Source organism: Mchenga conophoros, linkage group LG3 (assembly GCF_057382185.1).
Source record: "Mchenga conophoros isolate Kocher_MC1m ecotype Shallow Benthic linkage group LG3, M_conophoros_male_GT1.1, whole genome shotgun sequence".
NCBI lineage: Eukaryota > Metazoa > Chordata > Actinopteri > Cichliformes > Cichlidae > Mchenga > Mchenga conophoros.
This window is the reverse complement of record NC_140528.1, coordinates 3,247,125-3,369,020: the sequence shown is the minus strand read 5'-3', so window position 1 is coordinate 3,369,020 and position 121,896 is coordinate 3,247,125. Positions and strand designations below refer to the sequence as shown.

The 121,896-nt window shown below is 41.0% G+C and overlaps 2 protein-coding genes, 1 long non-coding RNA gene and 2 pseudogenes across 6 annotated transcripts; 1 reads left to right on the top strand and 4 right to left on the bottom strand.

Moving 5' to 3' along the window:
* The first annotated feature begins 5,334 nt into the window (after nucleotides 1-5,334).
* Nucleotides 5,335-74,985, top strand: LOC146577005 (NACHT, LRR and PYD domains-containing protein 12-like). The gene is made up of 8 exons (XM_085267611.1): nucleotides 5,335-5,429; nucleotides 5,885-6,061; nucleotides 10,275-10,451; nucleotides 12,780-12,956; nucleotides 14,990-15,163; nucleotides 68,331-68,504; nucleotides 73,690-73,736; nucleotides 73,885-74,985. The coding sequence occupies exons 1-8, from the start codon at nucleotides 5,335-5,337 to the stop codon at nucleotides 74,409-74,411; spliced, it is 1,548 nt and encodes a 515-aa protein (XP_085123737.1). The 3' UTR covers nucleotides 74,412-74,985.
* A 2,047-nt stretch (nucleotides 74,986-77,032) lies between these two features.
* LOC146577001 (uncharacterized) lies at nucleotides 77,033-115,309 on the bottom strand. 3 transcript variants are annotated; one of them, XR_014891352.1, is made up of 4 exons: nucleotides 114,862-115,309; nucleotides 93,294-93,399; nucleotides 78,241-78,334; nucleotides 77,033-77,898 (listed from the first exon to the last, which is right to left on the bottom strand). It is a non-coding gene; the product is annotated as an uncharacterized LOC146577001 (long non-coding RNA). The 3 variants fall into 3 exon arrangements; XR_014891350.1 differs by having other exon boundaries at nucleotides 77,033-78,334; XR_014891351.1 differs by lacking the exons at nucleotides 77,033-77,898; nucleotides 78,241-78,334 and adding an exon at nucleotides 90,981-91,108.
* Nucleotides 81,054-84,529, bottom strand: LOC146577004 (uncharacterized; annotated as a pseudogene).
* Nucleotides 81,054-87,533, bottom strand: LOC146577003 (uncharacterized; annotated as a pseudogene). Its single transcript, XR_014891344.1, has 2 exons — nucleotides 86,577-87,533; nucleotides 81,054-86,216 (listed from the first exon to the last, which is right to left on the bottom strand). The product of XR_014891344.1 is annotated as an uncharacterized LOC146577003 (transcript).
* Nucleotides 88,073-90,746, bottom strand: LOC146577002 (uncharacterized). The gene is made up of 2 exons (XM_085268188.1): nucleotides 89,756-90,746; nucleotides 88,073-89,430 (listed from the first exon to the last, which is right to left on the bottom strand). Exons 1-2 carry the CDS (start codon nucleotides 90,257-90,259, stop codon nucleotides 88,738-88,740), a joined length of 1,197 nt encoding a protein of 398 aa, XP_085124314.1. The 5' UTR covers nucleotides 90,260-90,746; the 3' UTR covers nucleotides 88,073-88,737.
* Nucleotides 115,310-121,896: the final 6,587 nt, after the last annotated feature.

The following is a 121,896-nucleotide window of genomic DNA, read 5'->3' as shown; positions in this document are numbered from 1 at the left end:
TGAGCAGAAACTCCTGGATCTTTATCCTGTGTTGATCTAATCCTTCATGGTTCCTCCACAGAGTGGACCAGCAGAGCTCAGAGGTTCCCAGTGGTCAGTCTGCCCAGCAGCATCAAACACAGCTGGACTCCATATTTATGGTCTGTACATGTACAACAACTACTGTTACATCTGTTCTGTTCACAGTCATCTCCACGCTGCTCTTTGTAGACCAGTGGATCGTCAGTGTGTCCAACATGGATCTGATGTTTGGCTCCATGATTTCAGTCTGATTGGCTCATTCATAAATATTCTGTTCCAGCTGCTGGAGGACAACATCATCACTTTTGTGAAGAACGAGCTGAAGAAGATCCAGAAGGTTCTGAGTCCAGATTACCCAGAATGCTTAGAGAGTCAGAGGAGCAGCAGCAGAGAGGCATTTGTGAAGATCACAGTGGACTTCCTGAGGAGAATGAAGCAGGAGGAGCTGGCTGACCGTCTGCAGAGCAGTAAGAGGATTTATCTAAAGATTTAAGCTGCTGGATAAATGAACATTTTCCAGAGATGGAAGATGGAGCAACATGTTTTAAAGATTAGTTCTTTTTGGAATTGAGTGTTTATTTTTCTTCTCATTCAGAACTTCAAGCTGCAGTTTGTCAGCGTAACCTTAAATCCACCCTGAAGAAGAAGTTCCAGTGTGTGTTTGAGGGCATCGCTAAAGCAGGAAACCCAACCCTCCTGAATCAGATCTACACAGAGCTCTACATCACAGAGGGAGGGACTGCAGAGGTCAATGATGAACATGAGGTCAGACAGATTGAAACAGCATCCAGGAAACCAGACAGACCAGAAACAACAATCAGACAAGAAGACATCTTTAAAGCCTCACCTGGAAGAGATGAACCAATCAGAACAGTGCTGACAAAGGGAGTGGCTGGCATTGGGAAAACAGTCTTAACACAGAAATACAGCCTGGACTGGGCTGAAGACAAAGCCAACCAGGACATCCAGTTCATATTTCCATTCACTTTCAGAGAGCTGAATGTGCTGAAAGAGGAAAAGTTCAGCTTGGTGGGACTTGTTCATCACTTCTTTACTGAAACCAAAGAAGCAGGAATCTGCAGCTTTGAAGACTTTCAGGTTGTGTTCATCTTTGATGGTCTGGATGAGTGTCGACTTCCTCTGGACTTCCACAAAACTACAATCCTAACTGACCCTAGAAAGTCCACCTCAGTGGATGTGCTGCTGATAAACCTCATCAGGGGGAAACTGCTTCCCTCTGCTCGCCTCTGGATAACCACACGACCTGCAGCAGCCAATCAGATCCCTCCTGACTGTGTCGGCATGGTGACAGAGGTCAGAGGGTTCACTGACCCACAGAAGGAGGAGTACTTCAGGAAGAGATTCAGAGATGAGGAGCAGGCCAGCAGCATCATCTCCCACATCAAGACATCACGAAGCCTCCACATCATGTGCCATATCCCAGTCTTCTGCTGGATCACTGCTACAGTTCTGGAGGATGTGCTGGAAACCAGAGAGGGAGGACAGCTGCCCAAGACCCTGACTGAGATGTACATCCACTTCCTGGTGGTTCAGGCCAAAGTGAAGAAGTTCAAGTATGATGGAGGAGCTGAGACAGATCCACACTGGAGTCCAGAGAGCAGGAAGATGATGGAGTCTCTGGGAAAACTGGCTTTTGATCAGCTACAGAAAGGAAACCTGATCTTCTATGAATCAGACCTGACAGAGTGTGGCATCGATATCAGAGCAGCCTCAGTGTACTCAGGAGTGTTCACACAGATCTTTAAAGAGGAGAGAGGACTGTACCAGGACAAGGTGTTCTGCTTCATCCATCTGAGTGTTCAGGAGTTTCTGGCTGCTCTTCATGTCCATCTGACCTTCATCAACTCTGGACTCAATCTGCTGGAAGAACAACAAACAACCTCTACATGGTCTAAACTATTTAACAAACCAAAACTTCAATCTCTCCACCAGAGTGCTGTGAACAAGGCCTTAGAGAGTCCAAATGGACACCTGGACTTGTTCCTCCGCTTCCTCCTGGGTCTTTCACTGCAGACCAATCAGACTCTCCTACGAGGTCTGCTGACACAGACAGGAAGTAGCTCACAGACCAATAAGAAAACAGTCCAGTACATCAAGAAGAAGCTCAGTGAGAATCTGTCTGCAGAGAAAAGCATCAATCTGTTCCACTGTCTGAATGAACTGAATGATCGTTCTCTAGTGGAGGAGATCCAACAGTCCCTGAGATCAGGAAGTCTCTCCACAGATGAACTGTCTCCTGCTCAGTGGTCAGCTCTGGTCTTCATCTTACTGTCATCAGAAGAAGATCTGGATGTGTTTGACCTGAAGAAATACTCTGCTTCAGAGGAGGCTCTTCTGAGGCTGCTGCCAGTGGTCAAAGCCTCCAACAAAGCTCTGTAAGTACATTTGTACTCATGTCTTTACTTTTAACATCCAACTGTGTCAGTAATTTATTTCACCAGGTTTTCTGTCTTTGTATGAATTTGTAAAGTTTGGGGATTTCTCCAATACAACTGTGACCTCTTTGATGCCTCCAGAACTCGAGACACTGGATTCACCATAAACTCTGATCATCACCGCTGCTGTTATGTTATCAGTCTTTGTTTAAACACTTAGGCTGCATGTGCCTGATGTTGTGATACTTTATATTCACATGTATGCTCCTAGATACATTTCTACTGCAGGTCTATGTTTAGTCACAAATGTTGGTGAAACACTTGCTTTTACATGCATGGTGGGTCCTGCATTAAAGAAAGCATTTGAATTACTCAGTGAATCCTGGCAGCCAGAGAAACATCCTTAGTTCCACTTTAAACTAAACTCTGCTTTGGTCTTCCACAGTGTGTTTGTTGTTTCTTTGTTGTTGTTGGCCTGCTCTCTCCTCTCACTCCAATCTGGTTGCAGCAGATGTTTGTCCCTCCCTGAACCTGCAGACTTGGGTGCAGCACCTCAGTTCATCTTCAGTCTGAAACCAGCTGTTGTAGCTATATCCCCTCAAGCACACCTTCCCTGGTCATCTCTGCTGTGGTTGCTATAAAATTTAATCTTGATTTAAAAAAAAGAACAAAAACCTCAAGTCAGACTTGATGCCATTTGTTGGCAGCATGGTGCCTGTTTGATGATAAACTGCAGCACAGTCTAAAGCAAACCTTCTGACTTTATTGACTTTATGCATGTATATATTCTTCCTGTTCACCTTGGACACACAGCAGCTCTCTGTTTGTTGTGATTGGATCTAGAACAGCCAACATATCCTAATCTAGATGATTTCTAAGGTGGTATCTGGGAGGAAAAGTTAAAATCAGCTTGGATGGCCTGTACTGTATGATGGCCTTGGTTGCACCACATTGATAGCCATGCAGGGTGGTTCACTCCTTGTGCAAGAAGACCGAGGAGTGAGCCACCCTTGGTCAAAGCTTGGCCATTCAAGCTCACTGTTTTCCCCTTGTTGGTTGATAATAGTATTTTTTTTACCTGACTTATGGTCATCATTGTCTTCAAATTAACTCACACACTGCTGACTGCTGTAGCTTACCTGGCTGAGCAGGTGACCCATGCACTGAAGGTTAGAGTCGTGACTTCAGGGCCTGGTTTGAGTCTGCCCAAGACCATTTCCTATGTGTTATTCTCCTCACTTCTCCCTCCCTTCCTGTCTTCTTTGTCCTATACAGTGAAGACAAAAGGCCTCGAGTTCTGAAAACTCTTCCCCTTCATCATCTTCCATCTCTCTCATGTAAAGTTCAGATTCAGAACACTGTATTTATTTTCAAGGGGCAATTAGGATACTGAGCTTTCCAACCGTACATACAATACACAAACATCACATTGGGGAGACAGGTCAGGCTAGGTAGCTGGCCGGTCAGCCGCTAGAGCAGCGACCCGGAACCGAACAGCGGAAAATGCTCAACAGCAGGAAAGATGAGGAGAAAAAAGAACTCCTCCCAGACTGAGCTCCAGCAGGGAGATCAGTTTGAGAACAGAAAAATATGACCTTAGCGCAGAGCACATGAAAACTCTTAAATGGTAAATGGTAAATGGACTAGTTCTTATATAGCGCTTTTCCACTCTTCTGAGCACTCAAAGCGCTTTACACAACTTGTGCATTCACCCATTCACACCCATTCGCACAAGCACAACTGACATTCACACACATTCATACTCCGATGAATGCATCGGAGAGCAATTTCGGGTTAGTATCTTGCCCAAGGATATTTGGCATGCAGACTAGGGGAAGCCGGGAATCGAACCACCAACCTTCCGATCAGTAGATGACCTGCTCTACCACCTAAGCTACAGCCACCCAATGCGCCATAGAAACACATGACAAGCAGCAGGGATGGGTAAAAGGTGAGAGACAGCCGGTGTAGACAGTGCATCTGGGCCTGCAGCATTTGCGCTGGTCCCCTCGACCCACCGTCTGCACCGGGAGGGGATAAGCATGCTTAGGATGGGAAGGAACAGTCTAAACACCGTCTATTATCAGGGTGAGATTTGTTATGTTCAGCTCCAGCCTTGAGACCACAGCTGGCGCCGGTATGTTAGCCGCATGAGCTGATGGTGGCTTTCTTTGGTGTGAACAACTGACTCAGAAGGTGGAGCAGGTGGAGCTTACAAGGAGTAAGTGCTGCTATAGAAGAAGAGTTGTGTTTTAATGAAGCTATTTAGTTAACCAATAATTGTATTGCATGCTGGCGTTAAAAAAATCTTTCATTTGACTGATTTAATTAATTTGTTTGTTTGTTTTCTTCCAGACTGAGTGGCTGTAACCTCTCAGAGAGAAGCTGTGATGCTCTGTCCTCAGTTCTCAACTCCCAGTCCTCTAGTCTGAAAGAGCTGGACCTGAGTAACAATGACCTGTGGGATTCAGGGGTGAAGCTTCTGTCTGCTGCACTGCAGAGTCCACATTGTACACTGGAAACTGTCAGGTCAGGATCCAAACATCCCCACTGCTGATCATTAAATGATATTATTGTATAAACAACCAAGCTTTATAGAATTGGCAGGTGAACTTTTCTTATCTTTGGATTGTTTAGGAGATTCTTAATTGCTGTCTGTCACTGTGGTTTCATTTGTAAAGCCACTTCTGCTGCTTTCATTCATTTGGAAGTCCTGTAGCTGAGTTTGGGAGAGACTAACAGCCTCGGCAGCAGAGGGGAGAAAGGCTGTAACACCACCACTTTACTTTACTTCTACCTGTCACATCATTTTATCAGGAAACAAATATGCTCATGTTTTTACTATGTTTGTCTTGAAGATGTAAGAAGATCACATGGTGCTTTTTATTATTGTGTTGGTTTGTTTCCTGTCTCTTGGATGGAGCCCAGCTGTGCGTGGCCCCTGGGCCTGTGGTCAGAGTGTGTGCTGGATAATCCGGACCAGGATGAGGCCAACCTGACATGGGATGAAATGTCTGTCACATATTTGAGCCTAATTTAAAAATATCCTCCATGAATATTGAATAATAACAATAATAATAAAGGGTCAGAAGATGACTTGTTGAAATGAAAATGAGCTTGTAGTTTGTCTGCTTTAATAATGTGACTGGAAAAAGGTGTTGGACTTCAAATATGTCCATTTCTTTCACACTTCACCTTTAAAAGTGAAGCCTTGTTGTTCCTGGAAGGAAAAACACGACTTTTTCATGTTTTTATGATAAATGTACGACTTTAATGTGAAATGTTCAGTTTTTTCTCTTGTTGTGTTTGTTTGAAGCTGCTTCCTGTTGGCTTCAGCTGTTTGGAGTTTCCATTTTCTAAACTTCTACATTCTGAACCTTCTTCAGCTCTGAACAGATGATGAAACACTGAATGATTTTAAGCTCACACTTTGTCTAATACACTTACATCTTTCATTCTTTATACAGATTGTGGGGCTGTGGTTTGTCAAAGATCAGCTGTGATTATCTGGCAGCAGCACTGAAGTCCAACCCCTCCCATCTGAGAGAGCTGGACCTGAGTAACAATAACAGCCTGCAGGATTCAGGAGTGAAGCATCTGTGTGGTTTCCTGGAGAGTCCAGGATGTGGACTTGAAACTCTGAGGTCAGTCAGCATGTTTTAGTTGTGCTGAGATGAATATGATGTGAAAGTTGTGCTGACACTAAACTGCAGACATCAGGCTGATATTATACTGATCCACACTGAGGATCTTCATGGTAAAGTCTGTTTTCTTCTTCTCTGGTTTAGTCCATTGACTGCAGCAGAACAATGTTTGCATTTCAAACAGTGATACTCAACGTATGGCCCGCGGTCCACACCTTTCCTGATTCAGAGAGAGGGGACCCTGATTAACTGTGTAGCTTCTTCCTCACAGTTCTAAGTATCAGACACAACAATGAATAATCCACAGCTGACTGTCTTTAGCAGGTCAAAGGTCACGGCACACAGCAGACAGTGGGAAATATTATAATTCTGATCATTTATCAGCACATATCCATATGTATAAAAACAAAGCTGACACTGTGAGACTTGATCAGAGGTGTGATCATCACAGCAGAGGCCTTTGTGTCAAAGTCACTGAGGATCAAACAGAAACACATGAAGCAGATTTTCCTCTTCTGGCTTTTTATAGCAGATAACCTTCAAAATCTTCTGCAGTCGATCAAAACCTGAAGCAAACCATGAATCAACATGTGAACATGACCTGATGCTGCTGAAGTGAAGCAAAGTTACAGAGGTTTGATTACAGACACAGCTGAGAGTTTGTAATCTGTCATCATTTTAAAAGGTCTAAATTTCTTCAGTATTGAACAGCAGAAATGAGGCTTTGTTTTCAGAGGCCGACAGCAGTGAACACAACAGCAGACTGGTGCGTAATAAGCAGTGAATAATGCAGGAAACAGATTTTTGAAGGTAAACTGTTCTTGAAGTACACTGAGAGAGAGAGAGCTGTGCAGGAAGTAAACGTCAAAGTCAGAGAGAATTCATGACGATGTTCATCAAACGTAAAGCGTAGTTTGGATCTTCTTCTGCTGCTGGTTCAGTCAGTTTTGGTTGGAGACAGATGAAACCTGCAGCTTCAGGATCTGTGAGCTGTCCACTTTCAGCCCCGACGGCGTGTCCGTGTACGTGCCGTCGAGTGAACGATCCACGCTCTGTGTTTCCATCTTTGTGTGTTTAGAATCAGAATCAGAATCAGAATCAGAATGGGTTTATTGCCAGATGTTGAGGTTTACAACATTAGGAATTTGCTGCGGTGCTTCAGTGCAAACAATAAGAATTAAAGTGCTATGTAGAAAGAAAGATATGTGCATGAGATATACATGAGATATATACATGAGAATAAGAATTAAGAGTGCTACGTAGAAGGATATATACATGAGTGCAGGTGGTGATCAGTGCCAGACATGAAATGATGCAGTGACACAGCGTAGGGTCATGTGTGAGTGGCGGGGACAGTCATGTGGTTATTGTTCATGTGTCCAACAGCAGAGGGGAAGAAACTGTTCTTGTGGCGAGAGGTTCTGGTGCGAATGGACCGGAGCCTCCTGCCTGAGGGGAGCAGGTCAAACAGACTGTGTCCAGGGTGAGAAGGGTCAGCTGAGATCCGGGCTGCACGCCGCAGTGTCCTGGAGGTGTACAGGTCCTGCAGAGATGGGAGTCTGCAGCCAATCACCTTCTCAGCAGAGCGCACAACACGCTGCAGTCTCTGTTTGTCCCTGATAGTGGCTCCAGCGTACCACACGGTGATGGAGGAGGTGAGGATGGACTCGATGATTGCAGTGTAGAACTGCATCATCGTCCGTGTTGGCAGGTTGAATTTCTTCAGCTGCCTCAGGAAGTACATCCTCTGCTGGGCTTTCTTGATGACGGAGGTGATGGTGGGCTCCCACTTCAGGTCCTGGGTGATGGTGGTACCCAGGAAGCGGAATGAGTCCACAGAGGTGATGGGGGTGTCAGTCAGGATGATGGGGGGGAGTGGGGCTGTGTGCTTCCTGAAGTCCACAATAATCTCCACTGTCTTCTGGGCATTCAGCACCAGGTTGTTGTGGCTGCACCAGGACACCAGACGTTCAACCTCCCTCCTGTAGGCAGACTCATCCCCGTCAGAGATGAGCCCAATGACGGTGGTGTCATCTGCGAACTTGATTAGCTTGACAGACTGGTGGGTGGAGGTGCAGCAGTTGGTGTACAGGGAGAAGAGCAGAGGAGAAGCTCTCATTTACTGCTCTCATTTACTGTTTTATCTGTTTGCTTGTTGTTGAAATACTTTTGGGAGCTTTAACCTGAGATTCTGGCAAAATACATTTATATTAAACATCGATTCAGGCTTGAATGAATCAACATCGTTTTATTCAAATTAAAACCATTTAAATAGGAAAATCCATTTTTTTACACCCGCCTCTAATGCTGGGTAATGTCAGCTGGTCCATGTGCAGCTGGCTGTGAGGCTCAGGGAGCGTCTACAAAGTGCAACACTGAAAGAACATCATCCATAAATATTGAGTAATAACTGGACTCTCATACAGCGAGACTCAAATGCCTTTAAACATCAGCTTATCCTGCTGATCCAAGTCCAACACTGAGTTTGTAAAAACATGTTTGTCAATCATTTTGTTTGGTTTCTGAGGAAAATGATTCAATAACTTGCTGCTAATACACAACATTTCATCATATTTCCTCAAATGAGTGTGTGATGTTCTTTCAGTGTTGCCCTTTGTAGACGCTCCCTGAGCACTGGTCTCACAGCCAGCTGCACATAGAGACCAGTGTTGTTAGTCCAGGTCAGAAGATGACTTGTTGGAATGAAAATGAGCTTGTAGTTTGTCTGCTTTAATAATGTGACTGGAAAAAGGTGTTGGACTTCAAATATGTCCATTTCTTTCACACTTCACCTTTAAAAGTGAAGCCTTGTTGTTCCTGGAAGTAAAAACACGACTTTTTCAAGTCTTTTTCCTGTTTTTATGAGAAATGTACGACTTTAAACCCTTGTGTGGCCCTAAAAAAATGCACCCTTTAAAGGCCCTAGGGACCAAAAATGTACATTCCCCAAAAGGTGCTATAAAAACTTTATATTCATATTTTTTTCCACTTTAAATTGGTCAGTCTTTTAAAACTACTTCTCCCTGAAATATTCATATAAAGTTTTAATTATATTTTCGTTGTTTTAACCCTTTAAATCCCAGTTGTATTACATGAGCGCCCTGTTTTTTAGCCCCAAAAAACAAAAACTAAATATTTTCAAAAAAAAACATTTGAAGTAATATTTGATTGTTATTATAATTAGGCCTTTAGATGGACCAAAGATTGGCACCAACAATCATTTCGATCCACTTTTAATTTTTTTTTCAGGACCAGAAAATGGTCTCCAGCCGGCCAAGCTGCTGAGGCTCCCCGGGAGGAGTGCCTCTCTCGCGGGTACGTGTCGAGCAGCCCCGGGGCATTCTTGCTTGGGTCTCCGTGTCTCCAGCGCATACGTCCGATACCACGTGACAACAAATATGTCATTTCCTGTTGATTAAAAAAAATGCACCCTCTAACGGCCCTAAGGGCAGAAAATGGTCCCGAACGAGCAGCCGGCCAAGCTGCTGCTGCACGCGGGGAATCAGTCTGCCTCTCCCGGGTGTCTGTCTCGAGCCGCCCGCTGGAAAAGGTGTATGTTCGAGCAGGCGTCAAATGTGGAGCAAGGGCGCCACCCGGTGGCCAAATAAAAAAATTACAATTCTAAGGCCTCTAGTTCAAAATGAAACCGGAAGTGCAGACATCACGAACACATTAAGGGTAATTAATTTGCAGTGAAAAATAGCGTTTATAATGGGTTTCAATGTGCCCAAAACGGCCACTAGGGCCTTAAGAGCTAGTTTATTGTTAGCTTAGCCACTGAAGCTAATTTAAGGAAGTCAGACTTGAATTTTGAAATGAAATTATACCAAACTTTTTTTTAGAGAATTTGGCTATATTCCATTCAACACAGTGCAAATGGCTTGTAACTGTAAAACTAACATGTACAAAAATGAGCACAGGGCTCCCCAGGGGTTTTAATGTGAAACATTCAGTTTTTTCTCTTGTTGTGTTTGTTTGAAGCTGCTTCCTTTTTTTTTTTAAACATTTATTTATTGGTTTTAACCGGTTTTACATGGTGCACCGTGAGCAAAAAGCTTGAAGCTGCTTCCTGTTGGCTTCAGCTGTTTGGAGTTTCCATTTTCTAAACTTCTACATTCTGAACCTTCTTCAGCTCTGAACAGATGATGAAACACTGAATGATTTCAAGCTCACACTTTGTCTAGTAAACTTACATCTTTCATTCTTCATACAGATTGATGGACTGTGGTTTGTCAGAGATCAGCTGTGATTATCTGGCAGCAGCACTGAAGTCCAACCCCTCCCATCTGAGAGAGCTGGACCTGAGTAACAATAACAACCTGCAGGATTCAGGAGTGAAGCATCTGTGTGGTTTCCTGGAGAGTCCAGGATGTGGACTTGAAACTCTGAGGTCAGTCACATGTTCTAGTTGTGCTGAGATGAATATGATGTGAAAGTTGTGCTGACACTGTGGATCAGTAGGCCCACACACCTCTATACAGGAAGTTTGGTTCTACTCTTTGTAGAACTTCTGATCCCTGATCCTCTGAGTCTGACTCAGTAAATAATGAATAATCTTCACTTTACATTTCAGTCAGTTCAGATTTCATTAGCACGTTCACTTTAGCATAATCCATTTTAATCCAAACACCTTTCTCTTTAAACTCTGTTTGTCAGTCACAGTATATCCAGTACAATCCTCTTTTTCACTGCGTCACACACATTCAGAGATCAGAGTGTCCTGTGTGTGCTCTCATTCACTCACACTCACTCTCATATGGCTGAAGTCTGTTTGTACACAGGCTGTCAGCTGGCCTGAGTTCGGCCTGTCTCTAAAATCCTTATTTTATTACTTTTATTCTGATTCATCAAAGCCAAACTCAAACATATTTATATTTACTGATTATGTTCTCATCAATAATTAACAGTCAGTACATTCAGATATGAATCATAATTCAGTGTTTAACATATTATCACAGATGGACTGCACAGGAGATCTCCTTTATGAAGAAACTGTGAAAGTTTGTCCAACAGTGGGAAACATTTCAGAGAACATCTCAGAGAATATCTGTGAAGCAGAAACTAAACATAATAATAGAAGAAAAGCCAAATAATGATCCAAATCCTGCTCTGAGACTATCAGACAGTAAAGGCTTCCAAAGACTGCTCACCTCTCAGACTTACTTAAAGATGCTGGTGCTGTCCACAGATCAGCTGACCTGCTGGGTCTCCATGATCAGCTTTGTTTCTTGGAGATAAAGGCTGAAGCCTTTAGAGCTTCAGTTCTCCAGAGCAGCAGGATGTCTGAGGTCCGCAGAAACACAAAAACACAGCAGCTAAAAATAGTTGTTCAAAGAAAACGAGGTGGGAGCTGCTGATTCCTGAGCTTTGATACTGGATTAGCTTCAGTAGTTATTCCAATCACTGCTGTAGGAGCTACATATAGTCACAGCTGACTGTCTTCTTTGAACAATCACAATGACTACTGTTCTAAAAAACAAGCACACAAAGAACCAATGAGAGTGTAGAACATGATAAAGAGCTCCTGTGATGGTGGCAAAGAAATGAGCAGCAGACGGCCGTCTACATGTTGTAGTGGTTTACAGTCACCAGGGGGCGCCGTCACGGCCACGCAGTCAGTGGGCTGCTCTGCTTGTGCTGTTGTTGGTGAAGCTGAAGTGAAAGCGAATGTTAAAACAATGAAAAGTGTCCACTGCAGCCTCCATCTGAGCTTGTCATGTTCTTCTTCTTTGATCCTTTGTGTTTGTGCTGAACACTGCTGTCGCTCTCTTCCCTGTTCCCGCCCACTTTCTAACCAATCAGCATTGGAGCGTGCACAGCGTCGTCCACACTGAGCTTTGTTGTGAGCACGTGGACTCGTCTGCAGAACATTTCCAGTACAATAACCAGCTGTGCATGCGCCCCAAGCAGCAGCTTCAAGCTCACCTCAAAGAAGTTTAACAGGAAGGACGACTCATCCATCACGCGTCCAGCTGTGACCGTGTCCACAGCAGAGTGTCACCGAGGCTTAATGCTAACACGCACACATGAAGCTAATACCACCACGAGCAGCTGCTCAGTGGATTTGGAGGAGAAATGTCTGCAGCTTCTCACAGGCAGTACGCAGAATGTGGATCTCCACAAAGACTGTGGAGACCTCGTCCCAGACTCAAAATCAACACTTGTCTGCTCAAAACTTCTCACACGTTCCCGTCACAAGTGTCTTCTAAGTGAAGCTACCAGGTTCAGGTCCAGCTCTGTTTATCTGGGGCTGCAGTAAATGGGTGATCCATCCTCACAAAGCAACACAGACACCACATATGCAAACACAGCATCATACAACACAACCAAGAGATCCAAAGAATTATCTCTGCATTTCTGTGGCTGATGCTGCTGGAACGAAGCTGTTTGAAACCTTGTTGTTCTGCACTTTGGGACCTGAATAGAAACCTGAACCTCTGTGCAGAGGGTTCAACTCTGAGGAGTCCTGTTCAGTTTTTTATTTCACACAGCAAAACTTGACAACTTTATGATAAATGTACGACTTCAATGTGAAAAATTCATTTTTTTTCTCTTGTTTGTTTGAAGCTGCTTCCTGTTGGCTTCAGCTGTTTGGAGTTTCCATTTTCTAAACTTCTACATTCTGAACCTTCTTCAGCTCTGAACAGATGATGAAACACTGAATGATTTCAAGCTCACACTTTGTCTAATAAACTTACATCTTTCATTTTTTATTCAGATTGAAGGACTGTGATTTGTCAGAGATCAGCTGTGATTATCTGGCAGCAGCACTGAAGTCCAACCCCTCCCATCTGAGAGTGCTGGACCTGAGTAACAATAACAACCTGCAGGATCCAGGAGTGAAGCATCTGTGTGGTTTCCTGGAGAGTCCAGGATGTCGATTTGAAACTCTGAGGTCAGTCACATGTTTTAGTTGTGCTGAGATGTGAAAGTTGTGCTGACACTGTGGATCAGTAGGCCCACACACCTCTATACAGGAAGTCTGGTTCTACTCTTTGTAGAACTTCTGATCCCTGATCCTCTGAGTCTGACTCAGTAGATAATGCAGAGTTCTGAGCTGATGTGGGTGAGAGGACTCGGGCAGCCTGACAGAGTTGATGTTCAGGTCTTCCCTGCTTGTCCTGATATGCATAAACATGAGTATCCTTGCAGGTCAGATCTCATCAGTCACACCTGTTAGTGCAGCTCTCCTCTAGATTGTAGTGGATGTTAAACTAGGATGATTTTAGGAGCCTGGACCGCAGATCTAAGGGAAGATATGACTTGGAAAGACTAAACCAACCTATTAGAGGTGTTCGCACTAACATAGATAAATACTCAGATTTACACCTTTAGTGTCTCACAAAGGGTTAAAAAGTGAATGTGCACAGAGAGGTTGGTGGTGAGACGGGCACTTCCAGCACTGTAGATGTGATCCAGCTCAGTGTTGATGGAAATAATCCAGAGAGCAGGATTCCTTGATGAATGTCACATCTTCTTAAAGTTATAATCCACAGGGAAAACTGTTAAACTGTCGATCTGATATCTACTCAACCAATCAGGTGTTTGATCTCCAGCCCCACCTTATTATAAGTTTCTCTCTTTTACACCTCAATTATCTTCACTTCACATTTCAGTCAGTTCAGATTTCATTAGCACGTTCACTTTAGCATAATCCATTTTAATCCAAACACCTTTCTCTTTAAACTCTGTTTGTCAGTCACAGTATATCCAGTACAATCCTCTTTTTCACTGCGTCACACACATTCAGAGATCAGAGTGTCCTGTTTGTGCTCTCATCCACGCACACTCACACTCAAATGGCTGAAGTCTGTTTGTACACAGGCTAATCTGGGACTCTCCACTATTTGACCCTAGAAATAAAGAAGCTTCTTGGATGAGAGGTGAAACGTCTTCAAGAAACTTAAAGAAGTCCAGATGCCTTTTTTTCTAAGCTCTTTAGATGACTGCGAACCTTCACAGACACCTCATCAGTGGGACTCTCAGAGCTACCAGCCCTTTGCTACAATCACAAAGCTCTTCATTGAAATCAATGATATCAAAGCTGGAATCAAATGAGTCCAAGTCTTCTGCTGATTCAGCATCACATTCATCTTTGGTCCTTGTTCTGCATCCCCAACATGGACTTCATTCCTTTCCGAGTCAACCTTGAGTGTCCTTTATTCAGCTCATCCTCTGCTTTACTTTTACACCTGATTTTAGCTGCTTTTCTTCTCTCCCTCATAACAAGACAGCTTCTTCTGCCTGAGAACATGTTGGAGTGATTTACTAATCCAGGGCTGATTTTTGGGGAAAATAGTTCTTGTTTTCAAAGTAATCTCCATTTTTCCCAGAATGAAATGTAAGTAGAAATCGATGATCTAAGTGAGAACATGAGCCTTTAAAAAGGCTCTTCTGAGGCTGCTGCCAGTGGTCAAAGCCTCCAACAAAGCTCTGTAAGTAATTATGTGATCATAGCTTTAGCTTTTAAATGTTTATTCTAGTTAACACAGATCAGGTGGAACAACTCAAATAAAATATCAAAAATATTAAGTGGTCATCGGTACTTAGTTTGTTCAATACTGAATACAATGGAGCACAAATTGTCCACGTTTCTGAAATATTTCTGGGTGTAACTGTCACCAAAGTGCAATTTAGACCTGGCCTGTGGTTGTTATCTAAGTGATAATCATCAATTCTACTAAAACAAATACAAAATAAAGAAATTTGACACATTCTGTTGATATCAAAAGCACACTGAACAATTCAGTGTTGTTTTACTGCTGTTCTCTCTTCACTTCTTCTCCTCTGATTCTCTCCACATGTTGCTCTGCATCAGTGCTCAGTTTCCTGACAAAACAAGATGAAATATTGCTAAATATAATAGTATCTCATTACACTTCAACATAAGTGTTTTATTTTTGTAATTGTTTATCTGTTATTTTTCAGACTGAGTCACTGTGACCTGTCAGAGAGAAGCTGTGAAGCTCTGGCCTCAGGTCTCAGCTCTCAGACCTCTAATCTGAGACAGCTGGACCTGAGTAACATTAACCTGAAGGATTCAGGCGTGAAGCTTCTGTCTGAAGGACTGAAGAGTCCACACTGTACACTGGAAACTCTCAGGTGAGATCAAGCATTTTTCTTTCATCAACTGACAGAATTAGCAGATTAATAATAAGGCAGTCCTCTAATAAGAGGAGAAGTGGAGGTGTTTTGAAGGGCAACATACTCTTATGTTAACAAGACAGGAAGTAGTTCCTGGGAACTGCTTCCTTTGTTATTGTCCAAGTAGAAACATGATGGTGAAACAGTGATGAGTTTGCAGAGGTGAATCCACAGCACACAACACAACAATGCTGTTGTGTGCTAAAAGCAGACTTCTCACAGATTCTGAGGCTGCAGGTTTCATCACTGTCCAACCAAAATTCACTGAACCAGCAGTAAATGAACGTCCAAAACTACGCTTCATGTTTAAAAAACAGATGATCAGGGGGATTTGTGTTTACATCTTTTTTGTGTAATCTGTTCACCTGCTGTTTCAGCTGTTTGGTGGTTGTTGAGATGGTTTTGTGAACTTTTAGCTGAGATTCTGACGTTTCTGTAGATACCACACATGTCTAATTACTTTGTACAGCATGAATGGCCATAACGAGTTTTTTAACAGTAAGAAAAGTTGTAAAACTTCAGAAAATATAGTTAAAAGTCCAAAACCTTCTACGTCTGGTGGCTTGTGGTAAGGAGCAGATCAAACGAGTAAAGAATTACGTTATAATTATAAATGGCTTCAACAGCACATTCAGGTCTGTGAGACTCATTCAGACACTGAGCCGTGGCTCTGTGCTACATGCACATATTTCTGCATCTCTGCCATTCAGACACACTTTATATATAGTTTATTTTATGTAATATTCAATACTGAACTGTACATTTAGTCTTTTTAAATGCAGCAAGTTTTATTCAGTGTTTTCATAAAAGCCTTATTTTTATCCATTTACTGCTATTAGGAAGAACACGTGAGGTTTAAGACCTGGACCAGTTTGAAACCTTTTGTCCTCCACAATGGAAAATGGGTGGAAATAAAAATGGGTCTGTCTTTAGCCAGCTCCTAATTTTATCAGTTCTACTCTCAGCGTCTCCTGTATATCTCCTGTATAAATGTTGCACTCAGCTTTGTGGTCTCCAATATCACTGAAATGCAGCCAGATGCTGCTCATTTTGCCTTTTCACTCTTTCCTGACACGCTTGCATTTCAATACAGCTCCCATTTCTCTGTGTACCTGGGCCCGTATCCCTAAAGATTCTGAGAATCCTCTCAGAATCTTTAGGGATACTGTAATTGTAAATAATATTTCACATTCAAGAAAATATCTGGAAAATGAATAGTAAGCTGTAGGGGTTATAGGTTTGTTGCTGGCCCAGTTGGTGAACGAACATAAAGGTATGTTACGAGGAAAATTTGGCCCAACTGTCACTAGCCAAGGCAAGAGGCACTCCTGGGACACAATATCAGGATAGCCCGGCGGATCAAACACCATTCCCATCCGCAGCACCTGCTCCGTCAGCATCCCTGCAGGAGAGCAGATTGCAACTCACAATTGATGTGTGTGAACAACAAAAAAAAGTCCTTTCCCTTCAGGAGGAGTACTACCGCCTTAAAATTGAACACCTAAAAAATAAACCATTTACAGATTGTGTTCTGTGTCTTGCATTTAACAATTGCAGGTGATGTGTAGTAAAACTGTGGTAGTTCTTAATACCATCACAAGTTCTCAAAAGACATGGGGCTACAGCTTGCCTGAAATGTAAATTTGTGAAGTTTGCCCTGTAAGGCAGTCCACTCTGGGCTAGGTTCCCCTGTGGAATGTAAATATCTTCTTCACCACCATCCTCATCGTTGTCTTCATTCTCATCCTCATCGCCATCCTCCAGAGGTTCTGCAATCTGTCTAACCTTGCAAATATTGTGTAATATTGCACAGGCTATGATGACTTTGCTGACTTTTTCAGGCCTCAGACGCACCTCTGCGTGGAGAACATGAAAGCGCCTCTTAAGCTGGCCTATGCCACGCTCCACCACCGCTCCACCACCGCTCTTGTTGTCTTGTGGGCCCTACAATAGAATACAGAGACCTTTAATTATTTGATGGAAATATTGCACTACTTGGATGCTCTAACATATTGCTTGCATTTCATTTCCATGATTTTTGTATTGTTTGGCTTACCTGTTATAGGCCCTTGGCGTGGCTGGAGGTAAGGTGTAAGGAGCCATGGTTTGCATGGGTAGCCACTGTCCCCTAACAAGTGGCAATTAGCTGGCACATAGCGTCTCTCAAAAAGCTGTCTGATGCCACTCTCGGAGAGCATTCTCGCATCATGTGTGCAGCCTGGCCATTTAGCCACCATGTCCAAAATCTTACAGGCCGCATTGACGACTATTTGCACATTGATGCTGTGGAAATTCCTCCTGTTAACAAAGACAGCCTCGTCCTCTGATGGCGCAATTATTCTCACATGTGTTCCATCAATTACACCCACAACGCCAGGGAATCCTGCAATGTCCATAAATGCCCTTTTATGTGTGTGTAAAGTGCGGGCATCCAGCGGGAATGAAACAAATTGTGTCACAATATTAGGTTGTGACAAAGCTGTCAGTGTTTGGGTGATGACTCTGCTGACAGAGGATTGGGACAGACCCAAGTCATCAATGCTGCATTGTTGCATTTGCCCGGTTGCCAAATACCTCAGTGTTGTGATTACTTTCGTCTCCGGTGTAATAGCGTTGTGGCGTCGAGTTGGTGAAGTAATTGCATCTCTAAGGAGATCCACCACAAACATGATTCCTGCACGATCCAATCTGTAGCATCTCAATAATTCCCTGTCATGCAGTGTTTGCAGGACATCACTCCTGCCTCTTCTGTTGGCCATTTTGTGCAGCTGCTTAGGGGAACTCCACTAAAAGTCCTCTTCCCTGCTCTTAGCAGATCTCGCCTTAGGAGCCCTTTTAAGCGCTAGGAATCTTGAGGAATATATTATTTTATATTTTATATTAACTGGGATTGTCGTGTCACTTTTAGGGGACATTTTAAGAAAACGTCATGATTCTGAGAATTTTCTTATAATTTGGCTGCTAGGAGCCACTTTTTACACAAAGATTCTTTAGGGATACGAGCCCTGGTCTATACCACTACCCTTGCTGTCTATGGGACATGTCTTCTTTCACATAATGGTATGATCCCAGTCTGTCTCTTAAAGTGTTTAAAATCTCAGCCGTGCTCACATTGATTATCAGCAAGCCTGAAAATTCATCAATATTTGACATATGAAATTATCTCAAGGCCTGGATTTGGCCCACGGGCCATATGTTTGACACCCCTGGTTTACACAGTTTGGTATTCAATGTACAAGTGAGTTAGCTCTCAGCTAACTAGCAGACAAGCTAACTGCTGGGACTGCGTCTTTCTAACAAGAGCGTCAGACACTCAGACTGGTTTCCTTTGTGGATGATGATGTGTTCTCACACTGATCCTTCATGCTGATGCTGCCATCCACCCACTGCTCCTGGATTTCTCATCATCATCTCCATCAGCCCTCACAATACTCCACCTTCATCAGCTTCATGTTCAGCAGCCTGGATGGACAGTAATTCTTTCCATGGGTTATGGTGGGACATTGAGAGCTGAAGTCAAACAGCAGTGAGAACTAGAAAGCGAAAATTTCTGAAGAAATTTTAAGTGTGCCTATGCCGCCGCTAATCAGTGTAGTTTGCCATTCAAACGGCTACAGAGAGCAAAACTCAGCAGAGCAGCCATTCTCCACCATGAACTATGGTAAAACCAAACACCGCTCGCGCCTCACAGATGACAGCTTACAGTTTTGTGTAAAGATGAGGTGACTTCGTACAGCCCCGATTTGTAGACGCTGTGCGCAGAGGTTCATAAGCAGACCCGACAATGTTTGCATGAACACGCTTTGAAGCATTACGTTATGGACCACTTTTCACACATAGATGCTGTACCCACACAGCCGGCTGTAGCTTTTCATCTTACAGCCCGACACATACAAAAAAAAAAAGAAAAAAGAAACAGCCGAGAGAGCACAGACTTTACGCCTGAGAGGCGTGATTGCAGATGCCGCTGAGGTGGGTCCACCTCCCCTGCAGCGGCACAGCAGGCCACGCTCTGCCACACACATCAAACACGTAAAATAAATATTTATGCAGTTTTGCATTCACTTTTTGTTTTTTGTTACTTTTACACAGTGTTCTGAATGATTAACAATGGTCTACAGCCAATCTTGTGTATTATTATACAAACTTTGGTTGTAAGATTCAGATAACTATTGAATAAAAGCTAAATATTTTATATGAGAGTAAGAAAGAAAAGTATATCTTTGTGTCCCCCTCTCCCTGTTAATGCCCTACCTGGCCCCCTGGCAAAAGCTGTGCTAGATCCGCCCCTGCACAGTTACCAGCTGTCAGCTACACAAAAAAAAGGAGCTTGGTGTTAGTGGTCTCTCAGAAACAGTTCATAACTTCCCTTCAACTCATTCATGTCACCTAAAAGGTAAACCTGTTTCTCCATCACCAGTTCAGCTCTGATGACTCAGTAAGGACATCTCATGGTTAGGACCAGCCCTTTTTTTTCAGCTGTGGCTCCATCAAACATTAGCTGATAATAGAAATTAAAATCAAATGAATTCTAACAACAGCTGATCAAGCTTAAACGTGCTGCTGTTGTTTAGCGCGATAAACAAACAAGAGAGAAAAGCCAATCATTGATCAGTTTCACGATTGAAGTTGCAACAGGCGAGAGAATGACAGGGGAGGCTGAGTAACGACAGAATAAATCCAGCTTTGTGTCTTCTTCCATTCTACCTGAAGTACGGGACAAACTGTGTTCCTTTTCAGCTCAATACGAAACGCGTAATATTTTCTCTGAATGCGGGACGATTTCGTTTGCACGGGGCGGTTGGCAACCCAATAACTAACCTTATGAATGCAATAAAGTTCACCATCAGTAACACAGCACCCACCCAGCTGTACGACTTATTGGTCGTGTCCAAATTCATGGGCTGCATCCTCCTGAGGCCGCATTTGTAGACCGATTACGTCATGGCGCGGCCCAGCCATACTCCAGTTTCCAGCAATGGCAATTGAACTTGAAAGTGTTACTCATTTGTTTTATGACTGTTTATATAGTGCTACATTTTGGAGAGAGATTGAAAATTATATACTGTGCAAGACAACATACGAAATCAAAATTGAAGGGAAGAACATTATCACTTATTTTGAAACTAAAGAAAAAGAAAAATGTGCCATTGTCAATCTTTATATCTTATTAGGGAAATTCCATATACATAAATGTAAATTTCAAAACTCAACCCCATCATTTAATTTCTTTTTGATTGAAATTGATTATTTAAACTCTCTTAAATGAACTTCCAATAAGAAAGGTTTATCACTGATTGAAATTCATTCAGAAATGTTTAACAAATGAGCTGTCACAAGTACTAAATTATGAAGTCTGTCACATCCCCCCCCTTTTCTTTCTTCTCTCCTTTATTTATTTGTCCTTCTTGTTTCATTGTACTGTATATTGTTGCTTTTGTTTGTCTTGTATGTCCACTATTCAGGCTAAACTGGAATGACTGGCTGTTCATTTTGTAATTTCAATAAAGTTTGAAAAAAAGAAAAAAAAAGTTTCCAGCAATGGCGGCCGCTACTAAGTTTTAAAATTACTCTTACTAATCTTTCTGGGTCACAAAATAAACTTTTAACATATTTTCAGGCGAGAAAGTAGCTGTGTAAACATCAAATATCTGCTCGGTTTATCAATATATCGCATATTTGCCAAAGTGCTTCGACGTTTTCGGAGACGTCTGCTACCCACCAGCTCGAGGGTTACTGATGCGGCCGAGAACGGCACAACTCCCGGCACATCATCGCGGACTTTCGCTACTCGGGTTAAATGTAATATATAATTCACTTAGACAACCTACAAATGTTATTGTTGGGCTTTTTTCAGTGTTTTGTTTGTTCGTGAGTAAATCGGTTTGGCTGAGATTAAAGCTATTAGATTAGATTAGATAAAATAAAACTTTATTAATCCCCCTCCTCCTTGGTTTTTACACAGCTGACTAAACGTCAAATAGAAACCTGATTAAACATAAGTATGAGACAGTCGAGGATTTACGCCAGTGTCCTGTTATATTTTAGATAGCAAGGAGCAGACGGCTGAGTTTATTAAACTCCACCGAGACAGCGGCGACGCTAATCTGAAGGCTAGACCGTCCAATTTCATGGCCGTTTACTTCCGGCCTACCCGACCTCCTCAGGAGGATGCAGCCCATGAATTTGGACACGACCAGAAAATATACATAACATCTTACCTGACATTCAGTTCACCGGACACTCGTACTGGCGGCGTGAGGGTGAGGGGGGTGAAACCAGACAGAGAACCGCTGCTCTCCGTTGTAGCTCCGCGTTAGCCACCACCAAACAACCGAGTTATTTTTTCCACATGAACAGCATCTGGACAAGCCACCACCTTTCACTGTTTTTACAGTTACTAAAATGAATAAATGAATCACCAGCCCATATAAATGAAAAATAAATCCAGCAGCCAAACAAGAGTCATAAAGAGAGACTAGGGGGTTGAACGAGAGCGTGAGCCGGCCTATGTGTGAGCCAGCCCGGCCTGGGTGTCACACAAGCCGCGCTAGCCAGCTAGCTGCCATGCGGCGCTAGCAGTAAAATCGTGAGAGATATGGGACTTCTTGATAAAATATGGGACTTCTTGATAAAACGAGCAGATATTTGACGTTTACACACTTACATTCTCGCCTGAAAACCGGTCGATCAGCGGCCGCCTCGCATTTTCTTTCACCACATACGAGGGGAAAGAGACACATACCGGTGGCTAGCTAGCTCCGCGTTAGCCACCACCAAACAACTCAGTTTTTCCTCATCTACTAGCATCATCGGCCCATATAAACGAAAAATAAGTCCAGCTAAGACAAAGACTGTTTGCGGAGCGACCGGGGATGAAAGGAGTTAGAGACGCCAAGCCTGGGTGCTTTTGAGTAAAGCGGCGCTAGCCGGCTAGCTAGCCGCGCTAGCTAGCCAACATTGTGAAAAATCTGTTGCTAATACTCCCGACATACCACTAGAGTGAGCCAGCACACCACAAATGAAGTTTGCCTTAAGTTTCACTTTGTTGTCCATTCATTTGAATGGGCAAAAACTTGCATTAAAATATTCATATTTAAAAAACTATAGAAGTAATAAACACCAAAAGTCATAGCAACTCATTCCAGCTCCAGCCGCACAAAATGATATAACATATGTGAACCTTGTCTCAAAACTGTGGGACGAGTTACGGTCCAAAATTTCAGGCGGAAAAAGGAAAATAACTAGAAAAATTTGCATTTCCTGCGAAAATGCAGTGTGGATGCTTAAAGCTGAAGCTGTATGCAAAAAGTAGCTGAAAAAGCTGAAAAGTTGCAGAAATTGTAAAAACTTTGCAGAAGCAAAAGAAGTTTGCTAAAATGGAATAACTTAGCAGAACTGCAATATCTTAGAGGAAACATAATACTTGGCAGAAATACAATAGCATAGCAGAATTTAGCAGAAATATTGTAACTTACCAGAAACATGATAACTTCTCAAAAATACAAGAATTTAGGAGAAATAGTATAAGATAACAGAAAGAATATATTTAGCCAAAAATACTTAAACATTACAGAAACACTATGATTTAGAAAAATAGTACAACAGAGCAGAAATATTGTGATTTACCAGAGACACTGTGATGAACTATGAATATTGTAATTTTAAATTAAGACTATGTTTTAGCACAAATATTATAATTTGGCAGAAATACTATAAAAAGCAGAAATACTATAATTTAGCAGAAATACTATATTAAGCACAAACCCTATAAAAAGCAGAAATACTGTACTATGATTTGGTAGAAAAAACTATAATTAATCAGAAATACTATATTTGGCAGAAATACGGTATTTGGCACAAATCTTATAAAATAGCAGAAATAGTATGATTTAGCACAATAGTAATAACTTAAACAGAAAAATTGGAAAAGCAAAAATGGACAGCTGAAAAAATGATGAACATGCTGAAGGTCCCTCAACTATACTTGTTAAATGAAAAAAATCAGCAAAAAAATCTATAACAGCCACACAATCACAAATATGTACACATAAGAAAACACACATGCACAGAGAGACACACACACAAGATCCAATTCAGTCAACCAGTCTAAATATATTGAATTTGAATCTTAGAATGAGATCATCCCATTAAAAGCCTTTCTCTCTCTCTCTCTCTCTCTCTCTGTCACACACACACACACACACACACACACACACACACACACACACACACAGGGAGAGAAAAGTGAGTTTCTAGGTCAGCCTGGGAGCTGCTGAATTTGAATCCACCAATCAGAGAGCCTGTGCACTCTTTCCCTCCAAAACAGGTGCATCCTTTTTACACACGCAGCACAGAGAGACACAGGATCATTGCAGTCTATTTCTCATAATGACGACTCCCCTCAAACAAATGACCATAATTTCCTAACCGTAGGAGCTAGAACGGTCATTCTTACACCGTTTTGTTCAGAAGAGATGGGGGAATCTTCAAGTGTTGACAATTTATCATTAAAATATGAATTTTTAGAGATATATGACACGGATGACTTGTTGACTTAGAAGCCACGAATTCCCCAATATGCAAATTTGAATACCTGGAGCCCACATACATGATTGGCTGGCTGGGAAGCTGTGCAGGCCCTGATTTGTGGATTTGAATTCCTCAGCCCTCAGATATGATTGGCTGGCTTAGAAGCCATGAAGTCCCCAATATGCAAATTTGAATGCCTCAGGACACATATATGATTGGCTGGGAAACCGTGCAGGACCTGATTTGAAAATTTGAATGTCTAAGTCCTCACAGAGGATTGGCTGCCTGGGGACCAGGCAGAAATATATAGAAATACTATGATTAAGCATAAATACTACATTTAGTAGAAATACTATGTTTTAGCACAAATCCTATAAAAAGCAGAAATACTATATTAAGCACAAATCCTATTAAAAGCAGAAATACTATATTAAGCACAAATCTTATGAAATAGCAGAAACAGTATGATTTAGCACAATAGTAATAAGTTAAACAGAAAAATTGGAAAAGCAAAATGGACAGCTGAAAAAATGCTGAACATGCTGAGGGTCCCTCAAATATACTTGTTAAATGAAAAAATCAGCAAAAAAATGCACAGGGAGAGAGAAGTAAGTTTCTAGGTCAGCCTGGGAGCTGCTGAATTTGAATCCACCAATCAGAGAGCCTGTGTACTTTTTCCCGCCAAAACATGTGCCTCTTTTTACACACGCAGCACAGAGAGGCACAGGATTATTGCAGCCTATTTCTCATAGTGAGGACTCCCCTCAAACAAATGACCATAATTTCCGAACCGTAGGGGCTAGAAGGGTCATTCTTACACCGTTTTGTTCAGAAGAGATGGGGGAATCTTCCAGTGTTAACAATTTATCATTAAAATGTGAATTTTTAGAGATATACGACATGGATGACTTGTTGACTTAGAAGCCACGAATTCCCCCAATATGCAAATTTGAATGCCTGAGGCCACATATATGATTGGCTGCCTGGGAAGCCGTGCAGGCCCTGATTTGTGGATTTGAATTCCTCAGCCCTCAGATATGATTGGCTGGCTTAGAAGCCATGAAGGCCCCAATATGCAAATTTGAATGCCTCAGGACACATATATGATTGGCTGGGAAACCGTGCAGGCCCTGATTTGAAAATTTGAATGTCTAAGTCCTCACAGAGGATTGGCTGCCTGGGGACCTGGCAGAAATATATAGAAATACTATGATTAAGCATAAATACTACATTTAGTAGAAATACTATGTTTTAGCACAAATAGTATAAAAAGCAGAAATATTATAATTTAGCACAAATAGTATAAAAAGCAGAAATATTATAATTTAGCACAAATCCTATAAAAAGCAGAAATAGGATGATTAAGCATAAACACTACATTTAGTAGAAATACTATGTTTGAGCAAAAATCCTATAAAAAGCAGAAATACTATATTAGGCACATATCCCATAAAAAGCAGAAATAGTATGATTAAGCATAAATACTACATTTAGTAGAAATACTATGTTTTAGCACAAATAGTATAAAAAGCAGAAATATTGTAATTCAGCAGAAATTCTATATTAGGCACAAATCTTATAAAATAGCAGAAATAGTATTATTTAGCACAATAGTAATAAGTTAAACAGAAAAATTGGAAAAGCAAAATGGACAGCTGAAAAAATGCTGAACATGCTGAGGGTCCCTCAAATATACTTGTTAAATGAAAAAATCAGCAAAAAAATGCACAGGGAGAGAGAAGTAAGTTTCTAGGTCAGCCTGGGAGCTGCTGAATTTGAATCCACCAATCAGAGAGCCTGTGTACTTTTTCCCGCCAAAACATGTGCCTCTTTTTACACACGCAGCACAGAGAGGCACAGGATTATTGCAGCCTATTTCTCATAGTGAGGACTCCCCTCAAACAAATGACCATAATTTCCAAACCGTAGGGGCTAGAGCGGTCATTCTTACACCGTTTTGTTCAGAAGAGATGGGGGAATCTTCCAGTGTTTACAATTTATCATTAAAATATGAATTATTAAAGATATTTGACTTCTAATGCACCATAACTGAGTAGAGCGAAGCAAAAACTGCCTTGACTTGCCCTCAAACAACGCTTTCTAACTCGAAATCTATTTGGAGTATCGATATCATTCTTTCACCGTAAGAGACAGCAGGCTTTGGTGAACAATCATGGAAATTTTCAGGTCTCTGTGGAAATCCAACAAAAAGTTATGACGAGAGAAAAAAGTGGTTCATTTCCACAGTTTGAAATCTGAAGAAATCTGAGCGAAGGACGAATTTCCTACCCTCAAACAAGTCCAACTCATTTCAGAACGGTAATAGGTGAGAAAGAAATTCTTGAATTGTGAGCGTCAGGGGTGTCTGAAGATATTCGGGGACAAGCCTCATGTCTTAAAGTCGCTTCGTTAAGGAGATATGACGATTCGAATATGCCTCTCATTACAGAAATCCAGCGATGATTTTGAACAAGCTCTCCATTGACTTTATATGGAGAGTTTTCTGACCTTGTGTTGCTCTGAGGAGATTTGCCAAAATTCTATAAATCCCACAACAATGATAGTGACATTTTCTGAAAGCCAGCAAAAATACCTACGTTTTGATGTATAATTTGTGGAAGTTGAGTGAAAATTGAGCAAGTAGCAAGAAGTTGTTCGGACATGAAGTGAAAATTGCAAAACCTTCAGTGACACACTGGAAGCCAAGAGCATAGCAACCATAACAACGCATGTATTTTGTGAAAAATCACAATTGTGCAACTGAAAACTTTAAGAGGCATAAAAGTAAAACGGTAAAAGATTTGAAAAAGCTGAATCATACATGAATAGCCCAATAATTTGTGAACATTTTAAAGTTTGAATGGTTTTTCTAGGCGAAAGTATGAGGAAGTAGTTAAGTTTCAAAAACAAGCAAAATTTAGCAGAATTTTGGAAGTTTTCCATTCATTTCAATGGGACAAATTAAAGGAAAAAAGCTTAATATTTTAAAAAGTATAATAGCAAAAAATAGCAAAAATCATAGCGCAAATTAGCAGAAATAGCAGAATAGTTTAAAATTTGAACGGTGAAAATAGCACAAAAATTGTGGAAGTAGTTAAAGGACAAAAAATGAGCAACTTGAAGAATAATAATAACTAGAAAAATTTGCATTTCCTGCGAAAATGCAGTGTGGATGCTTAAAGCTGAAGCTGTATGCAAAAAGTAGCTGAAAAAGCTGAAAAGTTGCAGAAATTGTAAAAACTTTGCAGAAGCAAAAGAAGTTTGCTAAAATGGAATAACTTAGCAGAACTGCAATATCTTAGAGGAAACATAATACTTGGCAGAAATACAATAGCATAGCAGAATTTAGCAGAAATATTGTAACTTACCAGAAACATGATAACTTCTCAAAAATACAAGAATTTAGGAGAAATAGTATAAGATAACAGAAAGAATATATTTAGCCAAAAATACTTAAACATTACAGAAACACTATGATTTAGAAAAATAGTACAACAGAGCAGAAATATTGTGATTTACCAGAGACACTGTGATGAACTATGAATATTGTAATTTTAAATTGAGACTATGTTTTAGCACAAATATTATAATTTGGCAGAAATACTATAATTTAGCAGAAATACTATATTAAGCACAAATCCTATAAAAAGCAGAAATGGCATGATTAAGCACAAATACTACATTTAGTAGAAATACTTTGTTTTAGCACAAATCCCATAAAAAGCAGAAATACTGTACTATGATTTAGTAGAAAAACTATAATTAATCAGAAATACTAAATTTAGCAGAAATACTATATTAAGCACAAATACTATGAAAAGCAGAAATAGTATATTAAGCACAAATCTTATAAAATAGCAGAAATGCTATGATTTAGCACAATAGTAATAAGTTAAACAGAAAAATTGGAAAAGCAAAATGGACAGCTGAAAAAATGCTGAACATGCTGAGGGTCCCTCAAATATACTTGTTAAATGACAAAAATCTGCAAAAAAATTTATTACAGCCACACAATCACAAATATGTACACATGAGGAAACACACATGCACATAGAGACCCACACACAAGATCCAATTCAGTCAACCAGTCTAAATATATTGAATTTAAATCTTAGAATGAGATCATCCCATTAAAAGCCTCTCTCTCTCTCTCTCTCTCTCTGTCACAGACACACACACACACACACACACACACACACACACACACACACGGGGAGAGAGGACTAAGTTTCTAGGTCAGCCTGGGAACTGCTGAATTTGAATCCACCAATCAGAGAGCCTGTGCACTTTTCCCCACCAAAACAGGTGCATCTGTTTACACACGCAGCAGCACAGAGAGACACAGGATTTTTGCAGTCTATTTCTCATAGTGACGACTCCCTCAAACAAATGACCGTAATTTCCTAACCGTAGGGGCTAGAACGGTCATTCTTACACCGTTTTGTTCAGAAGAGGTGGGGGAATCTTCAAGTGTTGACAATTTAATATTAAAATATGAATTTTTAGAGATATATGACATGGATGACTTGTTGACTTAGAAGCCACGAATTCCCCAATATGCAAATTTGAATGCCTGAGACCACATATGTGATTGGCTGGCTGGGAAGCCGTGCAGGCCCTGATTTGTGGATTTGAATTCCTCAGCCCTCAGATATGATTGGCTGGCTTAGAAGCCATGAAGTCCCCAATATGCAAATTTGAATGCCTCAGGACACATATATGATTGGCTGGGAAACCGTGCAGGACCTGATTTGAAAATTTGAATGTCTAAGTCCTCACAGAGGATTGGCTGCCTGGGGACCAGGCAGAAATATATAGAAATACTATGATTAAGCATAAATACTACATTTAGTAGAAATACTATGTTTTAGCACAAATCCTATAAAAAGCAGAAATACTATAATTTAGCAGAAATACTATATTAAGCACAAATCATATAAAAAGCAGAAATACTATATTAAGCACAAATCCTATAAAAAGCAGAAATACTATATTAAGCACAAATTCTATAAAAAGCAGAAATACTATATTAAGCACAAATTCTATAAAAAGCAGAAATACTATATTAAGCACAAATCCTATTAAAAGCAGAAATACTATATTAAGCACAAATCTTATAAAATAGCAGAAACAGTATGATTTAGCACAATAGTAATAAGTTAAACAGAAAAATTGGAAAAGCAAAATGGACAGCTGAAAAAATGCTGAACATGCTGAGGGTCCCTCAAATATACTTGTTAAATGAAAAAATCAGCAAAAAAATGCACAGGGAGAGAGAAGTGAGTTTCTAGGTCAGCCTGGGAGCTGCCGAATTTGAATCCACCAATCAGAGAGCCTGTGTACTTTTTCCCGCCAAAACATGTGCCTCTTTTTACACACGCAGCACAGAGAGGCACAGGATTATTGCAGCCTATTTCTCATAGTGAGGACTCCCCTCAAACAAATGACCATAATTTCCTAACCATAGGGGCTAGAGCGGTCATTCTTACACCGTTTTGTTCAGAAGAGATGGGGGAATCTTCAAGTGTTGACAATTTATCATTAAAATATGAATTTTTAGAGATATATGACATGGATGACTTGTTGACTTAGAAGCCACGAATTCCCCAATATGCAAATTTGAATACCTGGAGCCCACATACATGATTGGCTGGCTGGGAAGCTGTGCAGGCCCTGATTTGTGGATTTGAATTCCTCAGCCCTCAGATATGATTGGCTGGCTTAGAAGCCATGAAGGCCCCAATATGCAAATTTGAATGCCTCAGGACACATATATGATTGGCTGGGAAACCGTGCAGGCCCTGATTTGAAAATTTGAATGTCTAAGTCCTCACAGAGGATTGGCTGCCTGGGGACCTGGCAGAAATATATAGAAATACTATGATTAAGCATAAATACTACATTTAGTAGAAATACTATGTTTTAGCACAAATACTATAAAAAGCAGAAATACTATAATTTAGCAGAAATACTATATTAAGCACAAATCCTATAAAAAGCAGAAATAGGATGATTAAGCATAAACACTACATTTAGTAGAAATACTATGTTTGAGCAAAAATCCTATAAAAAGCAGAAATACTATATTAGGCACAAATCCCATAAAAAGCAGAAATAGTATGATTAAGCATAAATACTACATTTAGTAGAAATACTATGTTTTAGCACAAATACTATAAAAAGCAGAAATACTGTAATTTAGCAGAAATACTATATTAGGCACAAATCTTATAAAATAGCAGAAATAGTATGATTTAGCACAATAGTAATAAGTTAAACAGAAAAATTGGAAAAGCAAAATGGACAGCTGAAAAAATGCTGAACATGCTGAGGGTCCCTCAAATATACTTGTTAAATGAAAAAATCAGCAAAAAAATGCACAGGGAGAGAGAAGTAAGTTTCTAGGTCAGCCTGGGAGCTGCTGAATTTGAATCCACCAATCAGAGAGCCTGTGTACTTTTTCCCGCCAAAACATGTGCATCTTTTTACACACGCAGCACAGAGAGGCACAGGATTATTGCAGCCTATTTCTCATAGTGAGGACTCCCCTCAAACAAATGACCATAATTTCCAAACTGTAGGGGCTAGAGCGGTCATTCTTACACCGTTTTGTTCAGAAGAGATGGGGGAATCTTCAAGTGTTGACAATTTAATATTAAAATATGAATTTTTAGAGATATATGACATGGATGACTTGTTGACTTAGAAGCCACGAATTCCCCAATATGCAAATTTGAATGTCTGAGACCACATATGTGATTGGCTGGTTGGGAAGCTGTGCAGGCCCTGATTTGTGGATTTGAATTCCTCAGCCCTCAGATATGATTGGCTGGCTTAGAAGCCACGAAGGCCCCAATATGCAAATTTGAATGCCTCAGGACACTTATTTGATTGGCTGGGAAACTGTGCAGGCCCTGATTTGAAAATTTGAATGTCTCAGTCCTCACAGAGGATTGGCTGCCTGGGGACCTGGCAGAAATATATAGAAATACTATTATTAAGCATAAATACTACATTTAGTAGAAATACTATGTTTTAGCAAAAATACTATAAAAAGAAGAAAAACTATAATTTAGCAGAAATACTATATTAAGCACAAATCCTATAAAAAGCAGAAATACTATAATTTAGAACAAATAGTATAAAAAGCAGAAATACTATAATTTAGCAGAAATACTATGTTAGGAACAAATCCTATAAAAAGCAGAAATACTATATTAGGCACAAATCCTATAAAAAGCAGAAATACTATATTAGGCACAAATAGTGTAAAAAGCAGAAATACTATAATTTAGCAGAAATACTATGTTTGGCACAAATCCTATAAAAATAATAAATACTATAATTTAGCAGAAATACTATATTAGGCACAAATCTTATGAAAAGCAGAAATACTATGATTTAGCAGAATAGTAATAACTTACAAAATTACAAATATGGAGGCATATTGGAACACAAATGCACAGAGGGACACACAAACACAGGCTCTAATCCAGTCAACCAGTCTAACTATATTCAATTTAAATCCTACAATGACATGCTGCCAAATAAGGGCAGGGTTCTCTCTCTCCCACTAAACACACACACACACACACACAGAGGGAGAGAGCTGCCGAATTTAAATCCACCAATCAGAGTGGCTGTTTACGTTTTCCCGCCAAAACAGGTGCATCTTTTTACACACGCAGGACAGAGAGGCACAGGATTATTGCAGCCTATTTCTCATAGTGAGGACTCCCCTCAAACAAATGACCATAATTTCCTAACCGTAGGGGCTAGAGCGGTCATTCTTACACCGTTTTGTTCAGAAGAGATGGGGGAATCTTCCAGTGTTAACAATTTATCATTAAAATATGAATTATTAAAGATATTTGACTTCTAATGCACCATAACTGAGCAGAGCGAAGCAAAAACTGCCTTGACTTGCCCTCAAACAACGCTTTGTAACTCTAAATCTATTTGGAGTATCGATATCATTCTTTCACCGTAAGAGACAGCAGGCGTTGGTGAACAGTCATGGAAATTTTCAGGTCTCTGTGGAAATCCAACAAAAAGTTATGACGAGAGAAAAAAGTGGTTCATTTCCACAGTTTGAAATCTGAAGAAATCTGAGCGAAGGACGAATTTCCTACCCTCAAACAAGTCCAACTCATTTCAGAACGGTAATAGGTGAGAAAGAAATTCTTGAATTGTGAGCGTCAGGAGTGTCTGAAGATATACCGGGACAAGCCTCATGTCTTAAAGTCGCTTCGTTAAGGAGATATGACGATTCGAATATGCCTCTCATTACAGAAATGCAGCGGTGATTTTGAACAAGCTCTCCATTGACTTTATATGGAGAGTTTTGAGACCTTGTGTTGGTCTGAGGAGATTTGCCAAAATTCTATAAATCCCACAACAATGATAGTGACATGTTCTGAAAGCCAGCAAAAATACCTACGTTTTGATGTATAATTTGTGGAAGTTGAGTGAAAAATGAGCAAGTAGCAAGAAGTTGTTCGGACATGAAGAGAAGACTGGAAAAGCTTCAGTGTCACACTGGAAGCCAAGAGCATAGCAACCATAACAACGCATGTATTTTGTGAAAAATCACAATTTTGCAACTGAAAACTTTAAGAGGCATAAAAGTAAAACGGTAAAAGATTTGAAAAAGCTGAATCATACATGAATAGCCCAATAATTTGTGAACATTTTAAAGTTTGAATGGTTTTTCTAGGTGAAAGTATGAGGAAGTAGTTAAGTTTCAAAAACAAGCAAAATTTAGCAGAATTGCAGAAGTTTGCAGAAGTTTCCCATTCATTTCAATGGGACAAATTAAAGGAAAAAAGCTTAATATTTTAAAAAGTATAATAGCAGAAAATACCAAAAGTCATAGCACACATTAGCAGAAATAGCAGAATAGTTTAAAATTTGAACGGTGAAAATAGCACAAAAATTGTGGAAGTAGTTAGCGGACGAAAAACGAGCAACTTGAAGAATAATAATAAAGAATAAAGAGAAACAGGAACTCAATAGTGTGGATGCTTAAAGCATCCACACAACTAGAAAAATTTGCATTTCCTGCGAAAATGCAGTGTGGATGCTTAAAGCTGAAGCTGTATGCAAAAAGTAGCTGAAAAAGCTGAAAAGTTGCAGAAATTGTAAAAACTTTGCAGAAGCAAAAGAAGTTTGCTAAAATGGAATAACTTAGCAGAACTGCAATATCTTAGAGGAAACATAATACTTGGCAGAAATACAATAGCATAGCAGAATTTAGCAGAAATATTGTAACTTACCAGAAACATGATAACTTCTCAAAAATACAAGAATTTAGGAGAAATAGTATAAGATAACAGAAAGAATATATTTAGCCAAAAATACTTAAACATTACAGAAACACTATGATTTAGAAAAATAGTACAACAGAGCAGAAATATTGTGATTTACCAGAGACACTGTGATGAACTATGAATATTGTAATTTTAAATTAAGACTATGTTTTAGCACAAATATTATAATTTGGCAGAAATACTATAATTTAGCACAAATACTATAAAAAGCAGAAATACTATAATTTAGCAGAAATACTATATTAAGCACAAACCCTATAAAAAGCAGAAATACTGTACTATGATTTGGTAGAAAAAACTATAATTAATCAGAAATACTATATTTGGCAGAAATACGGTATTTGGCACAAATCTTATAAAATAGCAGAAATAGTATGATTTAGCACAATAGTAATAACTTAAACAGAAAAATTGGAAAAGCAAAAATGGACAGCTGAAAAAATGATGAACATGCTGAAGGTCCCTCAACTATACTTGTTAAATGAAAAAAATCAGCAAAAAAATCTATAACAGCCACACAATCACAAATATGTACACATAAGAAAACACACATGCACAGAGAGACACACACACAAGATCCAATTCAGTCAACCAGTCTAAATATATTGAATTTGAATCTTACAATGAGATCATCCCATCAAAAGCCTTTCTCTCTCTCTCTCTCTCTCTCTGTCACACACACACACACACACACACACACACACACACACACAGGGAGAGAAAAGTGAGTTTCTAGGTCAGCCTGGGAGCTGCTGAATTTGAATCCACCAATCAGAGAGCCTGTGCACTCTTTCCCTCCAAAACAGGTGCATCCTTTTTACACACGCAGCACAGAGAGACACAGGATCATTGCAGTCTATTTCTCATAATGACGACTCCCCTCAAACAAATGACCATAATTTCCTAACCGTAGGAGCTAGAGCGGTCATTCTTACACCATTTTGTTCAGAAGAGATGGGGGAATCTTCAAGTGTTAACAATTTATCATTAAAATATGAATTTTTAGAGATATATGACACGGATGACTTGTTGACTTAGAAGCCACGAATTCCCCAATATGCAAATTTGAATACCTGGAGCCCACATACATGATTGGCTGGCTGGGAAGCTGTGCAGGCCCTGATTTGTGGATTTGAATTCCTCAGCCCTCAGATATGATTGGCTGGCTTAGAAGCCATGAAGTCCCCAATATGCAAATTTGAATGCCTCAGGACACATATATGATTGGCTGGGAAACCGTGCAGGACCTGATTTGAAAATTTGAATGTCTAAGTCCTCACAGAGGATTGGCTGCCTGGGGACCAGGCAGAAATATATAGAAATACTATGATTAAGCATAAATACTACATTTAGTAGAAATACTATGTTTTAGCACAAATCCTATAAAAAGCAGAAATACTATAATTTAGCAGAAATACTATATTAAGCACAAATCCCATAAAAAGCAGAAATAGTATGATTAAGCATAAATACTACATTTAGTAGAAATACTATGTTTTAGCACAAATACTATAAAAAGCAGAAATACTATAATTTAGCAGAAATACCATATTAAGCACAAATCATATAAAAAGCAGAAATACTATATTAAGCACAAATTCTATAAAAAGCAGAAATACTATATTAAGCACAAATCCTATTAAAAGCAGAAATACTATATTAAGCACAAATCTTATGAAATAGCAGAAACAGTATGATTTAGCACAATAGTAATAAGTTAAACAGAAAAATTGGAAAAGCAAAATGGACAGCTGAAAAAATGCTGAACATGCTGAGGGTCCCTCAAATATACTTGTTAAATGAAAAAATCAGCATAAAAATGCACAGGGAGAGAGAAATAAGTTTCTAGGTCAGCCTGGGAGCTGCTGAATTTGAATCCACCAATCAGAGAGCCTGTGTACTTTTTCCCGCCAAAACAGGTGCATCTTTTTACACACGCAGCAGAGAGAGGCACAGGATTATTGCAGCCTATTTCTCATAGTGAGGACTCCCCTCAAACAAATGACCATAATTTCCTAACCGTAGGGGCTAGAGCGGTCATTCTTACACCGTTTTGTTCAGAAGAGATGGGGGAATCTTCCAGTGTTAACAATTTATCATTAAAATGTGAATTTTTAGAGATATACGACATGGATGACTTGTTGACTTAGAAGCCACGAATTCCCCCAATATGCAAATTTGAATGCCTGAGGCCACATATATGATTGGCTGCCTGGGAAGCCGTGCAGGCCCTGATTTGTGGATTTGAATTCCTCAGCCCTCAGATATGATTGGCTGGCTTAGAAGCCATGAAGGCCCCAATATGCAAATTTGAATGCCTCAGGACACATATATGATTGGCTGGGAAACCGTGCAGGCCCTGATTTGAAAATTTGAATGTCTAAGTCCTCACAGAGGATTGGCTGCCTGGGGACCTGGCAGAAATATATAGAAATACTATGATTAAGCATAAATACTACATTTAGTAGAAATACTATGTTTTAGCACAAATACTATAAAAAGCAGAAATACTATAATTTAGCAGAAATACTATATTAAGCACAAATCCTATAAAAAGCAGAAATACTGTATTTAGCACAAATTCTATAAAAAGCAGAAATACTATATTAAGCACAAATTCTATAAAAAGCAGAAATACTATATTAAGCACAAATCCTATTAAAAGCAGAAATACTATATTAAGCACAAATCCTATAAAAAGCAGAAATAGTATGATTAAGCATAAATACTACATTTAGTAGAAATAATATGTTTTAGCACAAATAGTATAAAAAGCAGAAATATTATAATTTAGCACAAATAGTATAAAAAGCAGAAATATTATAATTTAGCACAAATAGTATAAAAAGCAGAAATACTACATTTAGTAGAAATACTATGTTTTAGCACAAATACTATAAAAAGCAGAAATACTATAATTTAGCAGAAATACTATATTAAGCACAAATCTTATAAAAAGCAGAAATAGGATGATTAAGCATAAACACTACATTTAGCAGAAATACTATGTTTGAGCAAAAATCCTATAAAAAGCAGAAATACTATATTAGGCACAAATCCCATAAAAAGCAGAAATAGTATGATTAAGCATAAATACTACATTTAGTAGAAATACTATGTTTTAGCACAAATAGTATAAAAAGCAGAAATATTGTAATTTAGCAGAAATACTATATTAGGCACAAATCTTATAAAATAGCAGAAATAGTATTATTTAGCACAATAGTAATAAGTTAAACAGAAAAATTGGAAAAGCAAAATGGACAGCTGAAAAAATGCTGAACATGCTGAGGGTCCCTCAAATATACTTGTTAAATGAAAAAATCAGCAAAAAAATGCACAGGGAGAGAGAAGTAAGTTTCTAGGTCAGCCTGGGAGCTGCTGAATTTGAATCCACCAATCAGAGAGCCTGTGTACTTTTTCCCGCCAAAACATGTGCCTCTTTTTACACACGCAGCACAGAGAGGCACAGGATTATTGCAGCCTATTTCTCATAGTGAGGACTCCCCTCAAACAAATGACCATAATTTCCAAACCGTAGGGGCTAGAGCGGTCATTCTTACACCGTTTTGTTCAGAAGAGATGGGGGAATCTTCCAGTGTTTACAATTTATCATTAAAATATGAATTATTAAAGATATTTGACTTGTAATGCACCATAACTGAGTAGAGCGAAGCAAAAACTGCCTTGACTTGCCCTCAAACAACGCTTTCTAACTCGAAATCTATTTGGAGTATCGATATCATTCTTTCACCGTAAGAGACAGCAGGCTTTGGTGAACAATCATGGAAATTTTCAGGTCTCTGTGGAAATCCAACAAAAAGTTATGACGAGAGAAAAAAGTGGTTCATTTCCACAGTTTGAAATCTGAAGAAATCTGAGCGAAGGACGAATTTCCTACCCTCAAACAAGTCCAACTCATTTCAGAACGGTAATAGGTGAGAAAGAAATTCTTGAATTGTGAGCGTCAGGGGTGTCTGAAGATATTCGGGGACAAGCCTCATGTCTTAACTTTGCTTCGTTAAGGAGATATGACGATTCGAATATGCCTCTCATTACAGAAATCCAGCGGTGATTTTGAACAAGCTCTCCATTCACTTTATATGGAGAGTTTTCTGACATTGTGTTAGTCTGAGGAGATTTGCAAAAATTCTATAAATCCCACAACAATGATGGTGACATTTTCTGAAAGCCAGCAAAAATACCTACGTTTTGATGTATAATTTGTGGAAGTTGAGTGAAAATTGAGCAAGTAGCAGGAAGTTGTTCGGACATGAAGTGAAAATTGCAAAACCTTCAGTGGCACACTGGAAGCCAAGAGCATAGCAACCATAACAACACATGTATTTTGTGAAAAATCACAATTTTGCAACTCAAAACTTTAAGAGGCATAAAAGTAAAACAGTAAAAGATTTGAAAAAGCTGAATCATACCTGAATAGCCCAATAATTTGTGAACATTTTAAAGTTTGAATGGTTGTTCTAGGTGAAAATATGAGGAAGTAGTTAAGTTTCAAAAACAAGCAAATTTTAGCAGAATTGCAGAAGTTTCCCATTCATTTCAATGGGACAAATTAAAGGAAAAAAGCTTAATATTTTAAAAAGTATAATAGTTAAAAATAGCAAAAGTCATAGCGCACATTAGCAGAAATAGCAGAATAGTTTAAAATTTGAACGGTGAAAATCGGCTGAAAATTGTGGAAGTAGTTAAGTGCCAAAAAGTGTACGGAAGCAACTAGAATAATAATAAAGAATAAAGAGAAACAGGAACTCAATAGTGTGGATGCTTAAGCATCCACACAACTAGAAAAATTTGCATTTCCTGCGAAAATGCAGTGTGGATGCTTAAAGCTGAAGCTGTATGCAAAAACTAGCTGAAAAAGCTGAAAAGTTGCAGAAATTGTAAAAACTTTGCAGAAGCAAAGGAACATTGCTAAAATGTAATAATTTAGCAGAACTGCAATATCTTAGAGGAAACATAATACTTGGCAGAAATACAATAGCATAGCAGAACTTAGCAGAAATATTGTAACTTACCAGAAACATAACTTCTCAAAAATACAAGAATTTAGGAGAAATAGTATAAGATAACAGAAAGAATATATTTAGCCAAAAATACTTAAACATTACAGAAACACTATGATTTAGAAAAATAATACAACATAGCAGAAATACTGTGATTTACAGGAGACACTGTGATGAACTATGAATATTGTAATTTTAAATTAATACTATGTTTTAGCACAAATACTATAATTTGACAGAAATACTATGGTTTAGCACAAATATTATAACATAGCAGAAATATAATTATATAGCAGAAATGCTATATTTAGAAAGAAAAATATAATATAGTAGAAATAGTATGATTTAGCAGAAATACTGTATTTAGCACAAGTACCAAAAAGTAGCAGAAATACTATGATTTAGCAGAAATACTATGATTGAGCAGAAGTACTAAGATGTAGTAAAAGTATTTTGATTTAACAGAATTACAATTATGGAGGAGTAATACTTTAAAATGGGAGAAATAGCCTAAAGGGAAGAGTATTTGTGCCATGGAGTGTCAACAAGAATGTGAGGTCCATATTAGAAAAGCTGGTAAAATCATAAAAGTTTGCAGAATTGTAAGAAATGATGAATATGAATTACTGGTCTGTGACAGTGTATTAATTTGTAGGGAAAAAAACATGTTGACCAAGGTGGAATCGAACCCACGATCTTTGGCTTGCAGACCTGTGTCATTGCCAACTGCGCCACTGGGAAAGAGAGCAGCCGCTTTGAAAAACAGGGTGATGAGCAGTCAGAATTAGATCGCGGTGAGAGGCGAAAAACGCCGTTTTTTGGAGTTACAAAACATTGTGTAACTCAAAAACTAGGTGGACTAGAAGCATAATTCTTGTACTGGGTGAATCAGCGGACTTTGGTGTACTTTGACTGCGATTTTCATTGCTCTATGTACATCCGTCGATGAGATATGACGAGAGAGGAAACGGAAAACCTCAGATATGATTGGCTGGCTGGGAGGCCGTGCAGGCCCTGATATGTGATATGTGTCTGAGTCCTCACAGAGGATTGGCTGCCTGGCAGAAATATATAGAAATAGTATGATTAAGCATAAATACTACATTTAGCAGAAATAGTATAGTAAGCACAAATCCTATAAAAAGCAGAATGAGTATATTAAGCACAAATCCTATAAAAAGCAGAAATTGTCAAGGCTCGGCTGTGTGGCAGGCAGGAGGAGGACCCAAACGCAAAACTCACAGACACGGGGATGAACTCAAAATCACAGCTTTAATGCTGGAATGGCAGAACATAGGAAATACAAAACTAAACTGGGAAAAGTAAACTAACATACGCAGAGAGACACAGGGAGATCCACACAACATGAGGGACGACGTCACGCTGAACAGAGGGAGACGCAGACAGAAATACACAGAGGGTTAACGAGGGGAGTGGGAACACACGGGGAACACAGGTGACACTGATAACCATAACGAGACAGGGCGGGGTGAACTGAACACTGACGGGAGAGGTGAAACAAGGAGCACAGAGGTTCAGACAGGAGGAGAGAGAGCACGAGTAGAACACCAACGTAACAGGCAGGGGAAACACGGAATAAACACGAAAGGGGACGAGGGCTCATAGATACACAGAGGGGCACACAGGGAGACATGAAGGGCAAGGGATCAAAACTAGAAGCCATGGAATAAATCACACAAGTACAATAATACGAAAATCACAAAGAACTAAAAACGCTGGGTCAGGAGACCCAGGACCGTGACAGTACCCCCCCCTCAAGGGCTGGCTCCAGACAGCCCAAACACAGAAAAACAAAACCAAACAGAAAACAACCCAGGGCGGGCGGCGGGGGCCCAGGACGGAGGGCTCGGAACAGAAAACAAAGAGCACAGAAAACACCGGAGCCCAAGAAAACAACCCAAAACACAGAGCAGTTCAGGGGGCCGACCGTGCGGAAGGCAACGGCGGAGACGCGGAAACAGTTCAGGAGGCCGACCGTGCGCAAGGCAACGGCGGCGACGCGGAAACAGTTCAGGAGGCCGACCGTGCGCAAGGCAACGGCGGCGACGCGGAAACAGTTCAGGAGGCCGACCGTGCGCAAGGCAACGGCGGCGACGCGGAAACAGTTCAGGAGGCCGGCCGTGCGCAAGGCAACGGCGGCGACGCGGAAACAGTTCAGGAGGCCGGCCGTGCGCAAGGCAACGGCGGCGGCGAAGGAGACGACGGAGCAGTTCAGGAGGCCGACCGCGCGGAAGGCAGCGGCGGCGGCGAAGGAGACGACGGAGCAGTTCAGGAGGCCGACCGCGCGGAAGGCAGCGGCGGCCCTCCAGTCCCAGGCGTGCCGGCCATGGCCCGGTGGGCGCAGGGCCAGACGAGGCAGCTGATGAGGATGCTGGACCAGACGAGGCAGCTGATGAGGATGCTGGACCAGACGAGGCAGCTGATGAGGATGCTGGACCAGACGAGGCAGCTGATGAGGATGCTGGACCAGACGAGGCAGCTGATGAGGATGCTGGACCAGACGAGGCAGCTGATGAGGATGCTGGACCAGACGAAGCAGCTGATGAGGATGCTGGACCAGACGAAGCAGCTGATGAGGATGCTGGACCAGACGAAGCAGCTGAAGAGGATGCTGGGGCAGACGAAGGCTCTGAAGAGGGGGCTGCGGCAGACGAAGGCTCTGAAGAGGGGGCTGCGGCAGACGAAGGCTCTGAAGAGGGGGCTGCGGCAGACGAAGGCTCTGAAGAGGAGGCTGCGGCAGACGAAGGCTCTGAAGAGGAGGCTGCGGCAGACGAAGGCTCTGAAGAGGAGGCTGCGGCAGACGAAGGCTCTGAAGAGGAGGCTGCGGCAGACGAAGACTCGGAGGCCGGGCCAGGCGAGGTTGCAGAGGCTGAGGCCGGGCCAGGCGAGGTTGCAGAGGCTGAGGCCGGGCCAGGCGAGGTTGCAGAGGCTGAGGCCGGGCCAGGCGTAGCAGAAGCACAGGCGGATGTAGCCGGGCCAGGTGATGACGAGGCGGTCGCAGATGGCGGCTGGACAGGCTCCTCGGGCCCTCCAGCTTATGCGGCGTGAGGCTGAACGGGCCCCTCGGACCCTCCAGCGGAGACAGGAGGCTGAACGGGCCCCTCGGACCCTCCAGCGGAGACAGGAGCAGAAATACTATAGTAAGCACAAATCCTATAAAAAGCAGAATGAGTATATTAAGCACAAATCCTATAAAAAGCAGAAATTGTCAAGGCTCGGCTGTGTGGCAGGCAGGAGGAGGACCCAAACGCAAAACTCACAGACACGGGGATGAACTCAAAATCACAGCTTTAATGCTGGAATGGCAGAACATAGGAAATACAAAACTAAACTGGGAAAAGTAAACTAACATACGCAGAGAGACACAGGGAGATCCACACAACATGAGGGACGACGTCACGCTGAACAGAGGGAGACGCAGACAGAAATACACAGAGGGTTAACGAGGGGAGTGGGAACACACGGGGAACACAGGTGACACTGATAACCATAACGAGACAGGGCGGGGTGAACTGAACACTGACGGGAGAGGTGAAACAAGGAGCACAGAGGTTCAGACAGGAGGAGAGAGAGCACGAGTAGAACACCAACGTAACAGGCAGGGGAAACACGGAATAAACACGAAAGGGGACGAGGGCTCATAGATACACAGAGGGGCACACAGGGAGACATGAAGGGCAAGGGATCAAAACTAGAAGCCATGGAATAAATCACACAAGTACAATAATACGAAAATCACAAAGAACTAAAAACGCTGGGTCAGGAGACCCAGGACCGTGACAGTACCCCCCCCTCAAGGGCTGGCTCCAGACAGCCCAAACACAGAAAAACAAAACCAAACAGAAAACAACCCAGGGCGGGCGGCGGGGGCCCAGGACGGAGGGCTCGGAACAGAAAACAAAGAGCACAGAAAACACCGGAGCCCAAGAAAACAACCCAAAACACAGAGCAGTTCAGGGGGCCGACCGTGCGGAAGGCAACGGCGGAGACGCGGAAACAGTTCAGGAGGCCGACCGTGCGCAAGGCAACGGCGGCGACGCGGAAACAGTTCAGGAGGCCGACCGTGCGCAAGGCAACGGCGGCGACGCGGAAACAGTTCAGGAGGCCGACCGTGCGCAAGGCAACGGCGGCGACGCGGAAACAGTTCAGGAGGCCGGCCGTGCGCAAGGCAACGGCGGCGACGCGGAAACAGTTCAGGAGGCCGGCCGTGCGCAAGGCAACGGCGGCGGCGAAGGAGACGACGGAGCAGTTCAGGAGGCCGACCGCGCGGAAGGCAGCGGCGGCGGCGAAGGAGACGACGGAGCAGTTCAGGAGGCCGACCGCGCGGAAGGCAGCGGCGGCCCTCCAGTCCCAGGCGTGCCGGCCATGGCCCGGTGGGCGCAGGGCCAGACGAGGCAGCTGATGAGGATGCTGGACCAGACGAGGCAGCTGATGAGGATGCTGGACCAGACGAGGCAGCTGATGAGGATGCTGGACCAGACGAGGCAGCTGATGAGGATGCTGGACCAGACGAGGCAGCTGATGAGGATGCTGGACCAGACGAAGCAGCTGATGAGGATGCTGGACCAGACGAAGCAGCTGATGAGGATGCTGGACCAGACGAAGCAGCTGAAGAGGATGCTGGGGCAGACGAAGGCTCTGAAGAGGGGGCTGCGGCAGACGAAGGCTCTGAAGAGGGGGCTGCGGCAGACGAAGGCTCTGAAGAGGAGGCTGCGGCAGACGAAGGCTCTGAAGAGGAGGCTGCGGCAGACGAAGGCTCTGAAGAGGAGGCTGCGGCAGACGAAGGCTCTGAAGAGGAGGCTGCGGCAGACGAAGACTCGGAGGCCGGGCCAGGCGAGGTTGCAGAGGCTGAGGCCGGGCCAGGCGAGGTTGCAGAGGCTGAGGCCGGGCCAGGCGAGGTTGCAGAGGCTGAGGCCGGGCCAGGCGAGGTTGCAGAGGCTGAGGCCGGGCCAGGCGTAGCAGAAGCACAGGCGGATGTAGCCGGGCCAGGTGATGACGAGGCGGTCGCAGATGGCGGCTGGACAGGCTCCTCGGGCCCTCCAGCTTATGCGGCGTGAGGCTGAACGGGCCCCTCGGACCCTCCAGCGGAGACAGGAGGCTGAACGGGCCCCTCGGACCCTCCAGCGGAGACAGGAGGCTGAACGGGCCCCTCGGACCCTCCAGCGGAGACAGGAGGCTGAACGGGCCTCTCGGACCCTCCAGCGGAGACAGGAGGCTGAACGGGCCCCTCGGACCCTCCAGCGGAGACAGGAGGCTGAACGGGCCCCTCGGACCCTCCAGCGGAGACAGGAGGCTGAACGGGCCTCTCGGACCCTCCAGCGGAGACAGGAGGCTGAACGGGCCTCTCGGACCCTCCAGCGGAGACAGGAGGCTGAACGGGCCTCTCGGACCCTCCAGCGGAGACAGGAGGCTGAACGGGCCTCTCGGACCCTCCAGCGGAGACAGGAGGCTGAACGGGCCCCTCGGACCCTCCAGCGGAGACGAGGAGGTGCTGGCCGGGCTCACTGGAACCCCCAGCGGACGAGGTAGATGGCGGCGTGGGAGCCGCGGAGTCCTGGATGAGCTCATCCGAGCTTCCAGCAGGAGCTGAAGTAGAGCCAGAGAGGATTGGGACCCCGGGCTCAATGTTAAGCTGGCTAGAAAACCGCACTGCTACGGGGAACTGGGCCAAAGGTTCAGGTGCGAGCTGAGCTGCTGGACACACGGGGACCTGAGCTGCTGGACACACGGGGACCTGAGCTGCTGGACACACGGGGACCTGAGCTGCTGGACACACGGGGACCTGAGCTGCTAACGGTGGAGAAGTAAATGACTGCACAGGGGACTGAACTGATGTCTGTAGTAACGGTGGTGGTGAGAGTGGAGTAGGTGGTGGAGTTAATGACTTCACAGGGGAATGAACTAGAGGTAGTGATGGTTGTGGTGCTGGTGGTTGAGTGGGAGACTGCACTGGAGACTGCACTGGAGACTGCACTGGAGACTGCACTGGAGACTGCACTGAGGGTGGCTGCGAGGGAGCTAACTGAGCTATGAAGGGCTGCGAGGGAGCTAACTGAGCTGTCGATAAGGCCGATGATTCCTCTACCAACTGAGCTATTGACTGGGCTAAGGATTGAAATAAGGTTTGTAGTAAGTCAGGCTGTGGATGTGACTGTGCTATGGGAAGCGAGGCTGAATGTGGTGGAGGTGGCGACTGAGCTTCGGGCCGGGCGGCTAACAGAGCTTCGGGCCGGGCGGCTAACAGAGCTTCGGGCCGGGCGGCTGACAGAGCTTCGGGCCGGGCGGCTGACAGAGCTTCGGGCCGGGCGGCTAACAGAGCTTCGGGCCGGGCGGCTAACAGAGCTTGAGACGAAAATGGTGGTGGAGTTGGTGTCTGGGCTACAGGCGGCTTCTGAAAAACAGCGGACTCAGGAGCAGAATATTGTCCGAGTTGGTCCGACTTGGAAGTGGTATGGAAGAAACAGTTAGTGTCACTCACCACCGGAGTTTGCTCAGAAACGTTAGGGCGGCGGCGGCGTGAGCGCCGTTTTCGCCGAGAGGGGGGAGGAGATGAGCCGGGCCGCGAATCCTCCAGCGGACCGGGCTGAACGTCCTCCGACCCCTCACACTGGAGAGGCAGCTCCGGGCGGACGCCTACGGTGGAAACAAGGAAGTCCCGGATGTGGGGGTGCAGCGCGCCGAACAGCCACGGGAGTCCGGACACCATCCGCTGTAGACGGGCAGCTACGACCTCCCGGTGTTCGTCTCCTGGCAGCGCCTCCCACTCCTGACAGTGGTACTCCACCGTATAGATCAAATCCTCCCGGAGCTCAGCGGAGGGGTTGTGAGTTGCTGGGTCCATTACTGGTGACGTCGTACTGTCAAGGCTCGGCTGTGTGGCAGGCAGGAGGAGGACCCAAACGCAAAACTCACAGACACGGGGATGAACTCAAAATCACAGCTTTAATGCTGGAATGGCAGAACATAGGAAATACAAAACTAAACTGGGAAAAGTAAACTAACATACGCAGAGAGACACAGGGAGATCCACACAACATGAGGGACGACGTCACGCTGAACAGAGGGAGACGCAGACAGAAATACACAGAGGGTTAACGAGGGGAGTGGGAACACACGGGGAACACAGGTGACACTGATAACCATAACGAGACAGGGCGGGGTGAACTGAACACTGACGGGAGAGGTGAAACAAGGAGCACAGAGGTTCAGACAGGAGGAGAGAGAGCACGAGTAGAACACCAACGTAACAGGCAGGGGAAACACGGAATAAACACGAAAGGGGACGAGGGCTCATAGATACACAGAGGGGCACACAGGGAGACATGAAGGGCAAGGGATCAAAACTAGAAGCCATGGAATAAATCACACAAGTACAATAATACGAAAATCACAAAGAACTAAAAACGCTGGGTCAGGAGACCCAGGACCGTGACAGAAATACTATATTAAGCACAAATCCTATAAAAAGCATAAATACTATATTAGGTACAAATCCTATAAAAAGCAGAAATACTATATTAGGCACAAATAGTATAAAAAGCAGAAATACTATAATTTAGCAGAAATACTATGTTAGGCACAAATCCTATAAAAAGAACAAATACTATAATTTAGCAGAAATACTATATTAGGCACAAATCTTATGAAAAGCAGAAATAGTATGATTTAGCAGAAATACTGTATTTAGCACAAGTACCAAAAAGTACCAGAAATACTATGATTTAGCCGAATAGTAATAACTTACAAAATTACAAATATGGAGGCATATTGAAACACAAATGCACAGAAGGACACACAAACACAGGCTCTAATCCAGTCAACCAGTCTAACTATATTCAATTTAAATCCTACAATGACAGGGTCCTCTCTCTCCCACTAAACACGCACACACACACACACACACACACACACACACACACACACACACACACACAGACAGACACAGAGGGAGAGAGCTGCCGAATTTAAATCCACCAATCAGAGTGGCTGTTTACGTTTTCCCGCCAAAACAGGTGCATCTTTTTACACACACAGGACAGAGAGGCACAGGATTATTGCAGCCTATTTCTCATAGTGAGGACTCCCCTCAAACAAATGACTATAATTTCCTAACCGTAGGGGCTAGAGCGGTCATTCTTACACCGTTTTGTTCAGAAGAGATGGGGGAATCTTCCAGTGTTAACAATTTATCATTAAAACATGAATTATTAAAGATATTTGACTTCTAATGCACCATAACTGAGCAGAGCGAAGCAAAAACTGCCTTGACTTGCCCTCAAACAACGCTTTGTAACTCGAAATCTATTTGGAGTATCGATATCATTCTTTCACCGTAAGAGACAGAGGGCTTTGGTGAACAGTCATAGAAATTTTCAGGTCTCTGTGGAAATCCAACAAAAAGTTATGACGAGAGAAAAAAGTGGTTCATTTCCACAGTTTGAAATCTGAAGAAATCTGAGCGACGGACGAATTTCCTACCCTCAAACAAGTCCAACTCATTTCAGAACGGTAATAGGTGAGAAAGAAATTCTTGAATTGTGAGCGTCAGGGGTGTCTGAAGATATTCGGGGACAAGCCTCATGTGTTAAAGTCGCTTCGTTAAGGAGATATGACGATTCGAATATGCCTCTCATTACAGAAATCCAGCGATGATTTTGAACAAGCTCTCCATTGACTTTATATGGAGAGTTTTGAGACCTTGTTTTGGTCTGAGGAGATTTGCCAAAATTCTATAAATCCCACAACAATGATAGTGACATTTTCTGAAAGCCAGCAAAAATACCTACGTTTTGATGTATAATTTGTGGAAGTTGAGTGAAAATTGAGCAAGTAGCAAGAAGTTGTTCGGACATGAAGTGAAAATTGCAAAACCTTCAGTGACACACTGGAAGCCAAGAGCATAGCAACCATAACAACGCATGTATTTTGTGAAAAATCACAATTTTGCAACTGAAAACTTTAAGAGGCATAAAAGTAAAACGGTAAAAGATTTGAAAAAGCTGAATCATACATGAATAGCCCAATAATTTGTGAACATTTTAAAGTTTGAATGGTTTTTCTAGGCAAAAGTATGAGGAAGTAGTTAAGTTTCAAAAACAAGCAAAATTTAGCAGAATTTTGGAAGTTTTCCATTCATTTCAATGGGACAAATTAAAGGAAAAAAGCTTAATATTTTAAAAAGTATAATAGCAAAAAATAGCAAAAATCATAGCGCAAATTAGCAGAAATAGCAGAATAGTTTAAAATTTGAACGGTGAAAATAGCACAAAAATTGTGGAAGTAGTTAAAGGACGAAAAACGAGCAACTTGAAGAATAATAATAATAATAATAATAATAATAAAGAATAAAGAGAAACAGGAACTCAATAGTGTGGATGCTTAAAGCATCCACACAACTAGAAAAATTTGCATTTCCTGCGAAAATGCAGTGTGGATGCTTAAAGCTGAAGCTGTATGCAAAAAGTAGCTGAAAAAGCTGAAAAGTTGCAGAAATTGTAAAAACTTTGCAGAAGCAAAAGAAGTTTGCTAAAATGGAATAACTTAGCAGAACTGCAATATCTTAGAGGAAACATAATACTTGGCAGAAATACAATAGCATAGCAGAATTTAGCAGAAATATTGTAACTTACCAGAAACATGATAACTTCTCAAAAATACAAGAATTTAGGAGAAATAGTATAAGATAACAGAAAGAATATATTTAGCCAAAAATACTTAAACATTACAGAAACACTATGATTTAGAAAAATAGTACAACAGAGCAGAAATATTGTGATTTACCAGAGACACTGTGATGAACTATGAATATTGTAATTTTAAATTAAGACTATGTTTTAGCACAAATATTATAATTTGGCAGAAATACTATAATTTAGCAGAAATACTATATTAAGCACAAATCCTATAAAAAGCAGAAATGGTATGATTAAGCATAAATACTACATTTAGTAGAAATACTTTGTTTTAGCACAAATCCCATAAAAAGCAGAAATACTGTACTATGATTTAGTAGAAATACTATATTAAGCACAAATCCTATAAAAGTAGAAATAGTATATTAAGCACAAATCTTATAAAATAGCAGAAATAGTGTGATTTAGCACAATAGTAATAAGTTAAACAGAAAAATTGGAAAAGCAAAATGGACAGCTGAAAAAATGCTGAACATGCTGAGGTTCCCTCAAATATACTTGTTAAATGACAAAAATCAGCAAAAAAATTTATGACTGCCACACAATTACAAATATGTACACATGAGGAAACACACATGCACAGAGAGACACACACACAAGATCCAATTCAGTCAACCAGTCTAAATATATTGAATTTGAATCTTACAATGGGATCATCCCATTAAAAGGCTTTCTCTCTCTCTCTCTCTCTGTCACACACAAACACACACACACACACACACACACACACACACACACACACACACACACACACACACAGGGAGAGAGAAGTAAGTTTCTAGGTCAGCCTGGGAGCTGGTGAATTTGAATACACCAATCAGAGAGGCTGTGCACTTTTCCCCACCAAAACAGGTGCATCTGTTTACACACGCAGCAGCACAGAGAGACACAGGATTTTTGCAGTCTATTTCTCATAGTGACGACTCCCCTCAAACAAATGACCGTAATTTCCTAACCGTAGGGGCTAGAACGGTCATTCTTACACCGTTTTGTTCAGAAGACATGGGGGAATCTTCAAGTGTTGACAATTTAATATTAAAATATGAATTTTTAGAGATATATGACATGGATGACTTGTTGACTTAGAAGCCACGAATTCCCCAATATGCAAATTTGAATGCCTGAGACCACATATGTGATTGGCTGGCTGGGAAGCCGTGCAGGCCCTGATTTGTGGATTTGAATTCCTCAGCCCTCAGATATGATTGGCTGGCTTAGAAGCCACGAAGGCCCCAATATGCAAATTTGAATGCCTCAGGACACTTATTTGATTGGCTGGGAAACTGTGCAGGCCCTGATTTGAAAATTTGAATGTCTCAGTCCTCACAGAGGATTGGCTGCCTGGGGACCTGGCAGAAATATATAGAAATACTATTATTAAGCATAAATACTACATTTAGTAGAAATACTATGTTTTAGCACAAATATTATAAAAAGAAGAAAAACTATAATTTAGCAGAAATACTATATTAAGCACAAATCCTATAAAAAGCAGAAATACTATAATTTAGAACAAATAGTATAAAAAGCAGAAATACTATAATTTAGCAGAAATACTATGTTAGGCACAAATCCTATAAAAAGCAGAAATACTATAATTTAGCAGAAATACTATGTTAGGCACAAATCCTATAAAAAGCAGAAATACTATAATTTAGCAGAAATACTGTATTTAGCACAAGTACCGAAAAGTACCAGAAATACTATGATTTAGCAGAATAGTAATAACTTATTGAAACACAAATGCACAGAGGGACACACAAACACAGGCTCTAATCCAGTCAACCAGTCTAACTATGTTCAATTTAAATCCTACAATGACATGCTGTCAAATAAGGGCAGGGTCCTCTCTCTCCCACTAAACACACACACACACACACACACACACACACACACACACACACACACACACACACACACACACACACACACACACACACAGGGAGAGAGAAGTAAGTTTCTAGGTCAGCCTGGGAGCTGCTGAATTTGAATCCACCAATCAGAGAGGCTGTTTACGTTTTCCCGCCAAAACAGGTGCATCTGTTTACACACGCAGCACAGAGACATAGACCTGCTTCTTTCAGTTTATTTCACATAGTGAGGATTCCCCTCAAACAAATGACCATAATTTCCTAACCATAGGGGCTAGAGCGGTCATTCTTACACCGTTTTGTTCAGAAGAGATGGGGGAATCTTCAAGTGTTGACAATTTATCATTAAAATATGAATTTTTAGAGATATATGACATGGATGACTTGTTGACTTAGAAGCCACGAATTCCCCAATATGCAAATTTGAATACCTGGAGCCCACATACATGATAGGCTGGCTGGGAAGCTGTGCAGGCCCTGATTTGTGGATTTGAATTCCTCAGCCCTCAGATATGATTGGCTGGCTTAGAAGCCATGAAGGCCCCAATATGCAAATTTCAATGCCTCAGGACACATATATGATTGGCTGGGAAGCCGTGCAGGCCCTGATTTGAAAATTTGAATTTCTCAGTCCTCACAGAGGATTGGCTGCCTGGGGACCTGGCAGAAATATATAGAAATACTATGATTAAGCATAAATACTACATTTAGTAGAAATACTATGTTTTAGCACAAATACTATAAAAAGCAGAAATACTATAATTTAGCAGAAATACTATATTAAGCACAAATCCTATAAAAAGCAGAAATAGGATGATTAAGCATAAACACTACATTTAGTAGAAATACTATGTTTGAGCACAAATCCTATAAAAAGCAGAAATACTATAATTTAGCAGAAATACCATATTAAGCACAAATCATATAAAAAGCAGAAATACTATATTAAGCACAAATTCTATAAAAAGCAGAAATACTATATTAAGCACAAATCCCATAAAAAGCAGAAATACTGTACTATGATTTAGTAGAAAAACTATAATTAATCAGAAATACTAAATTTAGCAGAAATACTATATTAAGCACAAATACTATGAAAAGCAGAAATAATATGATTAAGCATAAATACTACATTTAGCAGAAATACTATATTAAGCACAAATCCTATAAAAGCAGAAATAGTATATTAAGCACAAATCTTATAAAATAGCAGAAACAGTATGATTTAGCACAATAGTAATAAGTTAAACAGAAAAATTGGAAAAGCAAAATGGACAGCTGAAAAAATGCTGAACATGCTGAGGTTCCCTCAAATAGACTTGTTAAATGACAAAAATCTGCAAAAAAATTTATTACAGCCACACAATCACAAATATGTACACATGAGGAAACACACATGCACAGAGAGACCCACACACAAGATCCAATTCAGTCAACCAGTCTAAATATATTGAATTTAAATCTTAGAATGAGATCATCCCATTAAAAGCCTTTCTCTCTCTCTCTCTCTCTCTCTCTCTCTCTCTCTCTCTCTCTCTCTCTCTGTCACACACACACACACACACACACACACACACACACACACACACACACACACACACACACACACAGGGAGAGAGAAGTAAGTTTCTAGGTCAGCCTGGGAGCTGGTGAATTTGAATCCACCAATCAGAGAGGCTGTGCACTTTTCCCCACCAAAACAGGTGCATCTGTTTACACACGCAGCAGCACAGAGAGACACAGGATTTTTGCAGTCTATTTCTCATAGTGACGACTCCCCTCAAACAAATGACCGTAATTTCCTAACCGTAGGGGCTAGAACGGTCATTCTTACACCGTTTTGTTCAGAAGAGATGGGGGAATCTTCAAGTGTTGACAATTTAATATTAAAATATGAATTTTTAGAGATATATGACATGGATGACTTGTTGACTTAGAAGCCACGAATTCCCCAATATGCAAATTTGAATGCCTGAGACCACATATGTGATTGGCTGGCTGGGAAGCCGTGCAGGCCCTGATTTGTGGATTTGAATTCCTCAGCCCTCAGATATGATTGGCTGGCTTAGAAGCCACGAAGGCCCCAATATGCAAATTTGAATGCCTCAGGACACTTATTTGATTGGCTGGGAAACTGTGCAGGCCCTGATTTGAAAATTTGAATGTCTCAGTCCTCACAGAGGATTGGCTGCCTGGGGACCTGGCAGAAATATATAGAAATACTATTATTAAGCATAAATACTACATTTAGTAGAAATACTATGTTTTAGCACAAATACTATAAAAAGAAGAAAAACTATAATTTAGCAGAAATACTATATTAAGCACAAATCCTATAAAAAGCAGAAATACTATAATTTAGCAGAAATACTATGTTAGGCACAAATCCTATAAAAAGCAGAAATACTATAATTTAGCAGAAATACTATGTTAGGCACAAATCCTATAAAATAGCAGAAATACTATAATTTAGCAGAAATACTATATTAGGCATAAATCCTATGAAAAGCAGAAATAGTATGATTTAGCAGAAATACTGTATTTAGCACAAGTACCGAATGCACAAATGCACAGAGGGACACACAAACACAGGCTCTAATCCAGTCAACCAGTCTAACTATGTTCAATTTAAATCCTACAATGACATGCTGTCAAATAAGGGCAGGGTCCTCTCTCTCCCACTAAACACACACACACACACACACACACACACACACACACACACACACACACACACACACACACACACACAGACACAGAGGGAGAGAGCTGCCGAATTTAAATCCACCAATCAGAGTGGCTGTTTACGTTTTCCCGCCAAAACAGGTGCATCGTTTTACACACGCAGCACAGAGAGGCACAGGATTATTGCAGCCTATTTCTCATAGTGAGGACTCCCCTCAAACAAATGACCATAATTTCCTAACCGTAGGGGCTAGAGTGGTCATTCTTACACCGTTTTGTTCAGAAGAGATGGGGGAATCTTCCAGTGTTAACAATTTATCATTAAAATATGAATTATTAAAGATATTTGACTTGTAATGCACCATAACTGAGTAGAGCGAAGCAAAAACTGCCTTGACTTGCCCTCAAACAACGCTTTCTAACTCTAAATCTATTTGGAGTATCGATATCATTCTTTCACCGTAAGAGACAGCAGGCTTTGGTGAACAATCATGGAAATTTTCAGGTCTCTGTGGAAATCCAACAAAAAGTTATGACGAGAGAAAAAAGTGGTTCATTTCCACAGTTTGAAATCTGAAGAAATCTGAGCGAAGGACAAATTTCCTACCCTCAAACAAGTCCAACTCATTTCAGAACGGTAATAGGTGAGAAAGAAATTCTTGAATTGTGAGCGTCACGAGTGTCTGAAGATATACCGGGACAAGCCTCATGTCTTAACTTTGCTTCGTTAAGGAGATATGACGATTCGAATATGCCTCTCATTACAGAAATGCAGCGGTGATTTTGAACAAACTCTCCATTGACTTTATATGGAGAGTTTTCTGACCTTGTGTTAGTCTGAGGAGATTTGCCAAAATTCTATAAATCCCACAACAATGATGGTGACATTTTCTGAAAGCCAGCAAAAATACCTACGTTTTGATGTATAATTTGTGGAAGTTGAGTGAAAATTGAGCAAGTAGCAAGAAGTTGTTCGGACATGAAGTGAAAATTGCAAAACCTTCAGTGACACACTGGAAGCCAAGAGCATAGCAACCATAACAACGCATGTATTTTGTGAAAAATCACAATTGTGCAACTCAAAACTTTAAGAGGCATAAAAGTAAAATGGTAAAAGATTTGAAAAAGCTGAATCATACATGAATAGCCCAATAATTTGTGAACATTTTAAAGTTTGAATGGTTGTTCTAGGTGAAAGTATGAGGAAGTAGTTAAGTTTCAAAAACAAGCAAAATTTAGCAGAATTTTGGAAGTTTCCCATTCATTTCAATGGGACAAATTAAAGGAAAAAAGTGGAATATTTTAAAAAGTATAATAGCAAAAAATAGCAAAAGTCATAGCGATCATTAGCAGAAATAGCAGAATAGTTTAAAATTTGAACGGTGAAAATCGGCTGAAAATTGTGGAAGTAGTTAAGTGCCAAAAAGTGTACGGAAGCAACTGGAATAATAAAGTAGAATAAAGAATAAAGAGAAACAGGAACTCAATAGTGTGGATGCTTAAAGCATCCACACAATAATAATAATAAAGAATAAAGAGAAACAGGAACTCAATAGTGTGGATGCTTAAAGCATCCACACAATAACTAGAAAAATTAGCATTTCCTGCGAAAATGCAGTGTGGATGCTTTAAAGCTGAAGCTGTATGCAAAAACTAGCTGAAAAGGCTGAAAAGTTGCAGAAATTGTAAAAACTTTGCAGAAGCAAAGGAACTTTGCTAAAATGGAATAACTTAGCAGAAACATGATAACTTCTCAAAAATACAAGAATTTAGGAGAAATAATATAAGATAACAGAAAGAATGTATTTAGCCAAAAATACTTAAGCATTACAGAAACACTATGATTTAGAAAAATAGTACAACAGAGCAGAAATACTGTGATTTACCAGAGACACTGTGTTGAACTATGAATATTGTAATTTTAAATCAATACTATGTTTCAGCACAAATACTATAATTTGACAGAAATACTATAATTTGGCAGAAATACCATGTTTCAGCACAAATACTCTGGTTTAGCACAAATATTATAACATAGCAGAAATACAATTATATAGCAGAAATGCTATATTTAGAAAGAAAAATATAATATAGTAGAAATAGTATGATTTAGCAGAAATACTACAATATAGCATAATAACAATGATTTAGAACAAATACTATGATTGAACAGAATAGTAATAACTTAAGTGAAAATACTGGAAAATGTAAGATGACAAGCTGAAAAAAAAAAACGGAACATGGTTAAGTTCCCTCAAAACTAATTGTTATTCACCTGTGAAAAAAAAATAAAGAAATAAAAATAAATTTAAAAAACAAGAAGGAACAGCCAACAGATACACACAAAATCAAATATGTATACACAAATGCACAGAGAGAGAGACACACACAGAGGGTCTATGCCAGTCAACCAGTCTGAATATATTATATTTTTTCCAACAATGAGATGCTGCCCTAAAGAGGGTCTCTCTCTCTCTCTCTCTCTCTCTCTCTCTCTCTCTCTCTCTCTCTCTCTCTCTCACACACACACACACACACACACACACACACACACACACACACACACACACACACACACACACACAAGATCCAATTCAGTCAACCAGTCTAAATATATTGAATTTGAATCTTACAATGAGATCATCCCATAAAAAGGCTTTCTCTGTCTCACACACACACACACACACACACACACACACACACAGGGAGAGAGAAGCAAGTTTCATGCTCAGTCAAGCAGCCTGGGAGCTGCTCAATTTGAATCCACCAATCAGAGAGCCTGTGCACTTTTCCCCGCCAAAACAGGTGCACGCAGCACAAAGAGACACAGGATTTTTGCAGTCTATTTCTCGTAATGACAACTCCCCTCAAACAAATGACCATAATTTCCTAACCGTAGGGGCTAGAACGGTCATTCTTACACCGTTTTGTTCAGAAGAGATGGGGGAATCTTAAAGTGTTGACAATTTATCATTAAAATATGAATTATTAAAGATATTTGACTTCTAATGCACCATAACTGAGTAGAGCAAAGTAAAAACTGCCTTGACTTGCCCTCAAACAACGCTTTCTAACTCTAAATCTATTTGGAGTATCGATATCATTCTTTCACCGTAAGAGACAGCAGGCTTTGGTGAACAATCATGGAAATTTTCAGGTCTCTGTGGAAATCCATTAAAAAGATATGACGAGAGAAAAAAGTGGTTCATTTCCAGAGTTTGAAATCTGAAGAAATGTGAGCGAAGGACAAATTTCCTACTCTCAAACAAGTCTAACTCATTTCAGAACGGCAATAGGTGAGAAAAAAATTCTTGAATTGTGAGCGTCAGGAGTGTCTGAAGATATACTGGGACAAGCCTTATGTCTTAACTTTGCTTCGTTAAGGAGATATGACGATTGGAATATGCCTCTCATTACAGAAATCAAGCGGTGATTTTGAACAAGCTCTCCATTGACTTTCTATGGAGAGTTTTGCGACTTTGTGTTGGTCTGAGGAGATTTGCCAAAATTCTATAAATCCCACAACAATGATAGTGACATTTTCGGAAAGCCAGCAAAAATACCTACGTTTTGATGTATAATTTGTGGAAGTTGAGTGAAAATTGAGCAAGTAGCAAGAAGTTGTTCGGACATGAAGAGAAGACTGCAAAACCTTCAGTGGCACACTGGAAGCCAAGTGCATAGCAACCATAACAACGCATGTATTTTGTGAAAAATCACAATTTTGCAACTGAAAACTTTAAGAGGCATAAAAGTAAAACGGTAAAAGATTTGAAAAAGCTGATTTATACCTGAATAGCCCAATAATTTGAGAACATTTTAAAGTTTGAATGCTTGTTCTACGTGAAAATATGAGGAAGTAGTTAAGTTTCGAAAACAAGCAAATTTTAGCAGAATTGCAGAAGTTTCCCATTCATTTCAATGGGACAAATTAAGCTTAATATTTTAAAAAGTATAATAGTGAAAAATACCAAAAGACATAGCACACATTAGCAGAAATAGCAGAATAGTTTAAAATTTGAACGGTGAAAATCGACTGAAAATTGTGGAAGTAGTTAAGTGCCAAAAAGTGTACGGAAGTCCCAAGAGGAACTCAATAGTGTGGATGCTTAAAGCATCCACACAATAACTAGAAAAATTTGCATTTCCTGCGAAAATGCAGTGTGGATGCTTAAAGCTGAAGCTGCATGCAAAAAGTAGCTGAAAAAGCTGAAAAGTTGCAGAAATTGTAAAAACTTTGCAGAAGCAAAAGAACTTTGCGAAAATGTAATAACTTAGCAAAACTGCAATATCTTAGAGGAAACATAATACTTGGCAGAAATATAATAGCATAGCAGAAATATTGTGATTTACCAGAGACACTGTGATGAACTATGAATATTATAATTTTAAATTAAGACTATGTTTTAGCACAAATATTATAATTTGGCAGAAATACTATCATTTGGCAGAAATACTATGATACAGCACAAATACTCTGGTTTAGCACAAATATTATAAATATAGCAGAAATACAATTATATAGCAGAAATGCTATATTTAGAAAGAAAAATATAATATAGTAGAAATACAATGATTTAGCAGAAATACTACAATATAGCATAATAACAATGATTTAGAACAAATACTATGATTGAGCAGAATAGCAATAACTGAAGTAGAAATATTGGAAAAGTTAAATGACAAGATGAATAAAAACAGAATATGGTTAAGTTCCCTCAAAACTAATTGTTGTTCACCTGTGAAAATAAATAAATAAAAATAAATAAAAAAACAAGAAGGAACAGCCAACAATTACACATAAAATCAAATATGTATACACAAATGCACAGAGAGAGAGACACACAGAGGGTCTATGCCAGTCAACCAGTCTGAATATATTAAATGTTTTTCCAACAATGAGATGATGCCCTAAAGTTGGTCTCTCTCTCTCTCTCTCTCTCTCTGTTACACACACACACACACACACACACACAAGATCCAATTCAGTCAACCAGTCTAAATATATTGAATTTGAATGCCTGAGCCCACATATATGATTGGCTGGCTTAGAAGCCACAAATTCCCCAATATGCAAATTTGAATGCCTGAGCCCACATATATGATTGGCTGGCTTAGAAGCCATGAAGGCCCCAATATGCAAATTTGAATGCCTGAGCCCACATATATGATTGGCTGCCTGGGAAGCCGTGTAGGCCCTGATTTGTGGATTTGAATTCCTCAGCCCTCAGATATGATTGGCTGGCTTAGAAGCCATGAAGGCCCCAATATGCAAATTTGTATTCCTCAGCCCACATATATGATTGGCTGCCTGGGGACCTGGCAGTAATATATAGAAATAGTATGATTAAGCAGAAATACTACATTTGGTAGAAATACTATGTTTTAGCACAAATACTATAAAAAGCAGAAATACTATAATTTAGCAGAAATAATATATTAAGCAGAAATACTACATTTAGCAGAAATACTATATTAAGCACAAATCTTATAAAATAGCAGAAATAGTATATTAAGCACAAATCTTATAAAATAGCAGAAATAGTATGATTTAGCACAATAGTAATAAGTTAAACAGAAAAATTGGAAAAGCAAAATGGACAGCTGAAAAAATGCTGAACATGCTGAGGGTCCCTGAAATATACTTGTTAAATGAAAAAAATGCAAAAAAATTTATGACAGCCACACAATCATAAATATGTACACATGAGGAAACACACATGCACAGAGAGACACACACACAAGATACAATTCAGTCACCCAGTCTAAATATATTGAATTTGAATCTTAGAATGAGATCATCCCATTAAAAGGCTCTCTCTCTCTCTCTCTCTGTCTGTCACACACACACACACACACACACACACACACACACACACACACACACACACACACACACAGGGAGAGATGGAGAGATAAGTAAGTTTCTAGGTCAGCCTGGGAGCTGCTGAATTTGAATCCACCAATCAGAGTGGCTGTTTACGTTTTCCCGCCAAAACAGGTGCCTGCACACAGAGGCAGAGACAGGATTTTTCCAGTCTATTTCTCATAGTGACGACTCCCCTGAAACAAATGACCATAATTTCCTAACCGTAGGGGCTAGAACGGTCATTCTTACACCGTTTTGTTCAGAAGAGATGGGGGAATCTTCCAGTGTTGACAATTTATCATTAAAATATGAATTATTAAAGATATTTGACTTGTAATGCACCATAACTGAGTAGAGCGAAGCAAAAACTGCCTTGACTTGCCCTCAAACAACGCTTTGTAACTCTAAATCTGTTTGGAGTATCGATATCATTCTTTCACCGTAAGAGACAGCAGGCTTTGGTGAACAGTCATGGAAATTTTCAGGTCTCTGTGGAAATCCAACAAAAAGTTATGACGAGAGAAAAAAGTGGTTCATTTCCAGAGTTTGAAAGCTGAAGAAATCTGAGCGAGGGACAAATTTCCTACCCTCAAACAAACGTAATTTATGGCCAAATGGTAATAGGTGAGAAAACAATTCTTGAATTGTGAGCGTCAGGAGTGTCTGAAGATATACCGGGACAAGCCTCATGTTTTAACTTCGCTTCGTTAAGGAGATATGACGATTCGAATATGCCTCTCATTACAGAAATCAAGCGATGAATTTGGACAAGCACTCCATTCACTTTATATGGAGAGTTTTCTGACATTGTGTTGGTCTGAGGAGATTTGCCAAAATTCTATAAATCCCACAACAATGATAGTGACATTTTCTGAAAGCCAGCAAATATACCTACGTTTTGATGTATAATTTGTGGGGCTTGAGTGAAAATTGAGCAAGTAGCAAACAGTTGTTCGGACATGAAGAGAAGACTGCAAAAGCTTCAGTGTCACACTGGAAGGCAAGAGCATAGCAACCATAACAACGCATGTATTTTGTGAAAAATCACAATTTTGCAACTCAAAACTTTAAGAGGCATAAAAGTAAAAAGGTAAAAGATTTGAAAAAGCTGATTTATACCTGAATAGCCCAATAATTTGAGAACATTTTAAAGTTTGAATGGTTGTTCTAGGTGAAAATATGAGGAAGTAGTTAAGTTTCAAAAACAAGCAAATTTTAGCAGAATTGCTGAAGTTTCCCATTCATTTCAATGGGACAAATTAAAGGAAAAAAGCTTAATATTTTAAAAAGTATAATAGTGAAAAATACCAAAAGATATAGCGTAAATTAGCAGAAATAGCAGAATAGTTTAAAATTTGAACGGTGAAAATCGGCTGAAAATTGTGGAAGTAGTTAAGTGCCAAAAAGTGTACGGAAGCAACTAGAATAATAAAGAATAAAGAGAAACAGGAACTCAATAGTGTGGATGCTTAAAGCATCCACACAACTAGAAAAATTTGCATTTCCTGCGAAAATGCAGTGTGGATGCTTAAAGCTGAAGCTGTATGCAAAAACTAGCTGAAAAAGCTGAAAAGTTGCAGAAATTGTAAAAACTTTGCAGAAGCAAAAGAAGTTTGCTAAAATGGAATAACTTAGCAGAACTGCAATATCTTAGAGGAAACATAATACTTGGCAGAAATACAATAGCATAGCAGAATTTAGCAGAAATATTGTAACTTACCAGAAACATGATAACTTCTCAAAAATACAAGAATTTAGGAGAAATAGTATAAGATAACAGAAAGAATATATTTAGCCAAAAATACTTAAACATTACAGAAACACTATGATTTAGAAAAATAGTACAACAGAGCAGAAATATTGTGATTTACCAGAGACACTGTGATGAACTATGAATATTGTAATTTTCAATTAAGACTATCTTTTAGCACAAATATTATAATTTGGCAGAAATACTATAATTTAGCAGAAATACTATAATTAATCAGAAATACTACATTTAGCAGAAATACTATATTAAGCACAAATCTTATAAAAAGCAGAAATACTATATTAAGCACAAATCCTATAAAAGCAGAAATAGTATATTAAGCACAAATCTTATAAAATAGCAGAAATAGTATGATTTAGCACAATAGTAATAAGTTAAACAGAAAAATTGGAAAAGCAAAATGGACAGCTGAAAAAATGCTGAACATGCTGAGGTTCCCTCAAATATACTAGTTAAATGACAAAAATCTGCAAAAAAATTTATGACAGCCACACAATTACAAATATGCACACATGAGGAAACACACATGCACAGAGAGACACACACACAAGATCCAATTCAGTCAAACAGTCTAAATATATTGAATTTGAATCTTACAATGAGATCATCCCATTAAAAGGCTTTCTCTCTCTCTCTCTCTCTCTCTCTCTCTCTGTCACACACACACACACACACACACAAACACACACACGCACACACACACAGACAGACACAGAGGGAGAGAGCTGCTGAATTTAAATCCACCAATCCGAGTGGCTGTTTACGTTTTCCCGCCAAAAAAGGTGCATCTTTTTACACACGCAGCACAGAGAGGCACAGGATTATTGCAGTCTATTTCTCATAGTGACGACTCCCCTCAAACAAATGACCACAATTTCCTAACCGTAGGGGCTAGAGCGGTCATTCTTACACCGTTTTGTTCAGAAGAGATGGGGGAATCTTCCAGTGTTTACAATTTATCATTAACATATGAATTTTTAGAGATATATGACATGGATGACTTATTGACTTTGAAGCCACGAATTCTCCAATATGCAAATTTGAATGGCTGAGGCCACATATATGATTGGCTGGCTGGGAAGCCGTGCAGGCCCTGATTTGTGGATTTGAATTCCTCAGCCCTGATATGATTGGCTGGCTTAGAAGCCATGAAGGCCCCAATATGCAAATTTGAATGCCTCAGGACACATATATGATTGGCTGGGAAGCCGTGCAGGCCCTGATTTGAAAATTCTAATCTCTCAGTCCTCACAGAGGATTGGCTGCCTGGGGACCTGGCAGAAATATATGGAAATACTATGATTAAGCATAAATACTACATTTAGTAGAAATACTATGTTTTAGCACAAATACTATAAAAAGCAGAAATACTATATTAGGCACGAATAGTATAAAAAGCAGAAATACTATAATTTAGCAGAAATACTATGTTAGGCACAAATCCTATAAAAAGAATAAATACTATAATTTAGCAGAAATACTATGTTAGGCACAAATCCTATAAAAAGAATAAATACTATAATTTAGCAGAAATACTATATTAGTCACAAATCTTATGAAAAGCAGAAATAGTATGATTTAGCAGAAATACTGTATTTAGCACAAGTACCGAAAAGTACCAGAAATACTATGATTTAGCAGAATAGTAATATCTTACAAAATTACAAATATGGAGGCATATTGAAACAGAAATGCACAGAGGGACACACAAACACAGGCTCTAATCCAGTCAACCAGTCTAACTATATTCAATTTAAATCCTACAATGACATGCTGCCAAATAAGGGCAGGGTCCTCTCTCTCCCACTAAACACACACACACACACACACACACACAGACAGACACAGAGGGAGAGAGCTGCCGAATTTAAATCCACCAATCAGAGTGGCTGTTTACGTTTTCCCGCCAAAACAGGTGCATCTTTTTACACACGCAGCACAGAGAGGCACAGGATTATTGCAGCCTATTTCTCATAGTGAGGACTCCCCACAAACAAATGACCATAATTTCCTAACCGTAGGGTCTAGAACGGTCATTCTTACACCGTTTTGTTCAGAAGAGATGGGGGAATCTTCCAGTGTTAACAATTTATCATTAAAATATGAATTATTAAAGATATTTGACTTGTAATGCACCATAACTGAGTAGAGCGAAGCAAAAACTGCCTTGACTTGCCCTCAAACAACGCTTTCTAACTCTAAATCTATTTTGAGTATCGATATCATTCTTTAACCGTAAGAGACAGCAGGCTTTGGTGAACAATCATGGAAATTTTCAGGTCTCTGTGGAAATCCAACAAAAAGTTATGACGAGAGAAAAAAGTGGTTCATTTCCACAGTTTGAAATCTGAAGAAATCTGAGCGAGGGACAAATTTCCTACCCTCAAACAAGTCCAATTCATTTCAGAACGGTAATAGGTAAGAAAGAAATTCTTGAATTGTGAGCGTCAGGAGTGTCTGAAGATATACCGGGACAAACCTCATGTCTTAAAGTCGCTTCGTTAAGGAGATATGACGATTCGAATATGCCTCTCATTACAGAAATCCAGCGATGATTTTGAACAAGCTCTCCATTGACTTTATATGGAGAGTTTTGAGACCTTGTGTTGGTCTGAGGAGATTTGCCAAAATTCTATAAATCCCACAACAATGATAGTGACATTTTCTGAAAGCCAGCAAAAATACCTACGTTTTGATGTATAATTTGTGGAAGTTGAGTGAAAATTGAGCAAGTAGCAAGAAGTTGTTCGGACGTGAAGTGAAAATTGCAAAAGCTTCAGTGGCACACTGGAAGCCAAGAGCATAGCAACCATTACAACGCATGTATTTTGTGAAAAATCACAATTGTGCAACTCAAAACTTTAAGAGGCATAAAAGTAAAACAGTAAAAGATTTGAAAAAGCTGAATCATACCTGAATAGCCCAATAATTTGTGAACATTTTAAAGTTTGAATGGTTGTTCTAGGCAAAAGTATGAGGAAGTAGTTAAGTTTCAAAAAAGAGCAAATTTTAGCAGAATTTTGGAAGTTTTCCATTCATTTCAATGGGACAAATTAAAGGAAAAAAGTGGAATATTTTAAAAAGTATAATAGCAAAAAATAGCAAAAATCATAGCGATGTTTAGCAGAAATAGCAGAATAGTATAAAATTTGAACGGTGAAAATAGCATAAAAATTGTGGAAGTAGTTAAGTGCCAAAGAAAGCAGAAAAAGTGGCAACTAGAATAATAATAATAAAAACTAGAAAAATTTGCATTTCCTGCGAAAATGCAGTGTGGATGCTTAAAGCTGAAGCTGCATGCAAAAACCAGCTGAAAAAGCTGAAAAGTTGCAGAAATTGTAAAAGCTTTTCAGAAACAAAATGACTTTGCTAAAATGGAATAACTTAGCAGAACTGCAATATCTTAGAGGAAACATAATACTTGGCAGAAATACAATTATATAGCAGAAATGCTATATTTAGAAAGAAAAATATAATATAGTAGAAATAGTATGATTTAGCAGAAATACTGTATTTAGCACAAGTACCAAAAAGTAGCAGAAATACTATGATTTAGCAGAAATACTATGATTGAGCAGAAGTACTAAGATGTAGTAAAAGTACTTTGATTTAACAGAATTACAATTATGGAGGAGTAATACTTTAAAATGGGAGAAATAGCCTAAAGGGAAGAGTATTTGTGCCATGGAGTGTTAACAAGAATGTGAGGTCCATATTAGAAAAGCTGGTAAAATCATAAAAGTTTGCAGAATTGTAATAAATGATGAATATGAATTACTGGTCTGTGACAGTGTATTAATTTGTAGGGAAAAAAACATGTTGACCAAGGTGGAATCGAACCCACGATCTTTGGCTTGCAGACCCGTGTCATTACCAACTGCGCCACTGGGAAAGAGAGGAGCCGCTTTGAAAAACAGGGTGATGAGGAGTCAGAATTAGATCGCGGTGAGAGGCGAAAAACGCCGTTTTTTGGAGTTACAAAACGTTGTGTAACTCAAAAACTAGGTGGACTAGAAGCATAATTCTTGTACTGGGTGAATCAGCACACAAGATCCAATTCAGTCAACCAGTCTAAATATATTGAATTTGAAGCTTAGAATGAGGTCATCCCATTAAAAGCCTTTCTCTCTCTCTCTCTCTCTGTCACACACACACACACACACACACACACGGAGAGAGAAGTAAGTTTCTAGCTCAGTCAAGCAGCCTTGGAGCTGCTGAATTTGAATCCACCAATCAGAGAGCCTGTGCACTTTTTCCCGCCAAAACAGGTGCACGCAGCACAGAGAGACAGGATTTTTGCAGTCTATTTCTCATAATGACAACTCCCCTCAAACAAATGACCATAATTTCCTAACCGTAGGGGCTAGAACGGTCATTCTTACACCGTTTTGTTCAGAAGAGATGGGGGAATCTTAAAGTGTTGACAATTTATCATTAAAATATGAATTATTAAAGATAATTGACTTCTAATGCACCATAACTGAGTAGAGCGAAGCAAAAACTGCCTTGACTTGCCCTCAAACAACGCTTTCTAACTCTAAATCTATTTGGAGTATCAATATCATTCTTTCACCGTAAGAGACAGCAGGCTTTGGTGAACAATCATGGAAATTTTCAGGTCTCTGTGGAAATCCATTAAAAAGATATGACGAGAGAAAAAAGTGGTTCATTTCCAGAGTTTGAAATCTGAAGAAATCTGAGCGAAGGACGAATTTCCTACCCTCAAACAAGTCTAACTCATTTCAGAACGGTAATAGGTGAGAAAATAATTCTTGAATTGTGAGCGTCAGGAGTGTCTGAAGATATACTGGGACAAGCCTTATGTCTTAACTTTGCTTCGTTAAGGAGATATGACGATTCGAATATGCCTCTCATTACAGAAATCAAGCGGTGATTTTGAACAAGCTCTCCATTGACTTTCTATGGAGAGTTTTGCGACTTTGTGTTGGTCTGAGGAGATTTGCCAAAATTCTATAAATCCCACAACAATGATAGTGACATTTTCGGAAACCCAGCAAAAATACCTACGTTTTGATGTATAATTTGTGGAAGTTGAGTGAAAATTGAGCAAGTAGCAAGAAGTTGTTCGGACATGAAGAGAAGACTGCAAAACCTTCAGTGGCACACTGGAAGCCAAGTGCATAGCAACCATAACAACGCATGTATTTTGTGAAAAATCACAATTTTGCAACTGAAAACTTTAAGAGGCATAAAAGTAAAACGGTAAAAGATTTGAAAAAGCTGAATCATACCTGAATAGCCCAATAATTTGAGAACATTTTAAAGTTTGAATGGTTGTTCTACGTGAAAATATGAGGAAGTAGTTAAGTTTCAGAAACAAGCAAATTTTAGCAGAATTGCAGAAGTTTCCCATTCATTTCAATGGGACAAATTAAGCTTAATATTTTAAAAAGTATAATAGTGAAAAATACCAAAAGACATAGCAGGAATTAGCAGAAATAGCAGAATATTTTAAAATTTGAACGGTGAAAATCGGCTGAAAATTGCGGAAGTAGTTAAGTGCCAAAAAGTGTACGGAAGTCCCAAGAGGAACTCAATAGTGTGGATGCTTAAAGCATCCACACAATAAAGAATAAAGAGAAACAGGAACTCAATAGTGTGGATGCTTAAAGCATCCACACAATAAAGAGAAACAGGAACTCAATAGTGTGGATGCCACACAATAAATCCGAGCAATAGTAATAAGTGTGCCTTCGCATAGGCACACTTAATAATAATAAATCCGAGCAATAGTAATAAGTGTGCCTTCGCATAGGCACACTTAATAAATCCGAGCAATAGTAATAAGTGTGCCTTCGCATAGGCACACTTAATAATAATAATAATAATAATAATAATAATAATAATAATAATAATAATAATAAATCCGAGCAATAGTAATAAGTGTGCCTTCGCATAGGCACACTTAATAATAAATCCGAGCAATAGTAATAAGTGTGCCTTTTGGCATAGGCACACTTAATAATAATAAATCCGAGCAATAGTAATAAGTGTGCCTTTTGGCATAGGCACACTTAATGAAAGACTGATTCATTTCTATTTAGTCTTGTGATGTGCAGCTTTGTTCAGAGCATTAAGGCCCAGCAAAGATCACTGAGGTCATAGAGTCCCTGATGAAACCTGTGTGCTTATAGAAACTGAGACCAGATGAACCAGAATAGAAGGACATTAAAATGAAGTGTCAGCTACACAAAGGCAAAGCTATTCAGTTGTTGCTGTGAGTTATTTAAATGGAGGATGGAGTCAGACTTTAAGCTGCTGGACTCAGTCACTATATCCTGTTGTCCTCATAGAACCTGGACACACAGACTCACCTGTGACACAGTGACACACAGTGTGGGCTACACACACATTAGAAAGTGGATCAGTCACACTTGTGCAATCATTTGTTGTGCTGGGAAACCATGAACACTTTGAATCACATTAATGGCTTTGTTACAGCAACATTCAGTCATGAGTTCAAAAGTAGTGCATTGTGTACTTATTGTGTGGATGCCCTCAAAGGCATCCACACTATTGAGTTCCTGTTTCTCTTTATTCTTTATTATTCCGGGTGTTTCCGTACACTTTTCGCCGTGGAACTACTCCCACAGTTTTCATCCGATTTTCGCCATTCAAACTTTAAAAAATTCTGCTCTTTCTGCTAATGCCGGCTATGACTTTTGGTGCTCATAACTTCTATACTTTTTGAGATATTGAATTTTTTTTCCAATATTTTTTGCCCATTTCTGCCATATCATCAGTGGCCTCACTGATTTTCCTTGCCAGGTTGACCTGTGTTTTAGCTCAGTTAGATGAGCACCCGTTCTCAGACTGGGAGGCCCGGGTTCAAATCCCGCTTATGGCAACATTTCTTTCAGTTAACAGTTAAACTTTTTTTTAACTCTCTTCAACACAAATATCAGCTATTTGACCCCTTTTCATTAACACAGCAGCAGTTCAAATATTTCTGTCAGTCTGAGCTGAAACATGAATCTAATCAAATATCAAATCAAAGTTCTCTGCCAGGACGTTAACAGTTGATCTAGTTTTTTACAAAGTTCCCCTCAGCGTCCAGAGCCACCAACATACCTTTGATCAACAGCAAGTGAACATTTATAAATGTGTGTTTCCAGAACAGGAAGCAGCAGAACTATTGTTCTGTTATCAGGCAGCAGCACAAACGCTCATCAGCTCATTTACTGTGCAGGACTTTGAGTGTGTGAAGTGTGTGTTTGTGCTGGATTTCCTTTGGAGAATCTCAGTCAGAAACAAGACAAAGAAAAACTCTTTCAACAGTCCAGGTTGAGTTGACAACATGAACTGCATTTATCTTCCTCTGACTGACATGTTCTTCCTCCTCTGCACCGAGCCAGCTGCTAAGACTCACAAGCTCATTGACATTTTCTGATGATAAAGAAACTCTCTTCTTCTGTACAATATGAGCAGCAACAGAGAAGAAGCTTTCACAGGTACAGATGTTGCAGCTGTGGCCAAGTACATGTGCTGCATGTTGGAGCAGCACTCTAATGGACAGGCCTCTGTACTGATGGTGGGCTCTGCTCTGTATCCACCACACTGTTCTCAGCTGAGTCTTCCTCCTGTTCACACTCTGATGAAGCACCAACAGGGCCAACTTCTTCTCTGGATGCTCGGATGTTGTTGCTTCCACAGGTTTCCCTCCAACAACCCTCTGTTCCTGCAGTAAGTTCAGTAAGATCTGGGTAAACACTTGAGCTCCTTGAATCTGGCTATGTTGGCTTTTATGCTTGCGTGTCTCCAGGTCTGTTCTGAATGTAGACTTGAATTTGACCACGTAGGCGGGGTCATCATCTGAGCTGTCCATCACCTGAGAGAGATGACAAAGCACAGGTGACCCTGAACCATCCCTTAGTTATGCTGCTATAGGCTCAGGCTGTTGGCGGACTTCCCATGATGCTCTGCTTTCTTCTCCCCTCTTTTCACTCCTGATGCTTTTATATGTCACTACTACATGTCCTTAACTTTTGTCTCTCTGTTTTGTTCTTGTCTTTCTGAGCTCATCTCTTCTCTTTCCCCTCACCCTGCAACCAGTCATGGTAGATGCTCCTCCTGGAGCCTGTTTTCACTGGGAGGATCTTTGTGTCAAAGGGAGTTCTTCTTCCCACCATCACCAAGTGCTTCTCACAGTGGAGGCGGTTACCTTACACTGTTAAACAGCTTCAGATGACTGTTGTTGTCTGTTGGGTATTGTCACTTATAAATAAAGTTAAAATGGATGGATAGATGTTATTGTGACAAAGAGAAAACAACTGTTGACAGATAGATTGTTGTTTTGTGTGTCTGCAGTCTGTCAGGCTGTCTGATCACAGAGGAAGGTTGTACTTCTCTGGCCTCAGCTCTGAGCTCCAACCCCTCCCATCTGAGAGAGCTGGACCTGAGCTACAATCATCCAGGTGACTCAGGAATTAAGCTGCTGTCGGCTGGACTGAAGGATCCAGGCTGGAGACTGGACACTCTCAGGTATGGAGAGAAAATCTGATAGAGGAGGAAGAGCTGGAAACATTTCCTGTGTCTTTCACTCACTTCCTGTTTGTTTCCTGCAGATGACACATGAACAATCACACATGCAGGAATATTTTCAGGGACAGACACACTAGTCTAGCTGGATAGTTCATGGATATTTATGTAGGGGTCTCCAAGGAGTCTGTTTGCAGGAACATTTAGGTCACAGGTGTACCTGATATAGATACCAGTGTACCTAATAAAGTGTCAGCTAACATTTGGAAATGGAAGCTTAAATAATGACAAACTGTACATTCACAGTTGAATTCACAATAAATTTGTTCTCAAGTGCACATTTTTCTGTTATTGTTCTCAAACAACAGAATGAGAATGAAATATTGATTCTAACAGGGCCCATAAACAGCATTAGCTTAGCAGCATTAGCTTATCAGAGTTTCCATCATGGTCACACAAATCCTTAGCAGAGAAAAGTGGCCTACTTAGCAATAGCTGCTCAAGTTGTATAAAGAAAGGGAAAACAATATTAGCATTAGCTACTAATAATTATTCACCCCTAATTAGAATTAGCCGCTAATGGCAGTATACTTAGCATTAACTCCTCACATTGTTATAATGTAAAGGAAAAGAATTAGCATTATTTAATAATGTTGACCTTGGCCCACTGGAAAAGTTCAGAACTAAAGATTTAGGAGTGTTTCTCGATAGCTCTTTCTCATTTGAGAAACAAATGAATTCTGTTATTAAAACCAGCTGTAAGGTTTATATTGTTGATTGATGCTTAGAAATATTTACTCATATATGCTTAGAGTTGTATAATCGATTGCATGATGATAGAGGTTTGATCCTGAGTAGTCTGTAAAGACTCTGTGTGCCTTCCAGAGTGCTCTGGCATGCACACACCACTTGGGGCCATGAGAGAGGTCGTACCCTCTCTTACTGATTTATGGTGTAGGACAGGGGTCTCAAACTCAATTTAGCTGGGGGCCGCTGCAGGCAGAGTCTGGGTGAGGCTGGGCCGCATTAGGTTTTCCACAAGAAAGGCATGGTTAAAAAATTCCAATCTTCTCAAATCTCTTTATTTTTATTTTTTTAACACAAAATATGAAAAATGAACAAATTAAGAATTAATAAGAAAATAAATCAATCTGTAATACATCAATAAAATAATAATAAGATATTTTTAGTCAGTGAACTTGTGTGTTTTTTTCAGTCTTCTATATCTGCTGTATTTAGATTGAAATGTCTGTATTAACAGTTCTATAACCTTCTTCTGAACATGAATGGAACACTGTAGAAAATGAACTGTTCTTCTGAACATGGCTTCTCTTGCCTACTCCTTGCTGCTAGAGACCTGGCAGCGTTTCCTCTCGCATAGCCGAGCCAGATTTGGCCTGAGGGAGGAAGCAGTTGCGACCCTCAGTATGTCTTGAAGATGATCATCCGTAAGTCTGGACCTGTACTTGGACTTATTGAAGTTCAAAGTGGAGAAGAGCTTTTGGCACAAGTATGTGCTACCAAAAAGGCACATGGTCCGCTTGAACATTCGGGAAAGCCGAGGGAAACTAGGGCTCAATCCTCTCAAAAATTGTCCAAGCTTGTCTGCTTTTCCACTCACTTCCCTGAACTTTGCTTTGAGTTCAGAGTTGCACTGCAGCTCAATGAGCTCCATTTGAAGCACAGAAGGGGCATCTTGCACATCAAAGGAGAAGGGGTCGGCAAAAATGTGAAAGGTGGCTCTGTGTGTCTTGAAGTCAGCAAATCTGTGATCAAATTCCTCCTGTAGCCTCAAAATGACATCAACATACTTGTCAGCACTGAATGGTGTGCCTGCATCCACGAGTGCCTTGCATGCTGGGAAATGGCAAAGGTTTGTCTGAGAGAGCTGAGCTTTCCAGAGCGCCAGTTTTGTGGAGAATGCTCTCACGTTGTCATAGGCAGCACTGACAAGTTGCCCCTGGCCTTGTAACGTCTTGTTCAGTACATTAAGCTCATGTGTCATATCAACAAGAAAAGCTGAGTCCATGAGCCATTTGGGATCAGTTAGCACAGGAACACTAACTCCATCCTTCTCCATGAAGGCTTCACTTCTGCTCTCAACTCAAAAAGTCTCTTTAATACATTTCCCCTGCTGAGCCAACGTACCTCAGTGAAGTCGAGCACATCCCCATATTCTGACTCCATTTCCTCTAAAAAAGCTCAGAACCTTCGGTGCTTTAAGCCCCTGGATCTGATTTGGTTGATGCATTTCACAACAATAGACATCACATTGTCAAACTTCAGGCATTTGCTGCAAAGGACCTGCTGATGGATGATGCAGTGCAGAGCAATGGCCTCCTCCACGCCTTCCTCTTCCAGTTTGTTTTGTGCCACCAGTCCATGTTTCCTCCCTGTCATTGATGGCGCTCCATCTGTTGTTATTCCAACAAACCTCTTCCATGGCAAACCAACATTCTCAATGGCATCACACAGCTTGTAAATATCTGCTGAGCGGTGGTCTGGCCATGCATTGGAATTACTGTGAGCAGCTCCTCCATCACTTCAAAACTGTCATCAGCACCACGGACATACATTGGGAGCTGGGCAGTGTCGGTGATGTCTGCGGTCTCATCAAGAGCGACCGAGTATACACTGAAACATTTGGCTTTCTCACACAGTTGGTCATAAATGTCACTTGACAGGTCAGAAATGCGATCTGCTGCGGTGTTGGCAGAAAGGCTGATGTTGCTAAACTGACCTTTCTTTCCCGGACAGACTATATTTGCAGCCTGCAATATGCACTTTTAGACAAATGCACCTTCTGTGAATGGCTTCCCTGCTTTAGCAATCATCTCACTAACCACGTGGCTCCGACTGCTGCATTATTCTCTTTGGTTGCTTTCTTGGAGAAATCTTGCTGCCTCAGTAGATCTGTTTTAAGACTGGCAACCCGGTTCGCTCTCTCGTCTCCCTGGTATTTTGCATCCAGCTCAGCATGTCTAGTTGTGTAATGACGTTTCAAATTGTATTCCTTGTGCAGCGCAACTTTCTCTGTGCAAATGAGACAGGTCGGGGTGCCCCTGTGCTCAACAAAGAAATATTGCATTTCCCACTTTTCCTGAAATTGTCGGTGCTCATCACCAACCTTTCTCTTCACCGCAGGCTTTGAAAAAGACATGTTTGGGGCTATGTGACATTTATAATTCTACTTGGTGTCACTGTCGCATTGAAGTTTCAATCAAGCGTTTAGCCGACGGACGGGGAACGTCTCAACGCGTAGAGAACGTCATTTCTGCTTCTTTTTCTTGCAACCGTAGCACGGCGATCGGCAGATAAAAAGCCGGTAGCAGTCTCCTTTGTTTTTATGCTCGATGTTCATGTCTTTCAAGACATGAACACCGTGGCGTTTGCAGATGGTAGAAAGTGCAGGGATAGCGAGCGCAAAAAAGGCGACTGCTCACGGCGCCGGGCTGTTGTTACAGGAGAAAGAAGCGGAAATGACACCGTGACATATAACAAATAACATCAGCTGTTTCTGATGTTAGTTGTTTTGACTGCTTTTACATTATATTGAAATATATGTAATGTTCATGTTTGCTGCAATGCAAACGCAGTGATGCAAATAAAAACATCGAGCCACAAATTACGGTGCGACCCTATAATTAGTCCGGGTTACCGGGGACTGTTGTTGCCGATGAACAGGTGTCGCTATGTGACTGCAGACTAAATTGGGCTGCATTGAGTTCATGACTTTTCTTTTATCCCGCCGCCTACGCATCACTGTGAGAGTTGATATGAGATCTCTCTCTGTGGAAAAATAACTTTAAATCCCACTGACGTGTGTATAAATCTATATACGTATAATGTCCCGCTGGGCAGCAACTTAAAAAAAACAACTTTTTTTGAAGTGTTGTGAACGCAGCGCGCTGGGGCGAATGTCGGCGTTTGCCCAATAGAAAGGAGGAAGCCAGCCAGGCACAGGAAAGAAAGAAACACTCCAGGGCAACGCTGCTGGAACTTTGACTCATTGAGAAATGTTTCCCTGCTTGCATCAAGCCCGGCTGGTGTCCCCTGAGATCCATATCCCACCCTGATTGGTGGGTTAATTCAGCTCCGCCCACAACACTGTAAAGTGTCATACATTATCAAACTAACATTACATTTTCATATTAAGGTGGGGCCAAGAACTATCGTCCTGCGGACCTCAATTGGCCCGCGGGCCGCGAGTTTGAGACCCCTGGTGTAGGAGGACACCTACTCTGTGTCTGGTTAAGTATAAGAGCCCTTTGTTAGGGGGACCGCTGGACTCTTAGCACCAGCTTTGGGGTCACAGGGTCACATCTGGAACACACACACACACACACACACACACACACACACACACACACACACACACACACACACACACACACAGACACAGACACACACACACAGACACACACACAGACACACACACACACACACACACACACACTATGCACAGACTGGTACTCTTTGTTCATACCTGTGTAAGACGTCATAATGAACTTGTGCATATTCATGTAAGCTCAATAAAGAGCAGTGTTACGAGGGAGCAGACGAGAGCGACTGAGGTCAAGTGAAGGAACGGCGCTGTCACAGTTCTCTCCCTCATCAATTGTCTGGTTCCAGCGGTGGGTCTGTGCTAGACGACCCATCACCAGCTTTTTCCACTGGTTACCAGTACGTGGTAGAATCCACTTCCAGATCTGGTTGTCTTTAAATCTGTGAATGGATTGGCTCCATCTTATCTCTCTTTAACAAAAGAATCCAAGTGGAGCCCTCAGGTCTGCAGATAAGCAGCTTCTGACCAGAACTAGACGTAAAAACAGAGGTGAGCTTTATCGATGGCTGCAGCCAAACTCTGGAACAGTCGCCCTTCACATCAGGTCGTCACCAACACTGGACATTTTTAAAAGCCGGTTGGAAATACATTTGTACTCTGTAGCTTTCAATCCTGACCAGTCTTTATAGTCATTACTGTGTATGTTTCCTATTTTCTCTCTACTCTGTGCAGCACTTTGGCTCAACCTGTTTTTAAATGTGCTGATAAGTAAATGTAGATTTCTTTGAATAAAACAGTGGAGCCGAGCTTTGAGCTCAGTGTGTAACAGTGTGTGTGTGAGAGCCATGTAATGTCCATGTGTGCATGCTGACTGTGCTGCTCTGACCCCCCTCCTCCTTTCAGGGTGGAGCCTGCTGGAGTCCGATGGTTGAGACCAGGTCTGAGGAAGTGTAAGTGTGTTTTTAATGGGATTCATGAAAACAAAGCAGCACACATTCAACCATCTTCATCATGTCAGGAGTCATCATCAAAGTGTCAATCAATGAACAGATGATGGATCAATAACTGCAGCTGGATTGTGTTTGTTCTCTCCATCAGATTCCTGTCAACTCACAATCGACACAAACACAGTGAACACAAAGCTCCAACTGTCTGACAACAACAGGAAGGTGACACATGTGGAGGAGGTTCAGTCATATCCTGATCATCCAGACAGATTTGATTACTGGGCTCAGCTGCTGTGTAGAAATGGTCTGACTGGTCGCTGTTACTGGGAGGTCGAGTGGAGAGGAGCCGTTGATATATCAGTGAGTTACAGAAGCATCAGAAGGAAAGGAGACAGTTATGACTGTGAGTTTGGATACAATGATCAGTCCTGGAGTCTGATCTGCTCTGATGATGGTCCTCGTTATGTCTGTCAAAATTACAGAGAAACATCCATCTCCTCCTCCTCCTCTGTCTCTAACAGAGCAGCAGTGTATGTGGACTGTCCTGCTGGCACTCTGTCCTTCTACAGAGTCTCCTCTGACACTCTGATCCACCTCCACACCTTCAACACCACATTCACTCAAACTCTTTATCCTGGGTTTATGGTCTGGTCTGGTTCCTCAGTGTCCCTGTGCTGAGTGGAGTGTAAAGAGTGTCTCCTGTTACAGAAACACTCTGACTGTTGAACAGATAGTTCAGTCTGTACATGTCTGTCTCTTTCACTCACAAACACGTTTTCAGATTCATGGATTCAATCAGTTGATGTTTGAAACTCTTCTAAATGATTCCTTGTAAACTTCTTCCTCTTCAGTCACAAACAAACAGGAAGTGATGTCACATGTGTTCCTGTCCACACAGCAGAATGAGTCTATTGCTGACAGTGATGTACAAACAGAGTGAGCATTTCTGAGGCCCAAAATAAACTGAGTAGTTCACTGAATGAACAATGGACTGTGAGCTCAGTTCCTTCATCATTAGTATGGATTATATATGTATATGTATTATATTAGTATCATATATATCAGGTGCTGCTGCTTTCAGTCATTGTGCAAATGTGCTGTTTGTAAGCTTGTAAAGCTGCAGTCAGCTGAGACTGAAGAAGTCACCTGATCAGTGAGCAAACGTTTCTGAAAACGTCCAGATGAACAGAATCAACCTTTTGGGATCAGCCAGCAATGCAGCATCATTGTTGTTCAGCTTCAGAGGTTTGCAGGAATGAACTGATGACCAGAAACAGCTGCAAAGTCCAAGAAAATACCAGCTGGAGTTCAGCTGCATTTGAAGAAGTCAAAGAAAAGTAAGGATGGCAAAGGGCGACGTTTTCTTCCAAAGAGCTGCAAACATGGTCGACGCCTCATTAGAAGAATCATCTGGACATTTGTGAGGAACTCTAACCAAGAAAGCAACGTCACACAGATCCAACAGACAGTTTCCATGACTGCAAGTGTTGAGTGGAAAAATGCTACATTGCATTATTGCATCCTCTCACCACAGGAGGCGCTGTTGGCACCACTGATTGCTGATCAGCTGTTTTCTGATGATCTGATTGATACTGTGAATAACGGGACTCACTGAACTCTGTGACACAGTGAAGATTACAGAGTTTAACTTCACCCTTTAAGACTGACCACAGAACCAAGTCCGCCAGAGCTTTTGTTATATTTTTACATGCTGTGGAGCCATTTGTGGGAGCATTTCAAGTTGCTATACATCAATACAACTGTTATAGCCCTAATTTTAATAATATGTCTGCATTAAGTCCATAGTAACTACATAAACTGCAAAAAAAACCTCTGCTCATCCATCTCTGTGTGTATCAGGATACATTTGGCTCATAATACACAGAAAAATCAGAGTTATTACCTGTAATAAATGTGAAAGATTCCTGCAGTGATAACCAGGCAGGACTGAAACACATCCAAGCTGTCACCACGGTAACAGCACCGTCCATCCACAGGTGAGGGGAGGAGCAAAAAGAGGGACTTTGACCATTTTATACTAAAAACACTCAACTAATGTTTCTAATATGAAACAAATAAGCCCACATTAATGTGAGCGTTTATTAAATAATAATAATGATGATTTCCTCCTGATCTCATTTCCACAGCAGAGAAAACTGTGGTGTATATTGAGGTGGAGGGTGTGGTCTGTGGCTCAGGTGTAGAGTGAGGGTGGGGTGCACGACAGCAGCATGCTGGGACTGCTGAGGGTGGAGGAGGGAGTGATGATGACATCAGAGCTTCAGCACAGAGACCAGTGAACACACAGTCTGTTCATCTTTGCATAGATACAATATACAGCACAATATTGAATGACAGACACGCTGTGGGAGCTTCCACAGATAACCACATGCACCTAACCAGCCTGCACCAGCCTGACATTTCTTCCTCCTAAGTAAAAACGAATGGATGGATTGAACTTAGAGTCTCAGCTCAGTTTTCTATTTTGACCACCTACACCCCAAGATACTCTTTTAAAAAGTGTTGTTTTCAGATCCCTTTGAAGTTCATAAAGGGCCTGTTCATTTTCATTCAGATGTTTTATTACATAAATGTTACTGTTTTCTTTTGATTTATGCTCCCACTACACTGCACCTCTACAAACAACAATGCCACGGACTGTCAGCTGCTTTTACATGCTGTGAACATGAGTAGGTTTGATCAGAGTTTCAATTATCAAAGAAAAGACAAACTGAGCAAAAAGAAGGAAAAAAAGACCAACTTCTTCCCAACTGACAAGAAAAATACTCGTCATGTTTTCATAATAAAGGATCAGGCTCCCCATTTATGACAGCTTGGACCAATAATGTATGTTACACTGATGCTACTGTAGAGACAGGGTCAACATCTCTATTTAAATATAATTAATATACAAAACACAATAAAAGTTATACATGAATTATTCATTATTTTGACTATTGATAAAATTCATGTATACTAATCAAAGTTATACATGAGTAACGACATTATTAATAATGATTAATAATAATAATTCTAATGCCAACATGATGACTGTTCATAGCTCCTGCTTTGAAATACTGAACTTAAACATTGACCTGATGAAAGATCACAATTCACAGTGGCCCACTGTCAGAATCATTCTGAATATAAACTCATCGAGTTAATCTAACCTTTCTCAAATGTGCTGTGAATAAATGCTGCTGCAAGCCACTGTGGGAAAGCTGTGTTATTATCATGGAAACATCTGTGACACATTCACAGAGGACGAGGACACAAAGGGACGACACGCAGAGGCTGTGTTAAAGTCAAAAATCCAAATCTTTAGTCCTAAACAGGCAGTGGTTACAAACAGGAAGACGAGCAGTCCATTAAACAGTCTACAGGGTCAAACATACAGAGAATTCAAACAGCTATTAAAAACAAATAACTGGACACTGAAAAACTTCAGTGATGTGTGAGGCACCAAAGGGAAGCAGCTGAGTATATTCAATGAATTCTCTTCAAATACAAAGACAGAAACTCCTACAGGCAGCATGCAAACTGAGCAGGATACACAAAGATCAGAGATTACAAAAGAAATCAGAAAAGGATTTCAAACTTACTGAGAGCAAGGCCTCTGTTACAAATCTGTCTAATAGAAAAACATGCTGTACAGATACAATACGCTCAGTGTTCATGGTCATTTAAAAACTGGCTCTACCTGAACCACTTCAATATTTTATGAAGTCACTGAGTCGACCATTTCTACAGTTTGTTTCCTTCATTGCAGTTAGAGTGCGGCTGGTAAGGATGAAAACACACACAGAGCGTAAATTGTCTTTGTTAGTAACAAACGTCAGCAAAGAAAAGACAAAACACACAAACACTCTCATGATATTCATGAATCATCAGAAAGCATCCAAACATTCTGCTCGTGGACTTTTACAGTCTTATTTGCACTCGCTCATCTTCATAATCATCCTGATCAATACATGACAGGGGAGGCTTTGAGGTAGGCGGGGCTCTCTGCTGATGTCAGCATGAAAGGCAGGACCAGCGTCTGCCACATGTTGGTGAAACATCACAGTACACTGGCGTGGTTTCCTTTCCAGATGTTGGACGTTTGACACTTCAACGTTGAGGCCAACAAGAAGACACAGTTTTGGGTCGGGTTGCTGCAGGGTTTCTAACTGAGCAAAAGCAGAAGCACACAGACCAACAGGGATCAGATGCTGAGTGTTAGAGGAACATCTGTGCTGATCACTGAATGCTGCTGTGGTCTCTTGTTGAAGTTGGCTGGTGGGACAGTCTAATAGTGATATCCTGCCCATCGGAGGAACACTTTTAAAAACACATGCAATACTTTGTTTGTATTACAGTCACAGTTTATGTTATTTTTGTCCTTTAAAAGTGTTGCTGTACTATAAAGTCCTATAATTTGAGGCTAAAATGGCTCAGAGAGTCTCTCTCTCAGAGGATCTCCTTTGAAAGTGGAGACGGCTTTATCCGCTGATCCACGTCACTTTACCTGGATGTTTTCTTTGAAGCTGGATGAAGACTCCTCTCCCTCACTCCTGCTGCAGCTGTGTGGTCCAGTTGGCCTCTGAGGTCACAGTCAACATCTGTAGCAGAAGAGGGGAAATAAAAGTCCAGGTTACCAAAACTGGGAGCTTTTCCAAAATAGAGCGTAACTGGACTTTTTCAGCCTTACAGGCAGATAGTCGTCTGAAGCTGCAGCTTTTTCTTTTTAGCTTTTTCCAATCTCTGCTCTCGGCTTTCTTTGAGAACATGTCTGCTTTCTTGGCATGGGTCTGTCTGCTGTTGGTGAAGAGACTAAATCCACATACTCGCTACTAAGATCTCCTCAAGTAGTCTCAACCAGATTACAGTTTAAGAGTAAATGTCTCCTGAGAGTTTCACCTTGGGGAGATGCTGTCTTGCTAACATGCAATCATGAGCATTAATCTATGAGGTGAAAAAGTCATTTTAAAAGCTCCAGCCACAAGTTTTATTTCATCTGTGTTTTGGTCAGAGTCCCATCAGACCTCCAGAATGGTGTCAGAGTGTTTTCTATCCACGTGATGAGCACAGGCCTCAGGTCCAGACCTCCACGGGCACCATAGCCTCTTTGGAGCTAATAGGTGCAAGAAGGTTTTGTTGGGATAGGAACTGAAGAGGAAACTGACGAGGAAGGCAAGGATCTTCTTCAGCTCCTCCGAGCCGGGACCTCTTTGTGTAGGCCAGCATTGGCCAGGTAGCCCTCCAGCATCGCTGGATGGCCGACAGTGGAAAACCTAGAGGAGTAGGAGAGAAACAGCAGCTTGGAGCATGTCTTTATACTGTTTAGTTTTTAGAGCCACAGACTTTCTTTTAATGTCATTGTTCAGGATCTATGACTGATTATGTATTTATTGTATTCCTCCATGACTGTGTGACAGCAAGTGGAAAAAACCAGCTTCACCTTTGTTGATATGCTTGTAATTTTAATATTGATTAAATGGCCCATGAAATAATAGAAAGCTCATATATGAAAATGTATTTTAAGAAGTAAAATGTTAATCTGAGTACAAAGGAGTACACTCACCTTCTGGTAGATGGAGGTGTAGCGAGCGCTGGTGAACATCCAGGCCTCCTCGTAGAACTGATCACTGATTGGATCCAAAACATCGATGGAGGATCTGTGTAAGCGCTGAGGATCGTCCTGATGGACAGAACAGAAGGAGAGTGAGACAAGTGAAGATATACTAAACAACACTGTGACATGAACTGAGCCACACACAGTTTGATTCACAGGTGATTGACACATTATTTGACCACGAGCAATCTTTTCTGGTTTGACGCCGTCTTTGTAGCCAGAAACCAGCTCTCTCCTCGGCTTCCTCCACTACACGCTTCCCCCACGCCAGTCTCCTCCGTCACTATAAAGGGGAGAGTCATGAGCTCCATCACCCTCACCTGTGCCGTCCAACGTCCCGCCACCAGCCTCCACTGCAGCAGGCCAGAGACCACACCCCTGCCACAATAAGTAAAAGTATATCCTTGCTGTACCCTTAATGCTAAATGTGCTAAATTAACCGCTGCCTTTGCCCCTTTGGGATTATTCTTATGTCACTGGGATGTTGACCTTTGACCTTCACATTAGAGAGATGGGCAGACATAATTAGTGTATGAATTTTAAAGTAACAGGTAATAAAGAGAGTGTAGCAAATGTAGTCAGGTTTATTACTCTGTATCACACATGAGTGCCCGAGGGAGGCGGGGCTGACTGGGGAGACACAGGAAACAGAGAGACAGGGCTGACTCGACATGAAACGATGAAACGTGGGACACGGGAACAGAAACTAAACACAGGCTGAAATGAACACTGAGGGAGGGAGAACTAAGATTACTGAGAGCCTGATAAATAAGAAGAACAAAAACCAAGAAAAACAAGAGTCAAAGAAAACCAAAAACACAAAGCATTGGGCCAGGACCCACTGCTGTGACATTTATATGTGATAAAAACATTAAAAACTGCTCAGATGTTGAAATCTTTCTACGTATACTTTAGGTTCAGCTCTCCAGCCTGGCATTTGGTTAAGCATGATTCAAACATTTGATTTTGTTTAACTGGTTTTAATTATAGTTACTTTTTGTGAACATTTGTTGCAGCATTTAAAAATACATCATTTATTTTCAAACTTTTACTTGATTTAGAGCATCATATTTGACCAACGGAAATGTTTTAATTTCATATAAAATAACTGAAACAGTGAACTGAATATCTGAAATCTTTCCTTCCTTAAAAGTTATAATCCTACTTAAGTTATAGTGCAAACGCTTAAGCAACAAATATACTTGATGCTAATTAATTAATATTTCCCTTTGATGTTGCAACTATGCGGTCACTTCTGTCTTTAAACAAAATAATATTTTCCAGTTACAGAAATCATAAAGTCCAAACTAAAGTGCTACTGTTGCTATATGCATTTTATATAAATCATGGATGATGGTCCTGACATGAAGGAAGAGAAAGTTACAGGTTGCATCCTTTGACTTTGTCTCCGTGCCTTTGGGCGATTTTCAGAAGGACAGATGTTTCTGTTCAATTCTTAAATCAATTTTTTCAAACACAAACACTATTTTAAAGCTTCTCGAGAGTAAAATATTAATGATAATTATAATAACAATAATAAAAACAAAAGCTCTCAGATCCATCAAACCAAGCAGCAGAAAGAACAATAACTGAAGAGAAAACTTTAACCTTGTAGACTTCATTATGTTCCAGCTGCTCTACAGACGCTGTGACCTCGAACTTAAGCAGGTCGTAACGTATGTGCAGCTCAATAACTTCATAATCAATTCAATTCAATCTTTATTGGCAGACTTCATGTCCATAAAAACAAGACAAGAAAAAAAACACACAACTCCCCCCCCCCCCCCCCCCCCACACACACACACACAACACAAGGTATAAACCATTAAATATATATATATGTATATAAATAAGTATATAAAGCATTTGTAAAAATATAAAACCATAATATACATAAAACACAATTACTTAAAATAAATCAATAAGTACACAAACACTTTAACCAGTGCTTTCTGAGACTGGATGAGTAACGGGAACCACTCACTGTCGGATCTGTAAGTGCTAAAATTATACTGTTACTCGAACCATCCAGTCATTCTCTAAAATTGAACATTAACTTTCTTAAAAGTGCTTTAAAAGTCCAGACACCCACAGCTACAAACATCTGGCTGGCACTACCACTTCTAGGTATCCTGCAAAGGATTCTCATCGCATCATTATATGCAACATGCAGCTTCTGCATGCTACATTGTTTGTAGGATGACCACAAGGGGGCAGTATATAGCGGTGTGCAATACGCTTTAAACAAAGCCACTTTAACTGAAAGTGAACAAAAGCTGAATTTGCGTGCAATAGTATTTGCCTGCACATAGAGCTTACATCGCTGTCTGTATATGTCATCATCATCATTCATTTGCTCAGTAATAAAGTGACCGAGGTATTTCACCTTTTTATGAACTTCAAAAGTTTTTGTGCCAGTTTAAACAAAGGGAAATTTAGCTGTTTATCCTGCTTGGTTCTACATATCAAAACAGCACTTTTAGCAGCATTGTACTCAATGTCATATTGCACACCATATTCAGTACAGACATTAAGAAGATCCTGTAACCCAGCACCGCTTGGACTAAAAACAACCAGGTCATCTGCAAACATGAGATGATTTATCAGTGCTTTACCTAATATACACCCAGTGTTACAGGCTCTCAGCTGTATGGACAAATCATCAACATATAAATTAAATAAAATTGGAGACAAAATCCCACCCTGTCTGACACCATTGCTGACACCAAAGGGGGCAGAAATACTGCTTCCCCATTTAACCTGCATGTTCTGATGAGCGTACCAGTAAGAGAGAATCCTCACGATGTATTGAGGAACTCCCCGTCTCTTCATTTTATCAAAAAGTTTTCTGTGGTTCACTCGATCAGAAGCCTGAGAGGCATCAATGAAACACATGAGGACAGATGAATTTTTTATACAACCTGACTATTTCCTTGAGTGCATATATGCACATGTCAGTGCCGTGCTTTGGTTTGAAGCCAAACTGATTATCCAGAGAAGAGATGAACACACTAACTCTATCAAACAAGATTCTTTCTAACACCTTAGATAAAATACTGGCTAGTGCAATCGGCCTGTAATTATCCAAACAGCTCACTTTTGCAGCTTTGTCTTTCATAACTGGTACCAGTAAAATACACAGCACTGAGTCTGGTAATATGCCATGAATCATAAACCCAGTGAAACAGAGCGCTAGAAGAGGAGCTAGCCTTAAACTAGCATGTTTTAAATGTTCTGCAGTGATGTGATCCAAACCAGAGGATTTATTATCAGACAACCTATGAATGGCTTCATAAACTTCACGTGTCCTTACACTTATTGTGTCATTACTCATGTCAAGATTGTCCTCATATGGATCACTTTTTATACAGTTAAACAACGCACTGTAATGCTGTCTCCATGACGCTGCAATGTTATCTGCCCCAGAAACACCTTCAACAGTTGATGGTAGAGATGGTTTACAGTTATTAAGAGCTTTCACCTCTTTCCAAAAATCTGCCATATTATTACACAACATTTTCCTGGCCAAAGAATCTGCTCTCAGCATTTGCTCATTTTTAGTTATGAAGCGAACAGCGTACTTATATCTGGCATTCGCACATTTTTTCTGTTCAAATTCTGGGCCTTGTTTAGGTCTTCCAGCCATGACCCAACATTTATAAGCTATGCAAGCTTCATCGTGTTACATGGATACATGTTCTTTCCAGCCAGGTCTGATGTTAGGTTTCTTATGCTTATATTGTTTATCAAGCAGTGTACCACTTTCATGCAGAGCAGTCACTATATCATCATACATGGAGCAGAGTAAATGTTTATGCACAGCATTCTTACAGTTGACATCCTTGCACAAAATAGCTTCTTTGGGCAAAGAAATGTTGTTCAGATGTATATCGGTATTACTATGATAAGCTAAGAAATCATCTTCACTACAAGCTGACCAGTCTAATTTTACACTGGTAGCAATATTGTTTCCAGTTGTTGCTGGCATTTGTTCCACATTCACAGTAAAACCAAAAGGTATATGATCTGACACAGTTACCTCATACCTAATAGTCATGTTTGCTAAAGCTGCATGTCCATCAGCTGTACAGATACAGTGGTCCAGCCATGATGTACTATGCCAGGCTTCACTTATGTATGTATAGCTGTCTGCAGGCAGCAACACTTTGGTAGACAAGATAAGATTATTAACTTGACAGAAGTGAGTTAAGTGGTCAGCAAACTGAGAACTGCTGTCTGTGAGATCAGGGGCCCGTTCTTCGTACGTCGCTTACTACATCCAAGATCAAACCATCGCGCTAACCGTGAGCTCGCTAATCCGGTTCCCCGAACACACCTGCTGTTGACGATTAGTACAGCTGGACGCAGGAATGTGACATCACTGGGTGTCGTAAAAGGGGCTACGCATCGATAGTAGAAACATTGATCGGCAACCCTCTGATTGGTCGGCGAAAATGTCGAAGGAGCGCGTTCGGTATTTTTCGGCAGCAGAGCAAGAACTCTTGAGTGAGGGATTTCAGGAGTTTCAGAGTTTAATCAGAACGCAAGGGAACACTGCAAAGGCTGCAAAAGCAAGGAGAGAGGGCTGGCAGGAAGTTGCTGACAAATTAAACTCGTAAGTAATTTCATAATAACAATAATAATGGAGTGGATTGATATAGCGCTTTTCAAGGCACCCAAAGCGCATGAGAATACCACTATTCAGTCACTTATTTATTTATAGATTTATTATATTACACTATATTATCCAATATTATATTACATTATATTATATTGTTATATTATATCCCCTTTCACATTAGAGCCACAACAGGATCCACTAGAACATGGGAACAAGTAAAAGTGGAATATAAGAATATTCTACAGAATGGTAATATTTATCTCTTGTATTGCTTTTCGTCTCTTGGAAAGAGACCCTGAAATAATCTGTTTGTTTGTTCATAACAGCAACCAAGAAAAGGGCAGAGCAAAAAAAAGACAGGTGGTGGTCCTGCACCCCCACGTCAACAAGTTGGTTAAGTGAATAATACCCTCACGGGAAAATCGATATCTCTCTATGAGTACACTGTCGCGCTGAGCTAAAGGATCCTGTCTATCCCGCAATATACGCTGAATCCTGAGGACTCTCCTTATCAATCTCGCACCTTCCACAATGGGTGGCTCACGTAAACGGACAGGACATGGCTGCGACAGACTTCCCAAATCCACCTTCGCTTTTATAGCCGTGGTCTCCCATCTTGATTACACGAAGTAATTTACGATTACTACTCTGAAATATGAATTACATCTGTAATAATCACATACATGTAATAGAATGTTAATAGTACATTTCCCTTTTTTAGGGAATGATCTGTATGTATCTGTGTGAAATCAATAAAAGGATCAAGTGCTGCATTATCTTTAGTTACATTGATGTTATTTATTTATGGTGAAACAGTGGTGGAATATCGCTGTTGCTTTCGTATAAATGAAGCGGACATACCTGCGTGGCCGCGATCTAATCCTGTTTACATAAAGTAAACCTGCTCCCGAGCAGGTTTACGCTTACGGCTCTGTTGCTATGACAGCAAGTCCCGGATGAGCTTCGGGGAACCGAACGATCCAGGATCACGCGAAATCGTCAACAATCTAATCCAGCTAACTTACTTAGCGAGGTACGAAGAACCGGCCCCAGCATTAAAATCACCCAAAACATATATGCTGTAAGTATCGTTGTCTTGAATAAATGCATTAATAAAAGCCAGCCTACTGAGGTATTCTTGCTCATTTTGACAAGATTCATAGGGAGTATAAATATTAAGAATGATAAAACTACTATTGTTCTGTGTATATTGTATACCAATACACCAGTCTACATCCAGTCTAATGGGCTTTATCACAGGGTCTATTTTTTTGTCCCAAAGCACAGCAACCCCTCCAGGTATTCTGCCTCTGACTATAGCTGTGCTGAGATCAGTTGTTGATTCCCCCACTCCCAAAAAACTTGCATTTAGACAGTTAAGTTTTCCCAGGTCCTGTTTGGACAACCATGTCTCCTGCAAGCATAAATGTCACATTCTGCAAGCAGACTGTCCACAACAATTCGTCGAGCTTTGTCCCCTGCACTCTGTCCCAAACGTAGACCACAACAGTTGTAAGATAATATCCTAATATACATCTTCATGTTGATACGTTGGTACCAGAAGGCACAGTTATCTCCCCTGCTGGATCCACTGAGCTTGGCACCACTGTACCGGGCTTACGAGGTTCATAAAAACGCCGGACCAGAGCCCCTTCAGGCCAGAGTTCAGGATTGTACATTTCACCCACATCATTACATTCAGCATAGAGCTGGGCGATATGAGATTTTTTCATATCACGATATGTTTTTTTCATTTCAGACGATAACGATATCTATCACGATATAAGCCAAATAACTATATTTGTAAGATTTAAATGTGCCGTTGCTCACAAGTAAAATGTGAAATAATCAGCAGCTTGTTTTGATTTAAATATTTATTTCCCATAATAAGTTCAACAGGGTAGATGTACTTAAGGAACATGAGACTTTTTCAGATAAATAAAGGCAAATATTGCAAACTAGACAAAAGGCAGCCGCTAAAGCGTTTAAGTTTTAAACTAGAACAAACGAAACAGACTACTAAATTGTCAATTCCACTTAGAAAAAAAATATTAATTCTAAAAATAAATCTTAGTTTGTTTTACAGAAGAACAGACAAAACTTTTGTCAATATCAAATAAACTGAGAACTAAAAGGAAATTCTCAATCTCTCCTTGTTGTATAGCTTAGCTTTTCAAACAGTTTTAACAGTTACTTTAGTCTGACAAAAGCCGAATGACGAATTAGCGCTTCCAGTCAGAGACTGAGGCTACGTCGACACGTACACGGGTGTTTTTGAAAACGGAGATTTTCCGTTTTCGTTTTAAAAAATAATCCCGTCCACACATAAAGGCAGAAATGAAGGAAAACGCTGCTATGAACATGCCAAAGCAGCAGGTGGAGCTAGATTCCTAACCGTGCAGAAATGTTGGCCAATCAGAAGTCTAGAAGCCTCGTGGGAAAAAGTAAACAAAGCTGGGGCATAGAAGCAGAACCGAGTCGTATGTGTGGAGGGACAGTAACTGTGTGTATATGTAAGCATTTAAACACTGCAGAGAGTACAATTAACAGTAACAGCATTGTAGAAATTCATTTCACCGAAACAATAACGTGGCGCACAGTGTGACACATGCACCAGTTTATTGTATTTCCAGACTTGCTTTCGGCACATTTACAGTGCACGCTACTCTGTTTTTTGTCAGACTTGAAATAGCCGAAATACCTTCACACTACGGAACTTCTATGGCTCTTCCGTTCGACAATCTCTCCGGCATTGGAACCATCATCTGTTTTCTCTTCGGTCACGCTCGGTTGATTTTCCTAGTCGGCACACTCATTTCCTCCATTACGCGCTGGCTCCATTACCCGCTGGCTGCTTCCCAAACAAACACACGTGCGGCTTGGCACTTGTGCTGTACATAACAAGTCACGTGACGTGACGCTGCGGCTGTGATTGGTTCGGCTCTGCGCTACTTAATTTGGATTGGCTGACCTTTTTTTTTTTTTTTTTTAAGAGGACAAGAGCAGCGAGGTCTATCGCGATAGCTTAATTTCTCTATCGAGTAAAAGTTATATCGCGATACATATCGTTATCGTTCTATCGCCCAGCTCTAATTCAGCAGTAACCTTGAAAGAGCTGAACCTGCTACGTTTACTAGCAATTATTTGACAGGTCATATCTCTTTTAAGTTTCTCTCTCAAATACAGAGCAAGAGTTTCTGCATCTACATCCAGGGCAAATATAGTGGCAAACACGCTCACCAATTTAGACCCTGTGGTATTTAGGCAGCAGAACAACTAAGAATAACAACTACAAATAATGTTTTTAGGTTTCTGTTGTACTGCAAGGTTCTGTACAGGAGAACCAAACCAAGAGCAAATATTACGTCTCATTTACACCTGAGCACGAAGAGCCATCAACATTTAGCAAATTAAATCATCTTTCTTTAGATGCAAGAAGAATCATATAGAAATGAAAAAGTAGAAATAGAAATCCAGAGCAAAGATATCCTCTAATTCAGCGTAGCACATGTGCAGCTGCTGCGATTCACGTAAGCATTCGGCTCGTCGCTGTTGCAGATTTTTCTCTCGCTGTTCTGGCTCACAGCGCTGCAAACACAAAAATAAATATCCCCAAAGGTGTGAAAGGGAGCTAATTAGTAAGAGTATTGTTACTCTCCGCAGTAGTCCAGCATTAGAAATCAGTCCAATAACAAGGTGTGTAACATCTAGCAGGGTGACAGAAAAACCCAGGGTAACTTCTAAGGACCTCAACGTCTCTCTCACATTGTGTTTTTTAAACATGCTTCCATTTGTCACTTCAGTCTTTACTCTGAAATACAGGAAGAGAAATCATGGCTGAAACAATTTCTCATGAAACCAGGGGTGTGGTCCAACAGTCAGTTTGGTGAGGAAGGTTCCTAACTGAGAGAAGTGACCCAGAAGTATCTGTGTAGCAGCCACAATGAATCAAGATCATGAGCTTTATTAACTGATCAAAGTCTCTTCTTTCATCTTCTGTATCATTCAGTTTGCATTGGTAATGCCCATTATTGTAATGCTTTTTTAAGACCAGCAAAACTTTATTTCACTTTGGGTTAGCTGGGATAAGTGATGGATGGAGGGAATTTTACTTCAGCCACACAAATCCTAAACAGGAAGGAGGAGCAGAGTTACAGTGGATCACTATCCAGCAGGGAAACAAGGTTTATTTCAATTTCTTGGCCATGAGTGAGATTTACTCAGTGGGCAAATTAGGGAGACGACACCATCAGATCCCGAGCCCTCCATGTGTTAATCAAGAGACGGCTGCTGTGCTACATCCATAAATAATGAATAAATTAGGAGCTAAAGCTGAAAGGACAGTTTATTTGTACCATCTTCACGTGAACACATTCAAGAACATCACAGATGAAGAAACATTAAAAACTTCCACACTACATAAAGCAAGAAAAATAGTTTTTCTTTCAGGTGGTTTCAGAAAAACAGAAACATCAAACATCTCCAAGACTCTCTTTGAAAGAACTAAAAACCTTTGTTCTCATGGTCCAATCATGAGTGAACTCCCCGATGAAGCCTTGTGTGCTAAAACATGTCAGAGTTTTAAAGGTTAAACATGAGTTTCCAAAACGTTTTGCTGGAGAACAATGAACTATTTGACTGAGTTTCAATCATTTACAGACGAGCAAAACCAGGACAGAGAAAAAAGGACAAAACTGACTCAGTAAAACAACAGAAAAGAAGATCCCATGTAGATCTGTATTATGTAGAAGTTCAGCCCAGCAACCAGTTCAGTTCAACACAAGTTTAAATGATTCTATCTGAACTCTGTGGAGCCTGATCTCAAGCTTTTTGAGTCCGACACAGAAACCAGAGGATCTTTCTGTGTCTTCAGATTCACTGTGATCCAGTGATGGGAGTGATTTCAGCCCTGAGTGATCGCGCTGATGTTTGCACAGAGCAGACAATGAGGTGAATGTTTGGGCACATTGGTAACAGTGAAACAGTTTATTAGTAACATGGGATCGTTTGTGTGCAGAGTATGAACTGAGATTCCTGAAGCTCTTGTCACACTGGTCACAGCTGTAGTTTCCTTCCATGTGTGCACGTTCATGAATGTTACGATGACTTGAATGTGAGAAGCTTCTCTCACAGTGTCTGCACTTGTGTGGTTTCTCTCCTGTGTGGACTCGTTTGTGTGATTTAAGCTGACCTTCAGTGGTGAAGGATGACCCACACTGATCACAGAGGTGCTTTTTAACCCCACTGTGAATCAGTTCATGTTGTTTTAAGTGATGTGATGTGGTGAAGCTTCTCCCACATTCTTTGCAGTATTTCAGTTTGTCTCCAGTGTGTCTACGTTGATGTGTTTTAAGGGCAGCTTGCCAACTGAAAGTTTTTCCACAGAGGTCACAATGAAAGTCTTTCCCACCACCACAGTGATGACAGGGTTGAGAACTGGATCCATCTGTGTCGCTCTGCTTCTAAACAAAGACACAAAGACAGTGTAAGTCAGTCCTTCAACATTTGTATCCTGAACGTCGCCTGAAATAAAGAGCATCTCTGCAGACGTCCAACTACATTTGACTGTTTCAGTTAACACACTCAGTTTACTGGGCTGCAATAACTACAATACTACCACCATAATACTACAGTAATACTAAAATCATAACTGAAAGGAAAATCTGAATAATCACTCAGAGCTGCTTTTCCATGCAGTAGAATTGCTAACATGCTAACACAGTTTAATGAGCAGAGTTGTTCCAAACAGTCAGGCTAAAATGACAAGATAACAATATAAATACATACCTCACAGTAGCTGCACTTGTAGAGTCTCTTTCTGGTGTGGATCTGTTGGTGTCGTCTCAGGTGATGTGGAGATTTAAAAGTCTTCTCACACAGGTCACATTCATAAGGTCTCTCCTCAGTGTGGGTAAACATGTGTTGTTGTAAGTGTGCGTCTGTTGTAAACTGTTTGCCACACTGTTCACAGCAGTACACATCATGTCTGGTGTGAATGCGTAGGTGTATATTTCGGCTCCCTCTCTGGCTGAAAGTTTTTCCACAGATGTCACAGCTGTATGCCTTAATTCCAGAGTGGGTAACTAGATGACTCTGTAAGCTGCTACTATGAGTAAAAGCTCTGCCACACTGATCACAGCTGTATGCTTTAACTCCACTGTGGATGAGTTGGTGTTTTTTTAGGGAAACCTTGAAGGAAAAAGACTTTCCACACAAGTAACAGCTGAACGGTCTCTCTCCAGTGTGGATGACCTGATGCCGTTTTAGTGAAGCCCTCACAGTAAACTCCATCCCACACTCGTCACAGCTGTATGCCTTAATTCCAGAGTGGGTAACTAGATGCCTCTGTAAGCTGCTACTTTGAGTAAAAGCTCTGCCACACTGATCACAGCTGTATGCCTTAATTCCAGAGTGGGTAACTAGATGACTCTGTAAGCTGCTACTTTGAGTAAAAGCTCTGCCACACTGATCACAGCTGTATGCCTTAATTCCAGAGTGGGTAACTAGATGACTCTGTAAGTGGCTACTGTGAGTAAAAGCTCTGCCACACTGATCACAGCTGTATGCCTTAATTCCAGAGTGGGTAACTAGATGCCTCTGTAAGCTGCTACTGCGAGTAAAAGCTCTGCCACACTGATCACAGCTGTACGCTTTAACTCCACTGTGGATGAGTTGGTGTGTTTTTAGGGAACGCTTCAAGGAAAAAGACTTTCCACACAAGTCACAGCTGAACGGTCTCTCTCCAGTGTGGATGACCTGATGCCGTTTTAGTTTAGCCCTCACAGTAAAACCCTTCCCACACTCGTCACAGCTGTATGGCTTAATTCCAGAGTGGGTAACTAGATGACTCTGTAAGTGGCTACTGTGAGTAAAAGCTCTGCCACACTGATCACAGCTGTACGCTTTAACTCCACTGTGGATGAGTTGGTGTTGTTTTAGGGAATCCTTCAAGGAAAAAGACTTTCCACACAAGTCACAGCTGAACGGTCTCTCTCCAGTGTGGATGACCTGATGCCGTTTTAGTTTAGCCCTCACAGTAAAACCCTTCCCACACTCGTCACAGGTGTGTTTTTTCTCTCCCTTTCTTCTGTGAGGTTTGTCGGCCTCCTGAGAGCGCTGACTTCTGGCTCCATGTTGGTCCTGCAGTGACAGAGATACAAACAGAGGCAGTGAGTGAAATGCAGTCGTGGAACAAACTCAACCTTCAAACTCCATTAACACTAGTTTTAAACCTGAAGGTGGAGCGTGGCACCAAACACCTTAAAGGTCTCTTATCCCCACCTGCTGGTAGTTCTAACACATTACATCCAACCTGCTGTTAAAGATAATCACTAAAATCATGCCCATCCCTCCTGATTGTGTACACACACACACACACACACACACACACACACACACTATTTTATAATTTAGATTATTTTGTTGTTTCCTATTACATATTTCTATAATTTGTATAGATTTATACAGAATTATTCAGTGATAATAAATCCTATGTTTGTTTATTCTAAAGGAACCCCGTTAGCTTCCACAACAGATGTTGCTCGTCTTCCGTCAAATACTCACATAAAATATTACACAATAAAGTGGATTCAAGATATCCACATAATTTCACTCTTACATCCACAGTGAGGTTTCACAATTGTTAAAATATAAGCAATCAATAATAATAATAATAATAATATTTCTCTGTCAGCCTTCTCGGTTACGAATCGTCTTCTGCTTCTCTGTCATGCAGCGTCCCACAGGGCTCAATTTTAGGGCCACTGCTCTTTTCACTGTATCTATTGCCTCTGGGTTCTATCCTTGGAAGGCATGGGATCTCATTTCATTGTTATGCCGATGACTGCCAACTTTATTTGCCACTAAAACACAAGGATGGCATCTCAATAAAACCTATCACCTTATAAATAAAATTGAATTTAATATATTCTGAGCTAAGTTGATCTATAGTGTTACATCATATTCTATAAGGATGTTATGTGTTTGTATACTTTCTGCCCAGTTTGACCCATTTAGCAGAAGTCAGCCTGTTTAAGGCTCTGATATCTATTCTGTGTGACTTACAGCAGTTATGACATGGTCTGATTTTCTCACCCAATAAAGGAATATTTCATATATCAGTCTACTCTTCATTCTATCAGACACAGTTATCACAGCTCCTACATTTGCTTTTACACATATATGTAAGCACTGAGCCAAATTTAGTACCAACACATTAAACGAACAATATTTGTCTCTTATATATGATACATCTGTATACACACTGTCACAGATACTTGTCTGTGAGTGAAGTGATTAATATAATAACTATAATATTGGCCATATTATATTTACATTACCACAGTGAGATGACTTTAGTCTCATGAACAACATCAGCTAATTGTTATTTACAGCTAATCTTAAACGACTGTTCAGCACAGAAATGAAGCCCAACAATCATGTTTCACAGTCCTGTGGTCTCAGCCTCAGATACTCATCAAATCACACAGAGCTCATGTAGAAACAAATGAACTAAATATGTTCTCCTTCATTTCTGTCAAACAAAGCTGTATGAAACGTTTCCAGCTGTTAGTATCATGGTTGCTAGGCAACCTGGGCAGCGCGACGGAGGCTAGACGTCCCATTTCACGAGCCTACGAGCCTCGCACTTCGGCCTTAGCGGTCTTTGAGTACGCGGCCCTTGAGGACTTTAAAGCTGCAGAACCTGAATCGGGATACAGCCATGATGATCTCCAGCCTCGTGCTCGCCAACATTCTCACCTGAGTTAAGAAGACGATCACTGAAATGGTCTCAGCAGGTCCTTTGATGACAGCAATGAAATGCAGTGGTAAGGCTTTTTGGGGATTAAGTTCGTTTTCATGGCAAAGAAGGACGATGCAGTTCATCTGATCACTCCTCATAACATTCTGGAGTGCAGGCAAAATGCTATTATAAAAACTTAAGCAGCAACTTCTCCAGGTTCCAATATTTATGCAATTCTCAAACCTTTTGGCCACGACTGTATAACCTCTTCTGAAGTTTAGTGGATATTATACATGGTTATGCTCAGGATGTGTCGGCCAGTTTCCACTGGAAACGCCTTTTGGTTAAACTGTCAGCGAGGAATTTGCATTTGCACTGTTACATTTTTATATAACTTTAATGCACATAAACAACAGCTGCTTGTTTCAGTGAAAATACATTGATGGGTTTTTAATAAAGTTGTGCAGCTGTAAAGTATTTTGTCTGGTGTCAATTCTATCGTCAGCTACATCGTTATGGCAAATGTTCAAATGTATATGGTGATAAATATCTTTGGTCATATGGTCCTGCTCTGTCTGTCACCTTCTGTGTTGAGCTCATTGTTTCCTCTGTAGTGGCTGAGCTGAGTCCAAGTAGCTGAAACTGTTCCTCTGCTGCTCCGTCAGACTCTCCTCCTCTTGCTGATCAGCTGGGACACAAAACAGATCTTTGTTAGGCTCCACACTGCACTGAAGAGTCAAAGTGTCTCATATGTTCATCTGACAAGTAAAAGAACACATTTTTGTTTCCCGAGGTGGGCAACTTGTTGGAAACAAACACAAAAGGTTTGAGCACTGATACCTGCCATTGCTGGCATTGAAAGATGCAACGCCAGCAATGTGGATTGTCAAGACTCAAACCAATCATCAAGCAAAGACAACAGGGATCATTTGTTTCTGTTTATTTAGCATTCACAGCATTTGTAGTTGCCTTCTGTGGAGGGGAAGTCCACGCACACTGTGTGGTACCGCCATCCGCAGAAGGTGCATTCAACCTCTGTAAGAGAAACGAGGTTGTCTGAGATTGAAATGATATTAACTAAAGAAGTGGTGATTTGTAAAACTTCACATTTTGATCCGGGACGTACTCTGCATGAAAACAAGCGCTCACTCTTCCTGCTCAACAAATGACAAGGGCGGAGCCTTATACCACGTGATACAGAAGCTGTGCCGTGTGATGCTAAAATTAGCAGGGAAAAAACAACGGAGAGCACGTCAGGGATGACGAGAAAGTGACAGGAGAAAATCCGTCCCGGTCAACCACCCAAACATCAATAACGGGAACCTTATACAGCACTTCCCTATACACGTCGAACTCCCACAGGCACAAAGACATTACGGAGGCTGTCACTTATCACCTGACCAAAGATATGGCTCCATCAACACTGTGCAAAACGAGGGATTTAGGAAAACGATCAACACCCTAGACAAACGCTACACAGTGCCGTCCCGCAACTATTTTTCTATTGTTGCACTACCTGCTCTGTACACGCAGCGTCGAGCAACGGTGGAGACGGAATTTCAAGCAGGACAACATTTTGCTGCAACAACAAAACGTGAGACATTTGTTGTTTTATGTTTATTTATTGTTATGAGAGAATCATGATCTCAATTCTAAGCCAAAAAATCGTGATTCTCATTTTATGCAAACTCGTGCAGCCCTAACATTAACACAAAACTATTGTTTCACCAGAGAAACACACATGAAGAGAGAGAGAGAGACAATAACAGCTACCAAACAGTCGTCATAATTCGTCACACAATGAGAAAAGGACAAATCAACAAGTAACAATGACTAATTAATAATAAAATCTGTAACTTAATGTATTGTTTGGAGTTTAGTCTGATTGGTTCAGGATGAGCTGCCATTATCCAATCACACATCTGCTTACCTGCATCTTTTCTCTTTTTTCTAACCTGAGCACCTGATGGCTTTGAACTTTTGTTGTCCATCTTCCATTGGTTTGAATTTTGCGCTCCAGTACAAACACAAATCCCCCAACCCGAGGATCAGCACAATTAACCTAACAGACCTACACCTTAGTTCACAGATTCACTTTGTCTAAGGTTGATTTCTGGGATTTCACACAACCCAGGATTCAGATCGTGAATCCATGATGGGCTTGGATTTACATCATTATAAATGAAATGTGCTCTACTTGGAAGCAGCCGGCCCCGCCCCTTTTGACGGGTTGTGTGAGACTTTAAATCATCAAACTGTAAATTATAAATTTAAATTGTTATTGATCCTTTACCCCGAGTCCTAAAGTGTAGATTTATTTTCTTACTCTTCAGATTATAAGTCTGTATCATAATATCTGTTTGTTGTTTTTATTTTGTTTTGCGAGTTGGTTATTAGATGCCGCTCCAGCCAGCCAGAGACTCCCCGCCGCCCCGCCCTCTCCTCCCTGTGCCGCCAGCAGCAGGCGCACCTCGCAAACGGAGGGCGCCCTTACTCCCAGCAAATGGCTGATAGAAAACCGATCAGTGCCTACGAATTTCCCAATATGCGCTGGCATGACGTCGGGGAAGCATGGGTACGACCGATTATTTTATTTTTTTCTTGCCCGTGATGCCCCCCCCACCACGATGCATTCTATTGGTTTGCACACTTACACACACCCAGCTGTGGTTTCCTGTTTTGCTGGACTCTGGAGAGCCCCGCCTTTAACGCTCTTCTCTCACAGAGAGCAACAGAAAACTTGGAAAAACTCCAGATTGACTGAACTCAGTTCAAAGTTACCTTGACACCTTTAGATGTGAGACGTAGTGATGGTCCGCTTGAAGCTGACGCTCCGGTGCGTGTGTCAGAAAGATCAACGCGCTGCTTCAGAAGCACCGTGTCGAGGCTTGATTCGGCTACGGGCTGTGCGTTAAACGTGAGTCTGGGAGCGCGCTAGCCGCGTGACAGAGACGCAGGCTTCTCCGCCGTTTGGGGAGTAGAGAGTTCTCCGCCATTTGGGGCGTGGAGAGAACCTAGGTTCGGAGTCCGGAATCTCCGCCATTTGGGGCGTTTGAGTTTTCAACAGAGAGCGCTAGCTGTGCGTGCAGATGCAAGCGATAGGCCTATGTTGTGTGTGTGTGCGGGCCAGACGTGGTCTGCGTGAGTGTGGCTGATTGTTGTCTTGTAATGGAGAATAAAATGTGTAAGTCTGCCTTAGAAGGAGATGTAAAATTTATGCAGAAAGTTTTACCAGGCAGCACGCAGTATGTAGGTTGTTGGTGTGAGAAATATGGATTTGAAGGGACATTAGTGGAAGTTAAGTGTAAAATGCTGGTAGAAAGAATAGCTGTAAGTGTAGCAGGTAAAACAGGTAAAGCGAAGCAGAGGAAGGAATTGCAGTTAGCAGTTGCTAAGTGGTGGCTGGAGCAGACTCAGAAGAGGAGAGAAGCACAGAATGTTAAAAGAGCAATATTGCAAGAAGTTCTTGTGAAACCTGAGGATGAAACTACAGCTCAATCCACTGCAACTACTCTAGAACAACACCGTAGAAAAGCATTAGGAAGAGCAAGAATGTTAGCAGAAAGAAGAGCCAGAGAAGAGTGTGAGAGAGCAGAGGCAGAGGTGGAGGAGAGATTAAAGGCATATTAGGAGCAGCATTGAGTCCATTACAGACTAGGCAAGAGAGGAGACAGAAAGGAAAGAAAGTGAACACAAACGTTACAACTACATATCCATCCCTGACACAACACAACACAAAAAAAAAACAAAAACATATGGTGTTTCTGTAACAGAGTGTGAAGATGAAGAAAGTTTTTCTCCTGATCAATTCGGCGAGTGTGAGAGTGTCTGACGTCATGGTGTGTGTGAAAGGTATCCAGCTGGGGCAGACGTGATTCTGCAGGTCACCTGCCCAGTGGACAAAAAGAAATAAAATAGTTGTGTGGATGAATGATAGCATGAAGAGTGTTTGGTGTTTCTCAGTCTGAAACAGCTGTAATGCTATTTTCTGTTTTGGAGAAAAGTACAGTTAAAGAAAAAAACAGAGAGAGATGTGTGTTGTTTTAAGCAGTGATGAGAATAATGAAAGTGTGATGAGAGAGGAACACAAAAACATACAGAAAATGCATTAACTATACTAACCCCACATGCATATACACATACAATGATACTCATGAGACCAGACAGCATCTTAAGCATGAGATTCTGTTTGTCATCTTGTCCAAGTCACTAGTAAGATGAAAGTGATACATAGACTAGTGGACTGAATATTATAGGAGGACAGATGGTTGCATCATAGAGGAGAAAACAGAATGCTGATGAGAGGTCTTAAATGAGTGAGCTGATTGTGAGTTTCTGGTGTGTGAAGAAGTTTTACCATGGCACACATTTAGTTACATGAGAACTAAAACTTATTATGTGCTAAGACAACAGGGTTATGCTGTATGTTGTGTGTATGGCTGATTGGATGAATGTTTGAGATTAAACTGGCTGTTGATTTGTCTTTTGTTACTAAGTTGAACCTGCCAATTGGGTTGTTACGATTTATCCCCCTGGCATGAAGAACACGTGTCATGACTTAAACAAGGCCTATCTTTCTTTTATTTTGTTACTTTCATGGTGCACTGAAAGTTTTGTTTGATGATCTCTGTTTGAGCAGATCTGCACGATTAGAACCGAAGCGTCGGCGAGAAAACTGTTGCAAAGTGAGCTTCTCCAAAATTAAAATGGGCTCTTATTTGGGACAATTAGGAAACAAGTTCCTGTCCAAAAGGATTCAACGAGGAAATCCAGTCTAAATTATTTTTCTTTTTGAAATGACGTTGTTTTGCTGAGCGTGGAAACGAATGCGACGATAATTTCCACAATTAGCAAAAGAAGGAATCACTGAGTGAATGAGTAAGAATTTTAAAATAAATGGGGAACTGACTGACTGACTTAACACCATTGTGTGAAGTCAACCCCCACCTGACAAAGGTGTGGATGTATCTCTGTGTGTGTCTCTGTTGCAGGAGAAGGAGACCACAGGATTCCTCCTGTGGGTCACATGACTATGTGAACTCTGAAAATTTAACCTTTTTAGTTTAAATTCTCTGTCTGTGAATTCACCATGTGTGTGTGTCATTCACTAACTTGTGTGCTCACAGACATTACTGTGAGAAAGTGTATACACCTGCGCAGCGCTAACATTTACATTTCTTTTTACAGCAGATGGTTGATCATGTGATTTGTAAAGGATTCAGCACAGACAGACAAGTGACGATTGAACAGATGTGCAGTGGTTACAGAATAGTTACATGGAGCTCATTATCTGACCACACTGTTGGGCTCATGGTGAGTGACAAACTTAAGGGAAGTCACTGATTACAATGTGGAATAACATTGAGATGTTAAATAATTTGGAACAAATTATGGGAAAAAGTAGGAGTTTAATGAGTTTAGAATAAACCTGCAATGATACTTGTCTCTGTGATGCTAAATACTTTATTACTCTTATGATCTACAGTTGGTTGCAAATGTGAAGTTGTTTTAAATTTAAGACTTTGTCTTCTGTGATACAGGAGCTGGGAGCTAAACAAGCTGAACATTTAAGTGCTGACTAATGTTTTTACACAGGGTTACAGCGAGTGAAGCTGCTCCAAGGGACAAACCCTGGAGATTGTTTTAGGGAGACTGTGCAACATTCTTGTACATGTCTCATTGGGGAGTTGACACATGGCGAAAGATGGAAGCTGAGGGAGCGTGCCAAGCTCCAAAAAGTGATAGCGCAGAGGAGGTCCAGCGATGGACTTGTGGTTCTGTGAACAGCACAAATGCCAGGTGACTGTAAAATAACTAACAGCACTTTTTCCACAAGTGAAGCCAGTAACTTACTATCCTAAAAGATTAGCTCTAGTTGCTCGTGCTTTACCTCCATGCGTGAGATCAGTATGTGCAGCAGCTTAAGCTGTACAATGTTTCAGGAAATAGTTTATTTCACCTTTTGCAATTGTTAGTTCCAGAAGAGGTAGATGTTTACTATCGCAGACTAAACTTACATTTCTGTCACCTACAAGACACTTGTCTTTAATGTTACTCTCACAACCACACATATTACCATAAAGTGGTGCACAATTCTGAATCTGTCTTAATGACTTAATAGATGTGCCACTTGTTGAGGGAAAGGTTTGGTTTGTTGATGATTTGAGTTTTACAACAGCAGAGGGACAGACTAGAACAGGTTTTACTGTAGCAGACAGTGAGAGAGAGTTATCTATGTAGGACAACTAGCATGTTTCATATTTGCTTGAGCAGCAGAGATGCTAGCTTTAACGGAAGCGTGTAAAGCTGTAGAGAGACAATATACACTGATAGGCAGTATACATTTGCTACTGTACATTTCTTTGTAGTGCAGTGAGTGAGACGAGGTGAGATAACTTCTACAGGGAAACCTGCAGAATACACCAAACTCTTGCAAAATCTGCTGGATGCAGTGTTATTAACCAGTGGAATTGCAGTTTGTAAATGTGCAGCACACATGTGAGGGAAAGATTCAGTTGCATTAGGGAAAGTTCTTGCAGATAAGATCACAAGAGAAGCAGCTGTAGTTAAACATGGTGTTAACCTTTTATCAGTACAACATCAGCAGACATGCAGGCCCACTCACCTACAGCAGGAAAACAGTTGTGACTTACAGAGGGAGCAAGCTTGCAGGATGATTTTTTATCTGTGTGATAAACCAGTACTGCCTAATAATTTGTATAAGACTGCTGCTATTTTGAGCCATTGGCTATACCATGTCTCAACAGGAGGGAGATGAGCAGTCGTTATACTCACTCTAGAATTAGTTTATACTCTAGGATTATTAAATACTTTTTAAAAAGAAAAAACTTTTTGCAGGCAGTAAAGTTAAGATTTAGGAAGACAGGCAGGACATGGTTAGACTGTATAGAATAAGTACATGAGGATTACTCCAACAGAGAATGGTCTGACTCTTTGAGATTATATATGTTAGAGCATTTAGAGTTCCAGTCTTCTGTAGTGATGATAGAAAAGCAGAAGAGAGAGCATATCAGCAGATTAGATGCTTGAAAATGTTTAAAAGTAAAGTAGTTATGAGAACAAATGATCTGCCAGATGATTCTGTTTCTTCGCAGGAGCAGAGCCTGAAGTCTGGAGATTGGATGATGATAAGGCCATGGAGAGGAAGTGCTGGTCCAGTCCACGATGGGAAGGTCCATATCGGATGCTGCTGACGACGACCACAGCAGTGAAGATTGCTGGAAGGAACACTTGGATATATCAAGCGCACTGCAAGAAGGTGACACACATCCAGGCCAGCTCGGAGTAAGTGGCAGGAAGACCGGGAACAAAGGGGGGGGGAAAGCCTCCAGGGCCCCTCGTCTCAATCCGGTGAAGAAACTAACTGAGCCACAGGTACTCATCAGAATGGCTGGGAATGTGCTGTGCATCTTCTTGTGCCTGTGGACCCTGAGTGGGATGACAGGGAGCGCACTGGAACAGAGCAAACCACACCCAGTACCCGCATGGGTTTTCAACAACTACTGGTGGCAGTTTAAGAACACAACCGCTCACATAAACAACGAGACCAATGGTTATGCTTGTGATGCCACTGGCTACACGTTCTTCTGGACTGTGGCCCTATAGCATCACTGAGAGCGAGACAGTTTGTTTGGTTGCTTTGGCAACACATCCAGGAACACTGCCAACTTTTCAACTGCTCTGAACCTGAATGGAAGGTTGATTCACCAGTAGCTGGGAAGGTGAACTGCTCTGGTAGGACAGACCTGCTCGTCTGAATCAAAGAATATGACTTGTTGCAGGACATTATACAGTTAAACGAACTGGAAACAGGCCAATTGCCTATGTGTATGAAGGACAATGGATTAGCCCAAGTTGGAGATTAACCATGGAACATGGCAACATCACCTATTCTTTTGTCTTCTGCAAGAAGGATGTAAACAGAGAAGCCTTTTGTCTACATTTACATCATGAACACTTGAGGTTTTGAGCCAAGAAGATCAAAACAGCTTGATCCAATTTCCTTTACAAAGCTTTTTCTGTGGTGACAACAGGACAGGAGAAGAGTTGTAAATGCAGATAATTCACCAGTTGACTCTAACCCCCACAGGATGCCTACAGTGAGAAGATTTGGGGGGTTGATAGGAGTCATAAAGATGGGTGTTGACCAGGCTGCAGCTTTGAAGTTAGCTGAGAGCCACATGGACAAACAATAAAGTCGACTGATGCGTTTAAATACCTATGTCTGTATACAGTTGGATTGTAGTGACATATGATTTTTGAGAATGATGATTCTTCTTGTTTGACCTTTGACATTCAGTTGTGTACTTTTGCACGACAGGAGTAGATCCGCCACAAGGCTGGATAGCTTGGTTACCGTCTGGTCCTTGGTGGCATCTTCTTTTGAAGATATTAATTCCTGTTTTTGAACTGTTGATACTGATTTGCTTATGTATAGGATGTAGTTTACTGTGCATGAATGAAATCTACACTGACACTGTCTGAACAAAGGGTGCATAAGTTGAAATTTAAGTATACAATGACAAAAAGGAGGGAAATGTTAAGTCTAATTGTTGAATGTTGCCATTGTGTTTCTTAAATTTGTATAGTCTTAGTTTAAGCAGTAGGATCAAAGCCATTCCTTTGATCCTGACCACCTCTCCAGCCACTCTGTGCTGGGGGAGGTTTTATTGTAGATACATCCTATCTGAAAGATCTGTTTCTTCTGATGTAAGCTTCCTGGGTTTATGACCCTTTGATCAGCAGACACACACACACACACACACACACACACACACACTCAGTGTATGTCATTTACATACAGTGCCTTGTCTTTGTAACCAAAGGGGGGTTGCAAGGGGAGGTGTTTTGTAAACTATTGTTTGAAGTTTGTCAATAAAAGGCAGCGAGAGGAGGCCACCATTGTGGTCATTTCGACGTGCTGGTCACAGATGGAAGGGCCTCCCTTGCGCAAGAAATCGATCGAACACTGTTGCCTTGTTTTTCTTTCATGGGAATAAGTCCTGGATACAGCGGGGTCTGAGTTTAGACCCAACAGCCGGGTCCTGCAAAGACCGAGAAGGCCAGAAGTGCGAGGCTGTGAAATGGGACGGTCCAGCCTTCAGATCTGTGTCACCGCTGTGTGGGTGGAGTTTAATAAACTCGCCGTCTGCTCCTTGCTATCTAAAATATTACAGGACACTGGAGTAAACTCTCGACCGTCTCACACTTCTGTTTCATCAGTTTTCTGTTTGACGTTTATTCAGCTGTGTGAAAATCCCGCAGGAACCCACCGATGGATTAATTTGTAGTATTAAGTTGTATTTAATCTAATAATCTAATAACTTTGATCTCAGCCAAACCGATTTACTCCGGAACAAATGAAACACAGAAAAAAGGCAAACAATTACATTTTTAAGTTATCCGAGTGACTTATGGTAAATGGCCTGTACAGCGCTTTACTTGGTCCTAAGGACCCCAAAGCGCTTCACACATCCAGTCATCCACACACACACATCCACACACTGGTGATGGCAGCTACAGTGTAGCCACAGCCGCCCTGGGGCGCACTGACAGAGGCTGCCGGACACTGGCGCCACCGGGCCCTCTGACTTATATATCATGTTTAACCTGAGTAGCCAAAGAGCGGGGTCTGAAAACGATGAAGCCGGGAGTCCGCTGCTCTGGAGTGACCATTGAACCCCCCGGCTTGCTATCGAGCGGGTGGGTAACAGACGTCTCCGAAAACGTCGGCGCGCTTTTGCAAATATGCGATGTCTTGATGAACCCAGCAGATATTTGAAGTTTACACAGCTACTTTCTCCCCTTAATATATGTTAAAAATTTATTTTGTGGCCCAGAAAGATTAATAAGACTAATTTTAAAACTTAGTAGCGGCCGCCATTGTTGGCAGCTGAAATTTGGCTGGGCCGCACTATGAATTCTGGGATATGGTGGGCCACGAAGGACACACCCGACCCATCCTTCAAACTCGGGGGAATGAAGGACGCATTTGAAGGAGTCGAGGAATCGGGACAGCCTTCGTCGCCTGGCTGTGACGTCATCGGCCTTCAGATGCGGCCTCCGGAGGATGCAGCCGACGTTTTGGGACACAGCTTGTGTGTCTTTGTTGGTCATGTGACCTCCCAGGGACTACACATGGAAACGAGCAGTTTAGCTCAAATCTGGCAGGTTTCCATCGTCTGTTTTTGTCCTGATGTCCATGAACATGAACACTGTCCCTGTCAAACACGTCCAGATAATCTGATCCAGTGTTGTTCTTCTTCTGTGGTGTTTGTGATGGAGCTGCTGATCCTGATGTCCTCCACCAAGGGGGCAGAAAATTCAGCTGACTGTCATCATTTATTAAAAAGATGTAACAATGTGACATAATGCAATATAATAGTGTCAGTTACACATTGTGGGTTGCACTGTGGCCAGAATGGACATTACCTCCTGCCTAATGGAAGCTGTCAGCCATCCTGCAACCATGAATTAGATAAGCAGAAGTGAAGGGATTGTCAACAACAATTTAATAATAAAATGTAATGTGATAGTTGCACTTTATTGGCTACCCACAATCGTATGAATAATAACCATGAATGCACTGCATGCTCATAGCAAGTTCTTTAGGGTTAAAGTGAGATCCTGCTTTAAAGGGCGCTTCATCTGCTGGGAATGACATGTTTCTTCTAGTATGTAAGGCTCAACCCATCTTACTGGGACTTACTTTTGTAGGTCCACATGCTCTAAACCTGGTGCTCCATGATTGGTGCAGAAGCTTTAAGCTACTGTTAGATTATAATATTATTTTATGCCATGTTATACCCCTAATTAAAGATTGTGAATTATTATGTAGTTTTAGTTTGCATTATTCTCCTGAGTTAGAAGAAGCTGATAATGGTTGCATTAGTTAAACTGATTTGCATTGACTGAATGTACAAAGTCCCAATGTGTAGAGCACACATTAATAAATTAGTCATGTTCTCCGTGAAACTAAATAAGCTTAATCCTTAAAGACCCCTCGAATTATTTACTAGATGTTTATTTTTGAAAATTAATCAAAACCTGAGTTAAAAAAAAAAAAAAAGAAAAACAATTGGCAAGGCCACACCCCCACACATGTGATATAAATTTAAAGGTACTGTTGTCCTCTCTAAGAAACATCAGGACTTAGAGGAGTGGCAAGTAGAGTATGAGAGCTACAAGCAAAAACTAAATGTGTACTACAGTGCGCAAAAATGAATTACTGGGTCATCAGGGGGTTATGAGGGACATCTATAAAACTAAAAATCCCACAAACCTCGAAGTGCACTTGAAAAGCTCACACAAGAAAGTTAACCTAGCTTACCTTGAAGAGCTCATCAGGGGGAGCACACTCCCCCTCCTTGAAGAGCTCCCCCACTCAACCCGCATCCCCCGAAAACAGCTAACCCCAGATAAGGCAGCGTGATGTATCCCGAGATAACAGGACTGGGACATCTAAATAAATGTGTGAAACAATCGCCTTCAAAAAGGTTATCAATTCACTTCAACCAAAATTAGGAACACTCGGTGCGGCAAGAGTTAATAGTGATTAGTCTCAACACCCAAGGATAACCAGAAGAGCATGATTGATATGATGGAACTGAGATTTGGTTACACTTAATTTTTGCAAAACACAACTAAAACTAAACTGAAACTAAGGATTTTCAGAAAATAAAAACTAGACTAAACTAGCAAAGAATTGGTAAAAACTAATTACAACTGGAAAAAATTGAAAATCTGGAGTTGAAACTAAATAAAAATAAAAACTAATGAAAATGGCGAAGCGTTTAAAACCCTGGTGCAGAGATTGGCAAATCTGACCAGGAACGTTATAAAATGGATTGTCAGAACAGTCAGCGTTAAAGCCACTTTCAGTCCATACTAGGATGGCATTGGACATCTTCGGGGCGGAAAAGGGTTGGTGTGACCAAGGGGTGGTTTGGCTTGTTGTATGTATATTTGAGATCATATGGCTCTGGATGGACCAGTTACCAGGGCATGGAAGGAGGACAGACTCATTAAAGGAGGAGAAGGAATTTCCTGGGATTGGAGATCCTCTGAGTGAGTGGTTGATTAAAAGCATGCATAAAATAGAAGTTATCTGTTGTTATTGATTGGTAATAGATTGATAATTGGCCACATTTACAGCTGTATTGACTTGTTGTGGACGTAGTCGACTTCAGGTTTAAACACTCTAATTAACAGGTTGAAAATAGTGACATTAAAGGAAGAGTATGCAGCGCCACCCTGTCAGACGCCAGTGATGGTGGAGCTCACTGATGAATCAGGTGAGCTGGATTCATGGCTGATTCAAAACTAAGATCCCCTGCTGTGGTCAGTAAGGGGAGAACAGGGGGAAATAAAATTAAAAATAAAAGAGGCATTTATAAACGTTTATGTGTCGAGTGAAACGGGATAAAAGGGTGTTTTACTGTTATTTTAAAATCAGCATTATTATTGTATGAGAATCATGCAATAAGCATTGCATCGATGATCATTTATTGAAGCTTTTGACCTTATACTAACATCTGTGTTCCTGTGATTGTTATAACCTCTGATGAATCTTCTATTTACAGGTGTTAGGATAATGATATAATTTTTCATTGCAGGTGTAACCATGATCGTTTTTATACATATTGCAACTTGTTGCTCATTGTAGAGTTGTGCTCAAGTTAATAAGGGTTAAAAGCTACAGTCAGCGTGAATGTCTGACTGATCTATTGAGGGAAAAGGCTTCGAGCATAGAAGGCCGCACGCGCTTACAAAACACTGATATCATGTTATTCTTTGTGATCTTTTCTTGAATTATGTCCTTTGTTTAGTTTAAATAGTGGCAGTTAATTAAACGACATTTATTAAAATATTAAATACCTGAGTCAGGACATTACACGCAGATCACCTTAAGAGTCTGGGAAACTTTGTAGCTGCCTAACTTTTTTTTGAATGTTCTAGCTCTGTTGATTTGACACATTGAAATGTGTCAAAAAAAGGGGGGGAAAGTTGAGCTTTAACATCAAACAAGGATTATTTGAACATTTTATAACTTCATTTGTGTCTTTAATACCTTAGGTATGGTAAAGCTTAAGCTAATAGCGGCCCGAGAAGTTTCTGGTCCTTTGTAGAGAATCAGTGAGAAGCATAAATCATCACGTCCATGTTTAAGCATTAATCATTGAAATGAACTGAATAGCGTTTAGAAGATTTGTTAATTTCTTTGTCTTGTGTTAAAAAGAGTGGTTTCAATAATTCTCAGACACACCTTGCAAAAGTTGGCACTTGGTCTTTTGAAGGTCATAAGCTTCATTCGCCGTGATGGTCCAGACTGATATATTGCAGGTATTGACTTTGAGTGCAGAGGGCTAAATGCAAACACGCTTACACACTAGGGCTGAACGATATATCGCATTTGCGATAATATCGCGACATGATCAAGTGCAATTTTCTAACCGCAAAGGCTGCGATTATACTCTGGACATGTCCAAATTCATGGGCTGCATCCTCCTGAGGCCGCATTTGTAGACCGATTACGTCACAGCGACGCGCCGAAGGCTGTCCAAATTACTACCATATCCCAGAATTCATAGCGCGGCCCAGCCAAACTCCAGTTTCCAGCAATGGCGGCCGCTACTAAGTTTTAAAATTACTCATACTAATCTTTCTGGGTCACAAAATAAACTTTTAACATATTTTCAGGCGAGAAAGTAGTTGTGTAAACATCAAATATCTGCTCGGTTTATCAAGATATCCCATATTTGCAAAAGTGCTTCGACGTTTTCAGAGGCGTCTGCTACCCACCAGCTCGACAGCTAGCCGGGAGCTCGAGGGTTACTGATGCGGCCGAGAACGGCACAACTCCCGGCACATCATTTTCAGATCACCGCGGAGTTTCGCTGCTCGGGTTTAACGTAATATATAAGTCACTTAGACAACCTAAAAATGTTATTGTTGGGCTTTTTTCAGCGTTTTGTTTGTTCGTGAGTAAATCGGTTTGGCTGAGATTAAAGTTATTAGATTAGATAAAATAAAACTTTATTAATCCCCCGGGTGGGTTCCTCCTTGGTTTTCACACAGCTGACTAAACGTCAAACAGAAAACTTATTAAACAGAAGTATGAGACAGTCGAGAATTTACACCAGTGTCTGGTTATATTTTAGATAGCAAGAAGCAGACGGCCGAGTTTATTAAACTCCACCGAGACAGCGGTGACGCTAATCAGAAGGCTAGACCGTCCAATTTCACGCCTTTAAACTTTAAAGGCGTGTTTGTGTGTGTGTTTATACAATTGCTATTATGTTTGCACTTTATGTGTAATGTTACTGACTGCAGAGATCAGTAAGATGTGTATTTTTTATTTATTAGTTTTATTTATTTAATATTATTTTTTAATTGAATGACTGTCTAGTAGTTCACAGATGTCGAAAAACTGAGTGTGGTAAAGCCACTGATTTTTTTTATGTATATTTCTGCAATCTGCACATTGTACTGACTTTCATTTTAATGTTTACACCAGGGTTCCTTGCCAGCACTTTATGCTCAGATGTTTGTAAGCTAAAAATAAACTATTGTGTATGTTCAAATATACTGTTGTGATTGAAGAAGTTAAATAAAAATGTCAGTCATCAATTCATGCATCACCTCATGTCATCATAACAGAGGTCTGTCTTCCAGGAAAGAACAGTTTAAAATTAATGTAATATAGTATTGGCCATACTATATGATGTATTGCTTGTCTTTGTTTAATAATACAGAAGACAAAGACCTTAAAAAATAATCGCATATCGCATCGCAATCGCAATATTGGGGCAAAAAAAAATCGCAATTTGATTATTTTCCATAATCGTTCAGCCCTATTACACACACATATGATTAGAATAAGTCCCTGGGACATTCTGAATGTTTTAGACCAATTCTGAAACACTAGAAGGTCAGTAGATAACAACATTAGATTATTAGGGGTAGGAAGAGAGGTGTTTTGGTTTTCTGTCTCTTACAGAGCAAGGAACAGACACCAGACGAGGTCACAGAGATGCGAGGATCCTCCGTAGCAGAGACAGACACAGTGACTGCCGAGACATCAACTGGGTCCAAGGGTCATGGCGTTTGAGCTCCAGCTAGTCACCACAAAAGGATGGATCCCATAAACACAGCAATAACCATGAAGGGGTTGGCGGAAATCCGGGAACACCAGACCAACGAAGTTCGAGAGGCTTTTGGGCAAAAAGGGGGACACCTTCCTGTTCCTTTTTCTGGAGGATACACAGATCGTTGTTTGAAATCGGGGCAGAATAATCCCCTGATCTGTGCCACGACTGAAGGGTTGTCTAACCCCTAAGGTTGAAGAATGAAGAGCAGAGGATCACCCAACTGGACGACACTGGTAGCTGCAGCAATAAAATAAAGGCTAAAAGCTCTTTGGACAGAGGTTCTAGTCTGAGTACGTCTGAAGGGTATAAGGTAGCACCAAAATAAAGCTGTGGGAGACCTGGGAAGTGTCATCTGTACCTGCTATTGTTGGAATAATAGTTTTTCTTGCATCTGAACTGCGCAAACACAGAGGTCATCCCACATATGGTTCGCCGCTCAGGGGGACAAAGGACCTCAGGAGTGAGAAGAGATGAACCCGGCCACACTGAATTGAAGGGTGTTGGTGAGGTCATTATTCTAATGACCTCATCAGGGGGAATTGTTAGATTATAATATTATTTTATGCCATGTTATAACCCCTAATTAAAGATTGTGAATTATTATGTAGTTTTAGTTTGCATCATTCTCCTGAGTTAGAAGAAGCTGATAACGGTTGCATTAGTTAAACTGATTTGCATTAAAGTAGACTGCTGATTTATTGTGAATGAATGATATTGTTTTATGATGCATTATACTGCTGAGTTATAAGAAATACTGTTTGCAGAAAGTCATCGCCTTATTTGTCTGATTAGAAGAGAACAGAACATACTGGAGTTTTCTGCCCCATCTCAGCAGGAGCAGATAAACGGGGAGCCAAGGTCGTAGCTTAGGCGCTGTGTGAGAGAAAGCATGTGAATGTTTAGGCTTTTTGTAATAAGGTGGAGGCACCAGAGGCTATAAGAGTTTGAGCAATGCTCCACCATTTTGAGATTTGAGGCTGTCTGCATCAGTGTCCATCTCCCACGTGTGTGATCATTAAAATCATCGTTTGACTCAACCCGACCGGACCAGTGTTGTTATTGTGGTTTTTCTCTTGTCTCCATCCCCAATAATTTTGAACCTTAACATCCTGCTTTAAAGGGCGCTTCATCTGCTGGGAATGACATGTTTCTTCTAGTATGTAAGGCTCAGCCCATCTTACTGGGACTTACTTTTGTAGATCCACATGCTCTAAACCTGCTGCTCCATGATTGGTGCAGAAGCTTTAAGCTACTATTAACAAATAATGACCATGGACTTAGTTGTTACTACAATAACTTATCATTGAGCAACTTTTAATTTTACTTGTAAAACTATGCAAGTAGAATTGAATGGGGCACAGTGAGCTGAGCACAGGCCCACTCTGTGACACTCAGAGGTTTGTGGATATCATACTGAGAGTATTGGACACAGTGCAGCCAGCTTGCAGCCACTTTCCCACCACTTTAGCACAATGTTTACATGAGACTCAGCCACACTAATGTTCCTGGGCAGACATGTGGTGCAGCATGGCTGATGGCACTGTACCTGCAGCTGTCATGGACAAGAACCACTCAATACCTCACCCAAGCCAAGCCTGTGCTGATGTTGTGATCTGAGACCGAGACACTAACCCAGGATCATGATATGATGTTGTGAGAGTTTCACTAAGAATTAGCTCTGATTACAAGATTTCAATCTATCGTAACTCTAATTTGTATTTACTTCAGTTTGTTCATCTTGGAGCTGTGTGCAGCTGAGGACAGTCTTATTATTACCAGGTGAGGATATGTAACAGCCACAGTCTGTAGAGATGATGTCACCATAGAGTGGTGACATCATTGCTTTATAAAACTGTTTATAAAGCAAATAGTTTTTTGCTGTATAAATTTGCCTGATAAATTTTGTATCCCTCCATAACTTTTGCTGTGAATAAGACATGGTCTCCAAAGTTACTGTACTTATTGGTTATACTGTGACTTATTTGGCAAATATACCCTTTGTGGTGGCAAAGCCAATATGGATTACAGATGGGGGGGGGGCACACATTTTGGCAGCCGATGCCACACAGCCTGATAAAATCTGTATCCCTCCATAACTTTTGCTGTGAATAAGACATCTTCTCTGAAGTTACAGTACTTATTGGTTAGATTGAGATTGATTTTGCAAATGAACTCATTCGTGATAGCTTCGCTACAAAGTGTAAACCGAGTGTAAATTCACTGGAGAGCGACGTGTTTCCATCTGGTTTTACAGTATTATAGTATCAAAGTCTTTTTCTAGACAAAGTATTCCCAGCAGGTTATTTAAGTGTACAGTATAAGGTAAACTGTCTTCCACACGGCACATTACAATGTCACGAAACTAATATTAAATTCATCGAGTCTGCTGTTTTCCAGCTTTTACTCTTTATCGCGTCGACTGCAGATCAGTGACAAGTAGCGTACAGAACGGAGCTGGGCAAGCGGCTCCTCCTACTTTGCGCGCTCCCGTGAATGGGGAAACAATTTTTGACGGGGGTAACTACTTTGGCACAACAGCGTTCTGCCGTCAAGGGCAATCATTGGTTAAATGTGATCATGTGACTGATGCAAGCCAGATCCTTTTATTTAGCAAAACTGTGATTAATAGTTAAATATTATTGTTGAGGGGCACAGACAGGACTCCGCACGCACACACACATTAAAAAATAATAATAATATTTTTTTTTTTTTAAAAAGTTGCCTCAACAAAAGGGCACCTTGGGCACCCATCAGGAAAGGGGCGGGTGCTCAAGCCCCTCTAGCCCCCCCCCCTCTGCACGTGCCTGCCTTTAAAGGTTCTTCAATGAACCACTGAAAGAAATGGTTCTTCAAAGAACCATTGTTTGAAAGGTTCTTTGTGGCACCAAAAAAGGTTCTTCTATGGCATCAGTCTAAAGAACCACTTTTGGTTCCAGTTGGCACCTTTATTTTTCTGAGTGTGGGGTGGCAAGTGCCACCCTAAAATGATCTCTTGCCACCCCAAGTGCCACCCCAGTTTTGCATATGACAGTGTTGTTTATTAAAATAAGATCGCATTAACAGTTTGAGCGTAGTTACAGTCAACAGTGAATATAAATGCTAAAACTGAGTATATTCCATAGTGTCCCCCCCTGCATCAGTAACAAATGGTTCAGCCCATAGCAGGACCGGCTTTCTTCTTGTTTTCAGCAGCAAGCGATGCTTATGATCGTGCCAGAGCACATTCTGAACAACACCATGGGAATTTCGGATTTTACACAGGTGGGTGGATGTTACACTGTGGAAATGGAGGAAAGTGAGTGTTATTAACCCTCTGTGGTCCACGGACACGCTGCACCTCCAAATCACATGACTGATGTAAGCTGCCATAGCAACAAGCTGCAGCAACGCTGAGTCTCTGTTTCAGCCACATTGAAAGTTCGGACTTCAAAGTTTTTAAATTTTAATTACAGGCCAGTAAATCCAGAGTTATGATCATATATATCAGCCACGCTTTGTTCTAAACACTGTCGTCACGTTTGTGTGTGTTTTAAGCGTTTTCTAAGGACAGCGCGAAAACAGTAAAGAAAGGAAAAAATCCACGTTTCCTATCGGTGGAAAAAATGCACCATGTCGACCAAGAAAATTTCTCTAGATCCGCCCTTGGTCTTGCTGCTACAGATGGAGCTCCCACAGCCAGGGAAGGAGTACTAGCGGTCCAGAAGCAGCGGCCAGCCAACCACTGCAGAGGCCGGCCACTTCAGAGAAAGCCAAAGACAGGACCCTGGACCCCAAGAACCACCCGACACCTGGGGGAACCCCGACCGCGCAACTAAGAGGAACAAGCCATCCCCGGAAAACAACCCTCATAGGAGCATGCCAGCAAGTCTCGCACCAGTTGTGACATCACATCCTGTGTCGTGTGACATAATCGTTGTGGTGCGTTGATCAGTATCGCTTAATTTTTGTAACTTGATCCATTGTGCCGTGGTCGTTGCAATCATGCTCATTTTTCCACCATTTTAATGATGATCCTGCACCGAAGCTCAGAGACACACGAAGACACAGAGTGAGATGTTGAAGCAGTTTGAAAATGTGAATTTGTGGAGAGAAGTTTGCAAAAAACACCCTCAACAAAGTCGTGGCTTCCAGGTTTGGCTTCTCCTTATCAGCTCGTGTGACGTGAGCATAAATCTTTGCACAGATAATGTTCATATGTGGATTCCTGGTTTTCTGCAGTTAATTGTGACCCAAAGCGTATTTTTAAAGTGGTTCCAGGCAATAAAGTCTAAAAATAAATACATCTACTTCCTTTTTCTGTGTTCCAGCCTCAGTGACTCTGACACAGTGCTGTAATATTTACACCTCTGATGAAAACAGAGTTTGTAGTTGCAGAAATACTCGACTCATTTTGGGCATTTACGAGCAGGAACCTCAGAAAGCCCCTCGCTGCTTCACTGGTTTAGAAGCAAAGCAAACATTAGTTCACAGTGATGTTAATTAAGGCCCAAAGTTTAGGAACGAACGTCAGCACTTCACTAATGAATGTAATGCTGATTCATGTGCTTGTTTTGTAATGTGCATGTTGTGCGTTGCTGTTTCCCATATTCTTTGGCACTGATAGATGAAGAGTCTCAGGCAGGACCGAGGCTGCCAGCTGCTGACAGTGAGCAGGGAGAGAGCAGCAGAAGCTGGGCAAGAGCAGGGCACCTTCAGCCCCCTTCATCAGTCAGAAATCATTTGGGTGTCTGTGTGAAATGTCTGATTTTTAAAATCTTTTTGTAGACATATTTATTAAATGTTTAACAATTATATAGAAGAAAGACAATGTAAAGACCAAAACATGACAAAACCAAAATGAGTTGAAGTTATGAACTGTTTCTGAGAGACAAATAACACCAGGATCCTTTTTGTGTAGCTGACAGCTGGTAACTGTGCAGGGGCGGGTCTAGCAAAGTGTTGCCAGGGGGCAGGTAGGGCATTAACAGGGAGAGGGGGGCACAAAGAAATACTTTTCTTTCTTGTTCTCATTTAAAATGTCTCACTTTTAATAAATAATTATCTGAATCTTACAACAAACGTTTCCATCTGATGTAAAATGTATAGAAATCCATTATTGTACATAGTCATTTTTTAGGGTCCCATCATAATTTCTTCAGAAGTAAGTACTGCATATGATGCCAGTGTTTCCCACATTTTCTAGATTCTGCACCAGTACTGTGTGTAAAATGCATCAAAAAGTCCGTTTGATTCTTTCTCACCTGTCTTTCTGTCTCCTTTCACTTTTTAAAGGTTGCCATGTTAGAAAACATATTTTGCCCTGCCGTGCTGTTTATTGATGTGGCAAATGAAAGGTTTATGAAAACATATCTAAATCTGTCATCAGTAATCAGCAATGATCATGTCTCACCTCTAGTCTCTGTCTTAATGTCAGGTTTCCACCGTGTGTTGTAGATGTTCAGGAGGTTAACTCGACCAACAGTCTACTTCCTGTTTAGAATACCAGGACAGGGAGGATGGTGCAGGTTTAAGTTTATTAGACTGATGCATGTATACCAACAAGACAGCGTCCATCACTGTGACAACAGCGTTTGTTTTCATTCAAAGGCTTCATGGTTTTTCCTATATGTAAAACTTTTACCACCGGCTCGTGTGACAAGACTCCCCCCTTATGCCTTCGGGTGCAGTCTTGACTCTACTTAAACATTCTGTGATAAAAGATACATCTCGAAAAATAAATATCAGTCTAGGGTTCATATGATTCTCGTGTCTACACAGACAAGCGGAGGCTAAGGAAATACACTTAACCGATTAAGGCTAATACATCTGAATACTCAAATGATAAGACACCATGCAATAAACCCAACACAGGATCTCAGGATTAGAAAATGTATTAACCCTTTACAGCCGATCGGAGCGGGCACGCTCTGTTTTGCGTAACTATTTTTAAATCCCGGTAGCTCTGCAACCACATAAGCTAGTGCAATCATTTTTTTTGCATATGAAACTGGAGGAGTTGTACTTACATCTTATGCTTGTCCTAGGTCACAGTTTCCTTCCACATATAGCTTTGCAAAAACTGCATAAAAATCACTTGCAGCAACAAAAACATGATATTCCAGAAACACGCTTCGCCGATCCGATGTTTGTAACACTTCCTACGTCCATCAGCGCGAACTATCACATGACCGCATGACCTGCCCGAAACCGGAAGTGGCGTCATTTTGCGGAAATTAGTTTTTTTTACCATCGTGACCTCATGAGCTTATACTTGTGTTTTTAAAAGTTATGTTTGACTTCATGACTTTCTGTGTCGTTTCTGGGATGCTTAGGACTCATATTGCACTGCTGGAAATAGTTTATTTTGATGCATATGCTGTTATTTTGCAAATTTGCACTATAATATTTATTTTCGTTTTTCCTGCAGTATATAAAAATTGGTGTATTTCAAAAATAAAACTATGAAGACACTTAAAATAAATTTCCTGTGGTGGGAAACTATTTTGTGCAACTTTTTTGTATTTACAGTTTTGAGGGATAAGCCTCTTAAATTTCTCTAACTACAAATATATGTTAAAAAAACAAAAACGATTTTCAATTTTTTTGTAGTTTATTGCACTTTTTTTTGCAATTTATGTAATTACTATGCACCTAATGCAGACATATTATTAAAGTTTGGTATATTATGGTTGTATTGATGTATAGCAACTTGAAATGCTCCCAGAAATGGCTCCACAGCATGTAAACATATAATATAAGCTCTGGCGGACTTGGTTCTATGGTAGGTCTTAAAGGGTTAATAAATTGCAGGAAATTCACATCCAACCCTTTTTTCCTTCATGAAAAAAACACATATACAAAACATACAATAAACCCCGGGGACAGATTTTAGTATTTTTGCCCTTAACCTGTCCAATGTTATTCTTTCCCCAGAGTGCACTCTTAGTCTATTTTTGTTGTTGGCGCGCTTTAGTTGGAGCTCTTAATAATAACAACAATACCTCCGTGTATCCGTGACGTCTCGACCTCCTCCGATGAATAACTCGCTCTTTGTGGTAGCAACCGTCTCCACTCGCGGCAGCGAGCAACGAATCTCCGGTTCCTTAGATAGCAGCGAATCATCCACGGTTAGCGACTCTCTCCTGAGACAACTCTCAAAACTCCGTCTCTCCGCTCCGGCGGAATCTCCGTTAGCCAGGACCGTGGCGTTAGCCTAGCTCCAGCTAGCCAACGTAGCCAAACGTGCCCCGTGCTTTCTCCAGCACAAAAGGTACGGGAAGCCCAGCTCAAACACTCCGAATGATTACCGGGAAGTCCGCAGGCGGGTAATGCGTTGTTGCCGAACAACTTTGGTGACATAAGCAGTCCCGAAGCCCGTGCTTCGTCTATGCCATTTTAGTAATCCTCCTTTTTTCCCTCTCTTTCTCCGTCCTTCCTCTCGACTTCTTTTCCCCCGGAAGTCATCTGCAAGTCATGACCTCTCGTGACGTAGCATACAAACAAATTACACCTCTTCTCTTTTAACAGACATTCACATTCCATGAAATTATGTTTTTTTTAACGTAACTGATTTTTCCACACACTATTTATGCAATTTAATACAAACATTTATATCACATATTTATACCACTCTTAACCTCAAAATGTTATTTTCTCTTCGACTTATTCTCATGAAAAACACAAAATAAATACCACTGATATTCATCAGAGTATTACATATAATACCTGGTGGGCCGGTCTCCAGTCAAAATGCCCGCGACCATTTTTTGTCCCAGTCCAGCCCTGGTCAGGAGTCACAGTCAAGTGTGAGCTGCATGGCCCCTCTATGAACATTGTGGCTTTCCTAATGGCCCCTGTTGAGTCTAATTGTTGAATGTTATCAATGTGTTTCTTAAATTTTACAGGTCTTAGTTCAATCTGTAGGATCAAGACATTCCTTTGATCCTGACCACCTCTCCAGCCACTCTGTGCTGGGGGAGGATTATTGTCGACACATCTCTGTGAAGATTCTGTTTCTTGTGTGGTCAGCTTCCTGCCCTTTAGTGGCTTCACTGTGTTGTGCACGCTGAACCAATACAGGAAGTGAACCATATATTGGGTGTGGGGTAGATTACCATTTTATGACTAAGGATGCTGTTAGAAACAGTTGGAAGTCACACACACACAGAGACACACAAACACTAACTCACTCAAACAGCTGAACTACAATGATCCATGTAGCAAACACAAACTGTTATATCGCCTTTGGGCTTTTGGAGCCTTGACCTGACTTTTAAAAAATAATTGGAAAAAAGCTCTATGCTGCTACAAAATGAAAAATAGATATTTGCAAAATTCTGCCCAAGTATGTATTTTACCTGGTTACTGCGTGTGGCGGGCGTGGTCTGCAGCGCCGCTGCAGGGGAGGCGGACGCACCTGAGCGGCACCCGCAATCACGCCTTAACGTCTGTGCTCTCTCTGCTGTTGTTGGTGTGTGTCGGGCTGTGAGCTGCAAAGCTACAGCCGGCTGTGTGCGCACAGCAACCGTGTGTGTAAAGTGGTCAATAAAGAGATGCTGAAAAGCGCGTTCATGCAAACATCGTCGGGTCTGCCGTGATATGTTTACAACGGGACTTCTGCTCCTGAACCTCTGCGCACAGCGTCTGCAGGTCGGGGCTGTACGAAGTCACTTTATCTCTACAGACTGTAAGCTGTCGTCTGTGAGGCGTGAGCGTGTTTGTTTGAACACAGTTCACGGTGGAGAACAGCTGCTGACATAATGTGGATCCAAGATCCATAACTGGCCTACCTGGGGCTGAAAGTCTCCATAAATGCAGGCGTTTCGGCGGCTACACCGGCTTCCACGAGTGTGACGCTTATTTTGAGAAAATAATAGAATATAAATGTATTTTTATATTTCAATATCACAATAATCTTCCAATGTAGAACTACAAGTTAAAAAAGAACTAAGATAAATCAAATCCACTTCAGCTAAATACTTCTCATTTATTTCCATCTTACATGCTGTGACTGCAGCCATTCCCACATCTCTGTGAATGGGACTCATGGACATGGATCAGTGGTTGTTGATCAATGGTCCTGAGAATCTGCATAATTAAGATGAAGGAACGGAGCTCCCAGCCCATCGTTCCTGCAGCTGCTTTCAGTCTTTATGCAAATGTCCTGTTTGTAAGACTGAAACCTGCAGCTGAGACTGAAGACGTCACCTGATGATGACGACACGTTTCTCCCACAAAACGCTGCGTCCAGATGAACAGAAGCAACAGACTCACTTTCCTGGATGATTGAGATGCATCAAGACTTCATTGTGTGTTACTTCTCATTCAGCACAGACACATTATTCCTGTTAGGTCATGTCAGCTGTCACTCAGTACAAGCACAACTGTGAACAACACAAACTTCTCTTCAATGTGTGACAGAAACACTAAGTGTGAGAGCCTGTATGACACACAGGACAGACTGTAAGCTCTGCTGGCTGCACAGCACTTTGTAGCAGTTTTCCAACATGTCCTCCACCCGTGATGTCAGTGGTGGGACCCCAGTCACAGCACTCAGCACCACCTCCTTTAAATGGATTTTATAGCAGTTCCTCCCGTTACTCGGTGCAACGCTTCTTAAATGTGTTTTTGCAGGATAAAACACAGCAGGTGGTGTAGAGAGGACGTCAGCTGACGGAGCAGAGGGAGGCAGACTGTGGATAAATGACAGAGTGAGAGGAGAGCAACCATGACAGAAGCACAGGTGTGGCAGATAGAAGTGGCTTTATAGACACTTATTGTCAGTCCTCGTGCATGCTGTGGAAATAAGTGTCTGTGTCATGAGGTGACATGTGAGCTTATCTTTGGTCAATAAAGCTGAACGACCAGTTTTCACTTTGCTTGTTACGCTTGTTTAGTGACGTCTGGGTTTCTGTGGAGCCCGAATTTTGATGAGTTCTGGTGAAATCATCTGAGATCATCTGAGCATCGGTGAAGAGTCAGCAGAGAAAGTGTGGGACAGAAGTTTGCTTTGGACACATGGACTGAAATCAAAAAGTAACAAACAGGATTTCCAATGGACAGTATGGAGAAGTGAAAGTACACAAAGGCTGTGCTGGAACACGTGTGTTACACTTTTTGACAGCTGAGAACAAAACACAATATTTTGCATCATCTCTGCAGTGTCTCTTCTTTCCTCTGCTGTTGTGCTTTTAGCTCCAAACTGTTTCAAATGGTTTGTCAGCAAGCTGACCTCTGACCTCTGCAGTACTAACTCCTGACCCGTACAAAGAGCGGGCGTTTCTGACCTTTGACCTGCAGCTGTATGTCTCTCAGTCTCAGTTCTTCTCTCCGTCACTGATGGAGCAGGTGTAGTTGCTGCTGACAGTCAGTCGTTTGTTTTCTCAGAGTGAGGCTGAAGTCTGAACTGTTCAGAGCATCAGGTCTCATCAACGTGCGCTGCTGTAACGCCGCTTTGTCCTCTGAGATCACCAGGTATGAAACCTGAGTGCTGACAGAGCAGCATGTTCCCCCTCATTCACCTCCACCACCACAGCCAAGGCATGCTGGGAAACTGAGGACACACAGACGGAGAACTGAAGTGTCTGCTGTGTGTTCATCTCAGAGTCCTCACAGGTGACACATTAGCTCCAGAACACCAAGCCAGGTGTTTGAAGCCTGACAGGGATTCTTCCCATCCAGAGGGAGGATTTAGCTGCACAACAATGAACATTAGTGTGTAGTTTAGAAACACAGACTGTGCCTGCACTGCATCTAGTGAAGAAAACTGTTACTGCGAGAGAACGAGGCTCCTTTAAAGCAGCTGATATTAAGGTTGAAAAATCAACAATAAGCTGATGTAATCAACGTTTCACAAAATGGTCATCAGCTAAAATCTGGAGCCGTTCTTTGGTGGTAATTAACAGTTTGTTCTTGTTAGCTAATTATGTCATTAAAGGTAGCAGCAGAAGCCTTGTGTTGAAAGCCCATTCACTCACACATTCACACAGTATGTGTGTGTCTGTGTTACACTGTGGACATCCCTTCTGTTGGAGCGCCATCTTGTGGCAGGTTTAAGAAATGTTCTTCTTGTAAATCCAAACTGATGCACCTCCATAGCAGACTGTGGAGGCTTTCAGTGACATGAAGACTTGATTTATACTGTCATATTCTCCTGTTACACAAAGCACAGCACGCTGAACATGGATGAACTGAAACTCCCAGCATCTGACTGAGGAAAAGCACAAATCATTCTCACACTGACTCCTGCTTGATTTTAGATTTGCTTTCAAATCCTCACACTTTCATATGAAGCACTAAATGGGCTCCAGACTGTTTATCTCAGCTTCCTGTCAAACACACTGCTGCTCACACCGAGGCTCAGTTTACTCCTCCAGCCTGGCTTAACCTGCTGTCTGTTAAAAACAGTCCCACACTCCTCTGTTTAATCCTTCTGATCAGACTCTTTGATTTTGTATTGTTTTTACCTGAAGTTGTGTTTTTGACATGGTTCTGTCTGTGAAATAAAGCTCACACACACACTGCTACAGTCCTTCATACACTTAGAAACGAAGCTGCTCCTTTCCTCAGTGCTGACACATAAAGAAGAGTTGCTTTTATATCCAACACGTCTCTGTTCCAGAAAACAGCTTCAGCAGCCTCTGAGTCTGAACTTGGAGTTGGTTATAAGCCACAGGCCTGTGTGCACAGCAATGAGGAAATATAATGCAGTAAGTGAAACATGGATGTGTGGAACAGATTATCCCAAAGGTTGATTCTGTTCATCTGGACGTTCTCAGTGAAACACTTCGTCTCTCGGTCAGGTGACTCCTTTAGTCTCAGCTGACTGCAGCTTTCCAAACCTTTGTCACTGGATCACTCACTTCATCTCCAACGTGTCCCTGACACAGACAGCTGGAGCCGTTACAGCAAAATCATTGATCATCGTTTTTAGAACATTAGCTGGTGTTGGTGGGCAGGCTAGCAGTGCTAATTGTTAGCACTAGTTCTGCTGCTCTCCCTTTGTCTCTGTTATTGTTGGTCTTTAGTGAACAATAGAAAGTGTCTTCATGAGACTGTTGCCTAATGTTCAAATGTAGATAACACCACCTGCACCAACCTGTTACACAGCACAACCCTCTGGTGTAGCTTTGGCTGGAGCACATATTGGCAGCTGCCAGCAATGGCGGCCGCTACTAAGTTTTAAAATTTAACGAGGGAGCACTACTTACTTACAATGAATTCCTTACACTATATAATTTTCCCGTCAGTGTTGGGGAATTCTCAATGGTGCTTGGTGCCATACCCTCAGGGACTTTAATGTTATATAAAAACACTGACAGCTCAATATCTGCCTCAGTCACTCTCCCTGATCCAGCTGAGTCAGCAGTGGGAAAAATCTGCTTTTCACAGGAACTTGGTAACAGCAATAAGAGAATACGTAGTTTATTCCAAGAAGATATCATGTCTCTCCCATATATAGAATATCTTACTGGAACCGACATGTTCCAGATATCACCTGGAAGACAGTCTGGATGATCCCATAAATATCTAATTGTGAACAAGGTGAAGGAAATCTCATATAAAATTCTTCATAAATGTGACCCAGCCAGTCACTATATGGTAACATTTAAAAGAGACATAAATACTAATTGAACTTTCTGTGGGGATCATCCAGAAACTGTGGCACATGTCTTTTGGTTCCTCTACACAGAGATTCTGGAAGAATTTAGCAGTTTTGTTATTGTCCATATTTTAAGGGAGTTTTCTTTACGATGGAAAATGTTTTATTCTGTTTCTTTAAGTTCCCCAGGAAGAATGATAAATGTTTTTTATAAAATATTTGTTAATACTTTTAGCTATTTTATATCCATAAATGTAAGTTTATTAATAAAACACCATATTTCTGCCTTTTTATAAGGATATGAATTGTACATACAATCAATTTCAGACTCAACCAACAAAAAGCCTCTCAGAACAATATTTATATGTTGATTTTTTTCGCCTACTCATATCATCATTTTTTTACTCCTGGTTCTGTATGTTCATGTTCTGTTCTTTTGTAAACTTCATCTGTTTGTATGTTGTATACTCATTGTGTTTCAATAAAGTTCGATTTTAAAAAAGGTACGTTCTAAACGAAGCTTCAGACGTCACTGATCACGTGACTCTGGCCAAACGAATCAAGCCTCGACACGGTGCTTCTGAAGCAGCGCGTTGATCTTTCTGACACACGCACCGGAGCGTCAGCTTCAAGCGGACCATCACTACGTCTCACATCTAAAGGTGTCAAGGTAACTTTGAACTGAGTTCAGTCAATCTGGAGTTTTTCCAAGTTTTCTGTTGCTCTCTGTGAGAGAAGAGCGTTAAAGGCGGGGCTCTCCAGAGTCCAGCAAAACAGGAAACCACAGCTGGGTGTGTGTAAGTGTGCAAACCAATAGAATGCATCGTGGTGGGGGGGGCATCACGGGCAAGAAAAAAATAAAATAATCGGTCGTACCCATGCTTCCCCGACGTCATGCCAGCGCATATTGGGAAATTCGTAGGCACCGATCGGTTTTCTATCAGCCATTTGCTGGGAGTAAGGGCGCCCTCCGTTTGTGAGGTGCGCCTGCTGCTGGCGGCACAGGGAGGAGAGGGCGGGGCGGCGGGGAGTCTCTGGCTGGCTGGAGCGGCATCTAATAACCAACTCGCAAAACAAAATAAAAACAACAAACAGATATTATGATACAGACTTATAATCTGCACCCATGTTTTTTCTAAATTCTATAAAGTGAGCGCGAGAGCCCTCGGTGCGCCTGCGCGCTGCTGAAGTCAAAGTAAACTTTATTGTCATCTCCGCTACAGACAGTCCAGCATATAGAGAGACGAGACGACGAGGCTGCAGTTACAGCGGTGCAAGTAAACAAACAATAAATATAAGAAGAGTAAGGAAATAAATCTACACTTTAGGACTCGGGGTAAAGGATCAATAACAATTTAAATTTATAATTTACAGTTTGATGATTTAAAGTCTCACACAACCCGTCAAAAGGGGCGGGGCCGGCTGCTTCCAAGTA

Coding starts and splice junctions, on each gene's coding strand:
- LOC146577002 (XM_085268188.1), bottom strand. CDS start 90,259: ATGGAGTTTACTGTGAGGGCTTCACTAAAACGGCATCAGGTCATCCAC. Junction 89,431..89,755: donor ACAAGTGCAGCTACTGTGAG/GTATGTATTTAT, acceptor GTCTTTGTTTAG/AAGCAGAGCGACACAGATGG.
- LOC146577005 (XM_085267611.1), top strand. CDS start 5,335: ATGGAGCCCAGCTGTGCGTGGCCCCTGGGCCTGTGGTCAGAGTGTGTG. Junction 10,452..12,779: donor TGTGGACTTGAAACTCTGAG/GTCAGTCACATG, acceptor TTTTTTATTCAG/ATTGAAGGACTGTGATTTGT. Junction 12,957..14,989: donor TGTCGATTTGAAACTCTGAG/GTCAGTCACATG, acceptor GTTATTTTTCAG/ACTGAGTCACTGTGACCTGT.